The 144179-nt window shown below is 42.4% G+C and overlaps 4 protein-coding genes and 1 pseudogene across 17 annotated transcripts in view; 2 read left to right on the top strand and 3 right to left on the bottom strand.

Annotated features, from left to right (window-relative positions):
• Positions 1-15774: 15774 nt before the first annotated feature.
• Positions 15775-18767, top strand: TCF21 (transcription factor 21). Its single transcript, XM_039531236.1, has 2 exons — positions 15775-16375; positions 18273-18767. The coding sequence occupies exons 1-2, from the start codon at positions 15926-15928 to the stop codon at positions 18360-18362; spliced, it is 540 nt and encodes a 179-aa protein (XP_039387170.1). The 5' UTR covers positions 15775-15925; the 3' UTR covers positions 18363-18767.
• A 9853-nt stretch (positions 18768-28620) lies between these two features.
• TBPL1 (TATA-box binding protein like 1) lies at positions 28621-47750 on the top strand. 5 transcript variants are annotated; one of them, XM_039532042.1, is made up of 8 exons: positions 28623-28836; positions 31497-31603; positions 38010-38196; positions 39580-39662; positions 41355-41418; positions 43408-43511; positions 43613-43707; positions 47155-47750. In XM_039532042.1, the coding sequence occupies exons 3-8, from the start codon at positions 38062-38064 to the stop codon at positions 47232-47234; spliced, it is 561 nt and encodes a 186-aa protein (XP_039387976.1). In that variant the 5' UTR covers positions 28623-28836; positions 31497-31603; positions 38010-38061; the 3' UTR covers positions 47235-47750. The 5 variants fall into 5 exon arrangements, 4 of the variants coding, with proteins under 4 accessions (XP_039387976.1, XP_039387975.1, XP_039387978.1 ...); XM_039532043.1 differs by lacking the exon at positions 28623-28836 and adding an exon at positions 28970-29185; XR_005596753.1 differs by lacking the exon at positions 31497-31603 and having other exon boundaries at positions 28621-28836; positions 43613-43790.
• Positions 47751-53236: 5486 nt separating this feature from the next.
• Positions 53237-122119, bottom strand: SLC2A12 (solute carrier family 2 member 12). 8 transcript variants are annotated; one of them, XM_039528438.1, is made up of 7 exons: positions 97825-97945; positions 94567-94672; positions 88997-89186; positions 80434-81771; positions 61817-61939; positions 58570-58702; positions 53237-55867 (listed from the first exon to the last, which is right to left on the bottom strand). In XM_039528438.1, the coding sequence occupies exons 3-7, from the start codon at positions 89121-89123 to the stop codon at positions 55768-55770; spliced, it is 1821 nt and encodes a 606-aa protein (XP_039384372.1). In that variant the 5' UTR covers positions 89124-89186; positions 94567-94672; positions 97825-97945; the 3' UTR covers positions 53237-55767. The 8 variants fall into 8 exon arrangements, with proteins under 8 accessions (XP_039384372.1, XP_039384373.1, XP_039384371.1 ...); XM_039528439.1 differs by having other exon boundaries at positions 88997-89191; positions 94567-94733; positions 97825-97899; XM_039528437.1 differs by having other exon boundaries at positions 94567-94733; positions 97825-97899.
• LOC120401142 lies at positions 116174-116971 on the bottom strand (annotated as a pseudogene).
• A 13309-nt stretch (positions 122120-135428) lies between the features above and the next one.
• SGK1 (serum/glucocorticoid regulated kinase 1) overlaps positions 135429-144179 on the bottom strand; it is a 9569-nt gene continuing 818 nt past the window's right edge. The window contains exons 1-12 of one of the 3 annotated variants that reach the window (XM_039530103.1): positions 142829-142957; positions 141227-141302; positions 140721-140796; positions 140011-140115; positions 139381-139464; positions 139135-139266; positions 138759-138871; positions 138414-138537; positions 137968-138063; positions 137520-137675; positions 137325-137414; positions 135429-136617 (exon numbers count right to left, since the gene is read on the bottom strand). In XM_039530103.1, the coding sequence (XP_039386037.1) occupies positions 136450-136617; positions 137325-137414; positions 137520-137675; positions 137968-138063; positions 138414-138537; positions 138759-138871; positions 139135-139266; positions 139381-139464; positions 140011-140115; positions 140721-140796; positions 141227-141297 (1215 nt within the window). In that variant the 5' untranslated portion in view covers positions 141298-141302; positions 142829-142957 and the 3' untranslated portion in view covers positions 135429-136449. Of the gene's footprint in view, positions 136618-137324; positions 137415-137519; positions 137676-137967; positions 138064-138413; positions 138538-138758; positions 138872-139134; positions 139267-139380; positions 139465-140010; positions 140116-140720; positions 140797-141226; positions 141303-141474; positions 141675-142828; positions 142958-144179 lie in introns of those variants that run through there. The other 2 variants (XM_039530100.1, XM_039530102.1) reach the window with 2 other exon arrangements.

Raw genomic sequence — 144179 nt, 5'->3', positions numbered from 1 at the left:
GGTTAGAATCTGCTGCTACTTTCTTAATTCAACACTCATATAAATCTCATTAAAATCTCTAGCTTTGATACCTCCCTCTTATTATCAGCTAGCCCACTAGCAGGACAGTTGTCTGAGCACTTGGCCACTGCTGGTGTACCAATATTGTACTGATACTGTACTGAGCCTACCGTTTTCTAGCACACTCCTTTGTCTGTCCTGCCCTCTGCTCACCTCCACTGGATTTCATTAAACAAATAAATAATACTCAATTTGGATCCAAAAGTGCTGCTCCAAGTGATAAGGAATGAAGATGAAAAATATGCTAAGGATAAATAGAGAGATACTCCAAATGAACAACAGCCCTTCTAGGAATTAAGTTGCCATTTTGTGAGGTTTTTAGCTTTGTATGGCCCCATTCTCCTCTCGCTTACACCAGTAAAAATCAGGAGTAGGTTGACAGATTTCAATGGAATACGATTGGTATAAAACGAATGCACTTGAGAGAAGACTCAGGCTCAGTGATATCTAAAGCAGAGATGTGCAAAGAACTGATTTATCAGATTGGGGGCCAAACCAAAAAATCAAAAACCAAATTCATTCGGGGTCTATCTGACATTTTTTTTGGCAAACTGAAAAAGTTGATCAAACAAAATGTTTTGTCTGAGCCAGAATGAAATGTTTCATTTTGCCTTCAATGATTTTTTTTTACCATTGTAACAAATTAATAAAATTGAAGTGAACTTTGAAACATAAAGGCATTTTGACTTAAATTTGTGAAATATTTCAGTTGACCCAAATCTGCATTATTGAGTGAAAAACGTTTAGTCTGAAAAACTTCACCCAGTTCTAATCTAAAGTAATGTGCACGCTACTTAGGTTGTACCATTTGCTGTTACTAAGGGCCGCAGCCTATCTCCTTTATTCAGGATGAGTAATAATTTACCCTTCAAGTAATCTTACTCTTACTTGTGGATTAAAGTACTAAGTGTGAGTAAGGATGGCAGAATCCGTCCCTAAATGAATCACTTCAGCTTCCCTTTAATTTAGCAAACCCAGGATTTTAAATGCCATGCTAATGTTTTCAGAGTCAGTGAAAAAAAACAACAACAGAATTTTAACAGGAGCTGGAGCTAGTGTGAGCTATGAGAGTGCAACTGGGATGGTCTTTTCACCCTGCTTGGTGGTTGGATGATTTCAGCCTGGGGGTTTTGCATGGCAATCTGTCTTGCTAAAAGTCAGGGTAAGATAAACTGTACTCTGTCTCTGATTTCTGCAAGAAAGAAAACAATTGAACGACTGATCATTCATCACTGCACTTCCCCTCCGCCTCCCCAACACCTCCATGTATCCCAACATGTATTCCAGAGCTGTCTTACTTTCCTTATCCATTTCTTTAAAGTGAAAACAAAGAGTTTAGAGTAGTTTGTGTGTATTTTACCATTTATCTTTAACAAAAACTATTGGAGAGAATTAATAATGCATTTTGGTGAGAATGATACTTTGTAAAGCACTTTGAGATTCACTAAAGAAGAGCACCAGATAAATAACATTATTACTGTTGTTGTATTTGCAGTCTATACTTACATGTCCACTACATAAAAGTAACATTAATATTAAAGAACTACATTTGCAAAATCAGCCTCTCAAATTGTGCCCACAGGTATTGTCAGCTACATATTTGTATACACAGAAAATCAAACCTACATGCACAAATGCAGTTTAGGGACATGCAAATTTGAGTTTTTCACATTTAATTGTGAAAAGCTGTGAGTATAATTTTACAGCTCATGTAGAAACCCCTTTGAAAATGTGGACTCATATCAGCTGTTAACATCACTAAGAAAACCACTGGAAGACAGATTAGAATGCTCAGAAAGGCAGATCTATTAAGAGGTGCTGCAGATTGAGAAAAAAAAGATAGGATGGAAGCAAAGGAGGATGAAGAAAAATGGAAGAATGCAGAATTTATGTGGAGAAAAAAGGAAGCATATATGGAGCTATCCAAACTAGAAAACCGAAATAACTAGGTTTCCGTTGCTGAGTTAAAGTAGTTTATATATATTCTATTATCACTTCTGCTGTAAAGCCAATAAAGCTACAGCCTTCATTATATCGAACTCATACTTGTTCTGTGTCATGATCATTACTGTTGGATTATCTGCAATGGACAAATGTCCTTCTATGATGTACAAAGTACTTCACTTGTGGGGCCAATCCTGCTACTGCAGGTACTGAATGCCTCCTCCGCCTCCTCCTGTGAGGTGCTGAGCATGCTCATTTCCCACTGTAGCATGGTACTATAAGAGCTGAAGGTGTGCTGGGGACCTAAAAGACCAGGCCCCCAAGCAAAACCTTCCTGGGTCAGATTCTCAATAGAGCTCTGCTCCCCTATGGGGAGCTAAAGAAGAGGCTGCATGTTCAAAAGGGCTGTTGGAGCTGCTGAGTACTGAACTCATTGGAAAGACTGGGTACTCATTTAGGTGTGTGTAACCCACTGGTGTCAGTATGTGTGTTACGTGTATCCCTCTGGGTTTGCATGTTTCAGTTCTCACACACAAATTCAAATCCTGGCTCTTTAATGCAAGCTGTAGCAATTCATGCTTTTAGCTCTGCCCGTCTCTGGTTCAATCCCTAATGTGTCAGCCAAATCTGGTGGTGAAAATATGCCCCATGATCTTCACAATTGTGCTGCTCCTGGATTGTTTAAAGTAGGATTTCTTAATATTTATTTGGGAATGTAAATATTCATTATTTTCTTTTTAATTTACGCTGTTGGCCTCAGATGGACCAATTAAATGAAACTTTTTTAAAATATAAAACAATAAAAAAGTTCCTATTTATTATGTGTGAAACTACTGGGTTTTGAAAGCAGATTGAGGCAAATAAGGTTTGATTCTCTGCATACCTCTAGCATGTCATGTGTCAGCATAAACTGTTCGATGTTAAAATACTGTGTAGATGCTTTTTTAAAATGCTCAGATAATAAATAATTTTGGAGGATAACTGGCTAGTAAAGGTAATCTTTAAACAATAAGGATTGAAATCTTCACCCCAGTGAAGTCAATGGGAGTTTTGCCATTGATTTCAATGGGGCCATCATTTCACCCTGAGCAGATGCATTAGTTATTTATTCAACAGAAGTGGCCTGGAGTAAGACTCTTTATAGAAGGGAATTAGGGTTACAAAGGGTGTAAGAAACGTTTATAAATGTCTTTAGATCCCCCAAGGGAATCCTGTGTCATCAATGAGAGAGAATTACAGGAAACTTTGAGCAACACTTTATTTTCTTTCCTGGAGAGCTTGGGGACTTTTGAGTAATTTAGGCTAAGGTCACTTGCTACTTGTGCTATAATGTTACCAACAATGGCCTTCTTGGTTTTACTGTTAAATCCTGGGGTCATCACTAAAATGATCAAAGTTAGCATTTTTCTTCCTACAGAATCTGTTTTTCCACCTTTCTGAATTACGTCCAAATTGGGGTACCAGTGCTCTTATCTAAAATTATATAAATTGACAAATCGAAGTGCCTTAAAGTTAGTAAAGCATCCAGCTTGTGAGCAAGACACAGGGGTATAAAAATGTACCATCTTAATTGGGATTTCAAGAAATAAGATGAGATCAAATATTCAAAACTTTCATCACATTTCTATTGTTCTGACATTAATCATTACCTTCCAATTATCTATCAGTCTGTTTATCCTAGGCATTGATATGGTCCCTGTTACTATAGGGACTGAGCACCAAATAATAGGCCTGTGATGTAGAGAAGTATTATTATTCTTGTTTTACAGAGGGGGAGCTGAGGCACTGAGACACTTGCCCAAGGTCAGGACAAGGAATTGTATGTGAATATCCAAAATTCCAGGTTAGCACCCGAACCATTGGGCTATCCGTCCCAGGGCCGCTCAGAGGATTCCGGGGGCCTGGGGTCTTCGGTGGCGGGGGGCCCTCGTTTTGGGTGGTAATTCGGCGGTGGGGGGTCCTTCCGCTCCGGGACCCACTGCCGAAGTACCCCGAAGACCCACGGCAGGGCCCCCCGCCGCCAAATTACCGCCAAAGTGAGACCCGCCGCCGAAGTGCAGCGGTAATTCGGCAGGGGGCCCTTCAGCGGCGGGTCCCGGAGCAGAAGAACCCCCCCACCGCCGAAGACCTGGAGCGGAAGATGCTCCAGAGACCCAGGCCCCGTGAGAGTTTTCCGGGGCCTCCAGAGCTAGTGAAGGACCCCGCTCCAGGGGCCCCGAAAAACTCTCCTGGGGGCCCCTGGGGCAAATTGCCCCACTTGCCCCCCACTCTGGGCGGCCCTGATCCGTCCTCATTTGCCTTAGCCTACTTTGTACTCTATTATCTTCACACTGGGGACTTTAGAGACTAGAATGTGCAACTTTTACTCATGGGGAGGGTCCCTTACATACATGAATAGTCCCATTGTCTTCAATGACTTAAGGGACTGCACCTGGCTAGCACCTGAAAAGTGACAACAGTCACCTCAAAAGGGACAAGGAGAGGTACAGAGAAGACCCTCCCACATGCCAGCCAGAACAGCAAGAAAGCAGAAGAAGGGAGAACACACTGCACACTGCTGGGGAGGTGGGGTGGACTAGGGAGATCTGGGAAGCTTCGCCTGGGGTATTTCCACACCAGTTCTTATATAGGCTGATACCTTAGACTGTGGCTGTAGGGTTCCAATTTTCAAAGGGGCCTGTCCTGGGGTCTGTTATTCACTCTTTGGCAGCATCTCCTCATGGCTCATCTCGGGAATTAGCTCATCACCATCCTCACCCCATCCTGTAGTTACTCAGCCGGTTATCTCAGTCACCTGCTCTGCAGCCCGTCTCTTTCTAATCCAGAGTCGCAGCACTTCATCTTTGTAGTTTAGCCCTCCAGCCAAATCACAGTCACCCTCCCCTTCCAGGATCCCATCAGTCTCTCTCAGGCAGTCTCCCTACCACTACACTGACTATGCCACTCTCACAGCAGCTGGTATGAGAACCTGAGCCCAGTCTCTACTCCAGGTTCCAGTCCAGGGACCCTCAAACCAGTAGTTCAGGTCTATATGGTTTCAGACTTTACTGCTCCTTCCCTGGACTGCTTCCTACATTCCTATTACAGGCTTCCCCTTGTATCAGGAAGTGTGACTGGAAACTTCCTCACCACTCTGTTGCCAGCTCCCTGGCTTTATAGAAGCCCTGCCTGTTTCTGCTCATGTGAGCGTCATCCCCAGTTAAGCCTCATTGCTCATAGTTCCCCTCCAGGTGCAGCCTATGGCTAATTGGCCTCTCTTGCCTCCAAGGCTAGTTTGGGTCGAACACCCCATCACAGGGCCTAGGAGATTAAGATGCCCAATGGAAGTCCAAAGAAATTGATCACTTAACTCCCTTTGAAAATCGTGTCCTAAAAGGGTAGCTGTACCATGTAAGTCTTGGTGTTATCTGTACAAATCTGCAGTGTGAATTCACTTGCAGTGGTGAACAGGAAGGGCTTGGATGCAAAGCTACATGTCTGTTAATTTTATGTTCACCTTCCGACTTTGGGGTGAATCTCTGCAATAGGGTTTGTCAGCAATGTGGGTATGTTGTTGTCACAGTTTCAGAGTAACTGCACCTTTGTCCCCCTCTCCATGGTCCACTCTAGGAGTGGCTAGTCAGGTCTCAAGTCTCTAGCCATCATCTGTCTCTGGGCAGGGACCCTTATCCCACTCCCTTCTGACCAGGGGGTTTAAGGCTGGTCAGCTTCCAACTTTACACTATGAAGTTCCCAGCAAGCCAGTCTGCCTATAGGTGAGCACCTGTGTGTTGCTTTCTCTCCAAGGGCTATGAACTGTGTATTGCCAGCAGTTATCACACAGCTCTTTCTGAGCGAGCACATTTTTTCTTAAGGTCTGAGCGTATCAGAGAAAACGTATAAAACCAATAGAAGTTCCTATATGCATACTAAAAGCTCATCAGATGTCACCCATCAGTCTTATGTGGCCCTAGTAAGCCAGTCTTTCTAACCCTTCTGCAAGGATTGGGCCCCCTTTGGACAGACCACCTTGTCCAATTGCTGGACCAGAAGGGAGGCCCTGAGGCAGTTTAACTGCAGCTTTTTTATGCCAAAAGGACTTTCTTTGTCTGCTGGTCTCCAAGAATCCCAGTTTGAACCAGTCTACGCAAGGAGGTGCTGCCTCTCTGAATGAACTCACACAGAAAAATGTGAAAAGACAAAAACACCATATCACCCATGGGCAAACACTTTTCACAAAGCGCTCAATCTGTAGCTGACCTCTCAGTCCTCATCCTCAGAGAAAACCTGCACAACACCTTCAAAAGATGAGTCTGGACGTTTAAATTCATCACTTTTCGAGACACTAAAAATCATGATCTTAATAAAGACACTGGATTTATGTCTTATTACAACAATCTGTAACCCACTAGCCTTGCCCTTTTGTCCTATGACTTTTAATAGGCAACTTCACTTAGAATCTTACAATATGTGTGAACTATTTATGCTAAACAACCTGTTCCACCTTGTATTTAATGGTGACACTCTGAATATCTTTCCCAGACCTGGAGAAGAGCTCTGTGTAGCTCAAAAGCTTGTTTCTTTCATCGACAGAAGTTGCTCCAATAAAAGATATTACCTCACCCACCTTGTCTCTTTACAACCTATATGAATCACCTTAATCATCTCCCACTATATTTGGTTCCTGAAGGAGTTGTGGTAACCCTCCCAATGGAGTTGCATACAATCCCTGGCCCACAGAAATATATGAACTTAAAGTAATATGATCCCCAAAGATATTGCATGGGATTGCAATATTTACCACAATGATCACATTTATATCTTTCTTTAGTTCAAAAACAGTTGGATCAGAATTTTCCCCAACAAACCATGATGTACATTTGCAGCACAGTACAATTTGCCTCAATGTCATACGATTTCAAGCTCTACCAAAATGGCCCTTGATTATGGGGGATATTCCATATCCTATCTAAATTCTCCTCATAAATTATAATCAAAAAAGTTCAAATTTAAATGTAAGATTTACCATTAGCTTGTCTTAGAGATGACAGAACAAATTAAAATACATTAAACCCATATAAATTTATGGGATAAAAATATACAGCAAGAACTAAAACTTTTAAAAGGCATCATTTAAAGATAGATGCCTCTCTGCCCATACTACCTTGAGCTGTGATCTCAGCAGATCTTCCAAGATAAGCAAGTCCAGGTCTAGGACCTAATCTTTCCTTGGGACATGCTAGCAAAGACCACTGTGTTAACCCATATGTCCTGGTCAAATTCCTAAAATTTGGGGATAACCTAGGATGAAAGGCACCCTAACTGTAAGATAATATTATTTAAGATGCAATGGTGTGCCCTCAAATAATCCCCAGAAGAGTGGAGAAGTATTTCTTCTACTCTACCCAGTGAGACGCTTCTCAGGGAAAAGGATTATTATTTGTAGAAGACAGCAGCCTCAAAGAGTACGACTAACACCAGGAAAGGGCAAGAAGAACAGTTGTAGAGGAAAATAAATGGAAATTGGTAGCAGGATGCTTGTGAATATGATTTGCCATACTAGCCACCTAGAAAATAGTTTAAAAAAAAAACCCGTGGCCCAGCTCTTTTGAAGTGACTAGTGCTTTGCATTCCTCAGTTTTGGGGCACCCAACTTGATACACCTTAAAGGGGCCTGATTTTCAGAAAGGGGGTGCACGTTCTGAAAATTAGACCTCTTTAAGGGGTCTCAAGTTGGACATCTAAAGCAGAGGCATTCAGATCTCTAGTTTATTTGGAAAATCTTGGCCTCTATATCTATATGATCTGTACCTAGCTATACCTACGGAGCAGTAGTACGGGGGAAGAAAGATCTCCTTTCCACTCTGTAGTTTTTTGTCATCTTTTCCTCTCACTTCTCCTGTAATTTTAGTTCTTCAGTCCTTTCCCAAACATGCTAAATTCCCCTTCAGCATGCGTTGTGCACACACACACACACACACACCACACACACACGCACACACACACACACGTGTTCCTGGCCTTTTTTTTATTCTCTTCCCTATTTCATTTTTTAAAACTGTTTTTCTCTAAATTACATACATTGAGTTTTATTATGTGCTTTTGCAACACTGCTTTCTAAAACAACCATGTTTCTATATGTATTACAGCTCTCCATCTATTAGACGCATCATAAAACTAAAGGGCTGGATTGTGGCAAACAGCCATGACCCCACTTTGGGGGTGTGCCAGGAGCTAGGAGAGTCATTGTTTGTGAGACATGTACAAGGCCTGTCAGAGCTTAAAGGAGTGCAGGGTGACTGTGGTCTCTGCACCCCCTAGGAGATATGCTTTCCTCTGTGTACCCCTGGCCCCAGCTCCGTTTGTTCTGGCTAATTGTTCCCAGCTCAGAGCCGTGCACACACACACATCTCCAAGAAACTACTGAGTTGAGCAAATCCATGTCCCTGCATGCAATCACATATGTGTGTATGTATGTAACTAGTTTTCTGGTTTATTGTAGTACCATTTTCAGCTGAATACTGGCTTTGATGGGCATGGAGCTCCCATTGATTTCAGTGGAGCTGTACATGTGCCTCTGAAGGCTTAATGTGGCCCCATATCAGGGGTGGGAAAGTGGCACCCCACATGCTGGAGCTCTATAGTGCAATTTGTGGCCAACTCCACCAGTAAGAGAGAAATCCAGCCCAGGGAACCAATGGGTCCCAGCATGTGATGCTTAATTTGGATGTAGATGCAGGACATAGAATGACCCACTCTATTAAGGGTGAGAGCAGCAGCTGCAATCTGTTGCATTTTATACCACATACCTGTGTCCCTTGACATCTTGGAAAGTTGCCATTGTAGTCCCTATTTTGACAAAAGATGGATACTCTTGGGGCCTGATTTTAGGAAGTTCAAGTCAATAGGAGCTTCAATGATCAACTCCTCTGAAAATCAGGCTGTGTGTGTGTGTGTGTGTGTGTGTCTTGCCAAAGAAACAAAACCCACCAAAATTCTTGTGATTCCCCCTCTCACACACACCCCAACAATGACAAGGTCTGGGCATTTGCATCCTGCTTTTCCATTTTTTCAAGAAGCAGAAACCATCTTTCACAACTGTGTCCAAGGTACTAACTATTGGAAGACAAAAGAGGGAAATTATTTCTTATCAACAAGTTTCATCGTGTTTTAAAACCACAAAAATGCAAAGAATTAGCCAACATAGAAACAGTATGAAAAGAGATATTCAAAATAAAAACAGTTATGTCTGCTCTTTAATCCTTCAGTGATAATTTTTCATGAAATATATTGCTTCTTGCATACTTCTCTTTTGAGCATTTGGTAGAGGGACCTGTGACGTATAATGTCAACTATGTGGCAATGTTTCTGAGATGCATCCTGTAAGCATTAGATAATATACTGTGTAGCACAGATGGGCGGATACTACACATCATTGTCTGTGAGTTCTTGCTTGCATTTTAAAATGCATGTGCATCAGCTGTGCTCACACCCTTTTTGTGTTTGTCTCCTACAAAAGTTGAAGCGATCAAGGCTTATTTGCGTGCATGGTTGTGAAAAGCAAATTGTAAGCTTGTTCATTTGCTCATGGACAGCACAAATGGTAGCTTATGATGATAAACTTACGGTGGTGATAATACTGAAACTACTTGTTTGTGTGTGCCTATAATTGTAATGTGTCTCTTGAAGGAAAAATGTATCCATCTTCTGCTGTTATAAATACGCCTGTTCACCAGTAAAGGTAATTAATAGATCCCATACAAACTTAACCCAGCAAGGCGAGAGGATTCCCAGTATTCCTTATCTGAGACCTGTCACAGAGGCAGGAAATGAGTCACACAGGGATTTGACTGCAGCCTTCATAACTAGGGACACAAATGCACACACACTTCCTTTGTTTCCAGCTTCTGTTTTGACCGTTCATATCACCTGAAGTCAACGCTCTTCTGAGCCAGATTCTGCCACTCTTATTCATGTAGTATCACTTTGTAGGCAGCTTTGTTGATTTCAATGGGACTGCATAACTAGTAAGATACTACTCTACATGTGTAAAAGTGGAAGAATCTAGGCAATTATAGATGATGACCTATATATAAGATTGCCTGACAGTTACCATTATAAAACCCAGTTTTCAGTTGCTTATTATTTTGGCAAATTTTAACAATTCTGTCTGAAATTTTCCATGGTGGCTTGAGCTGTTTGTTTGTTTGTTTTTTAATTCAGCAGAAATTCTTCTTCTTCTTCTTCTTATTCACTCCCTGTGGAGCATAAGGCGCCAACCACTCTCCTCCATTCATTTTGTTCTTGAGCGAGACAGCAGATTTCATCCCACTTCATTCCCATACCTTTCATTTCCTCTTCAATGGTCCTTCGCCACATCCCCAATGGTCTACCTCTCCTCCTTCTTCCTTGTGGTGTCCATTGTAGGGCAATACGAGGGTGTCTGTCAGCATCCATTCTCAACACATGCCTCAGCCACCTCCATCTTCGTTGTTTGGCTTCATCCACTATATTGTTGATGCACGTTAATCGGCTCACTTCAACATTGGTGATACGCTGTGGCCAATGTATGTTAAGAATTCGCCTAAGACACCTTCCTTCAAAGCCCCGAAGCTGACTTTCTATCTTCTTGTTGGTCCTCCATGTTTCCGCCGCATAGAGCAACACAGAGCGGACGTTCGACCTGTAGATCTCTACCTTTGTTTTCATTTGCAAGATGGTTGACCTCCAAATATTCTGAAGTCTATAGAATGCATTCAGTCTATAGAATGCATTCAGCAGAAATGGTTCAGCTATTTTACAGGATGAGGTTAGGGAAAAACATATGTTGCATGGCCCATGATAAACAGTTCTTACAGCCATTTGGTTGAAAAGCCCCACCATCTCCATGCTTTGGAGCAGGAACTTAACATTTGGCAGGGGACCCACTCTGGTGTCAGGGATGTGCCTTTTGCACCAATTCTCCAGGGCATCATTCAGCTGCCTTAAAAACAAGAACATCCTTTCTCTTCCTGCAGTTTCCTGTCTTGTTCACTAGACATCTTCCAACTCCTACAGCAAGTGTGGCAGGGTCCTACAGACAACAGCCTCCTTCACTACACAACTCCTGTGCACTGAAAGAGGCAGGGGTCCTGTAGAAAAAATAACATGTGATCATGTAATTAAAAACTGTATCAGAAAGTGTAGGCACAGAAGGAGCCAAATTAGTGTTGCAAGGACAACCTTAGCTCTGGCATTTCCTAACTTTTGGTTCCTTGACTTTGTAAACCTAATGTTCTTTTAATGTAGTTTTTTGTATGTAATTATTATCATGATGATAGCTATTTAAAATGAACATGTAGCAATGTATGGGTTTTGGGGGTCATTCTACTCTCTCAGATTTAGCTTTTAGCTGAGACCAAACACCACTATGAGCTATGTCAGCCCAAAAAGATTTTTTTTGTGAAAATTATAAAATGAAAATTGGAACTACACAAGGTACTAGAACTGTGGGATCCTGTCTCACCTGTGCTCTCAATGATTCCCTTCTGATGCCAGGCAGTGTTGAGGAGAAAGGTACCTGATGCACATGCAGAGAGGACAAGAGGCATATGGAGTGGGGGGAGAAGAAATACATTAGGATAAGGAGCCTAGTGGAAGCAGGGAGACAGCAACTGGAGGCTGATGTGGGGGACAGAGAGAGAGAAACTGGGACGGGGATCTAGGACAGAGGGACAGAGGGGCTGGACAAGAAGATTGGGATAGGAATGGAGGAGACAAAGACTGGGAGCTGAGGGACTGGTTGCATAAGGAGACTGGGACTGAGTGCCCAGGAGGGAGATGCTTGGAGTGTCTGGGTAAGGAGACTGGGACAGAGAGCTGGGGAGAGACAAGGGCTGAGAGCAGGGTGAGGAGAAAGGGGAAGCTGGGACCGATTGGACCAGGAGACTGGGAGCCAGGAAACAAAGAGGGAAGACTGGGAGCCTGTTGGGGGCAAAGAGCTGAGATTGGGGACTGGGGGAAACTGGGAATGGCTGGACAAGGAGACTGGGACTGAGAACCAACAGGGGTGAACAGAGCTATGGGAAGACAAGACATATCAGACAGGGAGCCAGGGTGCAAGGGGAGAACTGTGACTGACTGGGCAAACAGACTGAGACAAGGAGCTAGGGAAGGTGTGTGGAGAGACTGAGATTGGATGAGGAGCCTAGTGGGGGATACTGGGACTGGCTGGGCAAAGAGACTGGGACTGGGGTGAGAAGCTGCAGGTGGATGGGGAGCTGAGCCACAGAGGCCCAGATCCTCAAAGGTATTTCAGTATTTTATTTCAATGGAAGTTGGGATCCTAAATACCTCTGAGGATCTGGGCCAAAGAGATTAAAGTCAAACGTGACCACCAATTTGGGGGGCCCAATCTGAGACTCTTAAGACCTGCTTCTTCACAGTACTTAACTTACTCTAGCACTTGATATGTTCAAAGCACAACTCCCACTGACTTCAGTTCCAGCTGCGAGTGTTCAGCACTTCTGCAAAACAGATCCCAGGGTCTCAAGTTGGGTACCCAGAAAATAAGGAACACACAATTAGTGACCACTTTTGAAAAGTTTGGTTTCATGACTTGCCCAGCATTCCATGAGAACTCTGGCAGAAACAGGGATAGAATCCAATTCTGCAGGGCAGCATTCATCTGTCTTAAACCTCAGGACCCCCACCACTATCATCACCACTACCACAACCCCTCTAACATGTTATGTCTATGAAGTATTGTCTGCTTTTGTAGTGTCTGGCCTTGTGGCTTTGATGAGTTGTAAAACAGCATAATTGCCTAATTCTATTGGATATCCTGTGAAATGTGTGGGATTTGGAAACATATACAAGCTGTAAATCATTTAACTTTTTGTACTTTTCATTGTCTATTTCCAATTAAGACTATTACAAAATTAATCACACACACACAAAAAAGCATGTGTATATATATCTATATATGTATACTCCATATGTATCTATATTAAAAATATGATCTAGATTATTCTGATTTTCTATGTGTATGCATGTATACACTCACACCCTCTATCTATTTTTATAAAAATATACAATCTATATTAGTTTGATTTTCAAAAGTGCTGAGGACTCAAAACTCCATTTGAAGTCAATGAAAGCCAAAGATGCACACTGTCTCTAAAATTCAGATTCATACTGTTTGTGTGTGTGAAGATGCATTTTTAGATGTTTTCATAACATCTGAAAATTATTTTTGCTTTCCCATCTAGTAAAGACTTTGAGAAATTTCTAGGATGCAGTTAAAAGTCACTTAACTGAAAGCCTATAGAGACTTGCTGCTTGATATCCTTTCACTATTTTCTGGGCTTTTCTTGTGCTTTACATATTGCACTCTGTGGTCACTTGTGCTCAAAGAAACAAGCACCTTCAACTTGATATTTCTGTCATCCCTGTTCTGGGAAGAATCTTGTTGCTGGTTAATAACATCAATCACTTAGGCCATAAATCCTTGCAGTGGATATGGTCATTTAAATCTCCACCTGCACAAACAACAATCAGGCACAGAAAATAAGAAAGCTCATAAATCTCCATGCTTGTGATTAGTAATTTTTGGATCTGTAACAAGGATGTTATAAAGAAAGAAATCCTAATTCATTAATTAGAGCTGATATGCTGACAATTTGTTTAGTTTATAGCACAGGGAAAACGCAAACAGGGCACAGTTAACATAACATGACATTAGAGGTTAGTGAATTCCCAACAGATCCCAGAGCTTGAAGATATGATATCTTAATATACTTATCCTATTCTAAGTAGGGGGTGTTATCTTGCAGCCAAATGGCAAGAATTGGTTTAAAGTTTAGATCTGCACTTCTTTTTCTGGCTTATATAACTAAGGGAAAACCTAAACGGATGAATAGGTAAGAGATACTTTCATTGCTTATTAAAATCTATATTCAACAATATTTGTTCCTCTATAAAAACTCTCATCTTAAGATTTCAGACCTCTATACCATCATTTACTAATTTAGCATCACAATATCCCCTAAATATTATGTTGGTTTGGGGTTTTTTTTAGGAGTGTGGACAAAGGGCCTGATGCAGTGCCCACGGAAACCAATGAGAGTCTTTCTCCTGTTTTCAAGGAGCTTTCGATCAGGCCTGGAGCAATTAAGTTACACATTGAGATTAAGGCTCCTAAGTAATTGTTTTCCCTGGGGACCAGATTGTATGTTCTGCATACACACAGAGGGCACCACCCATATGTGGATCTGCTTCCCTGTAGTCCTGTTCTCTCCTCCCACACATATGCACAACCCAATCTCCAGAGAGACTTATTTTTGGTCCAAGATCTATGTGTGGGGAGGGGACGAGATAGGGAAGGAAATACATACAACTGGCTGCATTTACTTTTCCATGGAGCTCCCTCTACACTTGGTTCCAGGGGCAGAGGCATTTAACCATTGACTTCAGTGGAAGCGGAGTTAGGCCAGCAACGAGTGCTTTTGAAAATCTACTATATATAGTTCAGAAAAAGCTTTACATGGGTTTTAATAACATTTACACATTACACATGTACACATTATGGATGGAATTATGAAAAGACTCAGTAATGACCTAACTCTGCACTCATTAAAATCAGTGGTAAAATTCCTATTGACTGCAATGGCAGAAGAATTAGGCCAAAGCTGAGTTCTTTTGAAATTCCTACTCTTTGGGCCACCTCATGCTGTATTTACTCAGACAAAGCTCCCAGCAGGTCTTTGGTAATGGATCATGCAGTAAACTGAATATAGACAACTAGATATATTTCTACAGTATAAATGAACAAAATCATATTAACTTACGTACCAAAATCTTTGAAAGAAATATATTTATTTAAACTGATGTTTTATTTAAAGGCAACTTTTTTATGCAAACTTTGCAACATTTGGTAAATATTTTTTCCTGATTTCATTTCAATTTGCAGGTATATATTTTTATTCTATTTGTTATTAAAAGAAAATATTCTAACATTAAATTATAATATCATTTTGCACTTATACAGGGGCCTCTGTTGGAAGAATTTCTAAGTGCTTTGCAGATACTGATGAAATAAGTTGCATAGCATACCTGAGAATTAGGGAAGAAATAATTATTAATTATATTTATTATTGTTGTTTTAATTATTGTTATTATTCCCATTTTACAGATGGGTAAACTCAAAGACAGAGAGATTAAGGTGCTTAGCCATAGTCACACAGGAAGCCTATAACAGAATTCAAATCTCCTGGCTTCAATTTTTATGCTTTCACTAAGGGACCCAGCTTCTATGTTTCAGAGTATATCCTAATAGGATGCATTCTCAAACAATTATCCACAAATTTCTTTCAGCTGAGTTTACAGGACACAGTTCAGAAGCTATGTATTAAAAATCCATCTCCAAGTCAGCTGCCTGGTAGATCTGCTGGGCACCCTGATCAGGAGGCATTTTAGCTTTCATCAGGAGTCAGGGACAAGGATGACACCAGCCGCCTGGGTCATCTAGCAGGCAGGAGGGAGAGCCATGCAGAGTTCTAAGGGGCAGAGGAGAGGGGGAGCTGCCTTGCTCCAGTTGAGAAGATTTGAATTACAATGTTGAGATCACTGGAACTCTTCTTTGGTGCCTGTTTTCCTCTCCTGCTCTTGAGCAGAGGTTTGTGAATGTGGTGAGCAGCAACAGGCAGTGGCCGGACAGGGCCCCTCCCCTGGGCTGCAGCCGGATCCGCCTCTCTATTCCCCAGATAAATTACTAGTGTCCTCACCAAATTCCTCAGCTTTCTCTCTCACTCAAACACGGGCAAGAAGCGGGGGTGGGGCGGGGATCCTCTCTTGACTGCAAACCTATCACACCCCAGGGCGAGGGGAAACGTCTTCTCAGCCTGAGGTGTTCACCCAACGCCTGCCCCCGAGGAAGCTTTGATCCTTGTGCATCTCGCAGACCATGTCCACTGGCTCGCTCAGCGATGTGGAAGACCTTCAGGAGGTGGAAATGCTGGAATGCGACGGCCTGAAAATGGATTCTAACAAAGAGTTTGGGACGTCGAACGAGAGCAACGAAGAGGGCTCCAATTGCGAGAACGCGTCCCCCCCAAAGGGGAGAGGCGCCTCCGGCAAGAGGAAAAAGGCTCCCACCAAAAAGAGCCCTTTAAATGGAGTCAGCCAAGAGGGGAAGCAAGTCCAGAGAAACGCTGCCAACGCCAGGGAGAGGGCGAGGATGAGGGTACTCAGCAAAGCTTTCTCGAGGCTTAAGACCACTTTGCCCTGGGTACCTCCAGACACCAAGCTTTCCAAACTGGACACCTTGAGACTGGCATCCAGCTACATTGCTCACCTGAGACAGATCCTGGCCAATGACAAGTATGAAAATGGTTACATTCACCCAGTCAATCTGGTAAGGTCCTGCCTGGGCGCGTTTAATAGTTCATCAATACACTTGATCACTGAAGTGAAGGGAGGGGGAAATCAACATGTGTTGTACCCTTCAGAGAGGACTGCTGGCAGATCCACCGAGAGTATATTTGGGGCGTTGAGTTATTGCGTTTATTAGAATAAATCAGATGCCTTCCAAATCACCTCCCTCCCCAAACGCTGTTAGTTGACTTATAAAAAGAGCTTCCCACTATAATGGCACTAGTTTTTTCTGTGTTAATCTGCTCAAAGGGGAGTGACAGGTCAAATGCGCTGCAACTATGCAAATCGATTCAGTAACATATTTTAAACACACACTGTTGGGAGACAGATGGCGTCTCTACACGCAGTATTTATCCAAACAGGATTTCTCGTTCAATTAAGTACTTTAACAGTGTTCAGTATATAGGAACAGGTCCGATTTCTTAACGAATGATTCAGTCTTCATTTCTTCTTTATTTTCTGGTGTTTATTGATGTAAAATAACACACACACACACACACACACACAAACTTGCTTTTTTAAAAACATTACCATAGATCTGTTCTTTCATTACCTCGGATTTACTGTTCTCGGGTTGTTTCTTTTATAAATGAGAACTTTAGAGTAGAAAAAAAATCCTTTAAATCCTAGGTGAGAGTTGTCTAATTTAACCACGGATTTAAAAGATGTATTAGATAATTGTAGCTATTATTGTAGCGTTGGAAGTACAGTAAAGATAAATGAAACACAAGTTCTCTCGTGTGTGTGTGTGTGTAATTCATTCTCGCTGTACTGCCAACCGTATCCATAATAGTAATAATTCAAGCCACTACAAGGACTGAATACATTTTCTAAAATCGGTGGTTAAAATAGATCATTCTTGCTCTTCATTTAGCGTTTAAATTTTAATACATGTTTGGACATTGCATGATAAATGAATTTCATCAAACATTGTGGCCGTTCAGTGGGGTGATCTTCCTTGAAGCTGCTTTTCAAACGTTTTGGGCTCAGCAGAAAAATAACCGGCAGTTTGCTATCCACAAGGTGATTTGAGAAGGGTTTGAGCTATTTCTTTTTTAAATAGTTGCATCTTAATTTGTGGGTAGACACAGCAATCTAACAAGTGGGCAGAATGCAGTCTGAGGGCAATCCCTTTGTACTCCTTGCAAAATATTTTCGGGTGTGCAGCTTTTTATTGCTAAGGCTATTAAAGGAGGCTGCTCTTAATGCAGCGGTAAACCTAGGGGGAAATAATATAATTTAAATTATGGATCTAATCCTGCACTCTTTACTCAGCTAAACCTCCCCTTAACCTCAGTGAGACTTTTACCTGAGTAAGAACAGCAGGCGCTGGCTCTCTAATAGTATAATTACAGTAATCGGTACAGTATAGAATGCTGAGACTTTTGGTAAGATGGATTTCATTTTAAGAGCAGAGGAGCAGCACATGAGAGCGGTGCCTTGACATTACCCAGTTTAGGAAGAACCGTTTTGATCTGTCTTTACTCGTATATCTTAGTATTAATTGTGTGCTCAGGAAAACGCTATCGGTTATCTAAAAAGCGACAGAGAGCAGTTTCTGGGATGGATAGGACACGATTCATCACTCGGAGGCCTATATATAATCACAAGGGAGAGAGACGAATGTCTTTGGGAGGCTAAGCGTTTTTATGCGCGTTGCCACTGAGTACAATCCGGCGGAGTCATCCCTGGAAATGACTAACCCAGCACTTGGTTGCCTAGCTCAACCACTTTTTATCGCTAATAGAAATTTGGCGAGGCTATTCTGCCCGTGGGTTCTGGTGTAGCACAGTCTCACTAGACACTTGTAATATCATTGTATTAACCCCACTGTTTTAATAACCCTCTTTTCCATCCCATGTCGTTTCCTGCTACAGACTTGGCCTTTTATGGTGGCTGGCAAACCCGAGAGTGACCTGAAAGAAGTGGTGAACACAAATCGCTTGTGTGGACCTACAGCATCCTGACCAACCTCAAGCCTAGGAGACCATCTTCAGTGTGTAAGGCGAGGGAAATGAAGAGGGAAGCTGGAGACTCCCCCCTCTCTAAGGAACACTTTATAGAGACGAGGGGATTCATCCTCAGTAAAGAGGAGACCAAATGTACATTAGCAAAGACTCCACCCCAAAGATCCCATATATTTAACTTTATTAACGCGTGTACAGTTGATTGTCCTGCAAAGCAGCCTTGCTGGTTCAAGTGCTAATAGCGAGGAAGATCAAACAAAACGTACCAATGTGTATCTTTTGTATGATACATTGTGACATATGTAGATTCATAGAATAATTGACTTTGATAGTCACATCTATAAAGTAATTCACGTTAAAGATATATAGATATATTTTCTTCAAACAGGTTTTGCTATATTTCTGTGAATAAATCTTCCTTTCTATTGAAAATAAATACAGAGCGGTCTAATTTTCATTTCAGCGTTTTGTGGAATGACACCCCGTTCTCGGTTCTCCTGAAAGCACCCACATTGATGTGGAATGATAGATCCGGGAACAAAACTCTTTGACCCTAGATTATATAGTGTTTATTTTCCCAATTAAGAAGCTTTAGACCGTATCCTTTGGGGGTGGGAAGGATGACGGTGTTTGGAGCCTGACTGCCAGGTCTCACTTCTATTTTATATTTTGTGGAGAAAGAGAATTGCCCGTGAAGTGCAATAATAACCTGGCAGATTGGGGATTCCGGCATTTCTAAAGCAGCCGCCTGCCATTTGAAACTGACCAGCAACAAAGTTCGTAGCCTGCTGCTCCGCATGTGATGCTAGAGTTTTCATAGCCCAGCTTTATTGCGAAGTACACATTAATATCGATTGTCAAGGCTAGCGCCTTACTCTAATTTAAAAAAGACTAACTTTTACTAACTACGCGGGGGGGAAATCCGAGGCCTGATCCATTCTGGAGGCGGTTTTCCTCCCCTACAATTTAATTTGGTGGGAAAGAGGTGTTACTTATCGACCAAGTGCAGCCAGAGGAAGGATTCCCCCCGGGTTCGTGGTGCCTAGAATTTCTAATTTAAACATCTTCCTCTCTATTGATCAGCTAGTCTGTGGGAGATTAAAGTTGAGATAAACAGACCGCGCCGGGCTCTTTCCCCTGCGCCAGCGGAGTCCACAGGCAGCTGATGCGCCAGATCCCACCGAGCTGTTTAATGTTTCAGGGTTATGACCGCACTGTTTACAAGATGTCTTCGGTTATTTATACTGTTATTATTAGCAGAGGGGCTTTAAATTTCCGCTTCACTTGCTCTTTCAATATTTTTTTCAGTTCAATTTGATACCTGGGTATTTTCTTTTTCTTTACGAAAATAGATATCATTGGCTTTCTCGTCGCTGCATTACACCGTCTCTATCTCCACCAGGAAGAGTTTGCCAGGAAATGGGAAATGCACAAGAACAAAAATCAAAACAAAACAACAAGTTAAAAGTGTCATGGGAAGCTTAAGGGTTTGCTTTGGGGAGTCAGGGGAAGACAAGAGAGCGCAGGCAATATAGCTGATTTACACTAGGGGCTAGGTGGTGATCCGATTCGATATCACCGGGAAGACAGCTAGAAAAATCTAGGGCCAGAACTTTCAAATGTAGTGGTTTAAAATTAGGCACCTACATTCATATTTCTGGCCTGAGCCAGCAAGCACTTTTGCACCTGAGTAACTTTGTGCATTCCAATGCCTTTCATTGAAGCCACTGAGACCCCCGGGCTAAGTCAAGTTAGATGAAAAAGTTTTTGTAGGACCGGGTTCTGAGCTATCTAATGACCTGATTTTCATCTACAAGCCCATTGAAGTCAATGGGAGCTGCTGATGCTCCGCACCTGGGGAAAACAGACTACTTCTTTAGGAGCTTAAATATGGGGTTCAGTGCCAAACATTAGTTATCTACGGCTCAGTCCTGAACCCTTTAAGTCAACGGCAAAACTCCTCTTGACAGCAGACCTCTACATCTGATAATTTTGGCCAAGATAAATAAATTAGGTAGTAGCCAATAGAAGTTTTGCTCCAGTAAGGACTGCAAGATTGGGGCCCAGGTATATCTTTCTGATTTTGTATCTCCAAACCCGGCGCACTTTCTTCTTTTTCCTAGTGATGTTTTGTTAACGTTTTTCTCTTTGCTTTAGATTCCATCACACTGTCCTTTCTTCCATTTCATTTCTGACGTCTCTCCTCCTCCTCCCCCGTGTAAGTCTGATCTACAATACTTTATTCAGGCAGAATCCTTCTTGAAGAAGGGGAGTAGGATCCTGCCCTGTTTTACATAAACAGAGTCCGGACTCAAATAGGAAGGAGTGGTGGGGTCACAGACTCTGTATTATTAGATGAATGTTAATAATAGTTTAGGATAATAGCTTATTGCAAATTGGTTTCCTGATTTGTCCAATATATCAGTGTAGTGAGTTACTGATTATATTTCTCTTTTACTAACCTCTGATTTAATTTTACATTTAGATTCACAAATTATTTAGTCCCTCCGGTGAATCCAGATCACAGGAGAACTATGATCTAGTAAATTCATGTAACTAACAATAAACGGGTATACACGTTATGGTCTCATAAATACAGCTAAAGAAAACAACTACCTATATATATAAACATGTTTGTGTAGGAAATATGTGTGTGTGAATTTGAAGTAACTGTTCTAATACTTTTTAATAATAGTGCTATTTAATTTCATTTTCTTCACTTCTTTAACTTAATACTTGGTGAAATTAAAAACCCAGACACATATCCCTATCTGGGGCAAACTAACATAATCCCCTGGACTTCAGTGGAGCTATGCCACTTTAAAACAGCTGAAGATCTGATCCTGAATATTTTACTTATTATAGGGTAAATATAAGTTGGTCGATCCTGAATTTTTTGCACACCTAAAGATGATGGGAACCTTGCCTGAATAAAAATTGCAGGACCAGAGGCCTGCTCTTATTTCCACAGAATTAACTGGAGTTTTACCATTCCCTTCAGGAGGAACAGAATTAAGTCCCACAACCTTAAACTAGGTGTACTTTATAATCAAGGATCCCTTGAGAGTCACATTTTTATGTTACCTTTTTCCTTCTGCAGCCAGAAAAAATCATTTTATTGATACTTAAAATCATGAATTGGGTCATTATTAACTACTGCTTGCTAAAGAATTGAAGCCAACTGCTGTTCTCTTTTCACACCTTGAAGTCAGTGGGAGTTTTGGATGTACAAAAATGCAGGATTGGACTCCAGATTTCCTACATAAATAGGTTCCATCTCTTCACCACTCCAGTTCTCAACAATGACTATATTCAGTCAACATTTTTCTGCTCCTTTTTTAATCTGGTGATATTAATTGTTCATTAGAGGCCAGGATTTTAAGGGATATTTGCCACTTTAAATGTATAGGAACAGGGTAGTGAAAAAGGAAATAGTCTAAAATGGAAATATGAGAAATGTAATTGCAATCATGTATAAAAGCCTTCATTGAAACCAATGTAGAGACAACAGTTTCATAATCACATAGTAAATACAAGGAGATAGATTCTGTCACCTTCACTCGCTTTCGGTAAAACCTTATTCTGCAAGTAGTCCCATTCAAGACTACGTATGGAGCAATGTACTCCTCAAAATGAGTAAAGGTCAGTCTATTTTTCCTTCTGCAGCCAGGTGCACTTGGTTGCTGTATAGAGCAACCCACAGATGTGTAATGAATATGGAGTTGCGTTTATTCCATGTAAACCCATTGACTTGGAAGCATTGCCTTCTTTTGGGAATTGCACAGCAGCCATTGCCATACATCTCAGGAACAAAGTGGGATAATTTGAATCAATAAACATCACAGAAATTACGTATCTCACCCCCCCACCCCAAATACTACTAGAGTATTGTATTTTTCTGCTATAAAAATATTTTTCCTCACCCTGCTACCTGATCTCCCTTTCATCATTCATATCCCTTATTGAGAACATACTTCTTCTGTGGAGCCTTTGTACAGCAATCTAGACTCAATAATCCAGATGGTTATTAAAACATACACAGCACTCTTATAAGACTCTACCCTCTACCTGTGTGCCACATGTGTGTGAACTTTGCTGTCTGTATCTGAATTAGACTGTGAATTGAGGATAGGGACTGTGTTTTTACAGCACTGATAATCAATAACATCAATGAGATCTAAGGACCAGGGTTTTTTTGAAAATAGGTATTATGAAGAATATGATAGCAATGGCACTGGTGAAGTCACAAGCATGTTTTCCTAGGCAATCAGTCACAAGTGTGAAGTAAAAAATATTCATGCTTCAACCAAATACAATGTTTTGCAGTGTCCGATCATAGTATATTGGTTTCACATCATCCTTTCCCACAGATGAAAAACCTGGTCTACACAGTTTTTGTACTGATTTAATTATGTCATTCAGGGGTGTGATTTTTCACTGAAATAGTTAAATCAGTGCAATCCCTCTATGGATGCAGTTATACCCAAATGAAGGTGACCATACATTTATAAGAGCAAATTATATCCGCATAACTATGACCACACAAGGGTCATCACTTTAACTATATAGGTTTCACATTGATATAGTTAAAGCAGTCCAAAAACTCTTTGTGAACAAGCCTTTACTGTCAGAACAGTTTTGAAATTAAGCATTCTTGTGACTTATAGTTTTGCCCTGAAACTTGAACCTCTAAACTTACTAAATAAACATTAATATATGTGTACAAATAGGCATAGGCACCAAGTGAAGAATTTGAAGTGTCCCTGGTGAGAAAGACATTTGACAAATATTCCTCCTCATTCCTTAAAATATGTGAGGTAATTTTCACAGAGTGAAAAAGATAAGCAGATCTATATTCAAGTGCACTCTTTTGCATAAATCGTACCCAAGTCCATTTCCCAGCTATAAATATGGATTAACTGTTTACTAGAGTCATAGGTTCCTAGGCCAGAATGGACCATTGTGATCATCTAAGCTGACTTTCTGTATAACACATGCTATAGAACTTCCCCCCAAATTCCTAAAGCATATCTTTTAGAAACATCCTTTTGGGGTTGTTCAGCTCTTGCAATGTGGGTAAGGTAATATCTTTTATTGGACTAACAGAAGTTGTTCCAATAAAAATATTACTTGGTTCACCTTGTCTTTCTAGTATCCTGGGGCCAACATGGTTACAACAACACTGCAAACAACAATGCCATTCCAGATGAGAGAAGCCAGGAAAGGGGAGAGGTTGCAAGTTAGCCCCTGAGTCTGTGTAGCTACCCAAGGAGGAGTCAAGAGTAGAGCTGAATGAACAGCCATAGAATGATCTCTCTTTCTCCCGCTACTGCTCAGTCCTTCAAAAGGGAGGGGGACGGACCATAAGCATCTAGATCACAAAAGGGTGGAGTCAGACCACCAAAGAGGAAGGGAACATAGCTGAGTGAGCCTAAGAGCTGCAGCTGCCTTTGTCTACTCTGGGAAGAACATCTGCGAAATTCTGGACTACAACAGCAAAGAAGAGGAGGAGGAGGAAGAGACAATGAACGTTCCCAGGGATGAAGCACTCACACAGAGATAACTGTTTAACTGGACGGCAGCCCAGATCATTACAGCTACATACCTCTCACCCTTCAAACATATATGAGACAAAAGCCAGTGTATGACAAATGACCAGAATGACTGTGCTACCCCTGGCTTTTGGGTTTGTGCCTATTGTGACATATTTAACCATCAAGGCAATATTTTTCTTCATTGAAACAATATAACAATAATATGCAGTGTCTTTTATACAAACAAGAGATTGCAGAATAACACCACCACCTACCACTTACATATAGTGCTTTTCATGCTTCTTCTATACTTAATGTTCTCCCAGAGACAAGATAAAAAATTAGTTAATAATGCTTCTTGGGTGAAAATTTATATAGAAATAGAAAAACACAGTCAGCAACCAATCTACACTACGGAATCCCAACATTGTTAACACTGGTGGAACTGAACTGGTAATAGCAACTGAAACATTTGTACAATTTCCTCAGTGAGGATGAGGCTTTTGTATTTTCAAGGGAGCACAGCCATTGGGAATGGAGAGTATTTAGCACTTCTGTGCAAAGAAAATTCAGCACTTTGCAGGATCAGGCCCTGAAGAAAATGATGATAGAAATACAGAATCTGAAACTGAATGAGTGATTCTTAAGAATATAGGAAGAAACTAGAAACAAACAGAAACATAATAATTTCCCCTTTTCTCCATTTTATCCCACACCACAATCCAGCCACTTTATCAGTAGAAAGCAGAAGCCAAATCTGTGACAATGTAGCGTGCTCAACATGTCACAAGAGTCATTCAACACCTCTTAAATTCTAGACCCTGGCTAATATTCTGTTGCTCTTCTAATTTTATTATTCATCTCTTTATTTCCTTGGTATTGCCAACAGAGTCTTTTTATGCTAAGGATACAATCTGTATGTTTGATTAAATCCCAGCTGCTGAAACTAGATATGGTTAAGCAGGAAAGATGGTACCATTCTGCCTGCTGTAAAGTTACTAAAGGAGAATCTTGTCAGTAGCTCTTTATCTTTTCCATTTTCTTTTTGGTATAGTGCGTCTCTACTTTTTTTCATGCATTAGGTTGTAAAATAAAATCTGAAGAAATAACCTTTTGTTTGTTTGGATATAAATGGTTACTGTGGATCTATTTTCACTATTTACACCAGACATGTCATCATATGATTGAATACACCGAATGAGAGTTGTCATACTGCACATAAAGGCATATCTATCTCAGAAGCATATGAGTATGCTAAAGGCAAGGGCAGCAGATAAACCAGAGTGCTTACACTATTCAATCTGATAGCTAAACTCAGCGACCAGTGGGTTCCTTCCCTTACAAGCCTCTTCCCATGGCTGTGTCTTTCTCCCTAGTGGCTGCTGCCTTCTGAGAGCTCCTCAACAATCCATGAGATGCTCAGTATAAGCTCTCCCTTGATGATGATCTCTCCAATAAGATGTTGCTGCCTCCACTTTAACATTTAGTGCAGGAGCTGATTGTCTCTAGATATCTACTATATTAAAACAGAGTGCACACTAGCTCTTTCAGTGTAGTCTGGGATACTTAGTTAACTAGCAAGTCCATTACAAAACAAACAATAACCGAAGGTGCCTAGGGCTCAATTATAATTATTTTCATTATCATAGCACCTAGGGCCTAATTTGAGAACGGGGCCCTATTGTGCTAGGCACTGTACAAACATAGTAAGAGACTGCCCCACCTCCCAGAAGCTTACAATCTAATAGACAACACAAATGGTGGAAGGAGAAACAGAGGGAGAGAGAGTGAAGTGACTTGCTCAAAGTCACACAGCAGATCAATGACAGAGGCAGGAATAGAAAACAGATCTCCCAAGTTGCAATTCAGGACACTATCCATGGGATCAAAAAGATAGCAATAGCTGGTCCATGCAATAGATCTTCAAAGGAAGGTGAGAGGGAGCATACAACCTGTAGAGAATTAAAGGGAGGCAGGAAAGAACTAGTTGTGTGTTGGAGGAAGAAGCAGCCACAGTCCAATTTAGAATGCTGTAGGGGAGTGCAAGTAATCCAAGGTCTTGTAGAGAGGAAACAGGGGAAGATGATTCTGTGAGAGTATAGAGAAGAGTTTCGAGGTATCTGGACAAACATCAAAACTTTTTACCTAGTTTCTAATTGTGTGCAAACATTTGCTTACACAACTGCCAAATTTGCATGCAAACATCATTGAATTTGTAAGCACAATTTTCTGTTTGCACATGCAAATACAATAGTTGTATATGCACCTGCCTGTGCATACTTATGTGGACAATTAGAGGTCTTGTCTTGAAAATATAGCCCAGTATGAATGAGGAACAAATGATAACAGATAGTTAGAAGCTCAAAATAATGTGGGATTAATTTCTTTAGAATACAAAAATACATTTATAACATCAGGGTCATGACTAAGCATCTCTAGGGAAATAACACTAGGAGAAGTGAGGACCTGAAAAAGTAACAGTAGGTTTGTGGAAAATAAGTACATTTAGAGAGCCCCTGTTTGTAACACCAGGCATTTAATAACATGCTAAAAAGCCAAAAGCTGGGCATTAAAGTTTAGCTAAACCGCAATTATATATTTTTTTCATAACATGACTGCCTACTCACAAATCGACCACAATCCTCCAGAGAAAAACCTCAGCATCCTTTGGGATAGTATATATAGCACGTCAGAGGAACTGCCAAGTTCCACAGAAGGCACCATAGGAATCTGTGCAATGGCTGAGAGATTTTTTGTAACATCTGAGGGTGACTGAGCAGACCACGGACAAGGAATGGAAAATCACATGACACACCCCAGAAAACTGCTAGGGATTCCCTGGGGTGTCACTCAACTACAGGATACAAGCAACTGCTCTAAACTTATAAGAATCCCTCCTTTTAAAGAGTTTCCTCAATTTACTGTGGGTCTTCCATGTACATTTCTTGCAGTGTTGTTGTAGCCATGTTGTTCCAGGATATTAAAGAGACAAGGTCGGTGAGGTACTATTTTTATTGGACCAACTTCTGTTGGTGAGACAGATATGCTTTCGAGCGGGTGTGGGAAAGGTACTCTGAGTCTCTCATCAATGGCAGTTCATCCAATAACAAATATCTCCCTCACTTTATATAAGTTTCTGTCCATTTCATGAGCCACAAGGGGGCAGTCCTGTTGCACATAAGCATTAGACAAAGACAGGGCAGAAGATGTAATGTTCCCAATGCTGCAAAAATTGCTATAAGCAGTGCTATTCTTAATATTCTCCCAGAGGCTAGAGAAAATATTTGACGTGGGGAAATCTGAGAAAATTGCGCCTGATCAATTCCTATTTTGGGGGTGAAAATTAATGTGGATGTAGAACAAGTTGTCCTAATGTTGAGAGACAGTTTTTAAATAATTTTAAAATAGTTTCACTTGTCCTATACACAATCAGTACTATTCCACTGTAATTTCTTACATAAAAATTACTAATTTATAAAACTAAAGTTTCAGAAAACCTTAACTAAGAGCAATACATTGCACTGTGTAGTACCTTTCAGACAAGGGTTCTCAAAATGCTTTACAAAATTAAGGTTGTCGACTCCACTATGAAGTAGTATCATATCCATATTACAAGGAGGTAATTTGAGGTACAGAGAGGTTAAGTGACTTTCTCCAGGGTCACATTTCAAGTCCATTTCAGAACTGTGAACAAAATCCAGGAGTCTTGACTGCCAAGTTTTCTAACCACTACACCATAATCACAAGTAGCCCCCTGCCAACAGACATTATTGGAATACACCTATTAATCTAGTTTTTCTGCTATTACATGTTCTTAAGTTACATTTTAGAGAGCAATGTATGTGACTGAAAGTACATTTTGGGAGACTGAATATTGAATATAGTGCAATCACGCTCTTTATGTGCATAGCCACAGGCTATTTCTTTCACAATAGTGAAGCCTGTCAGGCTGTAAGCAGTAACATTTTCTGCTAGCTGCAGTCACATGTAAACCTCTTAGAAGTTCCACTTTCCAGATGCTTTTCTTGACCAGACAAATTTAAAACCAAATAAAATAAAATCCAGGCTCCTCTCTCTCTCTCTCTCATGTCACTGTGGTGTAAATTTAGACCTGATCTGGAAGTTAGAGAGACAGGGTGGGTGAGGTAATATCTTTTATTGGACCAACTTCTGCTGGTGAGAGACCAGCTTTTGAGCTTGACCTGATGAAGGGTGCTGAGTTGCTCAAAAGCTTGTCTCTCTTACCAGCAGAAGCTGGTCTAATAAAAGACATTCCCTCATCCACCTTGTGTCTCTAATATCTTGGGACCAACAACACATCTCCAACCACACAACACACACATTTGCAAATGACACTGAAGTTAAAAGGGCAGCAGCAAACTCGTTGGATAAAACCACTTTGCAAAACACCTGGAACAACCAAAGGCAGCAGGGGGCCAGGCTGGGACAGATGCTGCCCGCCCGCCCGATTATAACCCGGCTGGGGGGAGCAAACAGCTGCAGCCCAAGTGACTTGCGCTGCCCAAGCATTGCTCTCGCGCGCTGCTGGGCAGGGAACGGAGCCTGGGCGCTCGCACGCGCCGCCACTAGCAGCCCAGGCGCGGCTCCGGCTGCAGAAGAGGGTAAAAAGGCTCGAGCCCGCCCTGCCCTGAACAGCCCTCCGAGCCCCGCCCCGCAAACGTCCCCACGCGCACGCTGCTCTGGGCTGCCCGGCGGGAGGGAGGAGAGAAAACTCGGAAGCGCGCGGCCAGCGCGGCCCTCGTGGCACTTCCGGCGGCCGTTCTAGCCGGAGCCGTCTCTATGGCCGCCGCGTTTTGCGATGTTTATTGTCGCGGGGACAGGGCCCGGGACCCGGAACAACAAAGAGCGAGAGCGACGGGGCGCGTAGCAACCGGGCCGCGCGCGGCGGAGCCGGGGACACTCAACCGCCGGCCCACGCGGTAACTGCAGCCGCGGCGCTGGCCGGGGAGGGTCTGGCGCTGGGGGCGGGCGCTGCGGGGCCGGGGCGCGGGGGCGGCTGCAGGGGGCCTGGCGGGCAGGTGCCGCGGGGCCGGGGGCGCCAGTCTGGGCCCGATACCCCAATAAAGGCGCCTCTGGGTGCTGCCCCCTGCGGAGCGGGGCCGGGGGCGCAGGGCTCGGGCTCGGGCTCGGGCTCCGGCTCCTCTGCCCCGTGGCGCTCCCGCGTCCGCTCTCGCCTAGTGGTTCCTTTCTGGGCGGTGTGGGGCAGATCCGGGCGGTGTCTGGGCCGGGCCCTCCCCTGCCCCTGCCCCGAAAGCTGCAGAAGTAACGGTGTGTGCGCAGAACGTAGTTCAAACCCTTGGCCAGCCCCGAGTCCTCCCCCTGCCCCTCTCCAGGGGAAGGGGAAAGTAAGGCGGAGGAGAACGAGACAAGAGCATCCTCCGTGGGAAACACTGTTTCCTGGCAACCAGTAGAGGCTCCTCAAAATGGCAAATAGTTAACCAACCCTTCCCCCCCCCCTCAAAATCTGATTTTTGTAAGTTCCTAAAATAACGTTTGTTGGTTAGATTAACCCTTGGTGGTGACATGTTAAACTAGATATAGAATCTATCCCAGGTGATCAGCGTTGTGAAATGGAAACTGTCAAACGATTTAGGCCTGAAATCTGTGCTTTGTAGTTTAAGGAAAGTTAAGTAAAAATCTAACATTCATATGTTTCAATGAAAAGATTTTGGCTAAGTTTAAAAAACAAATCATTGCTAAAAATGATTACTTACTTTTCTCTATTTATGTTCATTTATGTTTTGTACCTCATTCAGTTTGTCCCAAAACAAGAATCTAGTCAGTTTTATTTTTCGTTCTGATGCAGCAGCATAATCCAGCCTAGACATTGCAGTAACTACTGCAAAGGAATATTTAACACAACTTTTATAAAAAGCTTTTGAAGCTATTTTTATACATTTAATGAAAATATTTCTATAAATAATAGGCTTAATAACGCCTCCTTTCCTTCCAAAACCTAGATAGGGGACCTAAAGTTCCTGACAATGTCCCTAACAGAAATATAGGTGGCTCATGTTAACAATTTTGTGCTGCTAAGTAAGTGCTCTGTAAAAGGAAAAATTAACCTAGGAGCAACAGGTCTTGGATGCAGTGAGTTTCCTAAACTGTGAACCTGTAGAGAATCACCAGCCCAAAAGAGGAAATACTTTCTTGGTAGTGAATACAAGCAATAATAGTTGTAGGCAGCAGCACTTAAAGGCCTCAGTAGGAACCAGTGCCCCTGTGTGGTAGGTGCTGTACAAACATGCAGACTCCGCCCTAAAAGCTTACAATCTATAAAAACCAAAAATCAATATAAACACAACACACCAAACACAAGGGAGGGAAATGAGATACAGTACAAACAAAATATTACTTTAGGCATTACGATGGCCATCTTTGATCAGAGGAAACAATTTTCCTCTGCCCAGCTTGACAGCCATGTCTTGTGATGGTTATGATATTGAGAGACAAAATAACTATCATCTGGTATCCTTATGTACCTGGCTGACTGACAGTCATCTAATTAGGAAACTAAGAGGAACCACTGTGTGAAAGAGATTGTGATATACATATTACATACACGCACACAAAAACATACACCAGACCACCAATCAGGTGAAGTTGGAAAGGTTCACCCTCCTCTTCTAAAGTTTGTTTTTAGTGTGCAAGAAATTGGACTCTTAAACCATCTCCCCTGTTTAGACTATAGAGGCATTACACAAGTGCTACTGGAACTCCTATGAGTAGGGTCCTACCAAATTCACAGTCCGTTTTGGTCAATTTAATGGATGTAGGATTTTAAAAATCGTAAATTTCATGATTTCAGCTATTTAAATCTGAAATTTCACAGTGTTGTAATTGTAGGGGTCCTGACCCAAAAAGGAGTGGAGTGGGGGGGGAGTCACAAGATTACTGGGTGTGTGGGGGTGGGGGATTGTGGCACTGCTACCCTTACTTCAGTGCTGCTGCAGGCAGCGGTGCTGCCTTCAGAGCTGGGCTCCTGGCCAGCTGCTGCCGCTCTTCAGCTACCCAACTCTGAAGGCAGCGCTGCTGCCAGCAGCAGCGCAGAAGTAAGGATGGCAGAGAGCTTCCCAACCAACTAGTAAGCTATGCGGCTCTGAAATATTAGGAAACATCAATCCTTCACCAGCGCTGCATAGCTCATAGGTAGGACCCTACCGAATTCATGGCCATGAAAAATGTGTCAGACCACGAAATCTGGTCTCCCCCATGAAATCTATATAGTATAGGGCAGTGGTTCCCAAACTTGTTTCGCTGCTTGTGCAGGGAAAGCCCCTGGCAGGCCAGGCCGGTTTGTTTACCTGCCAAGTCCGCAGGTTTGGCTAGTCGTGGCTCCCAGTGGCCACAGTTCGCTGCTCCAGGCCAATGGGAGCTGCTGGAAGTGACGCGGGCCAAGGGACGTACTGGCCCTAAGATTTGAGAGCTGCATAGCTTAGTAGTTGGTTGGGAAGCTCTCTGCCCAGAGTAGCTTCCCAACTTCCTGCCACAGAGCTAGAGGTTTAGGGAGCTTTTGTGATTTGGTGTTTTTTTGTGTTTTTTTTCTGTGGCAAGCTAACCTTTCCCTTAAATAAAACAGACTATTGTGAAGCCAACATCTGCATCCCCCAAGGCTTACTCAGGCCAGGAATGTTTTCTGCTGAATTCAGACCGTCATTATGTTTTAAGGAACACCTCAGCATTTAGGTAAAATAATGTCCAAGTAGAACCTAAGTCTTTATTTACAAAAGAAAGCAAACCTAAAGCATTCGATTACAGCTTTATTTCTATCATACAAAGTAAATGTTGTAGTTTTAATCATTTCATCACATGGATGTTGGTATAATAGACTGACAGTACCATTATTAATTAACAGCCTATGAAGGCCCTAGTTTTGCATTCAGAGCTGCATGGGTGAACTCTGCAACTACACAGTGGTCTTTCCACACAGATCCAATTGTGGGACTGAGGCCAAAGTCGCTTGCAGAGCAAGACTGGGTCTCCATAAAAGTAAGAGTGTGTCATTTCCCCCATTAAAAGACTCTGGAAACACCATAAACCATGAGTAGCTATTCCCTTACATCAGCTAATTCCCTTGCAGTACTTTATAGTGTCAAGATGCTGAAAGACCTTAAGGCTTGTCATCAGTAAATCTATGACAGGTGTCCATGTATTACAGACTGGTTTGAACTTTTATTAATTGTTTCTAGCTATCTTAAGGTAGTAGCTTTATCATAATAAACGTCAGGTTTATTTAAAATAACGTCAGGTTAAGTATTATTTAAAATGTTTCTGTGCATGTGCTACTAATACTTTAGGTTATTAAAAGTGAAAAACATAATATCGAATTTGCTTTCCCCAAAATAGGCCGTTCACCTTTGGCATTTTTCTAAGCTAGGACAATAAAAAGCACACTAACTAGTGCTTCTCAAGCACTGGCACAATGTTGCAATAGTCTTTAAGTTGACAGTATCTTTTTAATACTTTTAGGTAGGAAAGTTCATGAACAGAGCTAATCAACAAAATCTAGTGGAATCTAATAGGGCAGGTTTAGAAATTTGCCTATAATAATAATTAATAAATAATAAATGCACAATTAGAAAGAACTGGACACTTTGTTCCCATTCCTTTACAAGTATAGTTGCTACATCTGGAGTAATAATAGCAAGCTCTATAAAGCTATTTGTTGAGTGATCTCAAAAAGTGCTTTACCAAAGGTATATAAGCACTTTTATCCTCATTTTAAAGATAGAAAAGCTGAGGTACATTGATTAAGTGATTTGCCCCAGGTCATATAGCATGTCAGTGGCAGAGTTAGGGATAGCTATTAGAGGTGGATCATTGACTTCACTGGGGTCAGGATTTTACCCTATCGTGTGCTGCCCCCTGTCTGGACCATGTTCACTGGACCATGCTGCTGCTCAAATATGTTATGTATAATTTAAAGAACAGTTATATATAACTCTGAATATATGTTTACATCTTTCCTCTTGTTAAGATTCTTGATTTGCCCTTTTCTTAAAAAGGAATAACCATGCAGCTGAATCTGTATTTCTGTCTTGAAGGACAGTGGCCCACCAGACTTCATTTCCCCAGAATCAAAATTTTCATTGTTCTCAGTATAATGTTATACTGTACTAAAATGAATGTCTGAAGATTTTGTTTTAGATTTCCTCCTTTATCCAACTTCTTGGACTGTTACTGAGACAGTGACAGCTTCCCCCCCCCCCCCCCGCCTTTTACACCACAAAAGGGAACTCGCTTGTTTTATTCAATGTCATTAGATCATGTAATGAAAGACCTAATCATTATGCATATGTAACAAAGGGTGAACAAGAACTCCAGCTATGAAATTCCTGACTCTTGTGGGTTCATATTTTGAAAGGACACTAAAGTAATAATATTTTGTATTAAATAGATTGTTCAACATGCTGCTGTTAATGACGGAACTTAAATCAGTATTAAACATCTGAAGTAGTTTACTGTGTAAACACGCAACACTGAAATATTAAATGTTCAAGTTTGTTTGTTTGTTCAACCAGTGGAGTGGAAAGTGGTTTTCAGTCTTTTACATTGGGCACAGATATTGCTTGTATAACAAATGTCACTTTTTACCAATAGCTGTCACAAGCTGTAGACTACATTTATAAAGTGATAGTTACAATTCATTTTGAAATTACCAGTTATGTGCTTTGCATCATCTGAGCTTTCAGGATACTACTGAGGAAAATAGGTGCAGATCTGCACATTTAAATTGTTCTTTATGATATTCTTGTGGATGAAATCACTCTGATTGGCTGGGCCCCACAGTATATTAGTGTTCTTGCTGGGAATTTTCAGCTCCCACACTGAGCTTGTGGATTGTCTGTTTTTGTAATCTCTCCACCCTGTACCCACTGTTCTTAACCACTTCTATCATATAGCTGGCATTTACTTCTAAAAGATGGGTGTTTTGTGATAAAGAGTTGGAGGCATCTCTCAGGAAAGCAGTTATATTATTTAACAGCTGCTGTGGTGTGGTTAAGTAAACATTATACTGTAATAAGCCATCAAAAACAGACCTGATAGGGCATTAGTAAGCTTAGGGATATGTATAGTTCTCAGTAGAAAAATATTAGTTACCATTTTTCTTTCTCCTCCACACCGTATATCATCTTCTGTTTGTTTCTTCTGTGCTTTCTTCCTATTTCTCACTATTCTTTTGCCTTTCCTTTGATTCTTTTACTCTCTCCCCACTGCCTCCTTTTTCTTCGGATAAGCCAAGAGCTATGACATAATGTTTCAGATAGGGAGCCAGCTGCACAGTGAAATAGACAATGATCACACAGCAGCCAGTTCCATATGTAAAACACATCTGCATTTCAATGTGTCACTACTATATGATGGTTCTCTTTTGCTTCTGCTTCTCTTTTGTTATCCAGCTGTAGTCCTCCACTCAAGATGTGTCTGAGAAGACTATTTGTCAGAAATTGTGGCAGGGTGCCATGTGGTAGGAGACCAAGAATGCATGGCAAATTAACATTAAAAGTGCTTAGGTGGAAAAGTTGATACTAACAATTTTGGTTTCCCTCTTGCTTCTAATAAATATTTTGATCTTACCTCTGTATTTCATTTAGCAAGGGAGTATATATGATGGTCTCCTTTTACATGTGGCAGTTTCTCGTCTCGTGGCCTCCTGCTTTTTTGATAAAACAAATCAGTATAGAGAATTTATCTTAAGGCTGACTGCTTTTCTTTCATTATATTCTTTGCTGTTTGTTGTGCTCATTCAGTATGAGGTGTTACGGGATTTTCAGTGAATGAATCAACAGTGATTTGATGTACTGTGGCTAAGGCTTACAAGTCTGTCAAGAAGGTCACGGATTCTGTGATTTTTTCGTTACCTCCATGACTTCAGGACTCGGGCTATCAGTCCTGGGCGGTGAGGCTCAGGCTGCCATCTCTGTGCTGGGAGGCTTAGGCTTCCATTAATTTTTGTTTTTCCTGCGACCTGTATGTGACTTTTGCTAAAAATAACCTTGACAAAATTTTAACCTTAACTGTGGCCTCCATCTCTTGAGTTGTGGTCTGAACATAAGAAAGGCCATACCGGGTCAGACCAAAGGTCCATCTAGCCCAGTATCTGTCTACCGATAGTGGCCAATGCCAGGTGCCCCAGAGGGAGTGAACCTAACAGGCATTGATCAAGTGATCTCTCTCCTGCCATCCATCTCCATCCTCTGACGAACAGAGGCTAGGGACACCATTCTTTACCCATCCTGGCTAATAGCCATTTATGGACTTAGCCACCATGAATTTATCCAGTCCCCTTTTAAACATTGTTATAGTCCTAGCCTTCACAACCTCCTCAGGTAAGGAGTTCCACAAGTTGACTGTGCACTGCGTGAAGAAGAACTTCCTTTTATTTGTTTTAAACCTGCTGCCTATTAATTTCATTTGGTGACCCCTAGTTCTTGTATTATGGGAATAAGTAAATAACTTTTCCTTATCCACTTTCTCAACATCACTCATGATTTTATATACCTCTATCATGTCCCCTCTTAGTCTTCTCTTTTCCAAGCTGAAGAGTCCTAGCCTCTTTAATCTTTCCTCGTATGGGACCCTCTCTAAACCCCTAATCATTTTAGTTGCCCTTTTCTGAACCTTTTCTAGTGCTAGAATATCTTTTTTGAGGTGAGGAGACCACATCTGTACACAGTATTCGAGATGTGGGCGTACCATGGATTTATATAAGGGCAATAATATATTCTCAGTCTTATTCTCTATCCCCTTTTTAATGATTCCTAACATCGTATTTGCTTTTTTGACCGCCTCTGCACACTGCGTGGACATCTTTAGAGAACTATCCACGATGACGCCAAGATCTGCTTTAGCTTTTGAATCTTTCCTTGCCAAATTCTTGCCCATTTTGCCAGCCGGTAATATTTCAAGGATTTTCCTAACAAGCAGCATTAAATTTTTTACTTTTCTATACTGGTAAAAAGTTACGAAAATAAATTGCAGTGCTTCAGTGAGACCCTTAGTGTATGTCTACACTGCAGGTTGGAGCATGCTTCCCACCCAGATAGACAGATATGTGCTAGCTCCACTCAAGCTAGCACACTGAATAGCAGTGCGCACTTTGTGGCAGTGGCTAATCACCCGAGCTCAGACACTCCTGATCTCCTGGGTCTGAGTTCAGTGGAGCACATGCTAAAAATAGCCGTGGAGACATTGTTGTGGCATTGGCTAGTCATCTGACCTTGGACCTGGAGGGTTATGCACACCTGGGCTCAGGTGATTAGCCCATGCCACAATGGCAACACCGCAATTGTTAGCACGCTAGCTCAAGTGGACCTAGCTTTTATCTGTCCTCTAGACTGGAAGGCATGGTCCCAACTACAGTGTCGATATATCCTTAGATATATATCTTCTCTCTTCCTTCCCCTTCCTCCTCTCTGGTTTTGTGGGGGTCTTTTAGTTTTGTTTTTTGAAGCAAAGGAGCTGACTTTCCTATCCAATTTTAGGGAGGATGGGTATATGCTGGTAAAAATGACAAAAAACATTGACGCTGTCATTGAATAGTTCTATTTGAATTTTAATTGTTAGTGGCAAAATTGTGTTGAAATAATTAGTTTTTAAAAAAAAAAACAAGTCTTCACTGGGAAATGAACGTTCAATGTATTACTAGTAGAGCACTTGAACTCGGGGAGGTTTCAGAGTTAGTTTATTTTAGTTGCGTTGGACTGATTTTCACAAATGAGAAACTGAACAATCCTTAAGTATGACAGAAGTTGGTCCACTAAAAGATGTTCCCAGACTCACCTTCTCTCTCTCATATGCTAGTATGTGTTATTTGTAGGAGAGAAGATTCTGAAGTAGTTTCTGGCATAAAACAGGAACTACTTTTAACCATCAAATGGTGAAAGTTTATTTTTCTATTGTAGTCCAAGGGTGGGCAAATTACTGCCCGTGGGCCTCATTCGACCCGTCCGACCATTTAATCTGGCCCTCAGCTCCCGCTGGGGAGCGGGGTCGGGGGTTTGTCTTGATCCAGCCAGGGAGCAGGATCGGGGGCTTGCTCCGCTCCACACAGTTCCCCGCCAGTGGAGCTGCAAGGGTGGCGCTTGTGGACAGGACAGTGCGCAGAGCCACCTGGCCGCACCTTGGAGCTGGAGGCGGGGGGCATGCTTCCGGGAGCTGCTTGCAGTAAGCGCTGCCTGGAGCCTGTACCCCTGGGCACCCCCCCGCATGCCCCAATCCCCTGCCACAGCTCTGATCTCCCTCCCGCCCTCCAGACCCCTCGATCCCAGCTCAGAGCCTCCTCTTGTACCCCAAGCCTCCCAGCCCCACTCCAGAGCCCGCAGCCCTGTGCCCCAACAGCCTGCCCCAGCCCTGATCCCTAATCAAGTGTCTTTCCTCCCTGTTCATTCATGGCATTGACTATACACAGGAAAGCTAATTTAAGGATAAAAATACTTTGAAAGTCTGTTTATTCTTTTAGTGTATGCATGTTTTGTGCATATCTTACAGTTTCAAAGGCAATGAGTAGGCTTATATTTCCAAAGCATAAACTTTGGCAAATATTTGATCCTTATATTTGGAATTAAATTTCATCCATGTAATCATCATTAATCGAAATAGTCAAGAGAAACAAATTTTTCCTTACGTCTAAATCTATCCTGCACTGATTTGAGGAAGGAATTGAGGAAAGGTTATCACTGGTAGGTGCTATAAAGCTTTTCCTTTGTTTCATAGAAATCCTAATTCATCTTCATATTCAGCTTTTAAAAATATTTTTGTTGAAAGAACAGCATACTATAATTCAGATAGCTTATTCCTTTTTTTTTCAGTTTTTATATATAATTAGTTCTTTCATGACTATTTCTGATAAGTTGGTTTCACTGTATTGAAATGTGAGTTTGAATAAGCAATAGATTTCCTGTTTTCTGATATACAGGATGCAAAACGTTGTGGTTAACACAAGACTATAAATGAGTCAGAATGGCATAAAATTTATTCTTCAGTTCCAGATTCTAAGACAATCTCAATTAAGGAACTAAGGTACATGAAAGGGATGTTTTTAGAGAACTGTGTGACACAGTATTTTTAATTGTATTGTTTTCTTTTTCAGAATGTGATCTTCATGGTGTGCTGGTGGGGAATCTGAGTTTTCAACCACCCCAATGGATGCAGACAGTGATGTTGCATTGGACATTTTAATCACAAATGTAGTGTGTGTTTTTAGAACAAGATGTCATTTAAACTTGAGGAAGATTGCATTAGAGGGAGCAAATGTGATCTACAAGCGTGATGTTGGGGTAAGAAATTGAACATATCTCAAATGCCAAACTAGACTAACTTTTACACATGTTTATCAGTTTAGAGCTCTGTCAATATCCATATGGTGGATATAGTTGACAGTGTGAATTCCATAGTCATTGTAGCAGAACTGTGTTTAGAATGGCTGGATTCTCATCTCTTTGACTTCTTCCAGTTTCTTTCATGTTCAAGTTTGCCAGGCTTATATCTGTTCTTTGATACTAAATTTGAGGAGACAAATATTGCAGTGCTTTGAAGCCATAAGAAATGTTGTGAAATTAAACCTGTGCAGTTTGTTTCCGGCACACTCACCTGATATTAAAATAAACAGGGAGAAAGATGAGTTTGGGTCATCTAATCCAGTGTTTCTCAAACTTTTTGATCCCAGGGACCAGCTTGCTGCCTTCCTAAACTGTGTCAGGGGAATTTCAGGGACCGGCACAAGTCCACGACTGGTTGTTGAAAAACACTGATCTAGTCCATCTTCCTGTCCATGCAGGGCTAGTTGGGTTGACCAGAAAAATACTCATTCTGACATGCCAAAAACTTGGCTTGAATCTTATTTGTTTATATAGCCCCCTATTGTAGATGTGCACATATCTGTGCAGGAATAAAGAAAGACACAGATCATTGCCTTGAGAAACTTAATCTAATGTGTACAGTTAGCTCCCATGTATAGGTAAGGGGAACAGCTTGTTAGAAAGGTATTATACAATCTTGTGTTTGTTAATTCTAGCATGGTCAAGCATGAGTGGTAGCAGGGAAGTGCTCAAGTGGTGATCGATGTTTTGAGTTGGGATTTTGAAGCAAAATAGTGAAGTGCTAGGTATACTGATGTAGGGAGGCTCTTCCAGGTATATGGTGTGAAAGAATGGGCAGCTTCGCAGGTTAGAGGAGGAGACAAACACAGTTGGAAATCGAGAGGGAATTAGAGGAAGGAAGCTTGGGGAAGCAAAAGAAAATGAGATCTGAAATGTAGACACAGTGAAGTTGTGTAAAACTCTGCAGATGAGATCAAGAAGTTTGAATTTGTGCAGAAGGAGACAATTAATGGAAAGAGTCAGAGCAGTGATGTGGTCATAATGACAGGAGAAGATGATTTTAGCACAATGCTACCAGCCTTAAAAAAGTTTTTTAAAATAATTTCTGTTCACTTGAGCCACCAGCTAACCTGTTACTTTAATACTTGCTCATTGGCTAAGATACTTCAGGTTTATTTTGCTCTTCTCAGGAGTTGATATTGATTTAACTTCTGAAGGCAAGGAAGGAACAGTCCTCAAGGCTAAAATAGAATAAAGGAAGTATTTTATTAGTTTTATACTTGTTTTTTCAGTATGAAATCACACATGCACTAAAACCTATTTTTCTTCTAATTCTTTCAGAAAGTATTAATGAAGCTTAGGAAACCTAGGATTACGGCCACAATTTGGTCCTCAGGAAAAGTTATTTGCACAGGAGCCACAAGGTAAATTTCCTCTTTTGTAGGAGAAGGAAAAAATTGTTGTTCCTGGATGAAACTCTTGTATATGACATTCAAAAATACCACTTATTGTCATGAAATCTATTGCATATATTATTGACAGATCTGGTACAACCATCTATTATGAAGGTTGCACGACAGTTCCCATTATAAGAGCCTGTTTTCAGTTGCTTATAATTTTGCCAAACTTTAACCCTTTGGGCATAATTTTTTGTGTGTTGAATGTCTGCTTCAGGCTGAATTTTTTTGAAAATTTCAACTAAAACAGTTCAGCCATTATTTCTGAGAATGACACTAGGGAAAAAATACATGTTTTACATACATTTAAAAAAAAAAAAGTCTGGCAAGCTTTTGAAATACTCTAGCATCTCCATGCTTTGGAGCAATGACTTGAAATTGGAGTGTGGGGAAATGGGGTACTTTGTGTCAGGGAAATATTCTTTGCTGTCCCTGTGAAAATCCATCCAAATTTGGCCAAGTTCTAAACTTTGGGGGTGGGGAGAAATCTCCATTTGCACATTCTCAGTAGACGCTTCTTCAATTTTAGCCGGTACATTCCCTGAAGAATTGGTCTGCACTTGGCATACTCCAGCCCAGAACTGAGCAGGAGTTTCCCTGCAATTGCTGTGGGCTGTGCCAGGTCTGGGTCCTGGCACCTGAACTGGGAGCCTGTCTCTCTTGTGTTTTCCATGACCACCTGCTTGGGACCAGGCAGCGTGGAGCAGGTTGCTGCCTGACTCCAATGCAGAGGGGACAAGGGACTAGATTGGGACAACGAGCCGGAGGGAGGGAGACTGAAATTGCAGGCTGGCGGAGAGGAGGGGTGGAATCTGGGACTTGGGACGGGGGGGGCTGGGACCGGCATGGGCAAAGGGACTGAAATGAAGCAGGGTTCTACAGACAACAGTCTCCTTCAATACACAGATTTATCCCCAGAGCAGGTCCATTCTGTGAACTGAATGAAGCAAGGGTCCTGTGGAAAATATCGATTGTGTAATTGAAGACTGTAACATAATACAGTGGTTCCCAAACTTTTTACTAAGGCAACCCATCAAATGCATTTTGTCTTTTTGGGGGGACTCACCATTACCCCCTTCTTCCCCCTGCCTCCCTTTCTCAGCCCTCCAATTTCCTACTCCCCCAGCCCCCTGCTCAGCTCCCCCTAGTCCCCTTGCTCTTGCTTTCCCCACCTTGCCCCATCCTGCAGCCTCAGCTGGCCCCTCTCCCTCTGCAGCTGGGCCGCGATCACTACCAGGCTGCTGACTGTCCAATTCTTGCTTCAGCTGCTTCCTCCATGCTGCTGCTGCCCAAATCCCTCTCCCTACACTGCTGCCTTCCACCAAGGGAAGTGAAAGTGCAGGTGGGGAGAGCACCTCTGGGCCACAAGTGACCCACCTAGATGCTTTCTAAGACTCACTGGTGGGTCGGGACCTGCTGTTTGGAAAACACTGTCATAATGCATATGCCTTAGGGGGCTGATTTCATATGTACAGGCTACCTTAATGCTGGCACTTCTTCACTTGACTTTGCATTTTAATGTTTTTTTAATATAGTTTTTGGTGTGATTACATATGTAAGTATGTGAACGTGTGTATGTATACATCTTAACATTTTAGTTTTATTGCAGTAGCTATTAGTAAAACTAGTCGCTTATTATTTCTCTCCTTTAAATTATAGTGAAGAAGAAGCTAAATTTGGTGCCAGACGATTAGCTCGTACTTTGCAGAAACTAGGTTTTCAGGTATTGATCCTTTTGATAATAACCTTCTCTTTTTGGGTGAACAAATTTCTCTTGATAGGGACTAGCATGTTTGGACCTTTCAGAACTGTTGGTCAGCAGAAGAGGTGCTATAACAATTTCATAGCCAGCATTTTCTCACGCAAATTCTCATTGTGTAGCAATGCAGGTTATCTGGAGATTGTATTTATTTCAGTATATTTGGGGCTCCCACATGGTAGTTCAGCATCATGCTTTCTTATCAGCTCATGAGCAGAAATTTGTTTCAAGAGATTGGGTAAATTAACCACCTGCATATATATAATGTCCTCCTTATACTCAAAATCTTTAAAAGGATTGCAATGAAGAAAAGTAGAAATTTGCCCCATCCATTTGTAAAATATGATGAATGGCATTTTCCCAGTGGATCTAGTTTTAGGATAGCCATTATGGTGAACAACTCCTAACTGCTACAAGTTTGATGTTTTACTTTTTTTAATTAAACTAAAGCAAGTTGCTATAGTCTAGTTAGTCCGACTGTGCACCGGGACCAGAATTTACTCCTAACTTAGAACTTACAAAGTGGAACTCCTTCTTGCCTGAGCTTGGGTCAGTTACATCTACCAGTCAGTTGCAAAGTCTGCTACTGTAAGTGACTTAGGCGTGGCTGATAGCTCTAAAACGTCATTACATGCCCTTCTGCTCAAAGAACAAACACAAAACTGAATGGTTCTATCATGCAACCAATTGCTCTAATTTAATTAAATAAACCATAAATGTACTATCAGGCAAGTAGCTAGACATCTGAGTGATGATTCGAAAGTAAGAATGGCCTACTTCCAAGGTTGTTTAGCATATAAAATGGCCACCAAATTTTAGAGGTGGGCAGTCAGCCCACAGCAACTCTTACTATCCTGAGTGCATTAAATCAAACTGAAAAACTGAGTTATGGGGCTGTTAAGTATTGGATATCATGTAAAAGTGAAAATGATGGAGCAGAATGTTGAATTAAGTCAAATGAAATATATACCCATGCAAAGCTTTAGTAATGGCTTTATAGGAAATAAACAGGTTTATTTATGTGCAGAATCAGATTAATGTGGCTTAACTTTATTGTAAGAGTGAACGTTGTAGGCACAGCACATGTTGATGTCTAATTAATATTGCACAAGCATTTCAATTCTAAGGGGTCATTTTCATCTGCTTGTAATTTAATTGTTCAAACTGAAATTTGGTAGACTCATTCTCAGGCTGCGATTTTTTTTTAAATCCCCCCTCCATCCCCAAGTTTGAGCAAAAATGGTTCTTCATTGGTCATGTCTGTGTTAACAGTTTCAGGAAAATCTCCCACTATTGCATTGGCTTTGCTGGTAATTCGCCACAGGCATTTTACCACCACATTGTAGCATTTTGTGGCTGTGGATGGCTAAAAGTCTATTGGAAACCAGCAGTTTAGTTTTTTGTTTCAAAAAGACAAAGGAAATGGCTTTCTCTGTACTAGCCACTGGAGAAAGCAAACAAACAATTTTTCTCTCATTTTCTTTTTTTATTCTTAACTGTGGGAGAAACTGTTAAATAAAACAATGATAAACTGTTAATATGAACTAATTATGTATCACCTTAGTGGGTTCTAGTAACACGACATGGGAAAGCTTGGTTTGTAATTTGTTTTGGTGTTTCATGAATAATTTGGTTTAGTTAATTTTTAACTTAGTTACAAGTGCTTACTACAGTGATATAGACCATGCATGTTCATTCTGAATGTAATTTAATCTACATGAGAAGGCAATTGTTTCTTTTTTTGTTTTGTTAGACAAGTTATTGGATTACAAAGATAGTTCAGAACTAAGGTATTTAAAAATTTACGCTAGTTCTGTGTGGATTCCTACTCTTATCAGCTTTGTGTTAAACACGGGGTTTTATTGGTTGAAATAATCAGATTATTGTCAGACGATATCTTTTCCATATCAGATATAACATTTCTCATTCTTGTTCTCTTTCTCTCTCCAAAAGGTAATTTTCACAGATTTTAAGGTTGTCAATGTTTTAGCAGTGTGCAACATGCCCTTTGAAATCAGATTGCCAGAATTTACGAAGAATAATAGACCTCATGCTAGGTACAGTAGGTCTTAAGAGAATTCTTATCTTTTTCTTCAATGTATCAGTTTTTTTATTAGCAAATGTAGACGTGTCTTTGACAATCTTTTCTGTTTTCTAGTTATGAACCGGAGCTTCATCCTGCAGTGTGCTACAGAATAAAACCTCTCAGAGCTACCTTACAGATTTTTTCAACAGGAAGTATCACAGTAACGGGTACTTTATGATGCCAAAATAAATATTTAACTTACTTTCTTTCATGGGAGTTCAGTTAGACTTTCAAAGCAACAGAGAGACAGGCATGTGAGATTTCATTTGTACTTAATACTGCCAGATAATTTGTCTTTCAGTGAAAATGCCTGAATAACTGTGGGAGAATGTAAAACTCCCAGCAGATCAAATACGTTTCTTTTATACATGTGGATGTAGTCAGTTTCTGAGGAGATGAGGCATATGAGGAAACTGAGCTTATATACCAGAGACTGAGGATATTTGCTTGTTTAATTACAAATTCTAAAACTTTAACCTTCCTTCTCATTTTTCTTCTGTACAGTCCCATAAACTACTGCTGTTTAAGCAATAGTTCCTATCACAGGCATGTACCTTGAGACTAGAGAGGCACAGCCAGTATAAAATGGCAGTATAATCCTGTGACCAACATCTAGGGGGTGTTAGAGATTTCCCTATTTCAGGTTTTGGTCCTAGTCTATCAAATGCTTGGGTAAACATCCTCCTGCTTCTTTTGGATGGAAACATTACACACAACCTTGGCTGGAAACTTAAAATGAAACAAACAACTAAATAGTTGTGTGGAAACCTCTTCCTAGATACCAGACATCTAACGGATTTCCTCAGTCATTGGAACGCTTTTGTTGACTTTGGTCCTGAAATTAAAAATATATATATATATATATTTATTTATTTATTTTTCTTGGAGGCTTTGTGCCACCTTTCCCATTCTCCTCTATTCCTACTTGGCATCTTCTGCCCCATATCTCAAGAAGGACTTTACTGTGTTTCCCAGATATGCACAAACATCAGCTGAGAGCAAATACAACACCTGCTAAAATGGGGGTGGAAAACATGAATAACTGTCGGAAATTAAAATAGAACGTCAACACTCATGATATGGAATTATCCCATACTAAATTTCTGTTGGTTGAAAATGACAGATAAGATATTGGTATCTTAAATAATGCTTAGGGACACTTGTATTGGGGGGGATGGGATATGGGATCCTTACAAATATCTAACATTTTATAGAATACATTTCTTTTAACTGCAATCATTATAGCTAAAACCTACAAACATCCAAATTGGAAACCTACCAAAAATGTAAATGTTCCAGCAAGCTAATTTGAACTAGTAACAGCCAAACAGAGAAGAAAAATTACTTTTCAGATAAATGAGAAGCTTTAATGTTTCACAGAAATGCAGCCAACTTATTGAACTGTGATTTAACTATTTGTATTTCATAACTAAGAATCTCTATTAAAATTCAAGAGAAATACTTTTTTTTAAAAAAATGATGTAGGTGGAGAGAGTTGCAGGTTCGATGAAGAGAGAAAAATAAATGAGGAAGCTGGTGGAAGTGTCATCAGTTCCAGCTTTTCTTCCCCTAAAATGAGTGTTGGGTTTCCTCAACTTCTGTCTCTCGTCTCTCCCTGTGCTAACCTCCACAATCCTCTGTCTTGCTGTGGAGGGTCCCTTCCAGGTCTTCAACCTTGGGAGAATCACTACTATCCTTGCAAGACCCATTTACCTGCTTATGCTCTTTCTGCTTTCCACAGCCTGCTGGATGTTACTGGGCATTGCTCTCTAGAACTTCCTATTTCTGTGGTAGCAGACAAATTGGAGGGAGGTGCAGTGCATTAAGTAGTGGGTGCCTGGAAAGCAGAGTATGTGGACTGATAGGTCTTGTATAATCCTCACAAGGTTTGAAAATATGAGAAGGATCCTCTTCCTGGTCCATTTTCTTATTTTCATAAATGTACAAAAAAGCACCAAAATAATGTGTCCTGAAATTTGCACATAAATAGGACATACAACGATTTGTGATCTCTTTAAAGATCACTACATTAGGAAGAAACTTCTGGAGTACTATTCTCCTTCCTGGTGAAACCATTAGTTCATTAAGTCAGGTATCCTGTCTCTGACAGTGGTCAATAGCTGTGCTTTACAGGAAGGCCAAAAACCATCCCCAAATTCACTCAGCCAAACTGGCAGTGTTATCCATGAGGCAGAAAGGGACCCCAGCAGTGATCAGTTTATGCCATGAAACATGTGACTTGATTACCCTTGTCCTAGTTTTCAATTATACAGATTTTATTAATGGTTTTAAAATTATGCAGGCCATTAAAAATTCAGCTATGATATTTGAGACTGACTTTGAGAGGCAGTGAATTATATAAGTTGTCTGAAATATTATTGTCCTTATCTTTATTTTGCCTAAAAATACTGGCTGTTTTCATTGGGTGACCCAGAAGGCTTTATGGACTGCAAAATTTTGAATAAATTAACGAATTCCTTTCTAACTCTTTTCCCTTCTGGGGTAAGTAATCCTGGGTTTTCCACCTAAACAATCCAAAATACCTTTAGGAAGGGCTTTTTAAAGGCATTAAGGGCAGGCATGTTCCCAAATCTCCCATTTAATCATCTTCATTGAGAAAATCCACAGACACAATATCGGATCACCAAAAGTTGGCTATACTCCTAAATGGGGGCATGCTAGCATTTGATACAATTTTAGTTGTATTTTCTATACTTTTTTTTTTAAATACTGCTGCAAATTAGGCAGACCCTTTTTGAGTCTCCAAAATAGCTTTCCTCAGAGGAAATCACAAGTTCACACGCTATCAGTGTGGTTGAAAAGTTGACTATTTTGGTCAGTACACAGTAAGCGCCTATCCAAGATTAATTTTATTTATCATTCTGCTCAATCATTTGCAGCCTTCATAGTTTGTTACACAGTGACTTAGTGCCATCAGCAGACATTACCAGCTCAGTCTCCATTTCCTTCTCCAAAGCATCAGTAAATCAGTTTAGATGATAAACTGAGGATGCTTCACGTTGGAGGAGAGAACCAGATCTTGGGCTAAAGTGTCCTGAGGTTGATGGCAGAGGTATTCAATAAGCCAAACTACAAAGTTACAGACCATCAAGTTGTTGTTGTACTGAACCGTCTAATAACTATGAGACATAGTTAGGTTAAAATCCATCACTTACAAATAGTTTCCTTTGTTAGCTCAGTGAAATGAGAAATTGAAGTGGCCATCCTTTGCTGTGGGTACACAGGTTCTGAGGACAGTAGCAAGTCAGAAGGCATATGGTATGCTTTCTAACCCCACTCTTTCTGGGATTCGTCTGTTCCAGTGTACTAGACAGTATATCATTTCTTTTGAGATAAAAGTGACAGATATGGAGTTATTAATTTCTAATCTAGTCAACAACCAGTTCAAATGTCATTACAGGCTTTAGAGGTTGCATATTATTTTCTTCCTCTAAGTACTTAGTAACTTTCTTGGATATGAAAAAAGGTGTGTCTACAGTGTAAAGTTGTGCCAGCTAATATATTCTGAAAGGTTTTTGAGGTACTGTTACGTTCTTGCCTTTTTAATGCCCTGACTTTTTCTCCCTCTTCTCTCCATTTTTTAAATGTCTCAGGGCCAAACGTAAAGGCTGTTGCCAGTGCTGTGGAACAGATTTACCCATTCGTGTTTGAAAGCAGGAAAGAAATTTTATAATTCACCACTTAATGGTTAGGTTCCCTAACCAAGCACCTTTAAAGACTGCTGCACATTGGACTAAAAGCAAAAAAGGAAAACTGGACCAACAATAGCTGAGGAAATACAGACTCTTTTACTTGTTCATGGCCACAGTGTAAACTCCAGTCCCTTTGGATTTTATTTTGAACAGTGCTGTATTGTAAAAACAAAAGTTTACAAGATATGAAATTGCTGCTTTTAAAAAGACGTTCTATTTATTTTTGCAGTAATTTCTGTGTATTCATTAGCAAACCTGTCACGATGTGCACTACCTTTCAAACATTTTTTTTTTAGTTTGAGCTTGTGTTTTATTTGTGAATAGTCTTTTACATTTTTGTATGCTGAATATTGGGCACCAAAGAAGCTGTAAAAGTTACCTTTTTCACTTGATGAATGTGCACAAATAAAAATTTGGAAAATCTCTCTCTTAATACCTGTTGTTATATTCCTTTCCCCTTTTTCTATTACAATTAAAATTGTATAGTTGCAAATTAATTTGGAAACAATGTAAGTGTAGTCCCTTGCTGATACTTTTGTTCCTACTTGTAGTGTGTGTGTATAAAGTAATATGCAGAGGGCTAGACTGAAATCAGTGGTAGTTGCATACATGTATCAGAGGGCAGAAGCTGGTTTGTTATATTCTTAGTTCTCTTAACTAAATGCCAGATTTTAAGTTTTCTTGCTGTCATGTTGAAGAGAATATGCTTCTAAGCATAATAGCCGATGAGCTTTCATCTTTAGGTGATGGAAAAAGCTTACATTCTGAAGAAGCCTCAATAGAAAAGACAAGCAACCCTTGTCTACTGGTTGGATGTGAAAAAGGAGCCATCGCATGAGCTTGTTCCTGGTGACTAACCATGAAGGAAAGATCATCTTCTTGGAGCCGAAGTGAAGCAATGTAATTACCATGCTATTTCTGAAGGACTAACCAACTCCTGTGTCATATTGGTACTGTATAATAGTATTATCCTGACAAGAACTACTAACAAGCAACAGAGCTTGGCTCTGGCATGTAATTTCATTAGTATTAATTTTGGACTTGAAAGCCAGTATTTATCCTCTTAATACATGCACATATGGAACACAGGAGGGGTGAATACGTAAAGTAAATGAAAATGTTACTTTTAAAAGTTACAATAAATATGTATAAATGTATACATGTCTATTTTCCCATCTGAACCTTCAGAAATTAACACACAATGCATATTTGGTGCTGCAGGTGCTGTACAACCTTAACTTGAGTCATTAAAAAATATATACTGTGAACATCCTTAGTACATGAAATCCATAAATGTGAAACAAAAATAAAGCACCCTAAAGAAATCGTAGCTAAAGCACAGCAGCCTACCCTTTATCCTGTGTGTAGGGAAGAAATGGAAGGAGCTGGGAACAGCCATTGTGTCTTCATGTGGAAATGGCAGAGGAAGGGAAACAAACAGTAAATATACAGTCAAGGTTGGTAGAGGAAAAGAATTCTGCCTTCTGACTGCTGGATATGAATTACTGGTAGCCAAAGGCATTAAGTGAAATAAGAATGTTTTTACAGTTGTATCAATGAAGGTTGTGTGTGAGGGTAGAGAGAGCATGTCTGGCCTTCAATAAATGTGAGAAACTAAACAGTCTAAAATCACTGAGGAAAAATGTAAAAAATGTATCTTTAAGCAAATGAAAAGAGAAACATGTCTGTACAGCTGTTGGTTAAAAGTCAGTTAAAGGAATACTTGCAAACATGAATTGGCATGTTTGTATAATATCTTATGGATTCTAGAGTGTCCTGAACCAGTGGGAGTTATTTGAAAAGTCATGGAGAACAACAGTGGTAACAAGATGAGGGAGGAAGGGGGAAGCAAATGTGGTAGCGAATCTTGTTCATTACTGTTAAGTAAATGTGCCTAATAAAATTATGTATCATCTGTCTTAAGTATTTATATTGACTTTATCGTACTAAGAAATTAAGCAGCTATGTATCTATCTGAAGTACTTATCTGTTCCTCATCACCATAGCGTTTGAGTGCCTCACAATTCGTATTTATCTTCACAATGCCCCTGTGAGCCAAAGCAGTGCTGTTATCCATATTTTGCAAATAAAGGGACTTATGCATGTAACTTCCTCTTTAGGCACCTAAGTCTAACATTTAAGTGCTACTGACATTCACAAAATCACTACTCAGCTGCCACTTAACTCTGTAGGTGCTCAAGTCCCCATATATGCCAGCCTAAATTTTTGCCAGTAGGAAGGTAGAGAGAGCTGTCTTTCTGCCATATCCCTTCCCCCCACCATCCTATGAACTGCTGGGAGAAACCACACATGATCCTCAGCAGAATTCACAAATTTGGTTTTTCACCCACCCTGCCTGTGGGGCCCATTGGGTAGGTGTACTCAGAGCATTGCTAGCCCACACAAATTCCCAAGTACCCCATAGCCTCATCATTGGATACTTACCAGTGCTGGGGGGAGACCCAGATTTGAATCCCCACTCTGCCTGATTTAGAGCAAAGACCTGAACCCAGGTCAACCAAATCCTAGGGGAGTGCCCAAACTACCAGCTGCTTAGTATTTGGGGTGGATTTCTCTCAGTCTCTCCTGTTGAAGATTTGTATAAATAGTTAACTTTTGGAGAAGGGACATGAACCCAACTCTCCCGCAGCCCATGCGAGTACCCTAACCACTGGGCTATAAAATTAGTCTCTTGTGTTTTGTTGCCCAGTGACTAATTATTTATCCATCTTCAACAGAAGAGAGTGAGAGATACCCACATCAGAATGCCCCATAATGTGGTCAGCACACTCACCTGGAATGAGGTAGACCTGGGTTCAAGTTCCTGCTCCATAGCAGAGCAGGTGAATATTGTAGCCACTGGGATATTGGCTATAATGGCCAAATCCTAAGTGGACATAGGTTCCTACCTCCAAGCTGTCACTCAGGTACTTAAGGCCCACCTCAATCAGAGTTAGTGCTGAGGTACCTTTGTGGTTCAGGGCCCTCAGTTCCACCCCTTTCCTCTGCAATTCACAGCTGGCTAGGCTAGACATCTCCCTGCTCAGCTTGCTGGCTTCTGAGCTTCCCCTTCTTAGGCACTTGACTCTACAATGTACCGTATAGGGAGCCTGAGTGCCTACCTTGGGGCTGTGAATTCCAGAAGATGGCAGAAGACCTAGGACTTAGGTGTTCACTTTGTGACTCTATCCCTAAATGACTTTCCCAGGGTCATACAGAGAACATGTGGCAGAGGAAGGCCATGAACCCAGGACTCCCCTGTCCCAGGCTTTTGCCCTGGTCACTGAACCAATTGTTCATTTCTGAAAAATAACTTATAGGGACAATTTTTGAACTCTCTAATTTCTAAAACAGTTTATGTAAAATGTGTCATTAATGAAATACATGATGGTATCAAGTTTTTAGAGGTGCTAGTTTGGAGGAGCTGCATAATTCACTTTCAAGTTCAGTGTGTGTGTGAGGAATGCAGCACTTCTGAATTCATGCTGATTTAGAGAACAGGACAATGAGCAGTAAATATGATGGGTTTCTAAAGAACAAAATCATGGTATAAAGGCTGGGTTGTGATTCTTCAGTCCTTAACTGCTGAAGGAGAGTTTGGGGTATGCAACTGCAAGAGGTGGCCTTGCTTCTTTTGTATCAAATCATAAATCAGTTGGGTGCAGTCAGTGAAATATTTCTGGATTTTCATTAAAATTAATTTGAGAAAAAGATATTGGCTTGGATATTAGTAGTTACTTGGAGTGAAAGCTGTGAATGAAGGATAAAGAAACATAGCGCTGTATCAAGATGGGGGGGGGGAAGGCATACGATGGGCTGCTGCAGTGATCCATGTTTGTTTTATTTAATATCTTTATTAAAGATCTGGAAGAGGAGACAAAACGTGTGATAGTTAAATTTCCAGATAATTGCAAATTGGGAGGTTGTGTTAAGACAGAAATAATACAAAAGGCCCCTGTGATTAGATGTATAGATCCTTATCTTCCCCTCCACGTCCATCCCAAAAGGGACCCTACGGAGGTGGACCATGGAGATGGAAATGCCAGTTCTGTGCCATCATTCACTGTGACTTTGTGTAAATCCCCCTAGTGGAGCTCCAAGGGGTTGGGGCCGCATAGTGCTTTGCACAGTGAAAAGGAAAGCCACCGTCTATATTGTCTCCTTTTGGTGATGTTGGAAGTCCAGTTAGATAGCTGCAGCAAAGTTAATGGTGGCTTTGTGCTGGCACCCAAAGAATTTTTCTTTTCTTTCTTTCTTTCAGCCAGGTGCCCGGTCAATGGGGAATGTGAGGTGAGAGCTGGAGCACAAACATGTCCAGTCCTTCGTGAGAATGGGTTGGGAGGTAACTGCCATGGGATTTCCTCAGCCAATTGTCTTTTTTGGTGGGAACACTTGCAGGATATAACACCAATATTCAGTGGCAGACATTTATTTAGAAAACAGAAATGCTGCAAAGGACCAAGTGGTTGATAGTGGAAAGTAAATTACACGAGACCCATAGAAAGAATGTAGTATGGTGGTAATAATAAACCAATACAGCTTTGGACTACCTGCATAGAGGCATTGTGAAGATATAGAGGCACAAATCAGGAAGCTGACGGTCTCCTCCTAAATGCTATTGCTAAGACTGTACCAGCTTAAGAATGCTGCATTTATTTGTAATGGAAAGATGTTGACAAATTGGCAGCAAATCATCCATCAAGTAACAAGAATGACTGAAGGACTGAAGTGGATGACTTGTGAAAAAAGATAGCTTGCCCAAAGCTGCCTGACTGGAATACGATACTAATAATTCTCTGTAAGTGTAACCATGAAGAGGGCTTAGAGGTCTGTCTGGGTAGAGCTCAGTGCAGGATCAGTGCCTGTCAGAGGCTAGCTGGCCCTTAAAGGGGGATGTGGGCAGCTCAGCTTCACCTGTGATGCAGCAGCTATTCTCCTGCTGATCCTGACTTGGTGGCTTGATTGCAATTATTGGACAGCTGGGAAAGGAAGACATAGAGAGCTTGGGGGAGGGGAACACATCTAGAAGACTGAGAGTTCCCTCTCTTTGAACTAGGTCTGATAGAAGTTAGGTAGCAGGATAACTGGGAGAAAGCTGTAGGAGGGAGGTAGCTTCTGTAGTGGGCCTTGAAATAGGAGTTAGAGTCTAAGAGAGGTAGCCTTGGGACTCCATGTTCAGCTAAAGAATGGCACCTAGGGGGATAATTTAAGAGGGATGAGAAATTGAGCCTGAGGGGGATAGAAGCGGTTTAAGTTCATGGTTTTAGTTGGAATTCTAGAGGGGACACCTGGAAGCCCCTTCCTTGAAAAAAGGGTGAACCTTGAGAGGCTGGGGAACATGGGAAGGTAGAGATGTTGTGAGGCTCTGAGACAAGGAGTGTAAGGATGACAGAGATCGGAGTCACAGGCTGGAGACCTAACACAAGGTCATTGAATAATTTATTGGTAGGACTTCCTATTACCCCTGGAAGAGGAGGGACTATAAGTGACCTGGCTAAAGAGCTGAGTCATGAGAAGACAGAGGCCACAGTAGGGCTGGAGTGGTGTTTTGGCAGCAGGTTCCAGGTGATGAGAGCCTGGTACCCCAGCCTGAGCCATAAGGGGGTCAGCTGATTGGGGAGTCACTCTCCTCCAGTGCCAAAAAGATAAAAATGAGAAAACTAGTTGCACGCGGAAGCCCAGAGGACAGCCTCAGATAAATAATAGAACACTGCTGCATTACATGTGGCACAAAACTTCTTTTCTAAAAGTACATTGGTGCAAATGTCTAGGAGCAACAGGAATATTCTGTGACTTTGTTTAATTTCACTGTATTTTTTCACCACTGCAGTGTTTGCAGCCCTAGCACAATATTTTGCCAATGCATGAGAAAATGAAAGTGAATCTGTCTCTTTTTGCTTTTCTGTCTGGTGTGTGTTTAACACACAAACAAAACATAAAACATAACAGCCTAGATGCTTTATTATCCAGCTTTATTATCCACGTGGGGAGAAGCACAAAATAAACACATGGCATAAACAGTACAACATAACCTTTAATATTCTTCAGTTTCAATAGTCCAAAGTGGAGCTTTAATATAGGGAAGGACACTAGTATTTTTAAATTATTAATCAGCCTATAATGCCTTAAGGGAAGGAAAAATTCAGGCTGAGTTACAGTATGGCCAACCCGAAGAGTTTGAAAATCATGAGTCTGAACCCAAAATTTCCTGAGACTTTCAAAAGGTGAATAAATTGTAGGTTTTGGTCTGGCTTCTGCACACCCCCTTGCCATCTTCAAAGTGCATATAACAATGGCAGATTGAAAATTCAAACCTGAATGCCTACAAAATGTATGTGTGCACACACATCCTGCTCTCCTGGATTCCACTTGTCTCTGGCCCTCCCCACTCCTTAGCTTCTCACTGCACAACTCCAGCTGCCCCCACAATTCCAACACCTGCCTCCTGGCTGCAGGTAAGGTTCCGATCTCTATTAACTCCTCCTTCCTGCAGGGTAGTGCTTTTGGAGGGAAAGGGGGAGTCTGAGGAAGCTGCTGTTGTGCTGTGCCTGCTCTGGGGCTCTGCCCCACTCAGAGCGCATAGCAATACCTCTGTATCGCAAGCAGTGACTATAGCTCTGCTCAAAAAGGGAAACTGCAAATGACTCAGGCAAAATTCTTGATCTGTCTGATTGATCAGAATTCAGCCCAAATTGACACTCATGGTAATGTGAGTATTGACACCACCAGTGTCAGGAAAAAATGGCCAACCATGAGATTTTACCAGTCTCTGGAGCAATGATCTAAGGGATTTGGTGGAAGCTCCAGGGCCTGTGTCCTTTAAAACAAAGAAAGCTCTGGAAAATATCATGGTATTAAAACTCCTGCGTTGGCAGGACGATGGATTACAACTGATACTTCCTGTATAAAAAGGTTGGGTAGGATTTTGATGTCAATTCTCTGAGAGATCAGGCTCCATAGCATAAAGGATAAGGTGAAGCTGTGATCAGTAGGCTCACAGCCCGAGGTAGCTAAATTCCTAATAGCTGCTAGTAAATTGTATCTTTGACTCTTCTCTAGCTTTTCTGTGGGATTTGAACAATGCTTTAATATATGCACTTCTTGAATCCTTAATGGCAAGCTTAATTCCTTTACAACCTGTATCCTGAGTAGGCCTATAGCTTTGGCCAGATAGGTCAGAAAATTACGGTTCCTCTTGTGCAAAAAAATCTGTTTTTTCAATGAGATGAGAGTAGTTATAGCAGTGCCACATTTCTTGCCCAAAGTTGCATTCAAATATCAACTGAAGGTATCATTTCTGATTCCTTGATACAATACTCCTGGTCATGAGGTGAAGAGACTCCACTGTATGATTGTGGTGAGCCATCAGGATTTCCCTTAAAAAAAGACTTGATACCCATCTGTTTGGGTCATTTATTTGTTGTCTAAGAGATCACTCTACCAGAACATTAATGACCTTCTAGCAAAGAGAGTAGGCGTTTCTCCACTCGAGCTGTCCAGGGTAACCACCATGGCCACTCCATATACTTTTGTTGAGTGCTGGAGGCTGCATTTGGTGAAAGCTACAGCTTGACATTTCTAAGCAGTACAACCAGTTAATTATGGTAATCACTGAATACAGATTGAAGTCCTATGTGTCTCAGCATGTAAGAGGGCACTGGAAAATGGCCATTTGTGTCCTGCTGATTTGCTTTTACTCCGTTAGCAGGTACCAGTCAAGCAAGCATCCCAAGTCTAGAAGTTCAGCAACATAGCTTTAATTGCTACTGCTGCTGTTTTAAAAGTTAATCAAGCTTATTGCTCAGCAAAGCAACTGACCATGAGCTAGCTAGTGCCTAATGCAGGGGGAGTGGTGATTGTTCGCGGAAGATCACTTTCATGTTCCTGACTCTGGAATAACTAAAGTAGACAGTGAAATCCAATCCAAGTTTCACACAAGACCTTGTGCACGCTGGGCTAAGGGTGCTGAGAGAGTCATGGAGACCTCCAGCATGGCCAGATGTGAATAATAAAGCTGCTAACTGCAAACTGCACTGCACAGATTCTTCCTTTTATATATTCAAGGCTTCCAGTCTAATGTGACCTGTGCTGCAACACAAAGTGATCTTGAAGTCATCTCTGATTGTTCCTGTCTCCAGTTGCTAGGATAGAAGAGATATCAATCCCTTTCATCTTCCTGAGGGTCCCCAAAAGTTGAAGAAGTTAGGAGTGCGGTTATCCCTATGTTACATATAGTAATTGTTTTATTTCAATACCCATTCACCTCCCATACTTCAGAGGTGGGTTAATTTGGAGGAGGTGAGGAATGTTGGCTTTACTTATTTTAAGCCATTCTAATAAACTTTAAACTACAAAAATCTTAAATGGTTTTATTTCAGTGACAATATAAAGCTACTAAAGAATGGAGTACAGACAAAGTGTTGTGTAGTAGTGTCAGTACTGCAGAATGGTTTTGCGCATTAGTTCTCTAGAGAAACTGTCTTGGTAGCTCTTGGACAAATATCCTTCTCCAGTCTAGTAGAACGGCTCATGATGATCTCTCTTGGGAAGTTCTATTGGCACTAGTTTCTCTCTGCGTTGGCCCATCCAGCAAATGGAGCTCTTTGTATACTTCCTGAAAGAGAACAAACATTTAGCATTCAATCAAATGGGCAAAGTTTGTTCTCCCCTTGTAAATATTTCTACCTCTTTGGCCAGTTCAGTGACACAGAAATAAGTTTTGATTACAGCTGGTCACATAATGCACAATCATTTGCTAGTAATATCTAGCTAATATTAGCTAGTAATTCAATAACTGCTTCAAAGATTTGTTGAATAGATTTATTCAATAAACAGTTTTTACAGCTTATCATGTAAAACATTATTTGCTGAGTAATGTAAGGAACAAAAACTGGCAAATGCATTGACTAGACTGTTGGGCTATCACTCAGACAGCTTTAGTTTTGACACAGGATTCCTACAGCTTAATTTTGCCTGTGTAAGTATTTTAGTTACTTTACTATTTATTCAGAAACATAGATATCTTTGGAGCTTTGAAGAGAAAGACATGGTCCCATGACCTGTGGGAGCATGTTACCCTACTTCTCCACTAGGTGGCAGGTTTTGCTTAACTTTTTTTTCTTTTTAAATTTGAATTAGCTAGAGAAAGGAAAATACTTTATTATGCCATGTGTAACAGACACTTGCATGTTGCTAGCTTTGCCCTTTGTAACGATTCTTCCTCTTTCTGCAGTTTGTTTAATGATAGAGGAGAAAGGTGAGAGCAAAGGAGATTGAGTCCTTAAATCTTGTGCAATAAATATGTATTTCTCAGACTGGTAGTCAGCTACTACCCTATTGTATTCTCAAGTTCACTGACTTTTAAGGTCACATGGGGTCACTATGATCATCTAGTCTGGCAACACCTAGGAATTCCTACAGTGGAGGGAATTATTCTTTCCTCTATGTAAGTGAACATGTTCAAGCCAAATCACTTCTGGTTGAATTACAGAGTATCTTTAGAAAGACATCCATAGAATCATAGAATCATAGAAGATTAGGGTTGGAAAAGACCTCAGGAAGTCATCTAGTCCAATCCCCTGCTCAAAGCAGGACCAACACCAACTAAATCATCCCAGCCAGGGCTTTGTCAAGCCGGGCCTTAAAACCTCTAAGGATGGCGATTCCACCACCTCCCTAGGTAATCCATTCCAGTGCTTCACCACCCTCCTAGTGAAATAGTTTTTTTCCTAATATCCAACCTAGACCTCCCCCACTGCAACTTGAGACCACTGCTCCTTGTTCTGTCAGCTGCCACCACTGAGAACAGCCAAGCTCCAGTCTTGATTTAAAGACTCCAAGTCATAAAGAATCTCCCTTGATAAATTTCACCAATGGCTAATTACTCTCACTGCCAAAAATGTCTTATTTCTTATAAGAATTTTTCTCATTTCAACATCCAGCCAGTGGAACTTGTTATATCCTGTCCTTCAAATTAGTAGTACCTAGTGAAGAGGCACAGAGCAGCAGCAGAGACTGGATAGCAATAGTCTACTCAAATTCAGATAATGGTTGGTTTGATTAGCCAAAAGAATCCTATGGGACCAGGATTTCACCAATAAAGACAATAGCAAAATTCCCATTGACTTCAGTGGGGCCAGGATTTCACCTTATGACATCTGTAACATGACTGTATAAGAATTACAATGGCCAACTATCTTTTTCTGTGATTTCCCTACCCCTTTTTCCATGATGTTGGACTCCTTTGAGGCTGATCTTTGTTAAAGCAGATAGCTGGTGTAGCTAAAGGCTTCTCACCATCAGAGGAGTGAGGCTCTGAAGCAGTCTTCCAATTGTAGTAATGGGTCAAACAACTGCACTAGTTTTTAATATGGAGCTTGATAAGTTTGTGAACAGGCTTATATGATTGGATTCCCTATGAAGTCTCTGACCCAGGAGGTCCTTTGCAGTCATGTGCCCTATATAGGAATGCAACACTTCAGGAAAGTCCTGAGTTTTACATCTCAGTCCTGTTTATCCCTCCCAAAATTTTCAGGGGACACACACAAAAATTAGCACACTCTTAAAAGGCATCAGTTAATTTCTGATCAGTGAAGCTCCTACCTAAAGAATGTGGATACAGCATATAAATACTATAGAACTGTAACTTTGTGCCCCTATGAGATTTGAGGGTTCATTGTTAAATATGTAATCACATAGGACTTCCTCTGCTTATGCATTATGGAAGGACGCAGATGGAACTCCCTCACATAAAGGATGGTCAGAATGGGCCAGGGAGAAGGAAAATGTGCAAGTATCCTTATTCCCATGTAGCCTTTTAACTCTACTCTTGCTATGCTGGAATTTACCCTATACAACTGAGTAGGGACATACACAAGACTTCCTGGTAGGTCTTTTTTGGTGAGATTTCCCCAACAGATCTGCAGACCTGAGCAATTCAGAAGGTTCTTTCAGGTCAGAATTTTTGTGTGCTTAAAACTCATCTGAACTTCTGAAGCTTTTGAGGTCCTCCCCATCATTAAAGGACAGATTCGCTAGTGCACTCTTCCTCTTTTGTTCTGATACAAAGCAGCTGGAGAACCTGACCTCTAGTCTAGATACTCTTACAGTTTACTTTATTCATCATAATGAAGTTGATAGTGGGAGACTATAAATCCTCTTTTGGGGCCACTTCACTTCAGTGAATGAAGGCTCAAACCCTCAGGGAGTTTGATCTTGCAAGCAAACCTAAAGTAACTTTCTGTTTATTAATCTGGCAGTAAAAGGCCACAAGTTAACTGGGAGTGTGGTGGGGATGCAAATTCACTTGATACTTACTGTTTAGCTAGTTCCATGGATATTTGCTCTAAAGAGCATCCTTTTGTCTCTGGTATGAACACAATGATGAAAGCCAGTGATGCTAGACTCATTATTGAGTAAATGAAACACACCCATGGCAGACCAATTAGGTCTATAAAAGAAAAAAAAATGTTTTGTTAGTATTACAAGAGGGGGGGTTTCGGCAGTCCCATTGAAATTAGGGTTGACAGCACTGAGCCCTCGTATCTGTAAGTAACTGTTATGCCAAAAGGAAAACTTATATTTTTAATTGTGCCCGGTGCAGGGGTGCTGGAACAATGCGTATAGTGGGGGTGCTGAGAGCCATTGAACCCAACTATAAACCCTGCATATAATGGAAGGAAACCACTTCAAGCCAGGGGATGCGGCAGCACCCCCTGCACCACTAGTTCCAGCCTTGTGCAAGCAAACTAAGAAACCACAAATAGAATTCAGCCATGTTCTACTGGCTTTACTTTTAGCTGCTATCCCCTGAAAGCAGGTCTGGTAGCCAATCGTGCAGGTCAGAAAGGTCAGAGGCTCTGAAATGCCTCCAACATGTATTTTGATGTGAACATTTTATGAAGCAAAAATAACATTTCACGTAGTTGTAGTTGTGAGCTCTAACTAATCCTTTCATGCTGGCAGTTTCCAGTACTTCCATTGCTGACAGTCCTCTCTGTGCCAGTAATGGATCAAGGAGTTAACTCCTGTTGGTTCCAGTGAATAACCAGTTTTTGAAAATACATTTGGAACAATGGAGAATACGAGAGATCAGAATCACAATCTCCTAGCATCTGTCAATTTGTGTCATGAGCTGAAAGTTAAGGCTGACACTCTGGGCTCTATTGTATGCTCAGATATGCAAGTACAACTCCTGCTTGCTTCAATGGAACCTGAATGCACCTTCAGTCTTTTGACTGAAGACTAACAGCCAAATTTTGCTTGCCTGTGTAAATACAGACTAACTCCACTTTTGCTAGTTGAATTTTTGTGGATTTACACTCATTTAACTGAACAGAATCTGGCCTGAAATTTCTGTTGCGTTTTAACCAGGGAAAAGCAGTTTATTTTTCCTTACGCTGTTTTAAGTCTGAATCGTACCTCTTTTTGATAATCTAATCTCAGCATTCCATCTAAGATTACTGAACTCTACCAGACCTGCAGTGAGGTCCAAGATAATCAGCTGAGGGCTTACTCTGCTTCTGCTGAACTCTAGCTGGTTGAAACTCTGTTCTGCAGGAAATTCTGACATTTGGAAACTTGTTTTTGTTTGAAATGGTCTAAAACCAAAAAATTTCTAAACTTATGGTGAAATAAAGTTCTGGAAATAAACTGTTTGAGGTTGATCAAATCATTTTAGCTATTTCTTCTTATTATTTTGTTACATTATAATTTATAAAGTCTTTTTTTCAAAACAAAAAATCATAACATTTCATTCTGATACGGTTGAAACAAAGTTTCAGCCTTATAACAAAAAATTTTTCCCAGTTTTTTCCTAAACAGAACTTCATCAAAATTGAAACTTGGCAGGAACTTGTTCTGATTAAATGGAAAAACATTTAACTGGAAAATTTTCAACCAGCACTAGTCTAGAGTAAAACTTCCATTACTTCAGGGGAAGCAGGATTGAGTCCTAACTATTATTTGTATAGCTTATTAGTGAAGAGATCTTTGATAGCCAGAGTAAGAGACCTGTGGCCAGATTCAGAGGTAATAGACGTTAGTCCCGTACTCTGATTCCATTATGCTTCCTCAGGCATATTTACCCCCTACTTACTGGTGCATGAGTGGAAGGCAGTCAGGGCTGCAGTTGAAGTCTAAATTGATCTAGTGTACTCTTTATGGGGACTGGAACACTCAGCAGCAAATCACCTCTGAATTTGGCCCTTGCATTTTATTTCTAATGTTTCATGTTATGTTGTCCATACGGTAAAGGTTCATTGTGCCTTTGATGCACAGGCACATTGGTAGTTCACTACTGCATCAGCAACTCTTGTCAGGCCTGAAAAACTCACTACACCTCACATTGCTGTCACGGTGTTTATCTGTAAAGAATGTTGTGTGAGATGTCAAATGAAATCCGGTGATGCACTGGTCATTAGCATAATTGTGAAACGTATGTATTAACACTATAGGAGGAATTATGGATACTTACTGATATTAAGCTTTAAAATCTGTAACTAAAGGGAGAAACAGGTTCTCTTCCAGACAAGAGGGAGAACAGTTATCTCCCTTTTTCTGATGTAAAGTGAGCATGGTGATGCCAGAAACATTGGACAGTTCATTTTGTGTTGGAAGTAAACAGGAGGAGCAAATTAAGATGAGGATGAGAAATCAGCATCGGAAGATACTGGAGCGTGATCCCCAGTGGTTCATCCTGACTAGTGAAAAGGACCAACTTTGGGGAATATAAGGAAAAGCAAAAAGATGTTTTGGTTATCCATCACTGAGGGGGCAGATTGGTCAGTACTCTTTGTAACCATGAATGGTGGGTTGGTGACATTAAGAAGTGGCTGTAGTTGAGAAGACTGCCTTAGACAAGGATTGTAGCCTGTTAAGTTTGAATCATAGAATATAAGGGTTGGAAGGGACCTCAGGAGGTCATCTAGTCCAGCCCCTGCTCAAAGCAGGACCAATCCCCAGACAGATTTTTGCCCCAGATCCCTAAATGGCCCCCTCAAGGATTGAACTCATAATGCTAGATTTAGCAAGCCAGTGCTCAAACCACTGAGCTATCCCATCTCCCCAAAAGTGTGATCATACTTTTGTTTTATTTGTAACCATTTTCTGTGTATTATCTCTGCTTAATATCACATAAATTTCTGTTCTTGGTTAATAAACTTCTTTGTTTCCTCGTAAGTACATCTCAATGCTGTTGTGTTCAGTAGAGTGTGAATTCCTGGTTAAATCAAGCAAGCTGGTGTGTCTCTTTAGAGCCAGGACACTTGGTAATTTCTGTGAACATCCAGTGATGGGCTAGAGAGATGCTTCCTGTTCAGGAACTGAAGTGCACCAAGGGTTAACCTAAAAGGCAAAGTTAGGACTGGGAGAGTCCTGAGGGATCTGTGGGGATGGCTAACCAACAGGAGTGGCAGGGAGTTGTCACTCAGTTTAACATCAACAGTTCCCTTTTATGCTGAGGCACAGGGCTAACAGGGTGACATACAATGCTACACACCCTGAGAAAGCATCACAATGCCCGGTAATGGGCATATACACTCAAGAAGAAACAAAGAATTCTTACCAGTTACAGTCAAAAATGTCAAGGAGATGAGGAGATTTATACCCCAGTTCATGCTAGAGGTTAAAGCCATGGCCCGTCCTCTGATCCCACCAGGGAAAATTTCACTCAGCACTAGCCAGGTCACTGAAAGGAAGGGAAAAAAAGACATTATTTTTTAAAGGAAGCCTGGGTGCCTAAAATTAGGGACATAAATCCACAATTAGACACCTGAATGAGTGACCTGATTTTGTTTTGTGGTGCTGTACCTTGGCTACACTTACAAATTTGCAGCGCTGCAGCAGGGTGTGAAAACACACCCTCTCCAGCGCTGCAAATTGCGGCGCTACAAAGCGCCAGTGTGGTCAAAGCCCCAGCGCTGGGAGCGCGGCTCCCAGCGCTGTACGTTATTCCCCACAGGGAGGTGGAGTACGGACAGCGCTGGGAGAGCTCTCTCCCAGTGCTGGCGCTTTGACTACACTTAGCGCTTCAAAGCGCTACCGCGGCAGCGCTTTGAAGTGCTAAGTGTAGCCACAGCCGAGTCACATTCAGTCAATAAAATGCCTTTCAACTACTGTACTATAGGCTTTTCAGGGCAATCCAACACTAGAACAATGTTTTCCTGTTTCAAGCGTATGCATAACACTACGTCTGAAAAGTGTGAGGCGAGGTTTGACAGTGCAATCCCTGCACAGCTGAATGTGAAAGAGGGAACTGACAAAACCTCTCTCTCAGAATACATGTTAATGTATGTGGAGGCAGTGAAACAGAGTACCCATTGGTTTGTGAGCAGCACTGCATGTTATGTTGAATTATGAATACCTGCCAAAAATACAGCAAGTTTGCTATTCCAGCTGTATGCTATATATATATATATATAAGCTTTCTTTCCTCTTGAGGTAAAGGTAGATATGATTAATATATTTCTATTCTTGTTTTATGAATCTCTTGCCTTTGTCTTATATATAATATTGTATCACCAGGGCCAACGAGAGGTGGGGGAAGCTGGTACAAATTACTGGGGCCCGGCAGTCCGGAAGGGGACCCGGGGCCCGGCTTCCCCGGGTTCATCGGCCATGTTTAGCCGGTCCGCCCTTGCTGGGGGGGCCCCAAATTTTTTTTTCATGGGGGCCCAAACCCGCTCTCGGTGGACTTGTGTATCACTCTAATATCCATGTACACATAAAGCCAAATTCTGACTTCACTTACACCACCGTGATTTTCATTGGATTGCACAAGTGAAACTGAAGACAGAGGCCCTGATTTTTGGCTGTGCTATGGCTGCTTTATGTTTCACACCACCAGTGCAAAGTGATCCAAAAACTGGGTTATCCAGACACAAGAGGAGAACCCTAGTGTAGGGGGATCTTCCTGTGGTGGAGAGTTGGTTTAGTAGCTCCTAAGCCCACCTGTCCCAAGTAAGAATACTAGGCCTTTCCTGTGCCCTGACAATTTGTTGTTGTCATAACAGAGCCTTTAGGCCATCAGCAGCAGAGCATAACTTAGATCAGCTGGAGGATGGTGATAGCTTATGCAGGAGGAGTGGACGACATCAGGAGAGCACACAGGTGGGGCACAGGCATCTTCAGGTCTTTGGTCACAGCCATGACTCTGGACCAGAACTGGGCCCTTAATGATTTTCTTTCTGTAGAACACTAAATGCTTGTTTCCTGTACACTTACACTAAAATCTCTGAAAATTACAATTTTAAAATAGAACATTTGCCAGTGCTTCCAGTTGGGCCATATGCCACACCAAGTATGACTAAAGGGTTCCTGTTTGGCAGGGGCAGAACTCATTGCACCACGGCAGTGACAAATGTGGGTAAAACAGAGACATTTCTGGGAAGAAAATGTGGCTAACCTGCACTTTGCTGGCTCTGAGTGGTTGGATTTAGTATCCAGGAGAAGTAGAGAAATATAAGCCACTCCTCTTGTCTTTGTAGTTTAAGGAATAACTCCACTGCCACTCGTGATGTGTTGGTCAGACTGAGCAGCATACTGATCAACAGTTTGGGATCCGTTCCTGCAGCCCAAAGAGGCAGGGCACACAGTACACAAACTGTTGAAAGATGGTGCCAAATGTGGACGGGGATTGCTGGGATGCAAAGCAATGCATCATGGGGCATCTTGGACAGGACCCAGGATGCCCCACGGCCCCCTCCACCTTCCCACAAGTGTTAGCGGCAGACGAGAAAGAGGTGCTCTGTGGAATAGCTGCCGAGAGTGCACCGCTCAGAACAGGGCCGCCCAGAGGGGGGGGCAAGAGGGGCAATTTGCCCCAGGCCCCGCGTCTCGCAGGGGCCCCCCCCCCTGTTTTTTTGGGGCCCCGGCTCGGGGGTTGCTCCGCGGCCGCGCGCGACGCGGCAGGTCCACCGCCGCCGGACTGGACTGACCGCAGGCAAGACCGGCGAGCGGGCGCTGCTCCCGCGGCGGCTGGCTCCTCATCAGCATGACTGCGGCAGCGGCAGCGGCAGCGGGACCCGGCGGCACGCCGCCGCGCCCGCTCGTCCCCGCTCGCGGTCGACGGGCGCGCCAATGCCCGCGCCGGCGAGCCCAAACCGCCCCAAATCCCGCCAGGTCTCGCCGCCCGCGTCTAGCTCGCCCGCGCCCCCCGCCCCCCGCCCCGCCGCCCCCCCCCCCCCCCCCCTCTCTGGCTGGCTCAGAATACCGCTGCAAGTGCCGCAAGTGTGAACACGCTATTGCACAGGCAGCTGACAGTGTGAACACACAACAGCGGTTTCCCTTCAGCGCTCGCTGAGTGGCGCTGTAGCTGCTGGTGCTGTAACTTTGCCAGTGTAGACATACCCTAATATGTTCTGTCCATCTTTTCCCTTAATCTGAATAGTAAATAATGAATGATTCTTGTCTTTTGACACCTCTCTGGAATTACTATCACTGTTTGTCCTTTTGCTAAGAAACAGCAGCTGCAACAGGCACAAAGGGGCTGTATTTTCCTCTTGGGATACCAGTAACTAGGTGTCAGCTTCTGTTTGTCATCATAATTAATACTGAGAGCTGTGAATCTAGTCCCCATGCAAAGCTCAGAAAATCTAACCTGTCTATCTCTAAAGCCTCTTCTGCAAAATAACTGACTGCTCCTCCTGCACTCGCTTCAGCAGATATGTTCAGCAATATAGCAATAAGCCCAAACCTCAACTCCAGGTCAGAAAATAATGCCCCTCCCCCACCATGTATAGCATTCCAGCATTGCTTCAAGTGTGCTTTACAGTAATAATCACACAGCATACGTCTGGACAGTCCTTGGGTGGTGTGCATGCTGCAGAGAGCACAAAGCTGTGGTTTTTCAACTTGAGTGTGAGCCAAGGAGTGCCAGGAAAGAGTGAGGTTAAGAACAGAGGGTGCATCGACACTGACGGTGAAGGTTTAATTTCCAGCTAGGGGAGAGACACATCTGCTAGCTTTGATTGGGCTAACATGCTAACAATAGCAGCGTAGCTGTGGTGGTGCAGGTGAGGAGAGGGGCTAGCTGCCCAGAGTACAATCCCAGCCAGGATCCTAGGCACTTACTTGGGTGTCTAGTCCATCCCGTCACCTGTGCTGCCATGGCTCTGCTGCTATTTTTTGCGCACTAGTGCGATCAAAGGTAGCATGTGTACTTTTTCCTGGGGTGGGAATTGTGCCTTCAGCTTCAGTGTTGATGCAGCCTAAGCTGATCCTCTGTGCTGAGGGATAAGCCCTGTGCCTACTGAAGTCAGAGGGAAAGTCTCTCATTGATTTCAATGGGCTTTGGGTGAGGCCTAAGTGAAAATATGCCTCAGCCCCTGTGTGTTCTCTCACTTACACTCAAGTGTGGAGTGCAAAAAAACCAAACAAAAACAAACCACACCAGACAAAACCAGGGACAGGGTGTGGTAAAATGAGCATATTTGAAGAATTACATGGCTTTAAGTGTGATCCTCAATATGCAAATGAGGCACTTGACTAAGAAGTCCCTGCTCTGATCTCACTCCTTCTAGTAAGCAGAGTGGCTGCACAGCAGTGCTTTCAATGAGAAATTGGGCTTGTGCATTCAGTTCCCTGCTCGCGTTTTCCTTTCCTGCACCTGTGTTGTGCAGAATCAAGCCCTTGATGGACAGATTTAAAAAGCAGAGTACTTGAAAGAATTCAGGGTTTTAGCAGCATAAATTGTGAGACGAGATTAGGCGGATTTATAGTTTAGAAATGAAAGAGGTAGAGGTATGCAAGACTGAAAGGAATGGAATGGTCTGTTAGCAACAAGAGGTCCAAACTGAAGATAAGAAGGGGATTATCTAATAAGCAATGTCAGCAGAATATCTGTAGGCAAAGGGTTCTTAGAACAGGGGTTCTCAAACTGGGGTCGGGACCCCTCAGGGGGTTGTGAGGTTATTACATGGGGGGTCGCGAGTTGTCAACCTCCACCCCAAACTCTGCTTGTCTCCAGCATTTATAATGGTGTTAAATATATAAAAAAAGAGTTTTTAATTTATAAGGGGGGTTGCACTCAGGCTTGCTATGTGAAAGGGGTCACCAGTAAAAAAAGTTTGAGAGCCACTGTCTTAGAATATGTAATAAACTTTCAAAGTCAAGGAGAGAATAAGCGAGCAAATCAAAAACCAGGCACGACACTGAAACTGCACAGAGAAGCAATGAATCAGAGGGTGCAGCTAACGAGTAACATTTGCTCTGAGGACAAACCTCTTCTCAGGTCTTTCTCCAGCGGGACACCTGGCTCTAAGTATTTCCAAAGAGTTAGATGATGAAGTACTTTGCAGTGAAGGACATCTCCACATTTTGCTAAACTACCTGGGGCCAGATGCTGCTCTGCTTACACTCAAAAAATAGTATACTATTCCACAGGCATTTCCACTGATTTCAATGGGACTTCTTGCAGAGTAAGATACAGGCCTTTGGAGTATATGTAATGGGGTCTAGCTTGAACATGTAGCTCTGTGGCTCTGAGGGCCCATCTACATGAGGAGATATACTGGTATTATACCTCTACAGTTATGCCATTTTAACTCTCTGTGCGGACACTCTTATTCTGGAATAAGAGACTTTGCTGGTTTAGTTTATGCTGCTTTCAAAGAGTGAGTCACAATTCCTTCCCTAGTTTGCCTTTATTTCCCCCTTGGAACAAATCAGCTACTGCCACATACTAGCAGCACTTTACTTCTCTCTCCTTCTCCAGTTGCTCCTCCACCATCTAAATGGATGTTGGGAGTGGGGTGGGTGGGAAGGAGAAGCAGCTGCCTATGGAGCCTGCTCTCTCCCCATTTCTACAGACCAATGGTGCTGGTAGCCCATGCAGAGGAACAAGGTGGAACATTTCCCCCCCCTTTTCTCTTGCATGGATGGGAAGTGTGACAATCTTGCCATAACTGACTATTTTTTCTATAACCTTTTTCTTCCAAGGCAGCAGGGCCAGCTCCAGGGTTTTTGCCACCCCAAGCAGCAAAGGAAAAAAAAGCCACAATTGTGATCTGTAGCTCTACCGCCGCCGCTTCAGTCTTCGACGGCAATTCAGTAGCAGGCCCTTCACTCTGAGACTGTGGGGTGGTAGCTCAGGGGTGCAGGTGGTGCTTACCTCAAGCGGCTCCTGGAAGCAGCAGCATGTCCCTTCTCCAGCTCCTATGTGGAGGTGCAGCCAGGCGGGTCTGCTGTGCGCTGCCCTGTCCGCAGACACTGCTCCTGCAGCTCCTATTGGCCGCAGTTCCTGGCCAATGGGAGCTGCGCTTGGGGCAAGGGCAGCACGTGGAGTGGAGCCCCTTGGCTGCCCCTATGAATAGGAGCTGGAGGGGGAACATGCCACTGCTTCTGGGAGCCGCTTGGAGCAGCCCCCAACCCTGCTTCCCAGCTGGAGTGCCGGAGCAGGGCAAACCCCAGACCCTGCTCCCCAGTGGAGCTCGAGGGCCAGATTAAAACGGCTGGTGGGCCGGATGTGGCCTGCGGGCCCTAGTTTGCCCACCTTGACCTAGACCAATATCCTGTGTCTGCACATGGCCAGTACCAGATGCTTCAGAGGAAAGTGTAAGAACCCCCCACAGTAGACAGATATGGGGCAATTTGCTTCCCACATCAGGTTTCATCCTAATCTCTAATACAGACTGGTTTAAACCCTGAAGTATGAAGTAAAGCTTCTCTCTCTAACCTTACTGCACAATCTGATTCCTTTTTGTTCTTGCCCATGTCGGCATTCATGCTGCCCCATCAACAAACAGCACACTTGGCAGGCAAGCACACAAGAATGACAAAATAATCTTCAATGGAAAATGTGACTGCTTATAGTAAGTCACCTACTATAGCTTAAGAAATGCCTTTCTTATTAAAACGGGGAATATGTATTTCTGCTTGTGGGTGTTTGTTCAGAATGTTGAATCTAGGATAATCCTGGGAGGCATTTGCACAGGAATGGCCATAGAAGCCAGAGGCTCTAATTCATAAACAAGTTATGCACAAACTACTCAGGATTATTGCATATTTCACTCCAGAAAAGTATGGAGAGAAAAAAATACACAACTTGGGTGGGTGAATGTACCTGCTTTTCTAGTACAGAAGAGAGGGTACATTCTACTCCCGAAGGGACCACAGAACAGAAATGACTGCTGATTGAGACCCAGGAACAGGGGCAATTCTAGTCTTTATGCTTTCAAAAGAAAGTGTATTCTTTTAACAGGAAAAAGTATGAAAGTTTTTGACGTTTCCTTCCTATGAAATGAGGTTGTTCACGGCATATCTGTTCTTGATTGTCTTCTGAGCATCTCCCTTTGAGGTTTGATCCTACAAGTCCCATTGAAGGCAAAGTTCTGTGCATGGAAAGTTTGTAGAGTTGGGCCTGATACAGGCAGGGCCGGTGCAAGGATGTTTCGCGCCCTAGGCGAAACTTCCACCTTGTGGCCCTGCGCCCCTGCCCTGAGGCGTGCTCCCGCCCACCTGCGGCAGCTCCCTTCCTCCACCCTGAGGCGCCCCCCTTGTGGCAGCTCCCCACCCCCCAATAGCTTAGGCGCGGCAAGCCTGGGAGGCGGGAGAAGTGAAGCAGCCACGGCGTGCTCGGGGAGGAGGCGGGGCAGGGAGTTCCCCTGCAAGCCGCCCCCCCCTTACTTGTTGCAGGTGGCCCTCCCCGCGCTCCCCTGCCTACATGCCAGCGGTGACCGGGGCGGCCGAAGATTCGGCCACCGCAGTCGCTGCCGAAGAAAATGGCACCCCCCAAATCCCAGCGCCCTAGGCGACTGCCTAGGTTGCCTAAATGGTTGCACCGGCCCTGGATACGGGCAATACTGCATGTGCTTTTTAATTTTTTTTTAAAAAGCCCATGTATATATTCCCCATAGCAAACAGTCACATCAAATGAGTTAGATCTTTCTCACAGTTGCACTGCTGTAAATCCAGACCAAACTTATGAATCAGTTACTTTGGAGCCTACAGCCCCAATCCTGCAGACAACTCTGTGTGTTGGCTTCATGCTTTAAATTTAAGCCCACCCATGTTTGCAGGATCGAGGCCTCATACAGCAAAATGCAGCAACAGGCTTGAGCTACCTTCATATGTCATGTGTCTTTGGGAAGCAATCTTGAAAAACATGCCCCCCCTGAACTTTCTACTTTGGATAAGCTATAAACTCGTGACTTTAAAAAAAAAATACTCTTTTGGCATCAAGCACTTTGTCACCTTACAATACTTGATATGATGTGTTTATCTTTGCAGGTGAAATCAAGTAGCGTGTTTGCACTTAGGGTCCTGTTGAATAAAAATTGCTCTGGGCTTTTGTACTAAGCCTGCACAAGATCAAGGAAGTTCTGAAATATCATCTTCCCAAGTGTGGAAACTGGACTGTGTTGAATTTGATACACTTCTTAAAAACTTTTTCACAGAATGACCACATACAGACTTGCTCCAGTGAATGTCAAGTGAAATTAATGTAAAACCTTTACTATGATAATCAAAGGCCACTATTTACTACATATTTGAATGTAACATTTGCCCTACAATACATGAAGGACAAATGTTAAATTCAAACATTCAGTAATTAATAGCAGCCTTTTGATAGCAGATAAAAGGTTCTATATTTTTATTTGTGTGCTGCCTTGCAGAGGAAAATGTCACTGTCACATAAAAATAAAATGTTAGAATGTATTGTTATTACAATAATATATATATGAATGAGATGGTCTGCATGCATTTGTAAAATTCATTCGACATGAGTTTGGGTCAGTGGCATTACTATTGCTACTACTAAATAACATTCAGCACAAATGTAGTGCTTTGCCTCGTCAAAACACTTTACACATGTTAGCTAACCAGGTCCAGCCCCTGTGTGCATCTCCTGCACAGCTCCCCTACATGCAACCTGCCACTTTGCACAGTGGAACTATATGAGTTCTGCTTCTAAGTAGTGCTCTATGGCATATATGGAACTGGATTTGCACCTACCAGAGGCCCTGCTTATGCAAGGTACTTAAGCACATGCTTAACTTTAAGCACAAGTACTTCCATTGAAGTCAATGGGATTACGCAAAGCTTAAAGTTAAACACATGCTTACGTACCATGCTGAACTGGGGTCAGAACACCTAACATTATAACATCAAGTTTTAATCCGTTGTACTGAAGGTCTTTTATAGAAATAGGCAGCTAGCCTCAGTCCTTGTCAATTTTCTTCTCACAAAGCCAAATTCTGCCCTTTGTTACACATGTGCAATCCATTGACTTCAGTAGGGTTACAGGGATATATTATTGAGAGCAGAATTGGGTTTATGTTCTCAACAAGCAACTCATTTGTTTGGAGGTAGCTAAGAGCCTGATCCTTCAGGGCGCTGAGCACTTCAACCTGATCTACCAAAGCACTTCATCACAGGTTTAAGTTTAAGGACTTGAGTGGGCCCTTTGAAGTCACTGGGAGGGACTCCTCCTGTGCTAAAAGCTAGACACCTACTTAAGTGATTTGCACCTTGCAGAGTTTAATCCTAATTGAACTAAGGGAAAACTCTGGAATCTCAGCATTTTTAAAAAAAAATGATTTCTATGAAATTTGTCAGTGCTCATGCATAGATTAAGTAAATCTCTTTCTTGATATACAATAAAGAATACTTAGTTATTCTACCACCTTGGCTCAGATTAATCTATTTTAAGGGCAGTTTAGAAAACTCACACTGCTCTCAGCTTCAGAGTACCTAAGGATAATTCAAAGTAGCTGGCACTTTACTTGCATCAAGTATTCTATGAAAATTCAAACTGAATGCTGGCAGATGGATGATCTTCAATCCAGAGCAAGTGTTTTCTCTTGTGTTTTGTCATGCATTCTCACTACACTGCAGCCTATCAGCCTGTGGACATGATATGAAATGAAGACTACATGTGGCGTTATTTGAATAGCACATGAACAATGAATTGGATACGTTCTATCTGCATCAAATCCAAAACAACATCAGTGTAGTAGAGCAGAGCAAACTCTCAAATGACTCTGCTGTACATGCTGGCTACGCTATGAACCTCAAAATAAAAAGATGAATCAGTTGTTTTCTAAGAAAAATAACCCTAAAATATGCCATTTTTTAATTTTGTTTGAGTATGAGGGTTTCTATACTGTAAACCAGTGGTTCTCAAACTGTGGGTTGGGACCCCAAAGTGGGTCATGACCCCATTTCAATGGGGTTACCCGGGCTGGCTTAGACTTGCTGGGGTCTCGGGCCAAAGCCCGAGCCCCCCTGCCCAGGGCTGAAGCTGAAGCCCAAGGGCTTCAGCCCTGGGTGACAGAGCTCAGGTTACAGGCCCCCTGTGTGGGGCTGAAGCCCTTGGGCTTTGCCCCACCCCCAGGGTAGCGGGGCTTGAGCTTGGGCAGGCTCAGGCTTTGGTCTCTCCTCCTGGGGTCGTTTAGTAATTTTTGTTGTCAGAAAGGGGTGGCGGTGCAATGACGTTTGAGAAGCCCGGCTGTAAACTGATTAAACACACAGTTTCCAGGTTTGAGCTCTCTGGCTCCAATCCAGCAAAGCACTTAAGCACATGATTAACTTTAAGCACTTTGCTTTTTTTAAGTCATGTAAACGCTGGACATTTTATTTGTGTGAACTGTAAGGCAAGATCATGAAGAGTTTGTAAAACTTATGAACTCATAAATAAAATGCTTCAAACAAATGTACAAGGGAACACTGTAGTATGAAAGATTAACATTAAATTTCTGTGCACTATAAACAAATATAGTAAATTGACGTCTTATAAAAGCTTGAAATGTTACTTTGTCTAGTGTCAGAGATATTGATGAGAGCTGTAGAACACTCATCTTCTACCAGGATCTTCCAATCTATTGTAAGGCCGTGTGGCTTGCACTATTTTGTAGCTGAATAATGTCCAACTAAAACAACTGCTGAGAGTAATGGGTTATAGTTAGAGATGGGCAAAATTTTAAGGCTGAAACTTTTTAACTGAAAAATGCAAATTTGGGTCATTTGAAACATTTTGTAAATTAAAATCAAATTTGCAGAATTGTTTCAGTCATGAAAAAACCCCTGAAAAAAATTAAAACATTTATTTTGACATTTTTTAAAAATGTTTCAATTTTTTTATTCAAAATGACTTGTTTTGAATTTTACTTGCTTTATTTTTAAAAGCATTCACCCCTTGCAAAAATGAAATGGAACATTTCATTTGATCCAAACATTTTTCAACTTTGCACAGTTCTGATGATGTTGCAAGTAACACTGCATCCTCACTCACTTATTTTCTTTACCAGATTTTCCAATGCCTTGAAGGAGATGCGATGTCCCCATTTAAAATTTGGTCAAAGTTGGGTTCTGCAGCAATATGTTGGGGGTGGAAGGAAATAGTGGCTTGATCATAAATATGAGCATGGTGTATCACCCTTGTCATCACATCAGTGGGGTTGATCAAAACCAGAAGTGAAGCTGGCTATTTTGTTCTGTTTTAAATTTGCACCAAGTGTTTGAAGGGAATATGCCAAAGAAATGTACAAAACAAGACACTTAGCATCTTCAAACCATGTAACAAGTCAATCTAATGATTACAGATGTGCAAAATGCAGTGGGCCAATATCATCCCTGATTTATTTCCAATAACTTCAGTGGAATTACTGCAAGGATGATGGTTTTGGTTTGCATGGGCATGTCAGTATGGACAGATACTTGAGATTTTTGGAAGTTAATTATTCTAAACCACATGAAAACACATGAGATCTATGTCCCCACTGAAGAGGCCTACTACAAAATAGTAAAAAGCTGGATGGGGATTTGTCCCCTTCATTTCCTCCAGTGGTTAATATTTCACTGCTTTGACTAGATTTCCACATACACACACACTGCCTCCTGCATCTTGCCTTAAGTCTTTGGATTTACATAAGCTCAGAAATTCCCAGCAAAACTCATCCAAAATCAATGTTTCCAGGTTAAGCATAATTTATCTCCGTTTCACTCAGAATTTGGCTTCCATCTCATCTGAATTTCAACACATTCTTGGCGAGTTTGGCAAAACTGGCCCAAATTTGGGTTTGCGGCAAAACCTGAAGCTAGCCATGTTTCATCCTGCTTTAGTTAGATTTCATTATTAGAAGTTTCACAGGCCTCTAGTAAAGATTGGTCCTACATAGAGTATGTCTTCATCGGAGAGTTAACTTAGGCTCTCACTGGGTTGCCCCTAATGTGGCTCCCATCCACACGTAAACCCTCTCATTAGAGCATAGTGGTGCTTTACACCTAGGCTACTGGCCTCTCCTGAGATATAGGCTAAAATCAGACTAGTAACTCTCCTCCCCTTTGTGCCATGGATGTGGGCTAAATCACTGGAGTGCTGTTAATCCTTTAATGCTTTTCCACAGTTCCTTCTATCTGCCCAGAAGGACAGACACATTGTCCTACAATTCACTGGGATAGAAACATAGAGTGGCTCAGCTTACTGCAGAATAAAGGACCATGAGATATGCCCCCAGAAGTCCTAGCAACATACACAGGTGAATGCAGCACCAGTGTGAGAAGACAGGGTATGTCCACGTTGCAGCTGGAAGCTGTATTTTCCAGTTTGAGGAGACAGGTCACACTAGCTCTGATCAAGAGAGCACACTAACAATATAAGTGTAGCTGTGGCAGCAGGATGGGATAGCCACCCCCAGTACATACACATCCAAAATGCTAAGTAGAAACTACCCACGTGTATAGCTAGCATCTAGAACGGATATGGAGCTGTGAGACCCTCTCATCCCTTATGGTGGTCTGACTGTGCTTCTAATTTTAGCATGCTAGCTCATGAGAGTTAGCTCAGGCATGTCTCCTCAAGCTGCAAATTACGACCCAGCTCGAAGTATAGATGAACCCTCAGTAACTCGGGTATGGCTTTGCAGTATGGCTGCTCAGTCCCGAGCAAAAATAACCCTGGCGCTGACCACCCAGTTAGCTCTGCAGTGACGACATTAGTGAGCAAAAATCTTCTATTAAATGCAAACTAATTTGAAGGCCACCTAATGGAGTCCAAATAGAATCATTTTTATCTTTCTGGGCCCATTGGCAAGCCACAGTAGCTAGGGAGATGGCCAGGAGTGAGTATAGGAATCCTCTCTCCCTACAGAGTAGCCATTTCGCTGCCCCAAGCACGGCGGCACGCCGCGGGGGGCGCTCTGCCGGTCGCCGGTCCCGCGGCTCCGGTGGACCTCCCGCAGATGTGCCTGCGGAGGGTCCGCTGGTCCCGCGGCTTCAGTGGAGCATCCGCAGGCACGCCTGGTGACCAGCAGAGCGCCCCCCGCGGCGTGCCGCCCCAAGCACGCGCTTGGCATGCTGGGGCCTGGAGCCGCCCCTGACTGCAACACTGAGGCTGCACTGGACCTCTCCATACTTCTTCCATGACAGGGTGGGGACAGAAAGTGGGAGGGTACAAGTAACTGCCTAGGCCCTCCCCGTCCCCTTATACCACACTAACAAACATTTTCTGCACGGTGGGATGCAAAGGCCACTGTGAAATTGAGCTCACCACTGTCCTTCCCCCTGGTGCAGTGATTGCATTGCCGTGACCTCTCCACAGACACAGAGGCATGATTAGGTCCAATTTGCTTAGCTACACAACATCTTCTGACTCCAGAAGTTAATGGGGGAAAGTAATGAACTGAAAAATTGATATGTAATTCTGTTCTCTTCTCCCAGTGCTGAATAATGAATGGCTGAGGTTAACAGAATGTCCATTTATTTCTTGGTGAGAATGTCAACTTGTGAACATTAGGCTTATTAATTAAAAAAAACCACCCCCGAGAACAAAAACTTAAAGTTGGCTTTGCCTTTGCAATTTTATAAAGCTGCTTACTGGGAAATTAATTTTCCTCTGAAGCCCTGTAAAGGACGTTCAATTCCACTCTCAGGATAAGACTCCCAGATATTAAATCACACTATTTAATTAATAATAACAAATATAGGGCCTGATCCTGCAAATGCCTACTTTGTAATAGATCTTCAATGGGAATAATCAAGGTAGTCAGCAGTACTCATCATAGTCAGTGTGTGCAAGATCAGGCCTCCGTAGTGTGTGTAGGGACAGAGCCAGAGGTGAGATTTTATTGAGGATGATATTTGGGAACGAAGGACTAAGTTCTCAGCTGGTGTAAATTAGTGCATCTCCACTGAAGTCAAAGAAGCTGCACTGATTTATACCAGCAGAGGATCAGGCCTCAAGTGTATTGTTCAACTGCCTAAAAGCCTCTACAACTGCAAAGAGAACAGGTTAAGATTTTACATTAGAAAGAGGAGTCATTTTGTGAAAGTATTTAGAGAACATGCGGGGCGGGGGGGGGGAGTTACACACATACATATATATATAAACACACACATATATATATATATGTAAAACCAAAATGCAGAAAATTATTCATGCTCCCCATCAATAAAAGCATTCCTCGCCATAGAATAAGTGCCAAATGATGTTCCTAAACAGCAGAAAATGTCCCTCCACCTTTTGGGAGAAGTGATCTGCATCCTGTGTTTCTATAACAGAAGTCAGTGTTGTTGGTTTCACAGCTTTACAAGCTCTGGGAAATGTGTAGACCTCATCTGGGCAATTACTTTTTCCCGCAATTTCAGAATTGCATGCAGAATTCCCCTTATCTGTGTTAGTTTTGCCATTGCCCCAGACTCTATCAGCTCTGTTCAAACTGTGAATTGAAACTATGTCCGTGGGTTTAATTTCACTTGTTGGAATAAATTCAGACCTTGCCATACATTCTGTGCTCTGTCCGTCTTAGTGAGAGGCCACCAGGAACTGGTTATGGCTGCCTGATAATCTGCCCTGGCCTTGGCCCTGCTGCAGGTTTGAGCTGGCTGAAGGCTGCTCTAACTTATGCCAGTTAGGTACGGGCCTCTACAGATCACACACCAGTTGGCTATAACTGCACTTCATGCTATGGCTATTCTCTCACTCTCCTGAAGCCTGAGACAACCCCTGGGCCAGAGGATATGGGGTGGAACACACAGGAGCTGGTTTTGCCAGCTCTTTTGTTTGTTTCTTTGTGAATTCCAGTTGCGGCAAATATTCCCAGCAGGGGATTTACTGGAGTTTTCCATTCTCTTTGCGCAGCGTGAGCTTCAGTCCTAAGTGGCACAAAGGGAGCAGACTGGGACAAAGAATCTGATCCTTTGTAAACGGGTGCCATTCCATTACTGTTAGTGCGGAACTGTACTGAAAGTGGCCTTGTTCTTTGCATGGGAAACACCAGGCTGGTGTTGCATGTTTTTTGTTTTAGAAAAAACAAAGCTCTGGCTGGGATGATTTAGTTGGTGTTGGTCCTGCTTTGAGCAGGGGTTGGACTAGCTGACCTCCTGAGGTCTCTTCTGACCCTAATATTCTATGATTCTAACAGGATTATCACACTCAAATTCACGGGTTTCACTTAGGAAAATAGTCTCATCATCAGGAATTTCCATTGCCTCGCTCTTACAGCTTAATGGTGACCAATGGAGTTTACTTTTATTTACAACAAAGAACTTTTTATTTCTGTCCCCAAATGGTTATCACATCATAGATATGACTTGCTTTTCTATTATTCCAATTAATTTTCTTTCTTTTAGTGACCATGAGCAGATACCCTCTATAGAAGACGTTTGTTTCCTAGTCTATATTAAATAGATTTTCACTATTGCATCCAGCTTTCAGTGTAGGCAATTTATCTGTGATCCATCTACGTACAGCATTAAACTCAGCATCCTTCTTCTGTTCTATTTTAGGCATAGTGTCATCTGTAGGCTCAAATTTCTCATGTCCTAGGTGTATACCAAGTTCTTATGCCCGATCATAGGTCCTGAGCGCCCATATCTCTTTATAAACACTCACTGAAATCAAACAAGTTTCCACCTCACTCACTTTGCCTTTGCAGCTTCATTTTCACTATGGATTGATAATTATCTGCTGTGCAAGTATTTTTGTTTCCTGATGAATGGGGCTCCTCCCCATTTGACCTTTTTGAAATGCCAGATGTTGATGACAGAAGATAAAGAAACCAAAGGTGTGTCAAGTATGTCTAACATCTGCACCTTAGTTAATAGGCACTCATGGTGCTTATGTGAGTACTGTCAGCAAGACAATGTGTGCTGTCTTGCAGTGTGATGCAACACTGATTTATCGCGCTTGTAATGTACCCTAATAATTGTCTGAAACCGAGTGTAAGCGAGAAGCTGGATCGCACTTCATCAAACTTAATGCAATACAGACAAATAAAGCTGCCCCTCTTATCTTGGACAAGGGCTTGTTTATATAAATATACAGTATATTGGAATTAAAACTGGACTAGACAGCTGCTCTTTTGTCTACAACTCTTTTATAATGCAAAAAGGCTTTAATCTATCTGTTTTCATAACGGTTGTGTCTGAGTGCTTTCATAAACGGTAACAGACAGTGATATTTAATGAATCAGTTCATAAGAAAATTTAATTGCTTCTGATAATTTGATAAAAAGAAGAAACCACTGAAGTATAAAATATAAAACAAAAAATGGCTACCGAGAAATCTTAGGCAGTAACTGGACCTCACACTAGAGACAAAATACCTTGCACAGTAGGAAAAAAGGAAGATTAAAGAGCTGGATTGGAATAATATGTCCGATGTATGTACTGCCATGTTCCTGGTGGATTCACATGTACTCTCCATAAGAATTCGAACTACACATACTCTAAATATCACATACTTTCTAAATAGAAGGCTATTGTGGCCAGCTTTGCACCGCTGGGTGAGGTGGTGGGTGCAAGAAACCTTCTTCCCCTTTCAAGGCTAGGCACAATCCCATCTGCCTGGGGGTGCTAATTACTCAAGAGAGAATACAGATGCCAAGTGAGGTCAGCCCCAGCTCCCCTCCTTCATATCAACCAACGGAACAAGCCAGACATGGAAGGGAAGTTGCATGCTGCACTCATTGAAAAGGCAGTGAAACTTCCACTACTGTCTGCACCATCTGGGGGCCCCATGGAGATTGTCTGGCTTTGTCAGTCAGAATGTTCTGGAACTTATTCTGTGGCAAGGCCCCTCCCTTTCCCACATGGGTTGTGGTTTAAAAGTAACAATTCGGCAGACAGTGTAACAGGTTGAGGGGATGAGAAATCCAAACATTTTAAATGGGCCAATTTATATAATTGAGGGACTGGTTTTTAAAAAAAGCTAACACTAAGAAAATTGAATTTAACAGATGAAATCTACACATTTGAAATATCTTTAAAGGGTTTGAGCTGCAAGCAGAAAAGCCAGGAGTTACATATGAAACTCAATCCTTATCCTGCCTTTCAGCCATAGCACATATAATTACAATATATAAACCCCTCTATTATTTATAGACTCCAGTAATTCCTTGATTCAGTTAATCTGAGCTTTCTGTATTTAATCAGTTTTAGCTGAGCCTTGGACATTGAATTACTGTATAGATACACCAGCACATTTATTTCATATCCAGTGTACATTGCAAATGTGCCCTTGCTCAAACCTATCTATTTTAAAGTCCCTAGAACTCAAGTGTCTGTGGAAAGCACACTCAATTGCATCCCCAATGCTAGAATAAGTTGCCCCTTCCAATAAAATAGATGTCCACATTTTGTTTCATTTGAAGAAACTTTTAATTCCTTGTTTTAAGAAAACTTGTTAATGGAAAAGGAATTGAAATTGTGATGCTTCCCTACTATTCTAGGATTAGTTTGTGCTCTCAGTTACTCTGGTGTAAATCTGAAGAATCTAGCCCATAGACTGGTTATAATGTACTAAAGTATGCTGGAGTAACATGCATCCGATGAAGTGGGTTTTAGCCCACGAAAGCTTATGCTCAAATAAATTTGTTAGTCTCTAAGGTGTCACAAATATTCCTGTTCTTTTTGTGGATACAGACTAACATGGCTGCTACTCTGAAAATTATCAAACTGCTATCCCTTAGGTCCCTCTTGGCAATGAATGTTTATCTCAGGCAGCTATCCTAGTGAGCTATTTATCCTAAATAAATAACTATTGTTGGGTTTTGTCTTCACTTTTTTCCTTTAGTATGACAGTAGGGTTGTTATGCTCATGGTAAACTCTTTATCGTAATTAACTGCAAGGAGTACACTGTGTTTCCAAGCCATTTTTGTGTCAGGGCACACAGGGACACAAAGTCTGTTAATAAATAATAGGCTTTGTGCATGCACATTTTACAATCTGGTTTAAAAAAAAAATCAATCTGATGGGTAAAATAATATAAAAGAGTTTGTGAAAAAGAAGAAGGAAAAGAGTAGTTTTAGTCACTGGGAATGGGAATGGCAGGAAAGTTGTCTTCTGTCATTAGTGAGGACCCTGCAGTGGTGTTTTTTCTAAAAGCTCGCTTTGGTTTAAATTGATATTTTATAGATTGAACAATTCTTAACTTTTTTGTTGTTTATTCTGTTCAGGATAGGAAGTGTAGGGGCCAAGAGAGTTTACTCAATAGGATTAAATGTTTTCCATTTCCTAGCAGTAGGTTGGATTACATGGTCAGTGTGGCTACATGCTCAGAGAGACAGAACCTCAGCTGGAGTCAATCGGTGTAGCTTCTGTCAAGTTGGGGATGCTATGCTCATTTGAAGCATCTAGCAATATGTTTTTTAACTTGGGTTTATGAGCCGTCACAGTATATCTTATGTAGTATCGTTTACATGGTAAGAAAAAAGAAAAGAAAAGGGGTGGAGTGTGGGGAATTAAAAATGGCTCTGGACACAGTCAATGGGATACAGTTTTTCACTTATAGGTCACTGATTCCAATCAACACCAGTTGGCAGTGACTGAGGGTAAAATCCTGGCTTTGCCATTGACTTCAATGGGGTGAGGATTTCACCCTGAAAATTACCGTTGGTTGGATATTCTATAGCCTTATTTTAAAATTTCTCCACCTACTTTGTAGTGGTAACATACCCTCATCACCATTAGGGCCTCTAGTGGCGATCTTAGCAGAGAGATCAAGACTGACTGGGCAATGGAGACTGAATTGCTCTGTCGCGCACCTTGAGTTGTTTTTTCCAGAATAGGATCAGTGTCTGTTGGCAGAGCAGCATGGTGGAAACACATACTGCTGCTTATTGTGATGTTTGTTCATTGGATTGAGAACTTCAATTTCCAGTGATGTCAACATGGGCATCTTACACCAGTGATTAATTAACTTTTAAATAAATCATTAAAAGGAATAAAAAATATGAAATACTTACTTGGTCCAAGACCTATGGAAAAAGCAGCAACATAAACAAGCAAGCTGGCCAAAGACAGCCATTTCAGAGCAGCTGGAACTTCCACAGTGTCTATTACTATGTGGGATGCTGTTTGGCTTGCTGCAGAGGTCCTTCCTCCTGCCAAGGCTGTGCTGTTCTGCTCCTCTGCCTTAGAAATTTCAGATTTTCTCACTGTGGTTACTGATGTTCTGCCCTGGGAAGGCATACCAGCAAACTGCTCCTTGAGACTCTCATTGCTGGCACTCACATTTCCTGGTTCATGAAAAATGGAATCTTCCAGGTACTGGTTTCTACAGATATTAGTGAAATTCATGTGTATATTAAGATTCACCAATCCCATGGTGACCAGTGACACTGCCATAATAGAAGAACCAATACATAGAAAGGTTTTGCTTCCAACTTGATCCACAAAAACAGTGGCTGGGATTGTACTAACCACTTTAACCACTCCAACTCCTGTCGAGGCCAAGCTAGCTGCTTCATTGCTCTGGAACCCAACTGACTTCAAAACAGTGGATGCATAAAATAAAATGTTAGGCTGCCCTGTTGTTTGCACAAAAAACACTAGTGTGAGGCCTATTAGCATTCGGGCTCTCATGTTGTCTTTTGAACGAAACAGGTCCAAGAAACTGTACTGATGTTCATCTTTCAAAGAAGACTTGATCACAGTGAGTTCTTCAGCAGTATTTGAAGTTGCCCTTAGCCTTCCCAGTACCTTGCTAGCAGCTTCATCACTACCTTTCATAACAAGAAACCGAGGACTTGGTGGAAGGAAATACATGGCAATAGCTTGCAAGGCACCTATTGGTATCACAAGGCCAAACATATACTTCCAGCCATGGGAAACTCTGGCGAATACATAATTTGCAATGTAGGCAAAAAGAATGCCAATCACAATCATAAGTTCATTTAATGATACAAGCAGGCCTCTTCTATGCTGTGGGGCTATCTCAGCGATATATACGCATGTTGCAATTGAGGATAATGATATTGAAATACCAATAGCAATCCGTCCTACAATAAGTATGCCATATGATGTACTGAGTATCAAGATCAGGCTTCCCAGTACAAGTAAACAAGATGCTATAATAATCGCAATTCTCCTTCCAAATCGGTCTATTAGGAATCCACCAGTAAGTGAGGCTAGTAAGGCCCCAATGAGGAGGGAGCTTACGACTATTTCCTGTTGTTTGCAAGAAAGTGCTAGTATACTGCTTAGCTGAAGAAGAGCCCCAGAGATGAGTCCCAGTTCATAACCCATTAGGAATCCACTGATGGCAGCAATGGCAGATGACAGAAATGTAAACGTTCCGCATCCTGGAATTACAGAAGAAAAACAAAAATGAGCTCTGTACCATTCTCATTGTAAAGGTGTGGACTCACCCCTGTTGCGCCTCCTGCACGTGACTTCCAGGAATTAGCTCATTCCAGCTCCGGAGCACCCTCTGCAGGCCGGTGATCTGCCTGTCCTCTGGCCCCCGTGTCCCTCCCTGGACCCCGGTGCCCCTTTAACTGGGGTGCTGCCCCTGGCAGTACCCCACCGATCTGGGTCTCCCCCTCCCAGGGGAACTCCCACCCACTATCCCCACTTTGCCTCAGTCTCGGCTACTGCCAGTCATCACTTAGCCCTCATTCACTGGGGCAGACTGCAAAGGGGTTTGGACCTGCTGCCTCTGCCTACTCGTGGGCTGCCCCTTTTCAACCCCAGTACCCAGTTGGCCTTACCCTAGGCCTGCAGCCTGGGGGGGTTTCCAGGCCAGAGCTCCCCAGCTCCTCTTGCCTTCCCCCAGCCCTGCTCCACCTTAGGTACCCAGGTACACTCCCTAGCAGCCAGGCCCTTCTCCCTCTAAAGGCAGAGAGAGAGTGAGACTGCTTCAGCCCAGCAGTCCCTTTATAGGGCCAGCTGAGTCCGTTTGGGGCGTGGCCACAGCTGCGGCTGTTTCCCCACTCAGCCTGGGCTGTTCTCCCAGCCTGCCAGCCCCCTCCTAGGGCTGGTTCCAACCCTGTCAGGGCTGGAGCGGGTCATCACCCCGCTACACTAATCATCAATAATAAAGTTATTTCATAAATCTGTCCTCAAAATCTTGTTCTAAGGTCTCACTTTGGGGGAAAACAACATGATCAAATGAAGAATAACCCAACAACATTGGTCATATCAAGTGAAATTGCTGAACGCAGGAAAAAATATATCATGGAATGCACTTCGTTTTTCCCCTTTATTTTTAGTATCTCTTAAGCACCTGATCCCAAACCCATTGAAGTAACAGAAAAACTCCCATTCAGTTATAGAGTTTAATGCCAGGTGGGAGCACCAGATCATCTAGTTTGACCTCCTGTATATCACAGGCCACAAACATTACCCAGTACCTGCATATTAAACCCAACAACTGAGGTTAGGTCTACACTACAGACATATATTGCTATAACTACATTGCTCAGGGATGTGAAAAATTCACACCCCTGAGTGACTTAAGACAGTGCTGTGTTGGTGGGGAAGCTTCTCCTGTCAACATAGCTACCGCCCCTCAGGGAGGTGGATTCATTATGCCGATGGGAGACGCTCTCCTGTTGGCGTAGTAGCATCTTTGCTAAAGTGCTACAGTGGTGCAGCTGTGCTGCTGTAGTGCTGTACATGAAGACAAGCCCTGAAATTAGACCAAAGTATTACGGCCCACAGGAAACTAGACTATTATGTGCCACAGTCAGAGAATGAGAGGGACCAAGGTGCACCAGTGCCTGGGGAATGAGTAAGTGACCCACACCCACACAGTGCAGGAGAAGGAAAAAAACCCAAGGTCACTGCCACCTGCTGACTCCACATATGGCGATCAGTTAGACCCTGAGCATGTGAGCAAAAACCAACCAGCCAAGCACTTGAGAGAGAGAATGCTTAGCACCACCTCAGAGCCCTGGTGCTCTCTGTCCAGTGTTCCATCTCCAGCTGTGTCCATCCCTGATGTTCCAGAAGAAGAAGATAAAAATAAATTGGTGCTGGGGGAAATCCCTTCCAATCCTGACCCCTGCAAGTGGTCAGCTGAAGCCCTGACACATTAACTTGTAGAAACATAAGATGTAAACAAGTGGGCCAACCCCAGGACTGTTGAGCCCTGTCCCCTACCGTCATAAGCAACCCCATCAAACAATCACACTCATAAATTTGTCCAGCTCTCATTTGACTTCACTGGCTTTTAGATCAGACCCTAAATAAGTAAGCCTTCCCAATAGTGACAATGGAACAGACATCCAATAAAGAGGCTCTTGCATTTTTTCCTTTTAAATTTCCAACATTTTTCCTGAGTTGAATTTAGTTGCCACAAAAGGCATCAGACTGACAGCCCTAGAACCCTTATCCACACAGTTGGTATATTATAGACAAGAATAGTACATGCTTCCTAACCACAGTGCTTCAGTCCCACCTTGGAGGGACCACCCCTACTCGTGAGAATATAGTTTATCTTGGACTCCCATTAAATCTTTGCCCTTGCTGAGAATGCAAAGGTTGCTGATTCTGAGGGTGTTCCTTTGTGATGTGGACACTTATCCACCGAGAACCAGACTAAGATTTCAAACCCAGTTTTGCTGCTCCAGATAGACAGATTGGATATTTCAGATAAACCAAATTTTGGGGTGCAAACCTCTGAACACTTTGGGATTCACTCAGCATTAATCCTTGGGTTCTTTGTAACAAAAAGATCAGATATTTCACATCAGAACCAGCACTACGCATAAGCAGACTAGGCAATTGCTTAGAGTCCCGAGCAGTTCAAGGGGGCTCCCTATTAATTATTAGTATGTGTTGTGTGGGAGGAGGTCCCTAAAAATATTCCTGATTAGGGCCCCCAATGGGCTAGCATCGCCTCTGTTTCACATAGTTTCTGATGGCTGCACCATTGGGAATAAAAACCAGATGGTGATAGAATAGACAAAATGGAGAACATATGCCATTGTATCTCCACTTTAAAATAAACTGTGTTTTATACAACTGAGATTCATTGTTTATTACTACAAGAAAGATGTAACTGATCATATTCTGCTTGTTGTGAAGCCTTTGCACCCTAGCCTTTGATGGATAATTCTAGTTTATTATTGTTGGGTTAATTCTTCCACTCAGCATAGCTTTTTTTTCTCAGCATGATGTTGGCTATCACACAATTAGAGGCCAAGTAAATTGACTGCTAATTTTCCAGTTAGTTGCAGAGAGCTCATGTACCAGTGGGAAGTGGCTTCTGCAACATAGTGCAGACTATTTCAACTAATTCCTTTGGGGCAGGTTTGGATGAGAAGTTCAGTCAACTTGGCTGGAGAGTGATGTATGGTAGAAAGATACCTAGCCCATCTGAAAGTAATGGATAGCTCTGTATTTATTTTCAACTGCTGTGATCTCCTCTGCACTATACCCAATACTTTTTTCTCGATTTATGCCTACAATCCAAGACCAATAGGTTTATTGGAAGCACTGATTTGTGTAAAGTTACACTCTGGGCCAGATCGTCAGAGGACATAAATTGGCTTCAACTGAGCAACCCCGATTTACACCTGCTACAAATCTGGCTAATGGTATACATACGTGATACAGGTGTTAACCTCACTGCAGAAACTAACCTTCTCCCACCTTTGATCTTCTGCTTTTAATATATTAGTAGTGCTGGGGGCGGGGGGGATCCTTCAGTTATGACCTGGTGGAGGAATTCAGTGGGGCAGAAATAAGACTTGTGCCCCCGGGATAAATATTATGGTTATTTTAAAATAAATTATTTTGGTATGGCCCTCAGACAGCTTGGAAGTTGCCAGTGTGGGACTCAAGGCCACAAAGGCTGTGCACCGCTGATGCATGCCAATGTTTAATAAGAATAGGATGGTTATTGTACTGGTAATTTTAAATGTTAGCTTTGTTTTTTCACTACTAGTTTGAGAACCTCCTATAGGGCCTAAGGATCATGTTATCAGACCTACCCAGTTTTACAAATTTGTGGAAACTTGTGTTACACTGTTGATCTACAACTCTCACCTCCTCTCTCTTCCCCCAAGCAGGTTTGGGAACAGCTAGTTACACCAGTAGAGCAGGTTTTTAATTTTTAGGGAAGCCTCTGGTTCCCGTTTGTTGTCTGACAGTGACCCCTACGCACCACAGATGATCCTATCATCGGTCAATCCTGGCAGCCTTTTGAAATGAATTGTGCTGCCTTTTCAAATTTGGCCCTTGAATGTACAGCACCTTCTGGCATGAAAGGGGCAAACAGAACATTCTACAATCTCAGCAGCAAACTCTCTCAGCAGTTCTATGTGAATCACATTTAATCTGCAGTCATTGCTTTTCCCTGAAGCCTATACATGTTTTTATTAATATTGGGCAAAATCTAAATGTCCCTTATCATACTCAGTCCTTACTTGAGCAAAATTCTCATTGGGTTAAATCCTGAGAGCTTTACTCAGCTTCCACTCAGGCCAGGTCTACACTACAGAGTTATATCGGTATAACTACATTGCTCAGGGGTGTCAACGTAATTATACCGACCTAACTCCTGGTGTAGACAGTACTCTGTTGACGGGAATGCTTTTTCCATTGACATAGCTACAACCTCTCATGGAGGTGGATTAAGTATGCTGATGGGAGAAGCTCTTCTGTTGGCATAGTAGCATCTTCACTTGCACTACAGTTGCACATCTGTAGTGCTGTATGTGAAGACAAGCTCCAAGTCTTTCCCCGTCAAAACTCTCATTGACTTCAATGTGACTTTTGCTTTAGCACTTCCAGTAGTTTTACAGGCACTCCTTTTAAATACAGGCTTTTTGTGATATTTCTGGGCAGAGAAGGTTTTAGACATTCTCTTTAAAAAATGCTTCTTTTAAAAATATATATATTTCTTTTGTTTTTGTGAGAACCATAAAATATATATAGCAATTCACTGTCATGTGCTGCTAATATATATATTTTAATGGGAGGCTTCCGTAAAAAATTCTGGATAAACCCCATGGCCAATAGGTGTGTAACTAAAAATAAAAAGGATTGAGAAAGCTACTCATTTGTTTTTCCATTTCAACAAAAAATGCTTTCTCACAACCAACAAAGAAAGCAGCACTGCCTGACAAACAAACTTATCTTTAAGAGCATTTTCTAAAATGTTTATGCTTTGTTCCTGAAAAGCAGACTGAGGATAGTAACAGTATAGCCTAGAGTTCAGCATGTGTAATTGAAATTAGGGGTGGAGATGGGGGATGAAGATGTTATGGAGGGTGTGCATCCTTCCCCATAATTTTTTTAATCTGTCATTTGGTGCAATCTGAGCCATTTCAAAGGCAACTGTATATTATGAGATGCACGAGTAAGTCATTTCTGTCAGGAAAGATTTATAAGCATTCGGGGGAGGGGGGGACGTGATTCCATCAGAGGCAGGTAAAACCATCCTTATCTGCCCTTCAATTTGTACCAGGCTCCTGACTATGGGCATTTCGGAACCCTGTCCAGCACATCACAGCAGCTTCACATCTGCGATTATTTCAGGCATGGAGATTCCTTTTGTGCACAAATGTTTCTACATTGTTTTTTAATTACTCCACAAAGCATATTTCAGTTTCTCTGTCTCCATAATGACACAATTTTTTTAAAAAATTGTAAATAAAATTATTTTGTTGTTATAATTTATTATTTGTAGTACAGTAATGCCCACAATGCAGACAGAAGGAAATTGCTGCCCCAAACAGCATATGTTGGTTATGGGATGTGGAGTCTTTCATCACTGCACCCCTGGTACAAATCCAGCCCACTTTCATAGTGTCTGGAAATAGATGTTGTTGTTTTTTCAATCCCTCACCTTCCTGAACTGCCTCAAGGGTAATTTGGGGTGAGAAATTCCACATTTCTGGGAAAGAAGCAAACAGCTTTCGGGAAGGTTTTTTTTTTTTTTTTTTTTTTAAGTGTTCGCTATTTGCAACTATCCAGAGATTTGGAAAGTTGGGTGCAGTTCTGTCAAAAATAGGTTAATGGTAAATAAGTCAGGCAGTCAAAAGTGCATGATAAAAGGAGTTTGTCACATAGATATGACTATATGACGCAATGGGATACCCCCTCTCCAGTGGGACAAGGCATTTGTTTGTAGCATTGGTCAATCATGATATATCAAACCTTAAAACTGCAACATTTGTATGGAAAATTGATTTTAAGAAAATTTTTAGAGATTTCTACAATGTATTCCTTCATTTTGCCCTGGTTATCTCTTTCCTCTCCCTCTGAGAGCTGGACAGTTAGAATGGATTCAAGAGGGTTGAAAAAAAGTTTTACTTTCCCATGGAAGTTAAAACAGTTCAGAAGGATATGGATCCTTTAAACTGGAGATTATTTTCAGGCCAGCTGGTGGAATATGTATTTTATATATTCATAATTCTACAGCCCTTTAACAATAATTTCTAAAAATCTTGCTGAAAATACAGTACTTTAAAACTGAAATTTATACAATTGTTATGTCACTGAAAAAGAAAACAAAAAACAAAAAGAAAACCTAACCCAGTTCACGCTTTGTGGCTGCGTTAGTGCAAAACTCAAGACTGAGGTGTTGGAAAGTACTGGGTGCTGGGTACATTGTAACCTGAAGATTATGTTGCATAAATAATGTACAGATTGTAAAAACAATAGTTCAATAGTGTGTCCGCAAACTGAATGGCTTTTTGTTCATTAACCTTAGCTTCCCTGTGATCCCAGATATCAGTGGATATTGCTGGCCTCATCCATAACTTTTTATTACACTCCAACAATATTATTTGTGCCAATAGTATCTTAACATATTTGGGTTAGTTTGTGCACTTCAAATCATTTATTTCTAAGCAAACATTAACTCAGGCATAGTCCTCTCTGGCTTACAGCAATGTTTTCTTTCTTCTGCCTCAGCTTTAAATCATGGAAACAGAATGTAATGATTTTGTGTCACCTACTTCTGATCTCAGTAAAAGAATCTCTATATGTATAAAATGTGTTACACCAGAGGCTGGGAGAAACTGACAGTTAAAACAGCAAAGTGCAGATGGATTAAAGTTGTTCTATGATTGCAAATATTTTTTTCAGTAGTAATTTTATATTGGATTCCTAGTCTGCAGACCCAAAGTCAAACTGCCATAAGCAGGTGCAACTCCCATTGGAGTCAATGAGCCCCAGTGATTTCAAGGGGAGGGTTGAATTTGGTCCTTAGTGTTAATGGGTTACAATAGAATAGACATTGTGGGCATCAATGGCTCTTTTGATCTTTCAGGTGAATAATTTGCAAAAGGAGAAGGATTTACACATTAGAGGGTGCATCCATGATCTGTAGGATCAAGGCCTTCAGGGGAAAGTATTTCAAACACTCTCATTCAAAGGGAAAGGTGACACTTCGTTCTTTGCTCACATTTTCCTTCTCTTGCAATGCCAGGAATTAGGGGACAGACGGACAGTGTTAATTTAGACTCTCCTGGCTTTTGCCAGGCAATTTTCCTCCAAACCCGAATGTTAGTTACATATATTTGCTCCTATTGTCATTCAGTCACAGCTGGCATTCAAACTGTGCCACATTACCTGTCTGAGAGGGAAGCTTGTGTAGGTTGGCGTTGCTGCTGCTGTCGCCTCTGTTATCATCACTCTCCCCTGTTCTCATTTTCCTGCACTGTTGGTTGAGGTCCTCCACATTCTGCACAGGTACCATTGCCGTTTAACAGCTCTATTCTACACTTCAGGGTAGAAACACTTCACAGGCCAATTGTCCGTGCTGTGCTGCCAACAAACGCACAGGTTATTTTCCTCATGGCAGCGTGATACAGAAGCTTACAGAGTATATGGCACAGACGGATTTGTGAACAACTTTGTTTCTATTTCAGAAGGCTTTGCCCTTTCTAGTGACACAGGCTGTTGCTATTCTTGGTAGCCTATCACAGGCAAGTGGGAGGGCCATCTTGCAGAAGTATTGTTTTTGCCTTTAAACAAACAGTTGAAGCCATTAGGCATTCACACAGAGCTCAAGGCACATTCTTTAGCCATTAGCTTAAAGGATCTCTCTTGGATTAATGTACCTTTAAAAAAAAATAAAAACAGAGAAGGAACATGAAGGGAGATTTAAACTATTTGCTGTGTCAGCTAAAGTTAGGGCACTGAATACACACAGATGGTGTCAATTAATTCTTTTGAATGATGAACAAGTTATTAAGAGAAATTCTAGAGAGCAAAGCAGCGTCAGTCTTTTAGCCTCTGACTGCAGTACCCAGTGGTAGTGATGGTATATTTTTAGTCATTTCTACCATGCCAGAGTTACGCATGGCACTTTACAGATTAATAAAAAGACAGGCGCCTGCCACATGAGTTTAGAGTCAAAGGGCCCAATCCTGGGCACTGCTAAGTACCAACAATTCCCACTAACTACAGCCGAAGAAAGGGGCAATAATAAACAAAGGGGGGGGGGGGAAAGACAAGGGTTAGAACAGTGAAAGATGAGCTATGTACATAGAGCTATGTACATACTCCCTTGAGTAGGCCCATTGGCATCAGTGAGGCTAGCTGCTCATTTAGGCATGCACCAAGTGAGCCGCTAGTGTGCTGTAGACTTTTAATTTTGTTTCTTTTTTGTTTTGTTTGTTTTTGTTGCCATTAATGCATTAACATGTGGGGATAGAATGGGAGTGAAGGCTAGGGCAGAGGGCAGAGGTGGAAGGCTGGTAACTCTTGGACTAGTAGCATTTTCAGGAAGGAGCATTCCTAAACATTTTTCACCTTAATTAAAACAGACACCAAACACCCCTTATCAGTCTTTGCTTGACAAGGACATTCTACAGAAGAGAAAATAAATGTATTTTCTGACAGGTGGGTCACAGGAAGGTCTAGAGGCAGGAACATTTGGATTCCAAAATAACAAAGATTCTTGTTGCGGCCTTTTTTTTTTTTTTAGTACATTTGGCATTGTCTTACAAGAGTCTTTCTACCACTGGTACATTTTTTTTTAGAAAGAAGATCAAATAAGAGCATATCAAGGAGTCAGCAGCTATTGGATGCTGTCAGAGTCTGTAAAAAAAAAAAACTCACTACTTCCAGTGAGATATGTTTGCATGTGGTACATTTAAAAATGAAAAAAATAATTCATGTTTGTTTTGAATTTTTGATAAAAATGGGATGCTGTTTCTAAGGGGGGGAAGCTGTAGTTTTGTTTTGAAAAATCTGTTTTAATTATGAAAATGAATAATTTTATCTATGGCAAGATTTCCCTGTGACAATCTGACTTGTACCCAGCCTTTTCTGAGGGCCTGTCCTAGACCCCTAAACAGATCCTTGTTTCTTCTAGTGTCCAAAATCCCTAACCCCTCTCTCTTTAATGATCTTGGTGATGCCTGAGGGCATTATCCTATGTGGCATATTGGCTGGAAACAAGTCCCTCATCCTGGATGTTTGTCTGTGGGAGAACATGTGTGGCTCAATTCCCCTCTCTTGACTGCTAGCTTGTGAGGAAGCCAGATTCTTTGTTTGACCCACTGTAATGTTTCAAACTCTGAGGCAATACATACCATAATACATTGCATAGCCAAGAGTATATGAGATTTCAGTTTAGTGGCAGCGGGGGCCCCACAGAAAGGTTATCAGAGGACCTTTGGGCCCTCACTGCTGGCTAGCAAAGATGAGGGCTGTGTTTGTGAGGAGAAGGATCTAGTAGAAAATCATAAAGGTAGAATAATAACCACGGTGGACTTCCCCCATCTCATTCTCCTTTGGTGGTGGGGCTAATCAAAACTTTGTCAAACCTTGAAGTTTGGGTTCATGGATGAGTGATGGAGCACGTCTGAAAATACGGCCCATCACTAAGTAATCATGTATGTCAGAGATTACATTGATTTTGTTTCTGTGGGTTATCATTGTGTTTGCCTTCCAACTAATAAGAGGCTGTTTTGCTGGAAACAGAGACAACCCCTGAGGAGTTATAAGGATGTACTGAGAAAATAGAGGAGATAGCACTGAAAGCACTATAATTAGGTTTATGTCCTCCCTCCTCACAAATGTCAAGAATTTTTAGAGCTTCTACCCTTCCTCCCCCTCAAGGGACACTGCAAATCTTCATAAAATATTTATCCCCAGCTTTGAGCCGATTCAGCTTCAGAGGTCTGTGCAAGTATTATTTACTTTTTGTTTATTTTTTACAAGAGTTGGAGAGGGACCCTATGACTGTATCCCTTTTCCATTCTTCACTTCCCTTCCACATGTATCTCTCCATTTAGAGTGCTAAAGAAAGGCATATTTATTAGGTAGAGGTGGTGGCACTGGGAGGAGGGCTATTACCTACTCTCCCCCATCTAAAAACATTCTCTCTCAAGGCCCTCTTCCCTAGTATGAGAAGGATTCTGCTGCCAGTCTAGGTAATACAAGGAAGAGGCTGCTTCTCATCAAGTTTCCAAAACTTCTGTTAGGTAGATTTTACATTATGAGTGCAAAATAAATGAAGACGTAAAATTTAGTGATTTCAGTAGAAATTTCCCAGTTGATCAGTTTAGAGAAATGGACTAAGAGTCAGGAGGCCTAGAGCCTTATCCTTAAAAAACAACAACACTTGTGCTTACTTGGGGGCCCCAAAGACACCACCACAAGTAAGCACATTAAATTGTTGTCTTTTTTTTAGGAGACCAGCCTTTCTCTTCCTTCCAAGCAATGCCATTTTTTTTGCAGGCATCATCAGCAGCCTTTTTTTTTTTTTCCTTTTTTTCACTGAGGTAGCCTCAAGAGATAGCTCTGACTTTCATTTGTGGGACAGCAGCCTGTACACAGTGTTCCTTAAGCAGATTGTTAAACAACACAAACAATAATACAGGATATTCAGTCTAAAACAGTGAACTGCCTTGTTCATTATTCTGATTAGAGTGTTACCTCAGATCCCTTTCTGAATATTTCTGCTGATAATGGCTCAATAGCATCTCTCTTGTCTCTCACCTCTTGTCTGGCCAGAGGAGAGGGTGCTAGTCTGGGACTTAAGGAAACCCACGTTCGGTTCCTTGCTCCACCAGAGGCTTCCTGTGTGATCTTCGGAAAGTCTCTCTGGTTATGTCTACACTTCGAGTTGGAGGAATTCCCCGCTCAAAGAGATGTAACTGCACTAGCTACGACTGAGCTAGCATGCTAGACATAGAGTGTAGCCATAATGGTGTGGGTGTCAGGAGATGTTAGCCTTCCCAAGTGTGTACCTAGTGTCTTGGGTGAGTATGTACTTTGAGCAGCTAGCCGCTTGCCCTGCTGCAACTACATTCTATTTTCAGCATGCTAGCTCAATCACTGCTAGCGTGGGTGTATCTCCTCAAACTAGGAATTGCTCCCACAGCTCAAAATACAGCCACACCCTTAGTCTCTCTGTGCCTCAGTTCCCCATCTGTAAAATGGGAATAATAGCACTTCCCTACCTCACAAGGAAGTTGTGAGGGTAAATATAGAAAAGACTTGAGATGCTCAGATAATATAATGATGGGGACCATATTGGTACTTCAGATAGATGAATTCTTCTTTTCATTTGGAAGTTTGTTCTTATTTTTTAACCTAAACTTGAACTTCTCCATCTTAAGACTATTCTATCTTGTAATACGTCCTTAGTCAACATTGAATGAGCCTCCCTCCCTCCTGTATATTATTTTTTTGTTGTTATTGGCCCTTTCCATCTGTTTCTTTATGGCAGGGGTTGGCAACCTACGGCACGTGTGCCAAAGGTGGCACGCGAGACGATTTTTGATGGCACACGGGGCAGGCTGAGCCGCTCAGCCCGCTGCCGCTTTGGGGTTCCCACTGCTGGCCCCTTACCAGCCGGGATCCCGCCGCCAGTCCCACTCAGCACCCGCTGCTGGCCTGCAGGAAGAAACCCCAGGCTGGCGGTGGGCTGAGACCCCACCTGGCAAGGAGCCGGCAGCCGAAACCCTAGAGTGGTGGCAGGCTAAGCTGCTCAACCTGCCGCCGCTCTGGGGTTTCCACCACTGGCTCCTGCCAGCCGTGGTCCCACCGCCGGTCCCACTCAGTGCCAGCTGCTGGCCTGGGGGAAGGAACCCCAGGCTGGCAGTGGGCTGAGACCCCAGCTAGCAGGAACCCGTGGTGGAAACCCCAGAGCGGCGGCAGGATGAGCTGCTCAGCCCGCCGCCACTCTGGGGTTCCCGCTGCTGGCCCCTTGCCAGCTGGGGTCCCCCCCCCTGCCACAGCCCCACTCAGCACCCACTGCTGGCCTGGGGGAAGGAACCCCAGGCTGGCAGCGGGCTGAGACCCCAGATGGCAGGAGCCGGCAGCCGAAACCCCAGAGCAGCAGCGAGCTGAGCTGCTCAGCCCGCCGCTGCTCTGGGGTTCTGGCTGCTGGCCCCTTGCCAGCTGGGGTCCCCTCCGCAGCCCCACTCACCCTGCTTCCAGTTGGAGTTCCAGTGCAGGCCCCCTGCCAGACAGAATCCAGGTTTCCGGCCTTGCTCAGCCCTACCAGCTGCCAGCTCCACTCACCTCAGCCGCCAATCTGGGGTTCCAGCCGCTGACCTCCTGCCAGTCGGTTATCAGCTGATAACTCAGAAGCCTGTGTGCAGCTTAAAGTATCCAAATAGGTGCCACCAGACATTGGAAAACTCAGCAAGGAAAAGCAAGGGCAAGGATCACACTAAACTAATAAGATCTGCATTTTAATTTAATTTTAAATAAAGCTTCTGAAACATTTTGAAAACCTTGTTTACTTTACATATAACAGTAGTTTGGTTATATATTATAGACTTATAGAGAGATCTTCTAAAAAATGTTCAAATGTATTATCGGCACGCGAAGCCTTAAATTAGAGTGTATACATGAAGACTCGGCACACCACTGCTGAAAGGTTGCCGACCCCTGTTTTATGGTATATAAGTTATGTTTTCTTCATCATTCCTCTATTGTCAGACCTTCCAAACCACTTATCTGTGCTGCTAATTTTTTATTCTCTCTGGGCTAAATCCTTGCTTAATCTTTACTCTGGCAAAACTCATGCTGAGTAAGAGTCTACTTGAATAAGGGCTGAGTAAAACATAGTAAGGACCTCAGGGCTAGAGCCAATATTTGTTACCAAACTTCTGATAGTGTGTTGCCTACAATTTTATATTAATAACAAGAAGATCAAGGATATGAATGTGACTCACCTTCGGAAGTGATGCTGTTTGGATTTAGAATGGGGCAGTGGGGAAAGTCACCACTGCCATTGGCCATTTCTCCCCTACTGCCCTTTGTGGCACACATAAGGAATGTCTAAATGACACAAGGAAATCATAAAAGCATTGGGCTCTCCATGTTGATGAATTTGTGACTGCTGTATAAAAATAGACAAGGTTATACAAAGGAAAAACTGACTGATTTGCAAAGATGAACAAAAAACAATTTCCTTGTCTCAGAAACTTTTAATTTTGGAGATGAGATAGGGCACAGGTCAGTGGAGTGGAGCTAAGAGATAACTAAAGTGGTTCACAAAGATTTTTAAGTGGATCTAAATATTCAGGTGAGATAAAGATGTATCTAAGTGACAACTGGGGAGGCATAGTGAGAAGACAGAAACAGCTGTGAGAGTTGTATAAAGTGACCCCTCTCAAGATTTGTTTGGCATCACTATTTTTCAGGGTTTTTCATGCCCCAATCCAAGTAACTGCAAGACTATATTCATTGTTCATATTTGAACTAAGAACATTTCTCTGTCAGTGAGAATGGGAACTACTCATTTGTCTTGATCAATGGCTTGGCACTCAGCCAGGAACAAAGGGCTTTTTGCCAAGTCATCAGTAACAAGAAGAGAGTAAGCGAATCCATAACTCAGCAGTTGAGAGAATCTATTCATACAGTAGTGGCTGAAAAACGGAGACATCAATAATATTAGTGTTAATTGATATCCAACTATAGGAAGGAACTGGAAAAGGACTAGCTGTAGTCAATGAACACAAAGAGAGGAAATGCTGGCAGTTCATGCCCAAACTCTACAGCCAAGAAGAGCATAGGAGGGGGATAATAATAAATGGAGATATACCTATCTCACAGGACTTGAAGGGACCCGGAAAGGTCATCAAGTCCAGCCCCCTGCCTTCACTAGTAGGACCAAGTACTGATTTTTGCCCCAGATCCCTAAGTGGGGCCCTCAAGGATTCACCTCTCAATCCTGGGTTTAGTAGGCCAATGCTCAAACCACTGAGCTATCCGTCCCCTCTAATGGATGTCATAAACCAGAATGTTCACAGAGCACTTGCTGGTGGTCCACAGAGCAGGGCTGTCCCTAGGCATATGCCGCATACGAAGTGCGTGGGGGGCCAGAGGGGAGGGGAAGGAGAGTAAAAGACTGGGGGACTTAAAGTGACTGTCTCTCACACTTCCCTAACACACACACTGTCTCTCTCACATGCAGACTGGCTCTCAGACCCACATACACTCTGCCTCACAAGTCAGAGTCCCCCAATAGATTGTCACACACACACATACACACAGAGAGTCTCACACTCCCCAACACATACTTTGTCACACAGTCCCCCAACACACAGGCTCTCTCACACAAACACACACATATTATTGTTGTTGTTATTACTGCTTGGTAATTCCTGTCAAAATGCTCGTGGTGAGCCAGGGATGGCAAGGGGCTGCAGGAAGGCTGTGGGTTCTAACAAGATGCATCCCCCATCTGACAGCGTGAAGCCTGCCTTGAGCCACTGCCGCAGCGTCTGCTGCATACAAAGCTCGGAGGGTGTCAGCAATTGGGGGGGGGTGTCTGGGGATCTGCAGGCGGGGGTGGTGGCTGTGCCCCCTTGACACACTGGGCTCAGCAGTGCCAGCTGGGGACCACCTTCAGTGGCGCATGGGGCACCAGTTTAATAATACTGCATAGGACCCTAAATCCTAAGTATGGACCTGCCACAGAGGACTGGCTGGTCACATAGTGTTGGCTCCTCCCCCTTATTTCCAGAGGAGAAAAACCGGACATATGTGAGGGAGAAGACAACTTGAAGAGCAAAAGCAGACAGTGCATTTAATTCTTTTCTACAAAACCCAAGCACCATATTAAAGGTAACTAAAATACATTAAGTACTTACCTTACCTTATATTACTTTTCCATGTATGGAAAATAGAATTGCCACAGTAATGTTACACAATCACAAACTGGAGGGGAGATGTCTGTACTATTGTGAATGGAGAGAGGACAGTCCACAAGATCATCTTGAATAAGAAAGCCTGTCTTTATTTGGGAGCCCTTATCATAAAGGCTGCTTCTTGGACATGACTGATTGGGTCCCAGTCTGCAGAATGATCTAGAGCTGCAGTTTATAATACCCAGAGGGTTTGCAAACAGATGATAAGGGGTTGCAAATCCAATCACTCTGTCCTTCTCATGTTGCTCCATGAGAAGGGACTCCTGGCGAGAACTGGCTAAGGGAAGGGCATTCTGGTATGGAAAAGGTAACAGAGCAGGTATCCCAATATGGAAACAATTAAGAACCACTGGGATGGACTAACAAGTTAGCCAGGCACCATGCAACATAATAAGAAGTGCCTGTCTCACGACGCTGCAGCTTCGGAGCAGACAGGATGTCATGCTGTTCAGAAAAAAGGAGGAGGACTGAAGGGATTGCAGTTAATAAAGCAAAAAGGTGAGAGTGAAAATGTAAGCCAGTAGTGCTCACAGGAACCATTTGTTTCACTGGTGCTCGGAGGGCATCAAAGTTGTCAGGTGGGCTCTTTTCTTATATCTACTTTCAGAAATGAATCTTTTGGCTGATTTAACAGCTTATAATTAGAAAAATAATCACGATAGAAACTGAAGAATTACTTTTAATTCTAAACTGCTGAATAAGGGGAATCTGTAGGCTTTGGGCCAATGTTTCTTGTGGATCTCACTCTATGCATATATTCCTGGTCCCAGCTCCTGTCTTGTCTACATTACCAACAGTCCTATTTTGTGGGATTGGAAACGGGGCAGAATGCATTCCCATAGAAACACCTCTTTGACTTTTTGAATTTGTTCCCTTCATATATTTTTAAAAGAGGGGGAGAAGAGTGCACCCATCTTATCTCCTTGGGCCTTCATATCTAGCGAATCAAGTTGCTCAATTTCTTCCAAAATCTGGAAGTAAAATTTTGCAACAAATCCTTAAGAAAATATGCCTAAAAGAAAATTTAGTTCTCTATGGGATTCCTACTTCCTTGAGTGTCAAGCTTTTGCTCTCAAAAGCAAAGGTCCACCTCCTGTGAATAAGGTCAGTTGGACAGGCATGCCTGGATCCTGGGAAGGGGAGTAGAAGGAAGGGAAATAATTCAGAGAGAGAGAAAAAGAAACAGCAGAGAAAAGAAAGAAACGGAGAAGCAAAACCAAGACAAACATGCAAGTACTCCAGCAAAAGAACAATATAAAAAGGCACAAGTAGTCTCACCTCTCCCCCTTGCCATTAAAAGATGAGCTGAGGCATTGACACCCACTCAGCAATGGAGTTTGGCAAAGTTCCAAGTGGAAAGATATAAAAAGAGACAGAAAAATATCCCAGGAAAAATAAGTAATCCATCCTTGAGAAAGTATGGCTGTAAAAAATAACGCACACATTATTATTTATTAGTTAATATGATGTAATCCAACATAGCCATCCAACCAATCCAAAAAAGTTTCTTACAAACCTATGTTAAGCTTCATGGCACCCATGTGAGCAAGATAAGTCTCATTCTCCCATCTTTGCAGGTGGGGAAACTGAGGCACAGATGTTATGTGATTTGCCTTAAGACAGCCATGCAGTGACTCTGTGGTAGAGCTGGGAAGAGTATCCTCATGTGTCTCCAAGTGTCCTCATGCTGACGTCTGTGCTTTACCTACAGACAATTTGCTCTCTATCTCTCTCTCTCAGAGGGGCTATTAAGTTATATGTACTTATTTAATTCAATTATATATATTTAAAAAAACCCACAACAAAGCCTTTCTGAAAAATCATTGACATCTGTTAAGCAAACAAATAATCAGCTCAACCCAGAAGCTACCACCATGCTGCAACAATTTCCCTTCCTCCGCAATCGGTAAAACACTTACTAACTTCCTACTGCACCGACTGTTCTCTCAGCATTAGAAGTGTCTTGAATGTGGGCTGGGGCTGGGCCACCAGCATAAAGACTGAAGTTCTGGCAAAAAAATCAAACTGAAGGAAAAAACGACAAGGAAGCAAAGTGTAATGAAAGAGACAGACTTAGCAATTTGAGCTCGGAAAAAGGAAATAAAAGCTGAGGTTTACTTCAAGTTTTACCTTCTGTGGCAGTGCAGCCTTTCTTTCAAATAAAAGGAAAGGGTGCCTGTCCTTGAAAGTCACATATAATATTTACTGGGTTAGGTGCCTCTGGTCATCAGCACTTACTGCTCCTTTCTATTCATATCAGCCGTCTTTAGGAGCTCACCCTTTTTGTTCACATTAAAGAATAACACATAGAAACAGTAGTTGCACACACGCAGTCTTGAAAAAAAACCAAGAGGAGTTCATGCTGAGTGGACCTCAAAAAATTTAGTTTAGATACTTATCCAAATCTTATCTGAGCCAAATTGCCGCAAAATGCCTTAAAAACAGGTTTTTTTGGTGGTGAAATTTGCTTTTTACTAGGGCTGTAAAGCAATTAAAAAAATTAATTGCGATTAATCGCACTGTTAAACAACAATAGAATGCCATTTATTTTATATTTTTGGATGTTTTGTACATTTTCAAATATATTGATTTCAATTACAATACAGAATACAAAGTGTACAGTGCTCACTAGATATTTATTTTTAATTAAAATATTTGCACTGTAAAAAAACAAAAGAAATAGAATTTTGCAATTCGCCTAAGTACTGTAGTGCAGTCTCTTTATCATGAAAGTTATCATGAAAGATGACCTCCTGAGGTCCCTTCCAACCCTGAGATTCTATGATTCTATGAAAGTTGAACTTACAAATGTAGAATTATGTACAAAAAGCCCTGCATTCAAAAATAAAACAATGTACAATTTTAGAGCCTGCAAGTCCACTCAGTCCTACTTCTTATTCTGCCAATCGCTCAGTCAAAAAAAATTTGTTTTCATTTCCAGGAGATAATGTTGCCCGCTTCTTGTTTACAGTGTCACCTGAAAGTGAGAACAGGCATTTGTATGGCACTGTGGTAGCTAGTGTCGCAAGATATCTACATGCCAGATGCACTAAAAAGTTATATATCCGTTCATGCTTCAACCACCATTCCAGGGGATATGTGTCCATGCTGATGACGGGTTCTGCTTGATAACCATCCAAAGACTTGCATCTGAAGAAGTGGGTATTCACCCACGAAAGCTCATGCTGCAGAACGTCTGTTAGTCTATAAGGTGCCACAGGATTCTTTATTGCTTTTACAGATCCAGACTAACACGGCTACCCCTCTGATACTTGACATCCAAAGCAGTGTAGACCGATACATGTCCATTTTCATCATCATGAGTCAGATGCCACCAGCAGAAGGTTAATTTTCTTTTTTGGTGGTTCGGGTTCTGTAGTTTCCACATTGGGGTGTTGCTCTTTTAAGACTTCTGAAAGCATGCGCTATGTCTCATCAATCTCAGATTTTGGAAGGCACTTCAGATTCTTTAACCTTGGGTCGAGTGCTGTAGCTATCTTTAGAAATCTCACATTGGTACCTTCTTTGCATTTTGTCAAATCTGCAGTGAAAGTGTTCTTAAAATGAACATGTGCTGGGTCATCATCTGAGATTGCTACAACATGAAATATATGGCAGAATGTGCGTAAAACAGAGCAGGGGACATACAATTCCCCCCCACCAAGAGTTCAGTCACAAATTTAATTAACGCTTTTTTTTTAATGAGCATCATCAGCATGGAAGTATGTCCTCTGGAATGGTGGCCGAAGTATGAAGGAGCATACAAATGTTTAGCATGTAACTACCTTGCAATGCCAGCTACAAAAGTGCCATGCAAATGCCTGTTCTCACTTTCTGGTGACACGGTAAATAAGAGGGCAGCATTATCTCCTGTAAATGTAAACAAATTTGTTTGTCTTAGCGATTGGCTGAACAAGAAGTAGGACTGAGTGGACTTGTAGGCTCTGAAGTTTTACATTGTTTTGTTTTTGAGTGCAGTTGTGTAACCAAAAAAAAATCTACATTTGTAAGTTGCACTTTCATGATAAAGGGATTGCACTACAGTACTTGTATGAGGTAAATTTAAAAATACTATTTCTTTTATCATTTTTACAGTGCAAATATTTGTAATAAAAAATAATATACACTTTGATTTCAATTACAACACAGAATACAACATATATGAAAATGTAGAAAAACATCCAGAATATTTAATACATTTCAGCTGGTATTCTGTTGTTTAACAGTGATTAATCACGATTAATTTTTTTTAATTGCGATTAATTTTTTTGAGTTAATCGCATGAGTTAACTGAGATTAATTGACAGCCCTGCTTTTTACCATCAAATTGGAAATATCTTTGGTTTAATTTTTCTCTCACCTATGTAGTATATATACAGTATTCCTATTGGAGTTAATGGAGCAAAACTGTAATAAGTGATTAATCAGATTGATATTTGTGGCCAATATGTTACTTCCAAGAGTAGGTGAATGAAGGATTTATTTTATCCAGCCACTTCAATGTAGATTGGGACTATAAGATTAGCTCACAGAAGTATGCATTTTACATGTATTTTGGGGGAGAGGCAGAGGGCACAATGGAGTTGATTACATTTGGAATTTTAACAACTTTGATTATACTGGATATTAGTTAAGGCCCAATCCTGCAACTTGATTTGCATTGGTGCTGTAATCTGCCCATGTGCTTTCAGTTGCAGTATCTGGTGTCTTTAAACCAGAGAGTTGATAATGGCACCCACCCTCTGAAAATCAGACCTCTTTAAGATGTCTCAAGTAAGGCACCAAAAAATGGAATCCCCCCAAAAGACTACTCACTTGGAAATTTACCTCAAGGTTTTTGTAATTCATAACATGTAAATATGTTTCTTCTATATATGGTCCTCATGTGATGCATCACTGAAAATTCTCACTGCCCTTCCTTATCAAGAGAAATGTAAATTACTAACATGTATGTTGTCTGCGCAACAACGTTTATGCTCCTCCACCATTTCTTCGTAATACACAAAATGTTCATGTTTTTAATTATTTCCATGATGTATTTTATTGAATATCTAGAGTAACAAAAAATTGGTAAATGTCGGCAAGTGGTATTTCAAGTTCTGGTCATTTTATTGACCATCGTTTGCAATTTAAAAGAAATTTTACATGCAGTGAGTAATACTGAATGACTGGAACCAGATTTCCAAAGTTCAGCAAACTTTTCAAAAAGTTATATGCTAAAAAGGATTGTTATGTTACATACACCTCCTGTCTCAAATGTGCGGGTTGTTTTACAATGTGTGTGAAATATACACAGTGCACAAAATAATGTTAAGGGATGTATGTTTAAAATAGTCGGGTTTTGTGAATACTTCGTTGAGATTGTTAACTAATAGCTAATGATGAATGAACTTCAAAAGAGTTGGAAATTCACTCTCAGCACTTGCCCTCTGCATTTCAGTCCCCTTTAAGGTCTCAAGTTGGGCACCTGAAAATAAAGTCACTCCAATTCACTAGTCACTTTTTGAACATTTATATCTGTAATTCTTAACAAGAGTTATTAAAACTCTGAGAGGAGGATAGAAGGGACAGAACACAGAGAGAGAAGGAGCAAGAGTCCTGCACAGCAAAAGTGCCAGCGTGTCACCCTGACTTTTTCTTGGAAAGAAAAACAAACAGTTTTTTCCTAATCTGATCTATTATGCCAACACTTTGCTATTAAACTAGCAACTACTAGTACCAAAGTGATTAGAATATGAGTCATGCTGGGTGATGGAGAGCATCCAGGTGTGTTAGGACCAAAGGCATCTTCATGATAATACCTAGCTCCTATTCATCCATAGTCTCAAAGTGCTTTACAAAGGAGTTAACTATCATTATCCCCATTTTATGGTGGCACAATTGAGGCACAGAGAGGTGAAATGACTTATCCAAGATCACCTAGCAGGCCAATGACAGCATTTAGAACAGAACCAAGGTCTTCTAAGTCCCAGTCCAGTGTTCTAGGCATTGTCTCTGTATTTATACAGGAGTGCAGGCAGCCTTTTTGGCACCCTAGGCAGCGGAAGGTCCCGCCCCCGAAATACCGACGACAACCATGGCGGCCGAACATCCAGCCGCCGTAGTCACCGCCCCCCAAATGTTAGTGCCCTAGGCAATTGCCTAGGTCACCTAATGGGTTGTGCTGGCCCTGTATTTATGTTTTAAAATAGAGATGAGTGAAATGCTGCACTGGCAGTATTTTGACAAAGGGTTCCCACAAAATGTTACCTCCTCAGACTGTGGTAAGACCCATGTGCCAGGTGTGCACTTAGAATCATAGAATCTCAGGGTTGGAAGGGACCTCAGGAGGTCATCTAGTCCAACCCCCTGCTCAAAGTTGGACTTGCTTGCAGAAAGCAGCAATGAGGGGTGTGAAACTATTCATTTGTTTTCTAGTGAGAAATGAGAAATGAGAAAACTCTCATTATAACTATAAAGAGGAAGGGGATTTTATTTTGGCAGACAAACTTGTATTAAGTGTAATTCCCTGGAAATGTTTAGACTTTGTTCCTGAACAATTATGTTGAGTATATTGATAGTATCTACTTGTGCTGTTTGAAACGAGTTTTGTGCATGTGCTTGTAGGGGTGAGTGTGTGAGGGCAGAGGGGAGGGAGTATCTTGTAAAGAGACCTGAGCTGGAGTATCAGCCTGAAAACACTTTTTTCCTGAAAATACCTGACATTTGATATAGTCTGCTATATTCCTCAGACCAAAATTGTCTCTTCAGAAGTTTTATTTTTTTTTATAAACCCTGAGGCTACGTCATCTTTGGAAGAGATGGCTAGCAATATGCAGGGAGGGAGTGAACTCCCATCAGGGAAAAGGAAATTACCCCAGCCCTCCCTTTAATTTAGCAATATGATTTTAACAAGGGTCTCCTGTGAGCCATTGAGAAGCCCCTTCTACATACAGCTGGATGGAGGAACCATTCTGAATAAAATAAAACTCAGATTGTTTTGGAGTTTGCAAAATTCTGATAATTCTTTTATTATTAGTCTTCAATTCAAAACCACAAGCAAAGTAGATTCTTCATTGGATATGTCATCCTACATATGCCTCTAGTCCAGTGGTCCCCAATCTTTTCGTCTGCTGGGCGCCAGACGAAGGACCGTGGCGGCGGTCGAGCATCCGCCAAAATTTCAGCGGTGATGCCTCTTGATGACGCCACTTGTCAGCAGCAAGCGGCATCATTGAGAGTCATCGCCGCTGAAATGTTGCCGAATTTCGGCGGCATTTCAGTGGTGACCCCTCTTGATGACGCCACTTGTCAGCGGCAAGCGGCGTCATTGAGAGTCGTCGCCGCCAAAATGTTGCTGAATTTCAGCGGCATTTCACAGGAGACCATTGTTATGCTGCCCTTTGGAGCAAACCGTAACAGATTTCCCCATTGCTCCAAGGAGGAAGTGCCCTGTGCCAGTGTCAGTCTCAGGCTGACAATCCCATTGTTCCACAGACCCGCTAGGAGGTGATCTTTATTGCTCAGTTGGTCCCCTGAGCAAAGGTAGCTATTGTGCCCATTACCTTCAGACAGAGCAGGAAAAAGGAAACAAATAGGTTTTGGAGCATGAATTGAATCACTTGATAGACCCTGGTTGTCAGCAAGCGGGATCAAACCTGGGACCTCTGGAGCTTATGGCATGCATGCAATGGGCTGTTAAGTAGACTCATTTTATCTTGGTCTTTAAGTGGTCTTGGTGCCACTAGATGGTACAGAACACCACACCCAGCGGGTGTGTGGGTTACACCAGGTCTTTGTGTGGTGCAGCTTACTTCTCTCGGTATAGCTGGGAGGAGGTGTTTGGAGGAATGAAGCCTTGAATCCATCCACTCCCCTTCTCCACCCACCACCTACCAGGAAGGGCCTGCCTTGGCTTTGTACAGCCTCCTCTCCTTCTCAAGTGTGGTGCAGGTAGCTGGTGCAAGGGAGTATATGGTGTCTTACATCCCATTATTCCCTTGCACTGCTACACACTCTGATCTGGCATTGTATAAATGCAGATAGCTAGATATGACAAATATTCCAGTCCATGGGGTGCAAACAAAGCTTTATCATTCCAATAATGCATCTGTTCTGGGTGAGACTGATTGGTGCAAAATGTGGATGAGAAAATACTTTGTAGTTGCTACTAAAGGTTGGCTGTGAAAACTCTTCTTGCCACCATACAAAGTGTGCAAAAAACATTCTTGCCTATGATTGGAACTTTGATTTTATTTTTTCACGGTCCTTAGCTGCAGTTGCCTTCATTGGATATGGGGGCCAGGCTACTGTTCCGGGGGGGAAGGGGGAACAGCAGGCCCATTCTCCGTGTCTAGTATCTTCAGGGGATATCTCACTCACTTTCTGCCCATTGGCACCTAATGCCTATCCCATTGCAAAACCTGGCTCTGCCACTGCATCTACCCCAGGGTAGAGATTTTGCAGGTTAGTGAATGTGATATATATAAACCAGAATAGTATTGGATTAAGAATCTGTTGTAGCTACTCTGATTATAATCAAAAGGTATTTTTGAATTTTAGATTTGGGACACTAGGCTTTAAAGTTAGAGAAGCACTGCATTTAGGGATCTCTTCTATTATTCCGCCCCCTTTGTTATTGTGGGAGAGCGAGGTCAAATCAATGTCTTTGACAGTTCTGTCAGATCTGAAAGCGGCTCAAGTTGTGGTTGTTCTCATCTCTTCCAGGAGTGAGTTCCAGCTGTGTGCCAGACACTGAGAAAGCATCCTCTCTTGTGCACATGAGTCTCACTCTCAGGCTGACAATTCCATTGTTCCACAGACCCGCTGGGAGGTGATCTTTATTGCTCAGTTGGTCCCCTGGGCAAAGGTAGCTATAGTGCCCACTACCTTCAGACAGAGCAGGAAAAAGGAAACAAATAGGTTCTGGAGCATGAATTGAATCACTAGATAATAATGCAGAGACCTCTCAATGAGTTTTGTACATACATTTTGTATGTTTTGATAACATGCTGAGTCTTTCAGAGTAAAGGATCATAGAATCATAGAATATTAGGGTTGAAAGAGACCTCAAGAGGTCATCTAGTCCAATCCCCTGCTCAAAGCAGGACCAACACCAACTAAATCATCCCAGCCAGGGTTTTATCAAGCTGGGCCTTAAAAAAACTCTAAAGATGGAGATTTCACCACCTCCCTAGGTAACCCATTCCACTGCTTCAGCACCCTCCTAGTGAAATAGTGTTTTCTAATATCCAGCCTAGACCTCCCCCACTGCAACTTGAGACCATTGCTTCTTGTTCTGTCATCTTCCACCATTGAGAATAACCTAGCTCCATCCTCTTTGGAACCTCCCTTGAGGTAGTTGAAGGCTGCTATCAAATCCCCACTCACTCTTCTCTTCTGCAGACTAAATAACCCCATTTCCCTCAGCCTATCCTCATAAGTCATGTGCCCCAGCCCCCAATCATTTCCGTTACTATCCGCTGGACTCTCTCCAATTTGTCCACATCCCTTATGTAGTGGGGGGTGGGGGGACCAAAACTGGACACAGTACTTCAGGTGTGGCCTCACCAGTGCCGAATAGAGGGGAATAATCACTTCTCTCGATCTGCTGGCAATGCTCCTACCAATACAGCCCAATATGCCGTTGGCCTTCTTGGCAACAAGGGCACACAGCTGACTCATATCCAGCTTCTCATCCACTGTAATCCACAGGTCCTTTTCTTCAGAACTGCTGCTTAGCCAGTCAGTCCCCAGCCTGTAGCGGTGCATGAGATTCTTCCTTCCTAAGTGCAGGATTCTGCACTTGTCCTTGTTGAAGCTCATCAGATTTCTTTTGGCCCAATCCTCTAATTTGTCTAGGTCACTCTGGACTCTATCCCTACACTGCAGCTTATCTCTCTCTCTCCCCAGTTTAGTGTCATCTGTGAACTTGCTGAGGGTGCAATCCATCCCATCATCCAGATCATTGATTTAATAAAGATGTTGAACAAAACCAGCCCCAGGACCGACCCCTGGGGCACTCCGATTGATACCAGCTGCCAACTAGATATCGAGCCGTTGATCACTACCTGTTGAGCCCGACAATCTAGCCAGCTTTCTATCCACTTTATGTCCATTCATCTAATCCATACTTCTTTAGCTTGCTGTCAAGAATACTGTGAGAGACCGTATCAAAAACTTTGCTAAAGTCAAGATATATCACATCCACTGCTTTCTCCATATCCACAGAGCTAGTTATCTCATCATAGAAGGCAATCAGGTTGGTCAGGGATACTTGTCCTTGGTGAATCCATGCTGACTGTTACTGATCACCTTCCTCTCCTCTAAGTGCTTCAAAATGGATTCCTTGAGGTCCTGCTCCATGATTTTGCTGGGGACTGAAGTGAGGCTGACTGGTCTGTAGTTTTCAGGGTTCTCTTTCTTCCCTTTTTAAAATATGGGCATTGTATTTGCCTTTTTCCAATCATCCAGGACCTCCCCTAATCGCCACAAATTTTCAAAGATAATGGCCTTTACTGCTCCACCCTGTGGTCCTACTGGGAAATAACATCAGCTGCCTTTAGGATGCTTTGTGGAATTTTTTCACTTGCAAGATCTTTCCCTGTGCTCAGATACTATCATGAGATATGTTTTGTAAATGATACATGTAGCATGAATAGTAACAGTTATAGAGTGAGAGAGAAAGAGAATCAGAGTTTAGAGAACACAGAAACTCACAGGATCAGGTTTATACCTATACTCTTCAGTTATTTAGAGTCCCAAGCTATTTAGAGTTCCTATTGTAAATGCCAATAGGAAAAGTCAGTTAATGTTTTGAGGTGCTCAGATGCATACCAAACTGAGCAAACATTCAGACATATTTAATGAGAGACATTTTTGTTTCTGTGGACTATTGACTTGAAATGGGAGCTGCTTTGAAGGGGAAGATGTAAGATTTAATTTTTTTTCTTCCACTAGGTGTCACCAACACTATATTTTTACAGGCTACAGGAATGGCTAGCATAGAATGTCTCAATAACATTTCAGCCAATGAATGGGCATATTACTTAGGGTTTTCTACATGGGGGAAATTAACCAGCAATAGCTATTCCAGAATATCCACTATGGCTATTCTGGAATAACTGCCTGATGTGGAGACTCTATTACAGAATAAAAGTGATATTATTCTGCAATAAAATCTAAAAAATATTCCCTGTCAAAAATTATTCTGGAATAGCTAATTTATACCAGACTAGCTATAGCAGAATAGTTACTTTGGAACACCTGTACCAGTCAATTTCCCTTGTGTACATAAGGCCTAATGCTCCTTTTTCTTCTTCTGGTTTTTCATATCAGTACAATTAACAGTTGGAAATAATTCAAAAAGAACATTCCCTAAACAAGAGAGAAACTGCTAAAATGAGTATTTGTAGTTAGAGTTTCTGTTCCACCTCTCCTGTGTGGCCAGTGCAAGAAAGGGACAACAGGAGGGGTGTTGTAACCCACTTTTGTGCCTCTTTAATTCTGGCCCTGCTTGGGAGCTTGCCTAAAGGCTGCTCTAAGTTGTATTGGTCTCTGAGCTATTACACCTGCACAGAATAGTTGGAGTACAGTGCACTCCAGCCACATCCCTCCTATCATCCCGGCCTTCTCCCTACATTGAGACCCAGGAGTGTTGCCAGCACAGAGTCATTTCACAAGCTCTACATCCATTGCCCACCCCACATCCAGGGTATCCCGCATGGAATGTTTAAGTCCCCTTTTACTCACGACAGTCTAGTACATAGGCACACTGTGGCACCCACAGCTCCAGCCCTGCAACACCACTCCTATATCATGCCCCACCTTTCATGTCCCAGAGATGCATGATGCAGTGTACTGCTCTGAAAGCTATTTTTTCCATTTCTCTGCACTCCATCAGCTGCATTCAGGTCAAGTTTCCAGGCTTTTCTTCACAACCAGGAGGGCTAGCATCTTACTTTTTTCAAAAAAGTGAAAGTTCTGATATGATCACATGACTCCAGGAGATGATGCCCTAGGCATATGCCCATAGTGCCTATGTCTTAGTATGGCCCTGCCTTTACCACCCCATGCATTACCTGAAGCCATCTAAAGGGGCTGAGGTCATGTGGCAGACTTGAAGGCCTATATATAGGTTCAATTGCTGGAGAGTTTTATCTCTGTGAATAACCAAACTTCAGACTTCAGCACAATTTCCCAGCCAGGGGCTTGGTCTCGGTTTCCCACATGCATCCTGCGGGTCATGACATAACAGCATCTAACTACGGCCAGAGGAGTCAGTGGTGTGTGACATGGGAATTTACCCGCCCTGACGTGAGCGGGCCAGGAAACAAAGAGAATATCTTTGCCACACAGCTGTGTGCTGCTCAGTTGGTGTTGGAGGTAGGCGTGGCTGCCAGATTTTGTCTGGCTCCACGTGGGGCATTTTATGTAAATTATTTAATGGAATAATTTGCATATTTGCAAATATTTTCTCACCCTCCCTCCCAACAGCCTCCCCTTTCCTGCCCCCATCCCACTGCAGACCCCAACCTATTCTCTCTCTGCTCCTCCACCCCCTGCAGGCCCCTGGCCTTTCCCACCCTACCAGCTGCTGCCACCACAGCCTCCTCCCTGATGCACCAGCTGGCTGTGCCCCAGCAAGGGGAGCAGTGAGAGGAGAAGCTGAGCAGTGACCTGCCTCCCTCAGGCCCAGTGCCACAGCAGCCCCCAGTGGCAAGGGGGTGAGCTGCAGCTTTTGCTGGCCATGCAGCTGGATGTGTGAGGGTCCCCATGGGCTGTGGGGACGTGTGAGGGGCAGGCTGCTGAATGCCTGGAATGTGGTGGCAGCCCTGGGTAAACACAATATTAATAAAAATGTAACAAAGGAAACTGCCTCAATTTCTCAGCCTAGGCAGGAGCCTGGCAGGGAACTGCAGGAGGTGGCTGCAGAGTGTTCAGATGTTCCGGGAAGTAAGCGGTATTGCAGAGAAAGTCATAGCCTCCATTTGGCTACTTGGGGTCACATGATAAGGGAATTAAACTTTTTAACCATGACTCAAGTCAGGTGACTGGGCTGGGAAATAAAGCAAGGCCAGCATTCCTATCTACTATACCAGTGGTTTTCAACCTGTGGTCTGCGACTATGTCTAAGATTTCCAAAAGGATCCGCACCGAAAAATTTTAGGGGTCTGCAGATGAAGAAAAGTTGAAAACCACTGTGCTACATATTTTTTTACAGGGTGAGGTGAAAATAAGTTAGCACTTACATACACTAGTGCCTTTAATCTTCAAAACACTTGGCAAGCATTAGTTAATCTGGGATGGGCAGGTGCTGAGGGTCAGCTAATGTTGCTTCTAGCAGCAATAACATCTGCAAGGACTATGCTGTAGAGTACAGATGCCTCCTGGTACTTCCCTGAACTCCTACCCATGCTGTATCTGCTCTCTACTTCCCAGAGTCCTAAATTCATGAAGGAGCATAGAGAGGCTTCTGTAGGATCCCGGGATGGGAGGGATGTGCAGAGGAGCTGCTGCTTCCCCAACTTCTGGCTACATGTCCCTCTGGCATTAGATTTTGTTCCCATCAACCTATATGCAAGGAGAACCATGAGTGCTAAGAGGTGTATTTGACTAATCTGAGAGGACAGAGAGTAACGGCAGGGATTAGGATTCAGGTTTTCCCATCTCCTGGTCCTGTGCTCAGAATACACCACCATGTCAATCCTTAAAAGAAGAATTAGTACTTCTGTCTTTTGGTTTTGGCTCAAGCCAAAACTGGCAAGGAAAAGCTTCTTCACTCAGATTAATTTGAATATGGAACAGACTACTCTATCATGGCCTGGATGCACAAAGTAGAAAAAAGCAAAGAGGGATACAATATACTTAGAATCAGAAAATACAGTAGAATATATCTGCTAACTATCACAATACACTTGCTGGGAGGTTAAACATGAACTAAATAGATTTTTTTGGGCGGGGAGGGCTCTGTCTACAAATAATGTTGCATTGTAATTAGATCTTAAAATTAACTTGCTTTAAAGAGTTGTCACATTGTGCATCTCTTACTTTGAGATGTCCAGTAAAATATTTTGTTAATTAAACAAATGCTCTTTAAACTAATTTCTGATGGAGAATTTCTAATATTAAAAGTTTATAATCCTGATTTTGAAATCTTTTAGAAAGCAGATTTAAATACTACATTTAAAAGGAACGGGGGGAAAGGAAAGCTTTTAGTTTGAAGCAATTAACTAGCTTTTGTAATGATTCTTTTAATTTGAGTAGTAGGGCTGGTTTGTACTCTCTTTTCAGATTGTGGATTTCTATAATAAACTAGAAAGAAAGCTCTCTGGAGGGAATGAAGCTTCCTGGAAATACCACATTTACATTCACAAATTAATATCCTTTTTATATCCTGACAGAATACATCAATGTATTCTTTACCTGTAGGCTCAGAGTAATTATTTCGTTTAAATCCTCACCTTATTTAGGATCATTGCAAAAGACTATGATTTAATGACAATGTAAGCAGAAAATTTAAACCTGTACAGATAGACATTCTAAATTTAGGAAGGATAATGGAAAGCATTGTTCTTAGAACTAAAATTTAGGACAGACAGCATAGTGGAAACAGATTAGTGCCAAGCTATTTGCTTCTTTAGCAGGACTTGTCAATTTGCCATTTATAAATGTGAAGGTCAAATTTTTGTCTTAGGTACCTATGTAAATTGGTATTATTATAATTTACACTGATATAAATAAGAGCAGAATTTGACCATAGGTTTTTATTCTGTTCTTTCTGAAAACCAAAAGGGTCAAGGAGTCTGATTAAAATGAAATTTTCTTTCTTTCAACTGAACAGCAAACAAAAATGATTAAAAAGGGTACTTCGAAACTCCAGAAGTAGCACAGAGCTTGTTAGGCTCTTCAGCAAATTTCATAGAAAGTTGAATATATGGGGAAACCTTTCCATAGAGAGGAAGCATGAGATTTATACCAGAAATACTGACATTATACCAACCTGTGTTGGAAATGGTGACCACTTTAATAACATCAGAGCCAGAAACACATTAAGGCATATAGAACAGATATATAATTAAATCTGCACCCCCTATTGGTATGGAGTACCATTATATTAAAAGGATGCTATTTGTCATGTTAGAAATCATGGTCCACATCTTTGGGTCCTGCCAAGCTATGCTCAGTGCTGGACTGAGTAGGAAGGTAGTTGGGAGGGAAAAAATAGTTAAAAGACCTATTTTGTGGACTTAAATTGGATTTAAGTGACACATAAACCTGGTGCTGATCTCTGAATATGGGTGAAAATCACCCACACTGAATAAATAATACCTGCACCCTAAATGATTCTGCATGAAATACCCATGTTCCTTCCTGTGAATAATAACTGTGCACCAATTACATTTTGCCTGGGAGGTACACAAGTATGCAGGGAGATGAAGAGGCACCTTTCCCCCAGAAATCTCATTCAAAAGTACCCAGAATTGAGGGCCATCTTCTGCTGTCAGTCACACTCACCTAAATATGCAGTAACCCCATCACAGTCAATACAGGCAATCTGTATTTATTTTTTATGTATTAAATGCTGCCAATGTGCAGCCTTTATCCCATTCTCGGGCCCCAATGTCATAGTGAATTATACCCAAGTAAGCAGTTATTGCTGTGTGGAATCACACATGTTTCATATAGACTATGGGTCAAATTTTCAAAGGCACTTAAGTGATTTCAGATCGTAAGTCCCACTGAAAATTCCCTAAATCATTTACGCACTGTGATACAGGAGGGCCAAGGAGCAGTGGGAGAGGGGAAATATATAAGCCCAAGACTAATTAAGGCGTGGTTCCCTGTAGACTAGGTGGGGTTGCTACAGGTTAATTGGAGCACCTGTAGTCAGTTAAGGCCCTGTCAGGAACCTAATAAAACCCCCTGCTTCAGGCAGGCAGGGGAGGAGGAGGAAGGAGAGAGGACTGGAGCTTGGAGGTGTGTGTGAGATTTGAAAGACCAGAGAACCAAAGTAAAGGAGACCCTACCCCGGCAGGGCAGGGAGACTCCCTCCCCCAGCATCTAAGGACTGAGGGTGACCCACCAAAGGGGGAAGAGGGCGAGAATCCCGCAGGGGCTGAGACGGGCTGGGACTCAGAGCGAGAAGCAAACCCAGACCCCTCCCCTGCTTCCCTCCTCTATCATCTTCCTGGGCCACTAGCAGGGCCGTCGGCACCCAAGAGCAGGGGCAAAGGGTGACATCTTAGCCCCTCTGCCAAGAAAAGCGCAGGACCCACCATACGAACATCGGCCGTCTGGTCACACGTAGTGTTAGAAGTGGTATTTCTCCGCCGTGAACATAATCCAAGGTGGGTCACAACCACCCTGCCCCAAGATGGAGGATGTGGTCAAAGCACTGGTGCAAGCCACTGCCGCGCAGCAGGAGGCTAACTGGCAGGCAGCTGCCCAACAAGAGGCCATGCGGCTGCAGCAAGAGACCAATCACCTGCTGATGACCCAGGCCACCCAAGATTGAGCCATACTATATAATCAAGCAGGTTCTGTGGTATTGGGTAGTGCCAATACAGGGGGAAGTAGTAGAACAGCTCTTGGTGCCACGGAAGCACACAAGGGCTGTATTAGAGTTAGCTCATAGTCATCTGTTTGGGGGACATTTAGGAGCAGACAAGACCCTGGATAGAGTCCTAAGGAGGCTCTACTGGCTGGGAGTATGGACAGAAGTCCAATGCTATTGCATCTCCTGCCCAGAGTGCCAGCTGCAAAGCCCCTGACCTCAGTTAAGGACCCTGTTGGTACCCTTTATTGAAGTTCCTTTTGAAAGGATAGCAATGGATCTAATGGGCCCACTAGAAAGAATGACCCAGGGCCACCGAAGCATACTTGTCATCTTGGACTATGCTACACGGTACCCTGAAGCCATTCCTTTAAGAAACCCCACATCCAAGGCAATCACAAAATAACTGGTGCAGGTTTTTACTAGGGTAGGCATCCCTAAGGAGATCCTGACAGACCAAGGGACTCCCTTCATGTCGAGATTAATGAAAGACTTATGTACTCTGCTCTGCATCCAAGCCTTGCAGACCTCAGTCTATCATCCCCAAACAGATGGTCTGGTTGAGCGATTTAATCGCACTCTCAAGAGCATGATCCAAAAGGTAGAGGCCCAATACAGAAAAGACTGGGATGCCCTCCTACCATACCTGATGTTTGCAATACAAGAAGTTCCCCAAGCATCTACTGGATTCTCCCCCTTTGAGCTACTGTACAGGTGCCACCCACGTGGCTTATTAGACATTGTGAAGAAGGAATGGGAGGAACAACCCAACCCAGGGAAGAACATCATTGCACACATGGCTCAGATGAGAGAATGAATAGCCCAAGTGACCCCCATAGTACGAGAGCATTTGGAGAAAGCACAAGAGGCCCAATGAACATACTACAATCATTGGACAAAAACAGGGAAATTTCAACCAGGAGAATGGGTGCTGGTGCTGGTACCAACAACAGAAAGCAAGCTCCTGGCCAGTTGACATGGACCCTGTGAGATCGTGGAAGCCATTGCGGAGGTGAATTATAAGTTGAAGCAGCCAGACCGCCGAAGGCCAGAGCAGATATACCACATCAACTTACTGAAACTGTGGATCAATTGGGGGGACGTGCCTGGCCGTCCTGCCGGCTCTATCCCAGGCAGATGACCCATGAGGTCAGGTAAAGATATCCCCCGAATTAACCCCAGAAGAATGAACAGAGGTTGTTGAAATGATCCAGCAGAACTAAGACATATTCTCCTCACAACCAGGCCATATGATGCTGATCAAATACCACATCGTCACCTGTCCCGGAGCAAGGGTGATGATAAAACCATATCGCAAACTAGAGGCAAAAAGAGAAGAGATTAGGGCAGAAGTAAGGAAGATGCTGGAACTTGGGGTGATTGAAGAATCACACAGCCAGTGGTCCAGCCCTATTTTCTTGGTCCCCAAGCCTGATGGCACCCTGAGGATGTGTAATGACTTCTGGAAGTTAAACGAGGTATCCCAATTCGATGCCTATCCAATACCACGTATTGATGAGCTGATGGATCAGTTAGGCAAGGCCTGATACTTGACCACCTTGGACTTGCCAAAAGGCTACTAGCAGATCCCACTGGCTGAGGACGACAAGGAAAAAAAAACTTTCTCTACACCCGATGACCTCTTCCAATATACCATCCTCCCTTTTGGACTCTATGGGGCCCCTGCGACTTTCCAATGATTGATGGACAGATTACTTTGACCCCATGCCAAGTATGCTGCCACCTATTTAGATGATGTGGTAATCCATAGCCCTGACTGGGAGATGCACCTGGGGAAAGTGGAAGTGGTACTAGATGATCTTATGCTGGCCTCACCATTAATCCATCCAAATGTGCAATAGGGTTAGCCGAGGCCAGATACCTCAGGTATGTAGTCAGAAGGGGCCTGGTGAAGTACCAATGGAACAAAATGAAGGCAATACAGGAATGATCCTACCCAATCCGCAAGAAGCAAGTCAGAGCATTCTTAGGGATAGTGGAGTACTACTGCTGGTTCATCCCTCACTTCCCCACAAGAGCAGTGCCTCTGATGGACCTGATAAGAGCTCGGGGCCTGGAGATAGTTAAGTGGACCGAGGCAGCAGCCGAAGCTTTCACAGTTTCATTAAACTTTGCGTGCATATAACAGTGGAACTGCCGTACTTCTCCACAGAGATTCATGTTCAAGTCAACAGGGTAGGAGTCAACTAGCTTTTGGGAACCTTGTGAATATTGTTCGTCAGATAAGTCCATATCATTTAGAAAAGAAAATCTACTTGATACTTCTTTGTACATGTCACCTGTCCTCTTCATATGAGCTTCAAGTGTATCAATTATAGCATAGTAAGTAGATATGAGAAATTTGTCTCTAGGATTCAATGCTGTCTCTGTTGCACTGCTATCATTTGCTTGTTTTTTTCCTGATTCACTTGCAGGACTGGGCTTCTTTGTAGTTAGTATCAGGCAAGATATCTTTTGATATGTCTTCAAATCTTTTGAAATCATTCCTCAAAGTGTGTAAGTGGTCTGCTAATAATTGACAGAGGTCTGCACCTGTTTTCAAATCCAATTCTTTTTCTTGGAGAGCTTGACTTGTGTGGTAAAAGTGTTGTAAAATTTCATTCCGCACGGTCAACATGAATACAAACTCTAGTTCTTGCATCTTGTTTGCAATGTTTTCTGCCTCTCGTATAGTTTCTCCCTTTTATCAGAGGGGTAGCCGTGTTAGTCTGGATCTGTAAAAGCAGCAAAGAGTCCTGTGGCACCTTATAGACTAACAGACGTATTGGAGCATGAGCTTTCGTGGGTGAATACCCACTTCGTCAGATGCATGACATGACATCCGATGAAGTGGGTATTCACCCACGAAAGCTCATGCTCCAATACGTCTGTTAGTCTATAAGGTGCCACAGGACTCTTTGCAGCTTTTTCTCCCTTTTGTGATTGGTCTTCAGCTATACTTTCTAATGCATCCACAATGTTTGAATAGGACTCCAGAATTGCACTTGTTGCCACTGTATGTGCCTCCCAGCGAGCACTAGAAAGAGATTTCAACACATGATCATTGCCCAAATATATTTTAAGAACTGTCCATCAGTGTGTTGAAGCAGAGAAAAATGTATAAAGTAACTGGACTGTTGAGAAAAACCTTACTGCCACCGGACAACAATCAACAGCACTGCAGCCAACAAGACTGAGAGAGTGTGCAGCACGTGGTATGAATATGGCATATTTGTTCTGTTCTAAAAGCTTCTTCTGCATTCCTTGATAACACCCTGACATGTTGGCAGCATTGTCATAGGACTGACCTCTGCACTTTGAGAAATCTATTTTGCAAACTTGGCACACATAAAGCAGTACTTGATTTGCCATTTCTTCAGCAGTGTGGCTTTTCAAATTGAGAAATTTTAAAAATTATTTAACTGGTTTTCCATCTGTGGGAGACACATATCGTAGTACAATACTCAATTGATCAATATGTGAAAGATCAGGTGTAGAGTTGACAGATAAACTGAAGTACCCAGCAGTACTTATTTCATCCACAATAGCTGAACGAACTTTGTCACTCATTAGCCCAATGAATTCATCACATATTGTCTTTGATAAGTATGATGAGTTACCTTTGCCAGAATTCCCATATTTTGAGATATGGCCTTGCAAAAATGGTTCAGACTGAGCCACAAGCTCCAACAATCCCAGGAAATTTCCATTCTGCAATGATCCAAATATGTCATTTGATCCCCGGAAAGGCAGACCACATTCAGCTAATGTTTGAAGAACAGCTATAACATGCTGCAAGACTTGTTGCCAATATTCACGCTCCCCTTTAATTTGTTCTTCCAATTTTTGTGTCAATCCAAAGCCCTGTCTTCGATTTAAATATGTCAACATTGAATCTCTGTGAGCTGTTCAATTAAAACAGTATTCTGCCAGCCACTAAATCCATCTGCAGCAAACCGGGATGTTGAAGGTTTATATGCAAAAAGTTTGCAAACAAAACCGTACACAGACCCTGTTGATGGTGAATACAGTAGCCATTCTCCAGGGTATTTCTCACCATTCGCTTTCATGCCCAAAAATATTTTTTGTGGACAATATCTTGTTTGTTTGCCATTGGTAAAAGTCCGATGTGATTTCTCAAATGGCCCAGTGTGGTGTTGACAGTCATTTGGTCCATGATCTATCCAGTAAGCTACATCATCGGTACTGAAATCAATCCACACACCAGGATCTTTTCTCCTATTATTTACAGCATGAGCAGGTTCAGTCTCTGACACATCCACACCTTCTAGAACAACGTCTGTTTTACCACCAGGAGTAGGATGATCAGTTACAGTCTCTGATTTCCTTGCATTATTTCAATCTACGTTAGTAGGATGCCCCCCCCCCCCCGGTTTAGGTGGGGATAAGTAATAAAAAGAAAACAGAAAAATGGGGGACGAGTGTGTAGTAGAGTGTAAGGAAGTCTAACGAAGTTCTGATTTTTCTCATGATGACTGCTTCGATGCTTTTTTGAAATAGCAAATATCAATTTTTTTTTTAAATCTCATTTTTTTTTGGTGCCCCCTGCTTTGCTGGTGCCCTAAGCATGTGCTTAGTCTGCCTAATGGGTAATCCAGCCCTGCCAGCAGAGCAGGGAGACTCCCTGCCCCAGCATCTAAGGACCAAGGGTGACCCCACCCAAGAGGGAAGAGGGTAAGAAATCCGCAGGGATTGAGAGGGGTTGGGACTCAGAGTGAGGAGCCAACCCAGACCCCTCCAATGCTTGCCTCCTGTACCACCTTCCCAGGCCACTAGTGGGGCCCTCAGCACCCAAGAGCAGGGGCAAGAGGTGGCATCTTAGCCAAGAAAAGCGCAGGATCCACCGTACAAACGTCGGCCATCTTGTCACAGCACTTTAAAAAAATTAAACCTGTGTGCCAGGATGGAAACATAAAGGACAGACACATAAAAGAGAGAATGAAATGGGAAATCAGAAGAACAAGTAATTTAGACCCTGATCCAGCAAAGCACATAAGCATGATCTTAACTTTAAACACATAGGTAGTCCCATCACTTCAACTTGACTACTCACATGCTTATCGTAAAGCCTATACTTAAGTGCTTTGTTGGATCAGGGCCTTAGAAGGGTTTTGTTAGTTTGCTTGCTTTGTTATTATTGTTAACCCACTACTTGTGGTCATTTACACCAGTGTAACTGAAAGCAAAATTTGTCCATAATCCCATGATAGTGTTATGCATTCATTAGGATCAAATGGTAACTCCCAATAGCTGTTGTTAGTTAGAAGCCTGCAGTTTGCATAGATATATATGTCTTATACCCTAATTGTTAGTTGTGTTTAATCTAACTGTATACACAAGGGAGGAGATAGTTCCTACAGAAGTCTATCTACTGAAGAGTACAGATAGCACAATGTATGGTAGAAAAAAATATAAGGTATGGGATTTCACTGTTGCAGTTAAAATACCATTACCGAATCTGTGTAGACCTGGTGACCATAAGTGCACAGAATCAATGGGCAGGCACCTAAATAAGAGTTGAACGTTGGAATTATGTTTTTAGCATTATCATCTTAGCTGCATTACAATTATAATTATAACTGAGTGACAGATAAAATAGAGAAAGGTATAATAGGTCTCATTTTTATTCAGTTACTGTAGATAAATGTTAGATATTAAACTATAAGCAACATATATTACAATGACATTATAATGGCTTGGGTACTGCAGGTATCCTTATGACTAATACTGCATGCAGAAACATCATACATCACCTGTGAGCAATGTGTCATGCCTGTGTGGACAAAGAAAATTGGGTTCCTGAACCCTGAAATAGGAAATAGGGTTTATTTATCATTTAAAATCATTTCTTCAAAAAATCCCCGATGATCTATAAATCCTTTTTACTTCACTGCTTGAAGAATAAGTATAGGACTATCTTATATTACAAAGATGTATTTGCTGCAACAGGCAAAAGGCGTTTACAAATATATGGGCATTGTATAGAGGCTATTCACATATCCACAAGTGGGAAGAATATCCCCCTTTCTGGTGACCACATATCCTGTTGGCTTTGGAGGTAGTTAGTACTGGACTTAGTATTGATGGACAAACATTCAGAAGTTTGGTTCAAAAATGCATCAGGCCAGATTCCATCTAGTCTGCTTGCATTTACTTAGGTTTTGGCAGGGTCTGAGATTTGGCCTGTTGAGAATTATTGCCTGTTAAATAAAAAAAATTGATAAGAAAATGTCTTACAAAGGATTAACAATCATCTAGTGCTACAACAATTGTGTACTAGTCATATAATTTAAAACACATCATGAACCTGATTTTTCTCTTAATTACACAGGCGACAATCAGCTGTGAAATCAGTGAGGTTACATCAGTGTAAAACTGGTAACAGGCCAAGATCAGAATCAGCCCATTATGTTTGTTTTTTAATTGTCAGTTGGCAATAATTTTAGATAAAATAACATTATCAAAGCAAAATGGATGAATGTGCTTTTGGGAACCTTAACTGAAGCATTACCAAATTTCCAAAATGATTGTTAGAACTGGCTCCGTAATGGCAAAATATGTGTGAATATACTTAAGATAAATTAATTAAATTTGACTTGCACTTATTCATGAGGCCCATATTATTTATTATTTGAGGCTTCATTTGAAAACCTATATTCATGAAAATGTTCACAAATTGTATTGGAAATTCATCATTATTTATTTAGTCATCAGTCTTACACCATGGGGAATTTTATTTAAACAAATTATATTCACAATATACAGGCTCTTTAAGCACAAAAAGGGGACAGCTACAGTCTAAAATGTATTCTCATGAGTCACGAATAAATCCTGACTGTAAACTGACTCATTAGATTTGGGTAGTCAGGAGTTTTGTTAAACTCTCTGCAAAATTCTTGCATTTTGGTACTCAAATGCAAACATTCTCCTTTGACTTTCCTTAAAATTCTCACAGTGTTGAAGAGTACTATCTTCCAGAGGTCATGGATCATGATGTCTTGCATTCCTAATGTATTCTTGAGCTGCTTATTCATACACTCAGGGATCACTCCAATAATCACCAGGATTGTCTTTGTTCTAGTTTTCTATAATCACTTCACTTCGTGGCAGAGTGAAGTTCTGTAACAGCCTTTCAAGAGGAGCAATGAGGGCAAAAAACCTACTGATTCCAGGACAGAGCTTGATAAATTTATGGAGGGGATGGGAAGATGAGACTGCCTACAATAGCATGTAGCCAATCTGCAACTGCTAGCAGTAAATATCTCCAACAGATAGTGAGAGCTCTGAGTTACTACAGAGAATTCTTTCCCAAGTGTCCATCTGGTGGGTCTTGCCCACATGCCCAGGGTCTAACTGATCTTCTTATTTGGAGTCAGGAAGAAATTTCCCCCCCAGGCCAGATTGGCAGAGACCCTGGGGGTTTACTATACACTGCCTTCATGTGGCAACCATTTTTCATAGAGATTTGAAATGCCCTCTAGAAAAACATGACAATACCTTGTTATTCTTTAAAACACAAATCTTGTAATCCATGATATTTCATTTGTATGATTCATTGGAAAAACATGTTGACATGGTTATTAATGACAGTTTTCAGTATATTAAGCCATATCCTCAGCCGGTACATAGTGGCTTAGGGATTTACACCAGCTGAGGAGCTGGCCCTTTGATCCAAAGTCAAGATCCTCTCACAAAAGGTTCTACAGCCTTTCTCTTTGTCTCTCTCTGGAGATTGTGGGAGATAATTGGCTGTGCTGATATAAAATCTGCCTCTCAAATGAGCATATGCATAATGATTTTCCTGGCCCAGGAGCAGTTTGTGAATCGTTTGGTACAGGAGGGGCACTGGGCCAAGTAGTCTTTTGTTCAAGTTTTTTCCTAATTTACTTCTGCTACAAAAGTAGTTTTGTTCAATGTTGTTTCCTTTACAACGAGATGCTAGCGTCCGCTCTCTCCCATCATGGGAAGGTCATTTGTGCTGTTATGATGATTCCGTTAGGCTGCTTGAACCCAGATGTGAGGCATGTTAAGTTGTTCTTGCACTGGCTTTATCTGGTTCTAAATTACCCCAAACTGCCCCTGAACCTGGCTTTAAATCACTATATAGATAGGGCAGATAATATAGTGTTTGCTACTTCTGCAATGTTTCCTGTGTGGTGACCCTGGTCATTTGAGGGGTTCGTGCCCACGCACTGCTGACTCAGGGGTCCCTGGAAAGAATGTAGTAGGGGACCCCAGGATAGTGGGAAGGGGGCTGGGACATCAAAGGACCAACAGGAGACAGAGCCTGCATCTCCCCCCCCACACACACACACTTGCTGTATGTAGTCTGCTGTTGTCCAGGTAGCAGCCCCCTCCCAGAGGAACCCTCTGTTGTCAGGGCCGGATTAATCTTTTGTGGGCTTGGCACCAATCATGTTTGCGGGCCCCCATGGGGGCAATGGAGCATGGTGCAGGAGAGTCGGTCCCTGGAACAAGGGGCCGATCAGAGGGATGGCATGGCAGGGGTGGCCCTGCTCCACCCAGCACAGTGCGAGGGCACTATTTACAAACCGGCAGTTGCCAGACGCACAATGGCCTGCCATGCCGTGCCACACATCCCCCCTGCCCAACTCCGTAACAACCCCTGATTCCCTATGCCCAGCGCCCCCTCCTAGACCTGGCCACAAATGCACAACACCACCCCTGACCCATGCCCCCCTGACCATAGTCCCACCACAACTGCCCAGCACCCCACACAGAACCCCCACTCCCTAGTGCCCCAACACACACAGATATTCCCAGCCCCCTCACAACCCAGCACGCACCTCCCCCACAGGCCTTCCAGAGACCCACTCCCCTAGGCCCTGCCTCCTGGCCATACTCACCGGCCCTCTGGGAAGTGACTGTGTGTGCCAGGCTGAGCCACCAGTGCAGCCAGGGCTGGTCCCAGGGCCGGGAATCGCTCTGGCCCCTTGGGAGTGCTGCGATTATCCAGGCCAGGGCCTGCCCCGGCCAGGCTCCCTCAGAACCCACTTGCCTGGAGGGGCCCAGCCAAGCCCCCCACACTGTCCTGTTCCCCAGCAACTGGCTGAGACTGGCCAGGCTTCTTCATCAGTTCCAGGCGGCTCAGCTCCAGGGAGACAGGTGGGGCCCCACAGGTGGTGGGAAGCAGAGACTGCCCGGAGCCGGAGGTGCACTGGGGTATGGCCAGGGAGCAGAGGGAAGCTGGCGGGTGGGGTCGGGGGTGAAGAGGAGCCCTCAGCGAGCAGGCCGAGAGGAGCAAGTGGCGGGGGAGCCAGTGGGCTGTTGGGGTCTCAGGGCACAGTGCAAGCAGAGCAGGCCAGGGCCCCTTCTCTGCATGGGCCCGGCTCCATGACACCACTGGCACCACTGTAAACCTGGCACTGTCTGTTGTGACCCCATCACTTGTGCCTGGACAGAAGCAAGTCCTGGATGTTGAGAAGCACCTCCCTGCAGAGGAAGCAGAGACAGGTTCTAGACATGGGGGTGAAGGACAGACTGACAATACGGATTTATGCGGGACTATTTCTAAAAGGGCTAAGACTTCAGAGGCCCCTAAGCTTCTGACAGTGGCTGAGTATGGAGCTGTGTGGTCTTGCGTTGGAGCACCGGTAGCTCCATGCCTGGAGCTCCCAGTGGGGTACTGTCTTCCCTTGGCATGGAGATTCCTCATGGTGGTGCCGTGATGATGCTGGGTCCCAGCCTGGGGCTGCACTGCCTACCACTTTTGGGAGCAGCTACTTCCACTGAATCTCTCTCCTTCGTGAATGATGAGAATGTTACAGTGGTAGCTCAATGGCTCTTCTGTGCTAGTGGAGTCTAAGGGTACGTCTATACTTACCGTCTGGGTCGGCGGCTAGCGTTTGACTTCTCGGAGTTTGATATATAGACGCGACAATCTAGATAACCTAGATGCGATATATCGAACTCCGAACGCGCTCCCGTCAACTCCGGAACTCCACCACCGCGAACGGTGGTGGCGGAGTCGACGGGGGAGCCGCGGACTTCGATCCCGCGGCGTCTGGACGGGTGAGTACTTCGAACTAAGGTAGTTCGAGTTCAACTTGCGTACCTTAGTTCGACCGCCCCCCTTAGTGTAGACCAGGCCTTAGGGAGATGAAGAGAACAATTATGATCTCTTTGACTCCTCATTGGTTCCTGATGTCTCAGCCAGTCAGCTATCTAGGAAGGGTGAGTATAGTGTGAAGATTAGTAATAGCACTAAAGGGAAGCAGGGAGTTGAGATTGAGATTTCCTTGATTTACAGCGCTTTGTTCACTCAACTCCCCTTGTCTTGAGAGAGATCTCGGTTGATTATAGGAAACATTTCCACCTCAAAAAGTTGTTGAGCAAGATGAGGAAGTGTGCGGAGTCATTCAAAATAAAAAGTCTTCCCCGTGGCTCGCTTTCTTCCATTGTCTTTCTCTGCTGCTTGGCTCTCTCCTTCTAGTCTCTGTGCTATTGCCAACGTTGGCCCTCTGAATATTAATGGATGCAGGATGATCATAAAAGGGCACAACTCTGAATTTTACAAATGTTTTACAAACATTTCTGCATCTTATCGGTCCTGACTTTTTTCTAGTGCTGCTGGAGTATAACCAGAAGAAAGAGCTGCCCCTTAGTTGTTGCAGGACAGTGATCACTCTGCTGCACAAAAAAGGGGACCCCTGTGACTTACTGAACAGGTGACCTATTTCTCTTCTCTGTTCTGATCATAAGATTTTATCCAGAGCCTTAGCCAACCAGCTGAAGGACAGTCTGGACTCTTTGATACCCCCGATAAAACACATTGTATTCTTAACTGCTGTATTTTGGATAATTTGTTTTTAATTTGTGGTGTTTTTGTTGTTAGCAAACTTTGTAATTTGGATGTGGGGCTTGTTTCAATGGATCAGGAAAAGGTCTTTCATAGAGTTAACCATAGTTATCTTTTAAAAATATTAGAAGCTTTTGAGGTTGGGCCAGTGTTCTCTCCTGATATTTCTTTATTGTATCGTAACGTTTTTAGTGTCCTAAAGATTAATGTATATCTTAGCCATTGCTTCCCAGTTCACAGAGGCAATAATCAGGGGTGTCCTCTGTCTAGGATGCTATGTCAGTTTGGAGCATTCCTGCACCTCCTCAGAAGCCGTCTGACTGGCTTTTCTGTGCCAGGAATGTTGGATGCTTTCCTGGTTCCTCTGTCAGCCCATGCAGATAATATCTCAGTTTTTATCATGCCCGAGACTGATGTGCAGGTACTTTGTGCCTGTTTACAAGTGTATGAACAGGGTCTTCTGCTTGCATTAACTGGGAGTGATAGAATGTACTCCCCACACTGGCCCTGAAAGTGTTGAATTAAACCAGGTGGGCTCAATCAGCCAATGAAACTGCAAACAGGGAGATATAGGCTGTGTGGAGGGCACTAATTAGAAGGAAGCTCACCTGTGAGGGAACAGGCAGGGCATCTATAAAGCCAGGAGGCTGGCAGCAGGGTGGGAGGCTGCAGGGAGAAAACCTGCAGTCTCTCTCCTTGAGATAAGGGAGAAGAAAGGAGGAGAGGAACCCCCTGGAAAAGGGTTGACTTAGTAGGCCTAAGAGAGAGGGGCCTGACTAGGAAAGCTGGAAAATGAAATGCTTGGAGAAGCAAGGTAGGGGTCCAGGAGTGACAGTGGTAAGGTTGGAGTAGCTGCAGACCTTAACTGGTCACTACAGGGCCCTGGGCTGGAGCCCAGAGTAGACGGTGGGCCTGGGCTCCCCTACCATCCACTGAAGAGTGGTGTTTGCATGGGGTAGTGAATGGGAAGTCTGCCTGAGTCACTGCAGGAGTGATGTAGTCAAGGCATGGGATGACCAGGTGTCTGGTTTTCGACAGGAACACCTGGTTGAAAAGGTACCCTGGTGGCTTCTGTCAGCACCGCCAACCAGGCCATTAAAACTCTGGTCGGCAGAGTTGCAAAGCTAAGGCAGGCTAGTCCCTACCTGTCCTGGCTCCATGCTGTGCCCCAGAAGTGGACAGCAGGTCTGGCTCCTAGGTCGGGGGGCCACAGGGCTCCGTGCACTGCCCCTGTCCTGAGCACCATCTTCGCACTCCCACTGGCTGGGAACTGTGGCCAATAGGAGCTGCAGGGGTGGTGCCTGCGGGTGAGACCAGCGTGCAGAGCCACCTGCTGCACCGCTGCCTAGGTGCGGATCTACTGGCCGCTTCAGGGGCTCAGTGCGGTCCATGGTTCCAGGACAAGCAGGAAGCCTGGCTTGGCCCCCTCCTGCACCCTGAACCCCTCATGTCTGGCCCCATCCCAAAGCGCACACCCTCAGCTAGAGCCCTCACCCCCTCCTACACCCCTACCTCCTGCCCCAGATCAGTGAAAGTGAGTGAAGGTGGGAGAGAGTGAACCACTGAGGGAGGGGGAATGTAGTGAGCGGGGGGCAGGGCCTGAGGGAAGGGGCAGGGCCTCAGGTAAGGGGAGGGACTATGGTGTTCAGTTTTGTGGGATTAGAAAGTTGGCAACCCTAACAAGGCAGTGGGCATGAAGACTGCCTGACACTGCTTGTGGCAAGAGACTTTGAAAAGCTCCCCCGGAAGGGAGATCACAATGTGACCTGTCTGGAGGGCTGAGCCATGAAGCAGCCATACTGAAGATCCGTGAGCTGGAGGAGAGCTGTGATGGTGGAAGAGAAGAAAGGGGTGCTGAACTGGGCAGAGTTAATCCCCAGAATAGCCAGAAGGGGATGCCACCCAGCAGCGAGTAGAGGAGCCCATTACACTCAAGTAAGAGCTATCTTACTGGGCTCTTGGTAGCACAATGGTCCATCTTTGTTGCCCCAACAATTGCAATGGGGCACCTCTGGGATTAAGGTGTTGAGGGTCTTTTTCGGATCTAAACAATATATGCTAAGGAACTGGGAAGGGGCTGAGGAGAAGGTGCAATGTCTCCTGCAGAAATGGTGCTGGCTCCTTCCTGGACACTCTTTTCAGGAGCAGATTTTAATTGCCAACAATCTTCTTGTCTCAACCTCATGGCACGAGCTAGTGTGGCTGGACCCTGCCTCGGGCCTTTGGGGCCAGATTCAATGGCATATTAACCATTTTTTCCCTAATAATTACCACTGATTTTTACCATTGTACCCTGCATTGCATCTCTTGCTGTTAGATGAAGGGGCACAGTGGCTCATTGATTTAATCAGCAGGGTGTCAGCCTTTCGCCTCTCGTCCATGCACCTCTTGCTGTACTCCTGTACTCTGGCTCTCTGCTGGCCTGGCAGTCTCTTGCTTTTTCTCTCCTCCATTGCACTGGTGGGATGGGCTTTGATGCTCACCTATTTTTGTTGGAACCTGGTTGATTACTGTCTAGATTTGCTTTCATTCTATAATGGCCATAACACCTGACGACTTCTGCAGAGTGTGCGACCGGACCAGGCATTTTTCAGTTTATGACTCTTGGAAGAGCTGCTGTTTTTTAACCCACTTTTTCCTGATGAAGTACTTTCCTCCAGGAGCCCATTTTCTGCCTTTACTCAGGCTGGGTTGACCAAGCTGTACCACCTGATTGTTCCTAGTTGGTTAACCGAGAAGTCAGGACAGCTCTTGCTGTTTAGACCAAAATCTAGCCTCTGTGTTTTTTGAATAAGGTCCACTCTGAATTCCAGGCAGTGCTCCCTCTGCAGGCTACTCAATATCCGTAGGAAAGTTTTTTCAGGGGTAGTTCTTCCAGGAAGGAATCCTGAGTCCACCCCACTTCTGTTGATGAGATCCTTGAGCAACCAGGCAGATTGTTGTCCTGGAAGGGGTTGGTGAACATTCCTTTTGCAACCATGACCAAGAAGGAGCTCTATGACATGTGTGTCAAGCTGCGGTATTATGCCACCCTCTCTGATCTCCCTGATTCAGCCTGAAGGATGCCCCTGTCCTTGGTTGACTTTATATCCCCGGCTTGGAGGACACTGTACAAACCACTTTTTTTTAAGTGCTCCAGTATCTTGCAGTGGAGTATTGTAGTATAGTATTGTAGTAACCAAGCATTTTGTGCACCATATTACCCCTGAGATGTCTGCACAGTGCTCCTTCTGTTTGGCTTCAGACAGTGTTCAATTTTATCCTACATTACCCTCGTTTGATTCCTCTTTGTGGTTTTTTTAGGGGGGGTTTTTTGGTTTGTTTTTTTGCAGTAGCTTTTCTGAGGGTTAGAACTGGTTTTCTCCAAGCCTCTCTTTGTTCTTGGAGTGAGATACAGTGCTCACATTCAGCCATTTTCATGCCTGGCTAACTTTTTGCTGGATCATGCAAAACCAGCTGTTTTGAAATCTCACCAGAACTGAATGGCCAGGGTAGAGTGGTATGATGTGCTAGGGCTGTTCAGTGCACTGACTGTGGCCTGGCTGCAGACTGATTACGCCTTGTATAAATTGACTTTTAACCTGGATACTTTTCAGTTGACTTTGTTAATATTTTGAGTGAACTTGGTGGTGATGCTATAGTGATCCTTGTATAACATACACTTAAGAGGTTTGCTTTATTGTATTGATATTATTTGTGTAGATATTGTAATTTTATAACATTTAAAATAGTTTTGAATGAAATTTTATGCAAATAAAGGTGTTTTTGTCATGTCTTTCTCACTCTGTCATTCTTTTCCCCCTCTCTGAAATATTAATTGAAAATAAATGTCTAAAATAAAGGATTTTTTTTCTTTTAAAATTAGTTTTTAAATCTATTTGTTTCCACACATTTTAATTATTTTTCTATGGCTCCTTGCTTGGAATATCTAGAACAATAGGGGCTCTATTTTTTGCAGCCCTTTGCAGGATATGAGAGAAGGAGTTACTCCTATCCAGGGAAGTAGGGGAGTTGGAAGTGGGCCCCAGCATTTTTCAATTACAGGTGCTGTATGCTACCAAAGTGATGAACTGAAGTTGGGAATAAGCCAAAACACTGACTGTGAACAGTTCCAAACTTTGCAACCTACTCTTACTTTTATAATGGGCTGAAACAAAACCCTGAGTCTGAACATCCCTGAACACTAAGGAAGTTTAGATCTATGTTCATATTTTCTGGCTCACTCCCTGTTTAGCATTAACCTAACCCAGCATGCATATTTCGTAACTATTGGTTAAAATAAATATATGGGGTTCCATGACCCTTTAAGAAAAGACGTTCCCTTAAATAGAGCAGGTGCAATCCATGTTAAGATCATCTCCATTTATCAGTGTATCTCAGCACAGATGGACATCAACCAAAATTGCATGACATATATTTCTTTTCTACAAGTCTACACAAATGCTGTTTTTAGAATATATAACTAAATCTAGATAGTACAGCTCTCAGCAGGATGCCTACTCTATATGATATATATATAGTATGCCTGGGGCAAGGATAGCTGCACAGCTGCTGTCAGAGATATGTGTGCACGTTTGCATGAGCTAATGGGCTGGTTTCCCTGGGAGCAGCAAAAATGGTAACTGACATGTGATATACCTTTTGAACAATTTATAACCAGTGTACTATTGATCTTCTCCTTTGATAGAAGAGTGTCTAGTCTAATTTTCTGACCCCCAGAAGAACAGTTCAGACAATTCCACTATAACAAATGCTTCTCCATAACTTTCAGAAAACGGGTCATGAGGACAGACTTCTAAGGATAGTAGGTGAGCTATTCACAAGCACCGAAATGAAGAGATGCAGTCTAAGAAACTTTGGCTGAAGCCCTGCAAACATTTATGCACATGCTTAACTTTATGCACTCCGGAGTGGCAGCCGGGGATGTTGGGATACCCCTCAGCGTGAAAGCATGAGCGGCAATTTATAATGAGGTGTATTCCTGAAATCCCTCTCCCATTAGGGATGGTCTGAGACAGTATTCTCTGAAGTCAACGAAAAGATTCATACTGACTTTACTGGGTGCTGGAGCAAACCCAAAGTCCATCACACCAAGCAATGAAATCTTCCTAGGAAAGGGCAAGGGACAATTGAGGGTGCCTGCTGTTTCTGTCCATTGTTGCCCATCTGCTGCCATCTAGAGTTGGATGTCAATGCCTGGTGCAGGGCGGGAGCAGATGAGTACAGTTTTAATAGTAATGAGGCATTTTATGTCTCAAAGGTGTTCCTGAATTCCTCCATTTCCAAGCTGCAGTAGACAAACAATCCTTGATGCAGCTGGTGTGTCAAATGTAAACGTCAGCGAGGTAGTCTTGCAATGGTCTGAAAGGTGGGTGCGACCAGTGATGGATGTTGCTAAAGATGCTGCATCTGAGGTGGGATTTGTCTATGCAATGGCACATTATCAGGTAAAAGAATTGTCCTTGACTAGACAAACTCTATATGGAAGGGGAGTTAGAACTTTTGGTGAGAGGTCCTTTGGCCCTCACCTATTGGCAGCTTAAATAATCTATTTGTGGAAGAATAATATGGAATTATTCCATGACGTATGAGCTAACAGCTCTTTGTATTACTGAATATTAGCAACTCTTCCAATCTTTCTTTTCCAGAAAAAAATTAGACTATATATTATAATGACCACTGGATGTCACTCTTGATCTAAATTCAGCTTCACTAGTGCAAACTATCTCAGCAGAAAACAACAATGAATGCCTGGGATAGAATTAAACCAAGGTGACTGGTTGGCTCTGAGGATTGGTAATGGGATAAATCAATTTCTTCACCTCTGGGTAATTGTAGTTAGCAGATAAGTAGCAACTAACAGTTGTTACAGCTTGTCACATGCTTGATGGTCAAAGGAATTTACTATCTAGTGTCTAGTGAACAGGCACTAAAAGTGCCACCACAACAATTCATACTCAATATCATCCTCTTTGACAGTCCCTGCAGGATGGTTAAGGACTGAATGGACATAGATTCTGAATTTCTGTCTTACCTCCAATGTCTTTATGTAATACACAAGAAACTATGACTATTAAACCACTTGAACGCTCAAAGACACCAGAAATGTTTCTGGCACCAGAACAAGTCCCCTGCCAAATTTCAAGCCCTTGCTCCAAAGCATAGAAGCACTAGAGCATCTCAACAAAATTTTACAATTTTTTTATCAGGACAAAACAACATATTTTCCCCTAATCTCATTGTCAGAGGTGGATGGACCATTTTTGTGGAAACTTGCCTCAAAAAAATCCAGTCTGAGGCACACACCTGGTATGAAAATTTTCAGGCCAGATAGTTAAATTTTGGCAAAGTTATAAGTAAATAAAAACAGGATGTTATAATGGGAAATATAAATAGTGCTAGCCTATAATAATGTCCCTCACACACCATATCACACAAAATACTTTAGAAGAGCATTTGTGGAACAAAATATACTAATCTTAGGTTATGGAATACCTAATTCATTTTCAAAGGAATGCATACACTGTACAGAGAAAAGGAATACAGATTGGATCAAAATACCTTTAATTTGTATTTTGTGTACTTAAATATTTGTCAGTGCTCCCTTAACCTAATCCACCAAAAAAAGTATATCCAGACCCACACTATCCTGATTAATACAATTACGAAGTGTATTGAGTCTGCAAATTGCCAGAACTCCATTGACTTTAAAGGAATTGCAACAATTTATAGCATTAGTCCATTAATTCCATTTTATAGTTGAACCATATTGAGGTTAAGGACTTGCTTAAAGTAACACATGAAGCCGGTGGCAGACTAGTTTTCCAGACTCACTGGCCTAGATCTTCAAAGGTATTGTCATGCCTAATTCCCATAGATTGGCACCTAAATACCTTTAGGATCTGGGCCCTGTCCTTTATTTTAACCCCTAAACCTTCCTTTTCTTTAGAATAAATCAGTTTCCCCCATATCATTTAGCATGATTGACTGGGCATTCTTTAAAAAGTAATTGGGGCTGTCAAGAGATTAAAAAAACTAATTGCGATTAATTGTGCGATTAATCACACTGTTAAACAATAATAGAATACCGTTTATTTAAATATTTTTGGATGTTTTCCACATTTTCAAATATATTGATTTCAATTATAACACAGAATACAAAGTGCACAGTGCTCACTTTAAATTTATTTTTTATTACAAATACTTGCACTGTAAAAAACAAAATAGTATTTTTCAATTCACCTAATACACCTCTACCCTGATATAATGCGACCTGATATAAGGCGGGTTGGCATACAAAGCGGTAAAGCTCTGACACACTGCTCTGAGCAGCATGTAAAGGGTGCCGGGCCAGGCCGGGGGTTGGATAAGGGGCAGAGGGTCTCAGGGGCGGTCAGGGGCTCCCCCCCCAGGGTCTGGGAGGCAGGAACTGTGGGAGGGCACTTTGGGGGGCCCCGCAGTCCCAGAGTAGCCCAGGGGATTAGTGGGGGGCCGGGAGCAGCCTGCTCTGCTTCCCTACTCTGGCCCTAGCCGTTTTGCTCGGGGGAGGGGGTTTGGGGGAAGGGATCCCCCCACACTCCCCAGCAGCGACAGAAGTGGAGCAGCCCGGCCCCAGCCAGCTCCCAGCCGCAGTGCTCCACTTCCCACCACAGGTGACTACGGGGGGGCGTCCTTTTCCCAACCTCCCCGCACTCACCGGAGGCGGGAAGCGGAGGGCCGCTGCTGGGAGCTGGCAGGGTGGAGTGGGCTGGGGCCGCGTCACTCTGCTTCCCGCTGCAAGTGGGTGCGGGGGCATCCTTTCCCCAACCTCCCCACACTCACTGGCAGTGGGAAGCAGAGCACCGCAGCTGGGAGGTGGCAGAGTGGAGCAGGCTGCAGCCAGGCTGCTCTGCTTCCCGCCGCTGCTGGTGAGTGCCTATCGGGGGGGGATAGGGGTTGGAGCAGTCAGGGGACAGGGGAGTTGGGTAGGGGGTGGGGTTCTGGGGGTGATTAGGGACGGAGGTCTCTGGAGGGGGTGGTCAGGGAACAAGAAACAGGGGGGGCTAAAGCAAGTTTGATATAACGCAGTCTCACCTATAACATGGTGAGATTTTTTGTCTCCTGAGGATCGCGTTATATCAGGGTAGAGGTGTACAAGTGCTGTAGTGCAATCTCTTTATCATGAAAGTTAAAGAGATGTAGAATTATGTACAAAAAAACCTGCATTCAAAAATAAAATAATGTAAAACTTTAGAGCCTACAAGTCCACTCAGTCCTATTTCTTGTTCAGCCAATCGCTCAGACAAACAAGTTTATTTACATTTGCAGGAGATAATGCTGCCTGCTTCTTCTTCACAGTGTCACCTGAAAGTGAGAACAGGTGTTCGCATGGCACTGTTGTAGCCAGTGTCAAAAGATATTTACATGCCAGATGCGCTAAAGATTCACATGTCCCTTCATGCTTCAACCACATTTCCAAAGCACATGAATCCATACTGACGATGGGTTCTGCTCAACAGCAATCCAAAGCAGTGCAGAAGCATGTTCATTTTCATCATCTGAGTCAGATGCCATGAGCAGAAGGTTGATTTTCTTTTTCGGTGGTTCGGGTTCTGTAGTTTCCGCATTGGAGTGTTGCTCTTTTAAGACTTCTGAAAGCATGCTCCACACCTCATCTCTCTCAGATTCTGGCAGGCACTTCAGATTCTTAAACCTTGGGTCCAGTGCTGTAGCTATCTTTAGAAAACTCACATTGGTACCTTCTTTGCATTTTGTCAAATCTACAGCACAAGTGTTCTTAAAATGAAAAACATGTGCTGAGTCATCATCCAAGACTACTATAACATGAAATATATGGCAGAATGTAGGGAAAATAGATCTGGAGACATAACGATTCTCTCTCAAGGAGTTCAGTCACAAATTTAATTAATGCATGATTTTTTTAACGAGTGTCATCAGCATGGAAGCATGTTCTCTGGAATGGTGGCCAAAGCCTGAAGGGGCATACAAATGTTTGGCATATCTGGCATGTAAATACCTTTCAATACCGGCTACAAAATTCCCATGCAAATACCTGTTCTCACTTTCTGGTGACATTGTAAATAAGAAGCAGGCAGCATTATCTCCTGCAAATGTAAATAAACTTGTTTGTCTTAGCGATTGGCTGAACACAAAGTAGGACTGAGTGGATTTGTAGGCTCTAAAGTTTTACATTGTTTTGTTTTTGAGTGCACTTATGTAACAAAAAAAATATCTACATTTGTAAGTTACACTTTCACAATAAAGAGATTGCACTATAGTACTTGTATGAGGTGAATTGAAAAATACTTTTATTTTGTTTATCATTTTTACAGTGCAAATATTTGTAAAAAAAATAATATAAAGTGAACACTGTACACTTTGTATTCTGTGTTGTAATTGAAATCAATATATTTGAAAATGTAGAAGAACATCCAAAAATATTTAATAAATTTCAATTGGTATTCTATTATTTAACAGTTCAATTAAAACTGTGATTAATTTTTTAATTGCGATTAATTTTTTTGAGTTAATCATGTGCGTGAACTGCAATTAATCAACAGCCCTAAAAGTAATTAAACATGACAGACTCAGATTTTCCCTTCATATATGGCTGCCATATGTTACATTCTGAGAGAGTAAAGTGCAAACAGGCTATTCACTTTTCTTTTAATAATAATATTAAAATAAAGATATGCTTGGAAACACTAAAATTTGTAGACACACCTACACTGGAGCTATAATGTAATTAGCCAAAGAATTGTAAACATGCAGAATTACAAATAGATTTTCTAAAAAAAATCCCAAACTACTCATTAAAAGCTGCACAGAGGCCTATGACTCACTTAAGTCCCACTTTTCTTTATCACTAACTTCTCTAGTGTTTTTCCTGAAAGCTAAAGGAAGTATTTAGATTGCTTTTGTTACTTTAGAGCTGCAATTCAATGCTTGCAACTTCACACTAATGCAGACACAGTAAGGCAAAGCCAGTGTGCACCACAAAATATACATTATTCATTTATTTTTAACAGGTGCAGTTTCACTTTAATCATACACAAATTGATTAAGGATATTAGTAACATTTTGATAATATCTTAGTAATTGGAATCCTCGTTACACCAGTGTTGTGTGTGCAAATTGTGCATTGTCCGATTTTGCAAGGGTCATTTGTGCACAGCTGAAAGTGTAATGTTGTAAACTCATTTCTTTTCTGCAGTGTTAATGTATTAAAATAATTAGCACACATGGGCCAGATCCTTAGCTGATGTAAACTGACACAGCTCCATTGGAGGACCTGGCCTTTTATGTGTAGCTGAAGTTAAAAAGCTTTAAGTACATTTGTGTAGTAGGTAAGAAAAGAAAGCTTTAATTGTCTCTTCCCTTGTAAGTACCAGAAATAGTTTCTTCTATTAATAAGTTTTGCTCATACTACTTTTATTGAATGGCTTTATTAGCAAATAAAGTTGCCCAAATGGGTTTTGTGTACAAATTATTGGCATGATCCTGAGGTGCTGAGTACCATCACCTGTTGAAGTCAACAGGAGATGATGACAGTGAATAAAACACAGGTGTTCAGCCTCACATCATCTATCACTTATGTGCAGAAATGGAAGCTGAGTTGGGACCTCACTGAGAGTTTCCTTAAAATTTCTTCTACTGAAAGACGAAACACTGTCCCTTTGAAGCCTAAGCCTCATTCAGTGGCATGAGCTCATGTTGTTCAGCTCAGTTTCAGACATGTTCCCACCCCAGAAATTAAATACTTGTTCAGTTGAGTTTGCTCCAGGAGAAAAGTCTACTTGCCAATTGACCTAGGCCTTGTCTGACTACACTAGAAAAATCAGTACAGAACAAACACACTTGAGCAACCACCCGGATGGGCAGTAGCATTGATGTAAGCATGGCTGAAGTGTTTAACCAAATGAGTCATGAAAATCTACTCTATGTTTCCATTACAGGGTGGTAAGATACCTGAGCCCTATCTACACTAGTGCTTTGGCCAAAGCACAGCTTTGCTGTTGTAATGCTAGTACTGATTGTGTAGTGTAGATGAACCCAGAAAGTGTCTATGAAAGGGCATTAGAAAGGATGAGGCCAGAACAAACCCCCTCAGCATCAGGCACCATCTCCCATGGTAATTATACTTAGTGTTTGTGTATACTAGAAAGTTGTCTCACTTTAGCAGTACAACCCCTGAGACCTAACAGTTGTACTGGTGTAGGAGTGCTTGTAACAGTATAGCTATTCCCATAGGGGAAGAATATACAGGTAAGGCACCTTTACACCGGTCTAACTGCATCCACACAAGGACTGTTATTAGAAATCACAAACCTAATCAAAAGTTATGCCAGTGTAACAAATTTATTTTTGACTTCAGCTAAGGCTTAGTCTAGACTAGAGATAAAAAAAAGTCTGGATTTCCTTTTTAAACCCTTGAAAAAAGCACAAACTTGACTGAATTTGTGATGGAAAAGGTGTTTTTTTTAAATGAAAAAACCTGACAGTTTACAGAAATGTTCAAGATTTTACTGCAAACCAATGGGTTTGGTCACCAAAAAAAAAAAAAAAAAAAAAGTACATAACCATGTTAATTACATTACACTGATGGTGTACATTACAAGCCAGGCTGTAAGTTTAAATATACATCTAGAGTTTCAACTGAATGTACAGACTTTTTTTTTTTTTTACAATACATACAATGCAACACCCCACCCCACCCCCAATAATGCCCACTTTACAGATGACAATTTTAAAAAACAAACAAACAAGAAATAAACCAACAGCTTTGACCAACTGCAGCTGGGGCATTTTGGTCCATAAAAACCTTTCTAAAAATAGAAACTTTTCATAGCAGCAATGCTTTCTTCAAGCATTTGGATATAATTAATTGTGAGCCCATTTCAATAATTTTAGTTAACTGTATATTTACAAAACAAAATCAAATTCTACACTTAATTATCTTCCAAATATGGAAGAAACAAACAATGCCCCACATTGTAGTGTCCTGCAAGTGTCACACTGATGCTTTAAACTAAGTCCCTCTGTAGTATGCATATCACACTCATACCATTTGTTCACATAGTAAACCCACATAACTGAACTGCGAAACACTCTGCAACAGGAAACGTTTGGAGCTTAACTTGATCTCATCAGAAAAAAGGCACATTTCATAAAATCCTCGTCACATCCAGGTCTTGAGGCAAGGCTTTTCAGAACATTATTTCCAAACAGCAGGTTATTATTCCTACAATCTACCATAGCAGGCTATGGCAACAGTCATGTCTAATGTTCTTTCCCAAGGAGATAGCACCACTTTGGGGGAAGAACAAATCAAAATGCTTGTAAGCTTGTTTAGAGGAGTTATGTGCTGTTCAAAAAAAAAGCTTCCAGCAAACAGTGTAGTTGAAATTAAGGCTGCAAAGCTGCCATGGTGGAGATGTGCAAATTCTGTTTCAAGATGACTGGTCAACTGGCAGCTCAGCCAGGAGGCCAATATAATAATTAAACACCAAGAAGAAAGGAAAACAAATGTTCACAGGAAAGAATCCATGGATGGGGCATATGAAAAGCCCAGAAAGGCTTCAGCAGCTTCCTGGACGCTAGCAGTAATGAGGATACTGTCTGAAGATTGGCCAATAGAGTTGGGGACTGGCTCATCTGTAAACTCGGGGTCAAAGTGTCGCAGATCACTTGGACCACTCTGTGGAAAATAAAAAAAATGAAAACGAGTGTTTAGTCCCCAATCTCCATTTTTCCATGATTTCACAGATCACTTCAAAATGTGAAAACTCTTGTAAGGGACTCAGTGTGTTATCACCTCAGACTCACTGTTTAACAGGCTTGGCCAATTTTAGATTTTTATTTTTATTTTTTTGCATCTTGCTGCATATGGTCTCACTAAAAACAAGCTGATTCATTTTCAGTGTATTGCCCTCTAACTAGCTCCATGCAATAAAAGCAAAACAAAATAATCACTCCACTCTCCTATACTGCAGTTTATGCAGTGGTGCCTTGGCAATTTGCAGTAGTAGACCACATTTAATCAAAAAGCTTTATCTAAATAACCAAGGTGTGCTTGTAGTTGTATACTGTAATTTGACAAAACAGAAATTCTGTTTTGGGGCAGTTATTTAATTTCTGTCTCTTAGTTTCCCCATTTATAAAATCAGTAAGAACTGAGTTCACATGGGTGTGTTCGAGAATAACCAATGTTTATGTAGAGCCAATCTAAGTGCTAGATTTTACTATCCAACTATTTAAAAGAGATAAGGAGAAATATGATAGATTTTTAGTTAGAGCAAAAAAGTATAACTACAGTTTAGCAAGCTGCAGATGGCCTTTGGGCCACACCCTGATGTAAGGGGCAAAAAGCCCTCTCTACATTCTATAATTAGATGTGATACTTACCACATTTGGGTTAAAAGGAGGTGTAATCTTCTTATTAATGAGATCATCCCAGTTAATTGGGGAGAAGAAGATGTGATTCTTAATCTCCATCTGTTAAAGAAAAATTAGATTAATTCAGACAAGAGTAATTGAATAAGAGTGGTGTGATCTAATTATTTCTTATACCATACACAGGAACTACAAAGTTGTACTTACAAAGTCCTCCTTAGCACCAACTCTCTTTGTCCTATCCTTTTGTAACAGGCCTTCCAGAAGGTGTCTAGCAGAATTGGTAATATTTGGTTTCAATTGCAGGGGTTTGTTCAAGATATTGTCATACATTTCTGCTGTGTTCCTGCTGTAGAAGGGGGGCTGTGAGAAAGAAATAAAAAGGTAAATAAGTCTATAAGTGCTTAATAAAATTACACATATATGCATTCTACTGTAATACCACAAGCTATTGTTATCTTAATGTCATGTGCTGCCCTTAATCCATACACAGAATTCTCAGTGAGGATGAGGGCAGCAGAGGACATTGGTCAGGGTCATCTTAATTGAAGCCACAAGTGTAGGTAATAAGTCTGGAATGACTGAAGTATAAAAATGTTTTCCTGTAAGAACTACAGTAAGCTATATACGGGCAACTAAAATATCTGTTACTTACCAGTCCATAAAGCATCTCATACAAAACTGCTCCAAGGCACCACCAATCAACAGTCCTGTCGTAGGGCTGCTTATGAAGAACTTCAGGAGCAAGGTACTGTTAAATAGAAGAACCAGAACCATAATATTAGCCAGAGGCAGAAGAATCTTAAGACAGAAACTAAAACCACACCAAACAAACCTATGTTCTTGAACTACAAGAAAAGCCTCCTAAGCCTATAGTTAAAATGTCATTTATATACACAACAGCTAGCTTGAGAGTAGTTCCCATTGCATAGGGATCATTCTTCACCAGAAAGCTATCATTTTAAGGATCTTACTTTCTCCCACTTATCTATTCCATTGTAACTCTCCATCGGGTGTTCATATTTACTGTTGCTTCATCTACTTTTATCATACAGTTTATAGACAAAAATTAACCATTTCAGAAATCAGAACTAAGCATACCTCAGGTGTGCCACAAAACGTGGAGGTAGTGCCATTGTGTTCTATGTTCTCTTTGCAGAGTCCAAAGTCAGTCAAGATAATATGCCCCTGAGAATCTAGCAAGATGTTCTCTGGCTTCAAGTCCCTGTAGCAACAGAATTAACAGAAATGTTAGTTCTTCTCGGTTAAAAAGTATTCTTAGTATTTTGTGAGCATGTGTATAGATTTTGCAAGTCTTTAAATTCAGATAAAGTATTTTGAAACTAGATGTTTTAAACTAATATATATTGAAATCTACTTTCCACAGATAAGGTACAAAATACGCACATTTATAATCATGCCTAAGCCAAATTACATATTTCTTACCGATAAACTATGTTCAGAGAGTGCAAGTAACCCAGTGCACTGGCTATTTCAGCAGCATAAAACCGTGCTCTTGGCTCCAGGAAGCAACGTTCCCTCTGGAGATGGTAGAATAACTACAGGAGACAGAAAGAACAAGTTCTGTAAATGGTGCCAAAGCTGGTTAACAATGCATTTAATTAGACTTGACATATATAGCTAAAAAGAACAATAGCAGGAAATGGCCTAATGATCCTCTAGCAGTTTGAAACCCGGCAGGCAGACGATGCTAAATCTAATAACTTTTCCCCTTGGAACTTTCTTTTTCATTTTTTAAAAAAAGAAAGATCTATAATACCACTGCGCACGTTAGGAATTATTTCATTCACTTACTGCTTACCTCTCCACCATTGATGTAGTCAAGGACAAAATACAATTTGTCTGCAGTCTGGAAAGAAAAGTGGAGCCCAACCAGGAAAGGGTGTTTCACATTTTTCAGCAGGACATTGCGCTCTGACATTATGTGTTTCTCCTAGAAATAGGGAGGGGGGGAAAAATCAGTATTTAGTTACAAAGTTTGCTAACTTGTAGTAATTAACTAAATTTGGTAGCTGCATTGCTGTATTGTGAACTAGGCAATGCTTACCTCCTTCTTTTTCAGGATTGCTTTCTTCTGCAGTACTTTAACAGCATAGAATTCTTCTTCGGCCTTATGCCTTGCAAGGAGAACCTGAAAGTGGTTAAAAATCCCATTACTTTAATATGTTGGAATACCAAATAGAATATAAACACAGCTGGGTGAGACTATATCCAAAGCCCTTTATGCTACCACTGAGTGCTATTACCACTCTATGCTATCAGCTGCATGTGGAAGCATTTTGCTAGCAATGTCTAGCATTATCAGCAAAATGCCAGCCAGAAAGGCTGTGCATATCAACTTCAAAGGTTTTGTTTGTTTTTTTTATGGCTGATTCTCCTGGCTTCAAAAGCTACCCTACCCCCACTCCTGCATAAAGGATCAACCCCAATGAATTATCCTTGCACTTGCTCTCCTTAACTAAAGCACTCTGCCCCACCTATCCCCTTCAGGGCAAGCAACTTCCTCCTCAAAGCTGTGAAGTGCCCTCCTGACAGTGAAGCACTGGGAGGACATATGTAGAAATTTTGCCACTCTTGTTACTAAAGCAGATTGGCTATAACCCCATCCCTTAAACAATTATATGCAATGCAATAGCAGCTAACTAACCAAATTAAGGTGGAAAGAAGTAGAACGTACCTTTCCAAAACTTCCTTTTCCGATAACCTTTAAGAAATGAAAGTCTGATGGTGTGGCATGTGGGTTGGATGATGGACCAAGATTGATCTGCTGTGATGGGCTGGGCTGTAATTTTATAAAATACATTTGTTAAAAGATGTTTATTGGAAATTCTTGACCACACAGGGTTTTTATATAAATCTAATCATGGATTTAAAGATAAAACTTTAGTTGGGTACATTAAATAAAGTCTATGTCCTTTTCCTCCAAAGTTAGCATCAGATTACATTAAACTGTTTTTGTACCACCTCAAATGACAAATTATGAGAACAATGTGCCTTACTTTAAAATCTCATTGAGGGCTTGGCTGCTTTCCATATTTAGGTGTTATGTAATAACATATCATTTAAAAAAAGCATGGACTTTTTTCATACAGAAAAGGTATGGGTTTTATTCTAAATTGGTAACTCCTTTTTGAAGTTACATTACTGCACTGTGAACTGAACTAAAAGGGACACTTGTTAGGTTGCTAATTTACAGAAAAGCTATTTTTAAACATGTTTCTATTACTGAAAATGATTCACACAATGAAAAGTGACAAAGAGTCCTGTGGCACCTTATAGACTAACAGAAGTATTGGTCTATAAGGTGCCATGGGACTCTGTCGCTTTTTACAGATCCAGACCAACACGGCTACCACTCTGATACTTCACACGATGAAGACTACTTACTGGAGGGGAAGGATTGGCATTCATAAATTCAGGCTCTTCAGGCTGGGAGATCTTCAAAATAGACTGAACTTCAGGGCTGCAAAGATTAGAGAGTATATTATTGGAACAGTTGCCCTGTGCAACAGGCAGATACATCTCACCTCTAGGGGGCATGCAACCATTCTACTTATTAAGAGTAAGTTTCAGTTTGGCAGAGTACTGGAGACAGTCTATTCATTTCAGAACTAAACTGAAACAGGAAAAAGGAACAAACTTGTGCAAAGACACGAACTGTTTGTTCTATACTTAAAGGTGAGTTATGGGATGGGTGGGTCTTTAGAAACTAAAAATAACCCCGAGCTCTCTGGGTTTTATCTATGCTAACTAAACTCAGTAGTTTGTTATATAACTAATAATATTATAAGAACAAAACTATGTTGTGACAATCATTAATACATAAATCTTTCCATCATTAAAATGCAAGTATCGATTTTCAGATCGATATGTACAAAACTGCTGCTACTTACTGCTTGCACGGGTAGGAGCTGGTGGCTATTTTTTGAATGAAGTCATTTAGCCCCATTCGTCTCTGTTTCATGAAAGCTGCAAATAAAAATAAAAGCGTTACGATAGGATATCCCAAAACGTCGTTTTTAAAAAAAAGAGAATCGGATACTTTGTTCTGACTTTCCGGTTCAAATTAACGATGCCGTCCAAAATATCTGTACCCCCAGAGGAGAGACATGGCCACCCCATCTTTCTTCTTCAGACTCACCGATGAGTATTGCAACAACTCCCCTCATCTTGGAATACGTTAATGTGGGTCCAGAAGCTTCGGCTCTGACTGTCATTGCGGAGCTAAAATGTGGGTTAGTGAAGAATAATCCAAGCTGATGAATGAGTTAGTCCAGGGGAGCGTGGGCTGCTCTATGTCCAGCCAGTGATCAATGCAGTTCTGCTGCCGGGCTCGCTGAAGGGGTTTATATAGAGACCTCGCCGAGGGGGGAGGAGGGGGAGGAGCCAACTCAGAACAACAATGCGGAAGAGGGAGTCTGGCTGCCAGGCGCCCAGAACTGCTTTGACTCGTTCAGCTGGCGCCCGGCCCCTGGCGCTGCCCCGCCCGGCCTGGCTTCTTTGACGTTCGAAGAGCCGGGGAAGGAACCGGCCGGCAGGAAGCGGAACGCTCCGCAGCGGCGGCCCGGACGCGGCGGCATTCCAGGGGTGTGCATCGCCATGCAGTACAATACAGCGCTCAGTCCCCCTCACCCAGCCCCAGGGGGAAGGCGGCGGGTAGTCTTCCGCCTCGCTGCACACACAAACACAAGCATGCACCGGGCTGGCTCGAACGGCGCAGCACCAGGTGCCTGTCCCTTTTCTCCTGCATCCCTTTCCATGAGGCTTTGAATTGTGACAAAACTGAGAAGTTAGCAGCTTTAAAAAGGATGCAAAATGTTTGTGTTCCAGCTAGGGTGACCAGACAGCAAATGTGAAAATTTGGGGGTGGGGGTAATAGGAACCTATATAAGAAAAAGACCCAAAAATCGGGACTGTCCCTATACAACCGGGACATCTGATCACCTTAGTTCCAGCCCTAGCTTTTCTATGGCCTTCTTGCAGGCTAGCTAGCTCTGGGAACTGTATCTCAGTACCATCATAGACTATCAGGGTTGGAAGGGACCTCAGGAGGCTAGCTAGTCCAAACCTCTGCTCAAAGCAAGACCAATCCCCAACTAAATCAAGTTACTGGAACAAGGTTACTGTGTGTTATGCCCTGGCCCGTTTTTTTCGCTTCAGAAAGTTCAGCGAGTGAACCCTTGGAGTCAGCGGATACTTGCGGCTCACCTCTATTGCGCTGAGCCCAATGCACTTCAATAGGGGGAGGCAAAGGAATGTTCATTAACTAACTGTCCCTGTTCACAGCTTGCAAATGTTGGCACCTCATCGCTCAAAGCAAACAACTTCAAAGGGGGCCTTTGTCTCTATGGCTGGAGATCAGTCAGCTGTTGTCATTCTATGTCACTCGGGTCACACCATCCGATTAATGGGGAGAGCCACCTGGATGCACCACTCATGTAACTAACCCCCCTCCCACGCCTAGTTACAGCAACACATTGATCGGCGCTTCTTACCAAGCCCAGTTAGAAGCAAAAACTCCCTTTCTCCTGCGCGGTCAACTCTTCCAGCCTGAGCTGTTTTTCGCTATGGGATTGTGGCTTGTTTTGCCCTGTGCGGAGGAGAATGTCTTTCGGCAGCAGCAGCAGCAGCAGCAGTTTGAGCTGCTGCCTGGGGTGAAGGGCGATAAGAAACTCTGACGTTTCCTTGAAGGAGCCGCAATGACTCAGGAGAACAAGATTTCCTGCCCGGCTTTCAGGAGAACAAACACATGCCCCTTGTGTACATTGCCCGGATCCCGGCCGGGACGTTACAGAAAATGCTTTTTAATGCTTTGGGCCGACGAGGGAAACAGCCAACGAAACACGCAACCCCCTAGGGCTTGGGAGAGGAGGGGGAAGGAAGGGAAAGGGGGGTAGGGGTGTGGAGCTCATGGAGGTGCACATACAGTTTGCGTTTGCAAAAGAACAAAAAGGCCTCCTCGAGCTGAGATTTCAGTGTCATTGGCGACCAGTCTGGGCCTGGGTTCACTGTTGCCTTGCAGTGGCACCGGGCAACGCGTGGGTTTTGGTTATGAAGGGTCTGCGGAGGGACGCCCGGTGACCCTGGGTGGGGGTGACACGCTAGGGGGTGCTGGGTGCACTTGGGAGGGTGACTGACAGTCTTGCGGGGTGGGGAAAGCGTGGGGGGAATGGGGGCTCCGTTTCAGGGCTAGCTGCGGCGGGCCACATCCCGATTCACTTCATTCATTGCAGTTTTGAAGAAGTGTCCTTAAAATTGTGAAATCCCCCCCAGGTTATACTGCGCATCAGAGGCGGGTCGGACTTTCCATCTCAGCAGGATTCTTTGTGCTTCAGCTTGGAATATGATTAAGCTGCAACATGCCCCCCCCATTATTTTTGCCCCCCCTGTGTGCATCCTCCCCCACCCCATCACCATTGACCGGCATGCCCCTACAGCTCTTTCATTTGTGTCTCTAAGTACTCTCTAAAATAGAGAGAGACCTAGCACCAAGCAAATGGGGGGCGGGGGGTTACATCAAATCAAGCTATGCAGTTCTCTGCTGCTCTGAGACTGCAATTCGGTTTAAAGAGAGTTGAGAGGTAATGGGAATACGAATGGCCCGGGTGGGAAATTGCGCCGTCCATACGCAGCAAGTGGTTCGAAGACAGCACAGTGCTGGATAAGAAGTTTGAAGGCAGAGAATGAAGGAGTTGCTACCGGCCGGCTCCTCACCCTCACGTGTCTCTAGAAGGGCTCCCCACACCCTTCCCCAGACAGATCCTGGAACCTGAAATTGGGTCTCCTCTCCTAGCGTGTAAAGAGCTTTCGGAACGAGAGGAAACAGCCACGCCAAAGCCACAACTG

This window comes from Mauremys reevesii, linkage group 3, assembly GCF_016161935.1.
Source record: "Mauremys reevesii isolate NIE-2019 linkage group 3, ASM1616193v1, whole genome shotgun sequence".
Taxonomy (NCBI): domain Eukaryota; kingdom Metazoa; phylum Chordata; order Testudines; family Geoemydidae; genus Mauremys; species Mauremys reevesii.
Note: the sequence above shows the minus strand (reverse complement) of the source record. Positions and strands in the feature narration are given on the sequence as shown.

Bases quoted from the DNA above. Each gene is read 5' to 3' on its own strand.
- TCF21 (XM_039531236.1), top strand. From the start codon at position 15,926: ATGTCCACTGGCTCGCTCAGCGATGTGGAAGACCTTCAGGAGGTGGAA. The intron at 16,376-18,272 runs GTAAGGTCCTGC...TTCCTGCTACAG, and splicing joins ACATTCACCCAGTCAATCTG to ACTTGGCCTTTTATGGTGGC.
- TBPL1 (XM_039532042.1), top strand. From the start codon at position 38,062: ATGGATGCAGACAGTGATGTTGCATTGGACATTTTAATCACAAATGTA. The intron at 38,197-39,579 runs GTAAGAAATTGA...TAATTCTTTCAG, and splicing joins TCTACAAGCGTGATGTTGGG to AAAGTATTAATGAAGCTTAG. The intron at 43,708-47,154 runs GTACTTTATGAT...TAAATGTCTCAG, and splicing joins AGGAAGTATCACAGTAACGG to GGCCAAACGTAAAGGCTGTT.
- SLC2A12 (XM_039528436.1), bottom strand. From the start codon at position 89,123: ATGGTACCTGTGCAGAATGTGGAGGACCTCAACCAACAGTGCAGGAAA. The intron at 81,772-88,996 runs GTAATGTGGCAC...CTGTAATTCCAG, and splicing joins CAAGCTTCCCTCTCAGACAG to GATGCGGAACGTTTACATTT. The intron at 55,868-58,569 runs GTAAGTATCAAG...GTTCTCTTTCAG, and splicing joins TCCATGGAACTAGCTAAACA to GAAGTATACAAAGAGCTCCA.